Source organism: Saccoglossus kowalevskii, chromosome 9 (assembly GCF_978046115.1).
Source record: "Saccoglossus kowalevskii chromosome 9, keSacKowa6.1, whole genome shotgun sequence".
NCBI classification, from domain to species: Eukaryota; Metazoa; Hemichordata; class Enteropneusta; family Harrimaniidae; genus Saccoglossus; species Saccoglossus kowalevskii.
In genome coordinates this window covers 29,353,565-29,497,743 of record NC_140649.1, presented here as the reverse complement: position 1 = coordinate 29,497,743, position 144,179 = coordinate 29,353,565, and the positions used below count along the sequence as shown (strand labels likewise).

The following is a 144,179-nucleotide window of genomic DNA, read 5'->3' as shown; positions in this document are numbered from 1 at the left end:
GGATGCTGTATGTAGACAATGTGATACAATGTTGTTTTAACTGGATGCTGTATGTAGACAATGTGATGCAATGTACTTTTACATTGATGCTGTATGTAGACAATGTGATGCAATGTAGTTTTACCTGGATGCTGGATGAGGACAATGTGATGCACTGTAGTTTTACATTGATGCTGTATGTAGACAATGTGATGCAATGTAGTTTTACCTGGATGCTGTATGTAGACAATGTGATGCACTGTAGTTTTACCTGTATGCTGTATGTAGACAATGTGATGCAATGTAGTTTTACCTGGATGCTGTATGTAGACAATGTGATGCAATGTAGTTTTACCTGGATGCTGTATGTAGACAATGTGATACAATGTAGTTTTACCGGGATGCTGTATGTAGACAATGAGATGCACTTTAGTTTTACATTGATGCTGTATGTAGACAATGTGATGCACTGTAGTTTTACCTGGATGCTGTATGTAGACAATGTGATGCAATGTAGTTTTACCTGGATGCTGTATGTAGACAATGTGATACAATGTAGTTTTACCTGAATGCTGTATGTAGACAATGCGATACAATGTAGTTTTACCGGGATGCTGTATATAGACAATGTGATCCAATGTAGTTTTAACTGGATGCTGTATGTAGACAATGTGATGCAATGTATAGATTTGCCAGGATGCTGTATGTAGACAATGTGATGCACTGTAGTTTTACCTGGATGCTGTATGTAGACAATGTGATACAATGTTGTTTTAATTGGATGCTGTATGTAGACGATGTGATGCAATGTAGTTTTACCTGGATGCTGTATGTAGACAATGTGATACAATGTAGTTTTACCTGGATGCTGTATGTCGTCAATGTGATACAATGTAGTTTTACCGGGATGCTGTATGTAGACAATGTGATGCACTGTAGTTTTACATTGATGCTGTATGTAGACAATGTGATGCACTGTAGTTTTACATTGATGCTGTATGTAGACAATGTGATGCAATGTAGTTTTACCTGGATGCTGTATGTAGACAATGTGATACAATGTAGTTTTACCTGGATGCTGTATGTAGACAATGTGATGCACTGTAGTTTTACCTGGATGCTGTATGTAGACAATGTGATGCAATGTAGTTTTAAATTGATGCTGTATGTACACAATGTGATGCAATGTAGTTTTACCTGGATGCTGGATGAGGACAATGTGATGCACTGTAGTTTTACATTGATGCTGTATGTAGACAATGTGATGCAATGTAGTTTTACATTGATGCTGTATGTAGACAATGTGATGCACTGTAGTTTTAACTGGATGCTGTATGTAGACAATGTGATGCAATGTAGTTTTACATTGATGCTGTATGTAGACAATGTGATGCACTGTAGTTTTAACTGGATGCTGTATGTAGACAATGTGATGCAATGTAGTTTTACATTGATGCTGTATGTAGACAATGTGATGCAATGTAGTTTTACCTGGATGCTGGATGAGGACAATGTGATGCACTGTAGTTTTATTTGGATGCTGTATGTAGACAATGTGATGCAATGTAGTTTTACCTGGATGCTGTATGTAGACAATGTGATACAATGTAGTTTTACCTGGATGCTGTATGTAGACAATGCGATACAATGTAGTTTTACCGGGATGCTGTATATAGACAATGTGATCCAATATAGTTTTAACTGGATGCTGTATGTAGACAATGTGATGCAATGTATAGATTTGCCAGGATGCTGTATGTAGACAATGTGATGCACTGTAGTTTTACCTGGATGCTGTATGTAGACAATGTGATACAATGTTGTTTTAATTGGATGCTGTATGTAGACGATGTGATGCAATGTCGTTTTACCTGGATGCTGTATGTAGACAATGTGATACAATGTAGTTTTACCTGGATGCTGTATGTCGACAATGTGATACAATGTAGTTTTACCGGGATGCTGTATGTAGACAATGTGATACAATGTTGTTTTAATTGGATGCTGTATGTAGACGATGTGATGCAATGTAGTTTTACCTGGATGCTGTATGTAGACAATGTGATGCAATGTATAGATTTGCCAGGATGCTGTATGTAGACAATGTGATGCACTGTAGTTTTACCTGGATGCTGTATGTAGACAATGTGATACAATGTTGTTTTAATTGGATGCTGTATGTAGACGATGTGATGCAATGTAGTTTTACCTGGATGCTGTATGTAGACAATGTGATACAATGTAGTTTTACCTGGATGCTGTATGTCGTCAATGTGATACAATGTAGTTTTACCGGGATGCTGTATGTAGACAATGTGATGCACTGTAGTTTTACATTGATGCTGTATGTAGACAATGTGATGCACTGTAGTTTTACATTGATGCTGTATGTAGACAATGTGATGCAATGTAGTTTTACCTGGATGCTGTATGTAGACAATGTGATACAATGTAGTTTTACCTGGATGCTGTATGTAGACAATGTGATGCACTGTAGTTTTACCTGGATGCTGTATGTAGACAATGTGATGCAATGTAGTTTTAAATTGATGCTGTATGTACACAATGTGATGCAATGTAGTTTTACCTGGATGCTGGATGAGGACAATGTGATGCACTGTAGTTTTACATTGATGCTGTATGTAGACAATGTGATGCAATGTAGTTTTACATTGATGCTGTATGTAGACAATGTGATGCACTGTAGTTTTAACTGGATGCTGTATGTAGACAATGTGATGCAATGTAGTTTTACATTGATGCTGTATGTAGACAATGTGATGCACTGTAGTTTTAACTGGATGCTGTATGTAGACAATGTGATGCAATGTAGTTTTACATTGATGCTGTATGTAGACAATGTGATGCAATGTAGTTTTACCTGGATGCTGGATGAGGACAATGTGATGCACTGTAGTTTTATTTGGATGCTGTATGTAGACAATGTGATGCAATGTAGTTTTACCTGGATGCTGTATGTAGACAATGTGATGCAATGTAGTTTTACATTGATGCTGTATGTAGACAATGTGATGCACTGTAGTTTTAACTGGATGCTGTATGTAGACAATGTGATGCAATGTAGTTTTACATTGATGCTGTATGTAGACAATGTGATGCAATGTAGTTTTACCTGGATGCTGGATGAGGACAATGTGATGCACTGTAGTTTTATTTGGATGCTGTATGTAGACAATGTGATGCAATGTAGTTTTACCTGGATGCTGTATGTAGACAATGTGATACAATGTAGTTTTACCTGGATGCTGTATGTAGACAATGCGATACAATGTAGTTTTACCGGGATGCTGTATATAGACAATGTGATCCAATATAGTTTTAACTGGATGCTGTATGTAGACAATGTGATGCAATGTATAGATTTGCCAGGATGCTGTATGTAGACAATGTGATGCACTGTAGTTTTACCTGGATGCTGTATGTAGACAATGTGATACAATGTTGTTTTAATTGGATGCTGTATGTAGACGATGTGATGCAATGTAGTTTTACCTGGATGCTGTATGTAGACAATGTGATACAATGTAGTTTTACCTGGATGCTGTATGTCGACAATGTGATACAATGTAGTTTTACCGGGATGCTGTATGTAGACAATGTGATGCACTGTAGTTTTACATTGATGCTGTATGTAGACAATGTGATGCACTGTAGTTTTACATTGATGCTGTATGTAGACAATGTGATGCAATGTAGTTTTACCTGGATGCTGTATGTAGACAATGTGATACAATGTAGTTTTACCTGGATGCTGTATGTAGACAATGTGATGCACTGTAGTTTTACCTGGATGCTGTATGTAGACAATGTGATGAAATGTAGTTTTAAATTGATGCTGTATGTACACAATGTGATGCAATGTAGTTTTACCTGGATGCTGGATGAGGACAATGTGATGCACTGTAGTTTTACATTGATGCTGTATGTAGACAATGTGATGCAATGTAGTTTTACATTGATGTTGTATGTAGACAATGTGATGCACTGTAGTTTTATTTGTATGCTGTATGTAGACAATGTGATGCAATGTAGTTTTACCTGGATGCTGTATGTAGACAATGTGATGCAATGTAGTTTTACCTGGATGCTGTATGTAGACAATGTGGTACAATGTAGTTTTACTGGGATGCTGTATGTAGACAATGTGATGCACTGTAGTTTTACATTGATGCTGTATGTAGACAATGTGATGCACTGTAGTTTTACATTGATGCTGTATGTAGACAATGTGATGCAATGTAGTTTTACCTGGATGCTGGATGAGGACAATGTGATGCACTGTAGTTTTACCTGGATGCTGTATGTAGACAATGTGATGCAATGTAGTTTTACATTGATGCTGTATGTAGACAATGTGATGCACTGTAGTTTTAACTGGATGCTGTATGTAGACAATGTGATGCACTGTAGTTTTACATTGATGCTGTTTGTAGACAATGTGATGCACTGTAGTTTTAACTGGATGCTGTATGTAGACAATGTGATGCAATGTAGTTTTACATTGATGCTGTATGTAGACAATGTGATGCAATGTAGTTTTACCTGGATGCTGGATGGGGACAATGTGATGCACTGTAGTTTTACATTGATGCTGTATGTAGACAATGTGATGCAATGTAGTTTTACCTGGATGCTGTATGTAGACAATGTGATGCAATGTAGTTTTACCTGGATGCTGTATGTAGACAATGTGATGCAATGTAGTTTTACCTGGATGCTGTATGTAGACAATGTGATACAATGTTGTTTTAACTGGATGCTGTATGTAGATAATGTGATGCAATGTAGTTTTACCTGGATGCTGTATGTAGACAATGTGATGCAATGTAGTTTTACCTGGATGCTGTATGTAGACAATGTGATACAATGTTGTTTTAACTAGATGCTGTATGTAGACAATGTGATGCAATGTACTTTTACATTGATGCTGTATGTAGACAATGTGATGCAATGTAGTTTTACCTGGATGCTGGATGAGGACAATGTGATGCACTGTAGTTTCACATTGATGCTGTATGTAGACAATGTGATGCAATGTAGTTTTACCTGGATGCTGTATGTAGACAATGTGATGCAATGTAGTTTTACCTGGATGCTGTATGTAGACAATGTGATACAATGTTGTTTTAACTGGATGCTGTATGTAGACAATGTGATGCAATGTAGTTTTACCTGGATGCTGTATGTAGACAATGTGATGCAATGTAGTTTTACCTGGATGCTGTATGTAGACAATGTGATGCAATGTAGTTTTACCTGGATGCTGGATGAGGAGAATGTGATGCACTGTAGTTTTACATTGATGCTGTATGTAGACAATGTGATGCAATGTAGTTTTGCATTGATGCTGTATGTAGACAATGTGATGCACTGTAGTTTTACCTGTATGCTGTATGTAGACAATGTGATGCAATGTAGTTTTACCTGGATGCTGTATGTAGACAATGTGATGCAATGTAGTTTTACCTGGATGCGGTATGTAGACAATGTGATACAATGTAGTTTTACCGGGATGCTGTATGTAGACAATGTGATGCACTTTAGTTTTACATTGATGCTGTATGTAGACAATGTGATGCACTGTAGTTTTACCTGGATGCTGTATGTAGACAATGTGATGCAATGTAGTTTTACCTGGATGCTGTATGTAGACAATGTGATACAATGTAGTTTTACCTGAATGCTGTATGTAGACAATGCGATACAATGTAGTTTTACCGGGATGCTGTATATAGACAATGTGATCCAATGTAGTTTTAACTGGATGCTGTATGTAGACAATGTGATGCAATGTATAGATTTGCCAGGATGCTGTATGTAGACAATGTGATGCACTGTAGTTTTACCTGGATGCTGTATGTAGACAATGTGATACAATGTTGTTTTAATTGGATGCTGTATGTAGACGATGTGATGCAATGTAGTTTTACCTGGATGCTGTATGTAGACAATGTGATACAATGTAGTTTTACCTGGATGCTGTATGTCGTCAATGTGATGCACTGTAGTTTTACATTGATGCTGTATGTAGACAATGTGATGCACTGTAGTTTTACATTGATGCTGTATGTAGACAATGTGATGCAATGTAGTTTTACCTGGATGCTGTATGTAGACAATGTGATGCAATGTAGTTTTACCTGGATGCTGTATGTAGACAATGTGATGCAATGTAGTTTTACCTGGATGCTGTATGTAGACAATGTGATACAATGTTGTTTTAACTGGATGCTGTATGTAGATAATGTGATGCAATGTAGTTTTACCTGGATGCTGTATGTAGACAATGTGATGCAATGTAGTTTTACCTGGATGCTGTATGTAGACAATGTGATACAATGTTGTTTTAACTAGATGCTGTATGTAGACAATGTGATGCAATGTACTTTTACATTGATGCTGTATGTAGACAATGTGATGCAATGTAGTTTTACCTGGATGCTGGATGAGGACAATGTGATGCACTGTAGTTTCACATTGATGCTGTATGTAGACAATGTGATGCAATGTAGTTTTACCTGGATGCTGTATGTAGACAATGTGATGCAATGTAGTTTTACCTGGATGCTGTATGTAGACAATGTGATACAATGTTGTTTTAACTGGATGCTGTATGTAGACAATGTGATGCAATGTAGTTTTACCTGGATGCTGTATGTAGACAATGTGATGCAATGTAGTTTTACCTGGATGCTGTATGTAGACAATGTGATGCAATGTAGTTTTACCTGGATGCTGGATGAGGAGAATGTGATGCACTGTAGTTTTACATTGATGCTGTATGTAGACAATGTGATGCAATGTAGTTTTGCATTGATGCTGTATGTAGACAATGTGATGCACTGTAGTTTTACCTGTATGCTGTATGTAGACAATGTGATGCAATGTAGTTTTACCTGGATGCTGTATGTAGACAATGTGATGCAATGTAGTTTTACCTGGATGCGGTATGTAGACAATGTGATACAATGTAGTTTTACCGGGATGCTGTATGTAGACAATGTGATGCACTTTAGTTTTACATTGATGCTGTATGTAGACAATGTGATGCACTGTAGTTTTACCTGGATGCTGTATGTAGACAATGTGATGCAATGTAGTTTTACCTGGATGCTGTATGTAGACAATGTGATACAATGTAGTTTTACCTGAATGCTGTATGTAGACAATGCGATACAATGTAGTTTTACCGGGATGCTGTATATAGACAATGTGATCCAATGTAGTTTTAACTGGATGCTGTATGTAGACAATGTGATGCAATGTATAGATTTGCCAGGATGCTGTATGTAGACAATGTGATGCACTGTAGTTTTACCTGGATGCTGTATGTAGACAATGTGATACAATGTTGTTTTAATTGGATGCTGTATGTAGACGATGTGATGCAATGTAGTTTTACCTGGATGCTGTATGTAGACAATGTGATACAATGTAGTTTTACCTGGATGCTGTATGTCGTCAATGTGATACAATGTAGTTTTACCGGGATGCTGTATGTAGACAATGTGATGCACTGTAGTTTTACATTGATGCTGTATGTAGACAATGTGATGCAATGTAGTTTTACCTGGATGCTGTATGTAGACAATGTGATACAATGTAGTTTTACCTGGATGCTGTATGTAGACAATGTGATGCACTGTAGTTTTACCTGGATGCTGTATGTAGACAATGTGATGCAATGTAGTTTTAAATTGATGCTGTATGTACACAATGTGATGCAATGTAGTTTTACCTGGATGCTGGATGAGGACAATGTGATGCACTGTAGTTTTACATTGATGCTGTATGTAGACAATGTGATGCAATGTAGTTTTACATTGATGCTGTATGTAGACAATGTGATGCAATGTAGTTTTACCTGGATGCTGGATGAGGACAATGTGATGCACTGTAGTTTTACATTGATGCTGTATGTAGACAATGTGATGCAATGTAGTTTTACCTGGATGCTGTATGTAGACAATGTGATGCAATGTAGTTTTACCTGGATGCTGTATGTAGACAATGTGATGCAATGTAGTTTTACCTGGATGCTGTATGTAGACAATGTGATACAATGTTGTTTTAACTGGATGCTGTATGTAGACAATGTGATGCAATGTAGTTTTACCTGGATGCTGTATGTAGACAATGTGATGCAATGTAGTTTTACCTGGATGCTGTATGTAGACAATGTGATGCAATGTAGTTTTACCTGGATGCTGGATGAGGACAATGTGATGCACTGTAGTTTTACATTGATGATGTATGTAGACAATGTGATGCAATGTAGTTTTACATTGATGCTGTATGTAGACAATGTGATGCACTGTAGTTTTACCTGTATGCTGTATGTAGACAATGTGATGCAATGTAGTTTTACCTGGATGCTGTATGTAGACAATGTGATGCAATGTAGTTTTACCTGGATGCGGTATGTAGACAATGTGATACAATGTAGTTTTACCGGGATGCTGTATGTAGACAATGTGATGCACTTTAGTTTTACATTGATGCTGTATGTAGACAATGTGATGCACTGTAGTTTTACCTGGATGCTGTATGTAGACAATGTGATGCAATGTAGTTTTACCTGGATGCTGTATGTAGACAATGTGATACAATGTAGTTTTACCTGAATGCTGTATGTAGACAATGCGATACAATGTAGTTTTACCGGGATGCTGTATATAGACAATGTGATCCAATGTAGTTTTAACTGGATGCTGTATGTAGACAATGTGATGCAATGTATAGATTTGCCAGGATGCTGTATGTAGACAATGTGATGCACTGTAGTTTTACCTGGATGCTGTATGTAGACAATGTGATACAATGTTGTTTTAATTGGATGCTGTATGTAGACAATGTGATACAATGTTGTTTTAATTGGATGCTGTATGTAGACGATGTGATGCAATGTAGTTTTACCTGGATGCTGTATGTAGACAATGTGATACAATGTAGTTTTACCTGGATGCTGTATGTCGTCAATGTGATACAATGTAGTTTTACCGGGATGCTGTATGTAGACAATGTGATGCACTGTAGTTTTACATTGATGCTGTATGTAGACAATGTGATGCACTGTAGTTTTACATTGATGCTGTATGTAGACAATGTGATGCAATGTAGTTTTACCTGGATGCTGTATGTAGACAATGTGATACAATGTAGTTTTACCTGGATGCTGTATGTAGACAATGTGATGCACTGTAGTTTTACCTGGATGCTGTATGTAGACAATGTGATGCAATGTAGTTTTAAATTGATGCTGTATGTACACAATGTGATGCAATGTAGTTTTACCTGGATGCTGGATGAGGACAATGTGATGCACTGTAGTTTTACATTGATGCTGTATGTAGACAATGTGATGCAATGTAGTTTTACATTGATGCTGTATGTAGACAATGTGATGCACTGTAGTTTTAACTGGATGCTGTATGTAGACAATGTGATGCAATGTAGTTTTACATTGATGCTGTATGTAGACAATGTGATGCACTGTAGTTTTAAATGGATGCTGTATGTAGACAATGTGATGCAATGTAGTTTTACATTGATGCTGTATGTAGACAATGTGATGCAATGTAGTTTTACCTGGATGCTGGATGGGGACAATGTGATGCACTGTAGTTTTACATTGATGCTGTATGTAGACAATGTGATGCAATGTAGTTTTACCTGGATGCTGTATGTAGACAATGTGATGCAATGTAGTTTTGTAGACAATGTGATGCAATGTAGTTTTACAATGTTGTTTTAACTGGATGCTGTATGTAGACAATGTGATACAATGTTGTTTTAACTGGATGCTGTATGTAGACAATGTGATGCAATGTACTTTTACATTGATGCTGTATGTAGACAATGTGATGCAATGTAGTTTTACCTGGATGCTGGATGAGGACAATGTGATGCACTGTAGTTTTACATTGATGCTGTATGTAGACAATGTGATGCAATGTAGTTTTACCTGGATGCTGTATGTAGACAATGTGATGCACTGTAGTTTTACCTGTATGCTGTATGTAGACAATGTGATGCAATGTAGTTTTACCTGGATGCTGTATGTAGACAATGTGATGCAATGTAGTTTTACCTGGATGCTGTATGTAGACAATGTGATACAATGTAGTTTTACCGGGATGCTGTATGTAGACAATGAGATGCACTTTAGTTTTACATTGATGCTGTATGTAGACAATGTGATGCACTGTAGTTTTACCTGGATGCTGTATGTAGACAATGTGATGCAATGTAGTTTTACCTGGATGCTGTATGTAGACAATGTGATACAATGTAGTTTTACCTGAATGCTGTATGTAGACAATGCGATACAATGTAGTTTTACCGGGATGCTGTATATAGACAATGTGATCCAATGTAGTTTTAACTGGATGCTGTATGTAGACAATGTGATGCAATGTATAGATTTGCCAGGATGCTGTATGTAGACAATGTGATGCACTGTAGTTTTACCTGGATGCTGTATGTAGACAATGTGATACAATGTTGTTTTAATTGGATGCTGTATGTAGACGATGTGATGCAATGTAGTTTTACCTGGATGCTGTATGTAGACAATGTGATACAATGTAGTTTTACCTGGATGCTGTATGTCGTCAATGTGATACAATGTAGTTTTACCGGGATGCTGTATGTAGACAATGTGATGCACTGTAGTTTTACATTGATGCTGTATGTAGACAATGTGATGCACTGTAGTTTTACATTGATGCTGTATGTAGACAATGTGATGCAATGTAGTTTTACCTGGATGCTGTATGTAGACAATGTGATACAATGTAGTTTTACCTGGATGCTGTATGTAGACAATGTGATGCACTGTAGTTTTACCTGGATGCTGTATGTAGACAATGTGATGCAATGTAGTTTTAAATTGATGCTGTATGTACACAATGTGATGCAATGTAGTTTTACCTGGATGCTGGATGAGGACAATGTGATGCACTGTAGTTTTACATTGATGCTGTATGTAGACAATGTGATGCAATGTAGTTTTACATTGATGCTGTATGTAGACAATGTGATGCACTGTAGTTTTAACTGGATGCTGTATGTAGACAATGTGATGCAATGTAGTTTTACATTGATGCTGTATGTAGACAATGTGATGCACTGTAGTTTTAACTGGATGCTGTATGTAGACAATGTGATGCAATGTAGTTTTACATTGATGCTGTATGTAGACAATGTGATGCAATGTAGTTTTACCTGGATGCTGGATGAGGACAATGTGATGCACTGTAGTTTTATTTGGATGCTGTATGTAGACAATGTGATGCAATGTAGTTTTACCTGGATGCTGTATGTAGACAATGTGATACAATGTAGTTTTACCTGGATGCTGTATGTAGACAATGCGATACAATGTAGTTTTACCGGGATGCTGTATATAGACAATGTGATCCAATATAGTTTTAACTGGATGCTGTATGTAGACAATGTGATGCAATGTATAGATTTGCCAGGATGCTGTATGTAGACAATGTGATGCACTGTAGTTTTACCTGGATGCTGTATGTAGACAATGTGATACAATGTTGTTTTAATTGGATGCTGTATGTAGACGATGTGATGCAATGTCGTTTTACCTGGATGCTGTATGTAGACAATGTGATACAATGTAGTTTTACCTGGATGCTGTATGTCGACAATGTGATACAATGTAGTTTTACCGGGATGCTGTATGTAGACAATGTGATACAATGTTGTTTTAATTGGATGCTGTATGTAGACGATGTGATGCAATGTAGTTTTACCTGGATGCTGTATGTAGACAATGTGATGCAATGTATAGATTTGCCAGGATGCTGTATGTAGACAATGTGATGCACTGTAGTTTTACCTGGATGCTGTATGTAGACAATGTGATACAATGTTGTTTTAATTGGATGCTGTATGTAGACGATGTGATGCAATGTAGTTTTACCTGGATGCTGTATGTAGACAATGTGATACAATGTAGTTTTACCTGGATGCTGTATGTCGTCAATGTGATACAATGTAGTTTTACCGGGATGCTGTATGTAGACAATGTGATGCACTGTAGTTTTACATTGATGCTGTATGTAGACAATGTGATGCACTGTAGTTTTACATTGATGCTGTATGTAGACAATGTGATGCAATGTAGTTTTACCTGGATGCTGTATGTAGACAATGTGATACAATGTAGTTTTACCTGGATGCTGTATGTAGACAATGTGATGCACTGTAGTTTTACCTGGATGCTGTATGTAGACAATGTGATGCAATGTAGTTTTAAATTGATGCTGTATGTACACAATGTGATGCAATGTAGTTTTACCTGGATGCTGGATGAGGACAATGTGATGCACTGTAGTTTTACATTGATGCTGTATGTAGACAATGTGATGCAATGTAGTTTTACATTGATGCTGTATGTAGACAATGTGATGCACTGTAGTTTTAACTGGATGCTGTATGTAGACAATGTGATGCAATGTAGTTTTACATTGATGCTGTATGTAGACAATGTGATGCACTGTAGTTTTAACTGGATGCTGTATGTAGACAATGTGATGCAATGTAGTTTTACATTGATGCTGTATGTAGACAATGTGATGCAATGTAGTTTTACCTGGATGCTGGATGAGGACAATGTGATGCACTGTAGTTTTATTTGGATGCTGTATGTAGACAATGTGATGCAATGTAGTTTTACCTGGATGCTGTATGTAGACAATGTGATGCAATGTAGTTTTACATTGATGCTGTATGTAGACAATGTGATGCACTGTAGTTTTAACTGGATGCTGTATGTAGACAATGTGATGCAATGTAGTTTTACATTGATGCTGTATGTAGACAATGTGATGCAATGTAGTTTTACCTGGATGCTGGATGAGGACAATGTGATGCACTGTAGTTTTATTTGGATGCTGTATGTAGACAATGTGATGCAATGTAGTTTTACCTGGATGCTGTATGTAGACAATGTGATACAATGTAGTTTTACCTGGATGCTGTATGTAGACAATGCGATACAATGTAGTTTTACCGGGATGCTGTATATAGACAATGTGATCCAATATAGTTTTAACTGGATGCTGTATGTAGACAATGTGATGCAATGTATAGATTTGCCAGGATGCTGTATGTAGACAATGTGATGCACTGTAGTTTTACCTGGATGCTGTATGTAGACAATGTGATACAATGTTGTTTTAATTGGATGCTGTATGTAGACGATGTGATGCAATGTAGTTTTACCTGGATGCTGTATGTAGACAATGTGATACAATGTAGTTTTACCTGGATGCTGTATGTCGACAATGTGATACAATGTAGTTTTACCGGGATGCTGTATGTAGACAATGTGATGCACTGTAGTTTTACATTGATGCTGTATGTAGACAATGTGATGCACTGTAGTTTTACATTGATGCTGTATGTAGACAATGTGATGCAATGTAGTTTTACCTGGATGCTGTATGTAGACAATGTGATACAATGTAGTTTTACCTGGATGCTGTATGTAGACAATGTGATGCACTGTAGTTTTACCTGGATGCTGTATGTAGACAATGTGATGAAATGTAGTTTTAAATTGATGCTGTATGTACACAATGTGATGCAATGTAGTTTTACCTGGATGCTGGATGAGGACAATGTGATGCACTGTAGTTTTACATTGATGCTGTATGTAGACAATGTGATGCAATGTAGTTTTACATTGATGTTGTATGTAGACAATGTGATGCACTGTAGTTTTATTTGTATGCTGTATGTAGACAATGTGATGCAATGTAGTTTTACCTGGATGCTGTATGTAGACAATGTGATGCAATGTAGTTTTACCTGGATGCTGTATGTAGACAATGTGGTACAATGTAGTTTTACTGGGATGCTGTATGTAGACAATGTGATGCACTGTAGTTTTACATTGATGCTGTATGTAGACAATGTGATGCACTGTAGTTTTACATTGATGCTGTATGTAGACAATGTGATGCAATGTAGTTTTACCTGGATGCTGGATGAGGACAATGTGATGCACTGTAGTTTTACCTGGATGCTGTATGTAGACAATGTGATGCAATGTAGTTTTACATTGATGCTGTATGTAGACAATGTGATGCACTGTAGTTTTAACTGGATGCTGTATGTAGACAATGTGATGCACTGTAGTTTTACATTGATGCTGTTTGTAGACAATGTGATGCACTGTAGTTTTAACTGGATGCTGTATGTAGACAATGTGATGCAATGTAGTTTTACATTGATGCTGTATGTAGACAATGTGATGCAATGTAGTTTTACCTGGATGCTGGATGGGGACAATGTGATGCACTGTAGTTTTACATTGATGCTGTATGTAGACAATGTGATGCAATGTAGTTTTACCTGGATGCTGTATGTAGACAATGTGATGCAATGTAGTTTTACCTGGATGCTGTATGTAGACAATGTGATGCAATGTAGTTTTACCTGGATGCTGTATGTAGACAATGTGATACAATGTTGTTTTAACTGGATGCTGTATGTAGATAATGTGATGCAATGTAGTTTTACCTGGATGCTGTATGTAGACAATGTGATGCAATGTAGTTTTACCTGGATGCTGTATGTAGACAATGTGATACAATGTTGTTTTAACTAGATGCTGTATGTAGACAATGTGATGCAATGTACTTTTACATTGATGCTGTATGTAGACAATGTGATGCAATGTAGTTTTACCTGGATGCTGGATGAGGACAATGTGATGCACTGTAGTTTCACATTGATGCTGTATGTAGACAATGTGATGCAATGTAGTTTTACCTGGATGCTGTATGTAGACAATGTGATGCAATGTAGTTTTACCTGGATGCTGTATGTAGACAATGTGATACAATGTTGTTTTAACTGGATGCTGTATGTAGACAATGTGATGCAATGTAGTTTTACCTGGATGCTGTATGTAGACAATGTGATGCAATGTAGTTTTACCTGGATGCTGTATGTAGACAATGTGATGCAATGTAGTTTTACCTGGATGCTGGATGAGGAGAATGTGATGCACTGTAGTTTTACATTGATGCTGTATGTAGACAATGTGATGCAATGTAGTTTTGCATTGATGCTGTATGTAGACAATGTGATGCACTGTAGTTTTACCTGTATGCTGTATGTAGACAATGTGATGCAATGTAGTTTTACCTGGATGCTGTATGTAGACAATGTGATGCAATGTAGTTTTACCTGGATGCGGTATGTAGACAATGTGATACAATGTAGTTTTACCGGGATGCTGTATGTAGACAATGTGATGCACTTTAGTTTTACATTGATGCTGTATGTAGACAATGTGATGCACTGTAGTTTTACCTGGATGCTGTATGTAGACAATGTGATGCAATGTAGTTTTACCTGGATGCTGTATGTAGACAATGTGATACAATGTAGTTTTACCTGAATGCTGTATGTAGACAATGCGATACAATGTAGTTTTACCGGGATGCTGTATATAGACAATGTGATCCAATGTAGTTTTAACTGGATGCTGTATGTAGACAATGTGATGCAATGTATAGATTTGCCAGGATGCTGTATGTAGACAATGTGATGCACTGTAGTTTTACCTGGATGCTGTATGTAGACAATGTGATACAATGTTGTTTTAATTGGATGCTGTATGTAGACGATGTGATGCAATGTAGTTTTACCTGGATGCTGTATGTAGACAATGTGATACAATGTAGTTTTACCTGGATGCTGTATGTCGTCAATGTGATACAATGTAGTTTTACCGGGATGCTGTATGTAGACAATGTGATGCACTGTAGTTTTACATTGATGCTGTATGTAGACAATGTGATGCAATGTAGTTTTACCTGGATGCTGTATGTAGACAATGTGATACAATGTAGTTTTACCTGGATGCTGTATGTAGACAATGTGATGCACTGTAGTTTTACCTGGATGCTGTATGTAGACAATGTGATGCAATGTAGTTTTAAATTGATGCTGTATGTACACAATGTGATGCAATGTAGTTTTACCTGGATGCTGGATGAGGACAATGTGATGCACTGTAGTTTTACATTGATGCTGTATGTAGACAATGTGATGCAATGTAGTTTTACATTGATGCTGTATGTAGACAATGTGATGCAATGTAGTTTTACCTGGATGCTGGATGAGGACAATGTGATGCACTGTAGTTTTACATTGATGCTGTATGTAGACAATGTGATGCAATGTAGTTTTACCTGGATGCTGTATGTAGACAATGTGATACAATGTTGTTTTAACTGGATGCTGTATGTAGACAATGTGATGCAATGTAGTTTTACCTGGATGCTGTATGTAGACAATGTGATGCAATGTAGTTTTACCTGGATGCTGTATGTAGACAATGTGATGCAATGTAGTTTTACCTGGATGCTGGATGAGGAGAATGTGATGCACTGTAGTTTTACATTGATGCTGTATGTAGACAATGTGATGCAATGTAGTTTTGCATTGATGCTGTATGTAGACAATGTGATGCACTGTAGTTTTACCTGTATGCTGTATGTAGACAATGTGATGCAATGTAGTTTTACCTGGATGCTGTATGTAGACAATGTGATGCAATGTAGTTTTACCTGGATGCGGTATGTAGACAATGTGATACAATGTAGTTTTACCGGGATGCTGTATGTAGACAATGTGATGCACTTTAGTTTTACATTGATGCTGTATGTAGACAATGTGATGCACTGTAGTTTTACCTGGATGCTGTATGTAGACAATGTGATGCAATGTAGTTTTACCTGGATGCTGTATGTAGACAATGTGATACAATGTAGTTTTACCTGAATGCTGTATGTAGACAATGCGATACAATGTAGTTTTACCGGGATGCTGTATATAGACAATGTGATCCAATGTAGTTTTAACTGGATGCTGTATGTAGACAATGTGATGCAATGTATAGATTTGCCAGGATGCTGTATGTAGACAATGTGATGCACTGTAGTTTTACCTGGATGCTGTATGTAGACAATGTGATACAATGTTGTTTTAATTGGATGCTGTATGTAGACGATGTGATGCAATGTAGTTTTACCTGGATGCTGTATGTAGACAATGTGATACAATGTAGTTTTACCTGGATGCTGTATGTCGTCAATGTGATACAATGTAGTTTTACCGGGATGCTGTATGTAGACAATGTGATGCACTGTAGTTTTACATTGATGCTGTATGTAGACAATGTGATGCAATGTAGTTTTACCTGGATGCTGTATGTAGACAATGTGATACAATGTAGTTTTACCTGGATGCTGTATGTAGACAATGTGATGCACTGTAGTTTTACCTGGATGCTGTATGTAGACAATGTGATGCAATGTAGTTTTAAATTGATGCTGTATGTACACAATGTGATGCAATGTAGTTTTACCTGGATGCTGGATGAGGACAATGTGATGCACTGTAGTTTTACATTGATGCTGTATGTAGACAATGTGATGCAATGTAGTTTTACATTGATGCTGTATGTAGACAATGTGATGCAATGTAGTTTTACCTGGATGCTGGATGAGGACAATGTGATGCACTGTAGTTTTACATTGATGCTGTATGTAGACAATGTGATGCAATGTAGTTTTACCTGGATGCTGTATGTAGACAATGTGATGCAATGTAGTTTTACCTGGATGCTGTATGTAGACAATGTGATGCAATGTAGTTTTACCTGGATGCTGTATGTAGACAATGTGATACAATGTTGTTTTAACTGGATGCTGTATGTAGACAATGTGATGCAATGTAGTTTTACCTGGATGCTGTATGTAGACAATGTGATGCAATGTAGTTTTACCTGGATGCTGTATGTAGACAATGTGATGCAATGTAGTTTTACCTGGATGCTGGATGAGGACAATGTGATGCACTGTAGTTTTACATTGATGATGTATGTAGACAATGTGATGCAATGTAGTTTTACATTGATGCTGTATGTAGACAATGTGATGCACTGTAGTTTTACCTGTATGCTGTATGTAGACAATGTGATGCAATGTAGTTTTACCTGGATGCTGTATGTAGACAATGTGATGCAATGTAGTTTTACCTGGATGCGGTATGTAGACAATGTGATACAATGTAGTTTTACCGGGATGCTGTATGTAGACAATGTGATGCACTTTAGTTTTACATTGATGCTGTATGTAGACAATGTGATGCACTGTAGTTTTACCTGGATGCTGTATGTAGACAATGTGATGCAATGTAGTTTTACCTGGATGCTGTATGTAGACAATGTGATACAATGTAGTTTTACCTGAATGCTGTATGTAGACAATGCGATACAATGTAGTTTTACCGGGATGCTGTATATAGACAATGTGATCCAATGTAGTTTTAACTGGATGCTGTATGTAGACAATGTGATGCAATGTATAGATTTGCCAGGATGCTGTATGTAGACAATGTGATGCACTGTAGTTTTACCTGGATGCTGTATGTAGACAATGTGATACAATGTTGTTTTAATTGGATGCTGTATGTAGACAATGTGATACAATGTTGTTTTAATTGGATGCTGTATGTAGACGATGTGATGCAATGTAGTTTTACCTGGATGCTGTATGTAGACAATGTGATACAATGTAGTTTTACCTGGATGCTGTATGTCGTCAATGTGATACAATGTAGTTTTACCGGGATGCTGTATGTAGACAATGTGATGCACTGTAGTTTTACATTGATGCTGTATGTAGACAATGTGATGCACTGTAGTTTTACATTGATGCTGTATGTAGACAATGTGATGCAATGTAGTTTTACCTGGATGCTGTATGTAGACAATGTGATACAATGTAGTTTTACCTGGATGCTGTATGTAGACAATGTGATGCACTGTAGTTTTACCTGGATGCTGTATGTAGACAATGTGATGCAATGTAGTTTTAAATTGATGCTGTATGTACACAATGTGATGCAATGTAGTTTTACCTGGATGCTGGATGAGGACAATGTGATGCACTGTAGTTTTACATTGATGCTGTATGTAGACAATGTGATGCAATGTAGTTTTACATTGATGCTGTATGTAGACAATGTGATGCACTGTAGTTTTAACTGGATGCTGTATGTAGACAATGTGATGCAATGTAGTTTTACATTGATGCTGTATGTAGACAATGTGATGCACTGTAGTTTTAAATGGATGCTGTATGTAGACAATGTGATGCAATGTAGTTTTACATTGATGCTGTATGTAGACAATGTGATGCAATGTAGTTTTACCTGGATGCTGGATGGGGACAATGTGATGCACTGTAGTTTTACATTGATGCTGTATGTAGACAATGTGATGCAATGTAGTTTTACCTGGATGCTGTATGTAGACAATGTGATGCAATGTAGTTTTGTAGACAATGTGATGCAATGTAGTTTTACAATGTTGTTTTAACTGGATGCTGTATGTAGACAATGTGATACAATGTTGTTTTAACTGGATGCTGTATGTAGACAATGTGATGCAATGTACTTTTACATTGATGCTGTATGTAGACAATGTGATGCAATGTAGTTTTACCTGGATGCTGGATGAGGACAATGTGATGCACTGTAGTTTTACATTGATGCTGTATGTAGACAATGTGATGCAATGTAGTTTTACCTGGATGCTGTATGTAGACAATGTGATGCACTGTAGTTTTACCTGTATGCTGTATGTAGACAATGTGATGCAATGTAGTTTTACCTGGATGCTGTATGTAGACAATGTGATGCAATGTAGTTTTACCTGGATGCTGTATGTAGACAATGTGATACAATGTAGTTTTACCGGGATGCTGTATGTAGACAATGAGATGCACTTTAGTTTTACATTGATGCTGTATGTAGACAATGTGATGCACTGTAGTTTTACCTGGATGCTGTATGTAGACAATGTGATGCAATGTAGTTTTACCTGGATGCTGTATGTAGACAATGTGATACAATGTAGTTTTACCTGAATGCTGTATGTAGACAATGCGATACAATGTAGTTTTACCGGGATGCTGTATATAGACAATGTGATCCAATGTAGTTTTAACTGGATGCTGTATGTAGACAATGTGATGCAATGTATAGATTTGCCAGGATGCTGTATGTAGACAATGTGATGCACTGTAGTTTTACCTGGATGCTGTATGTAGACAATGTGATACAATGTTGTTTTAATTGGATGCTGTATGTAGACGATGTGATGCAATGTAGTTTTACCTGGATGCTGTATGTAGACAATGTGATACAATGTAGTTTTACCTGGATGCTGTATGTCGTCAATGTGATACAATGTAGTTTTACCGGGATGCTGTATGTAGACAATGTGATGCACTGTAGTTTTACATTGATGCTGTATGTAGACAATGTGATGCACTGTAGTTTTACATTGATGCTGTATGTAGACAATGTGATGCAATGTAGTTTTACCTGGATGCTGGATGAGGACAATGTGATGCACTGTAGTTTTACATTGATGCTGTATGTAGACAATGTGATGCAATGTAGTTTTACATTGATGCTGTATGTAGACAATGTGATGCACTGTAGTTTTAACTGGATGCTGTATGTAGACAATGTGATGCAATGTAGTTTTACATTGATGCTGTATGTAGACAATGTGATGCACTGTAGTTTTAAATGGATGCTGTATGTAGACAATGTGATGCAATGTAGTTTTACATTGATGCTGTATGTAGACAATGTGATGCAATGTAGTTTTACCTGGATGCTGGATGGGGACAATGTGATGCACTGTAGTTTTACATTGATGCTGTATGTAGACAATGTGATGCAATGTAGTTTTACCTGGATGCTGTATGTAGACAATGTGATGCAATGTAGTTTTGTAGACAATGTGATGCAATGTAGTTTTACAATGTTGTTTTAACTGGATGCTGTATGTAGACAATGTGATACAATGTTGTTTTAACTGGATGCTGTATGTAGACAATGTGATGCAATGTACTTTTACATTGATGCTGTATGTAGACAATGTGATGCAATGTAGTTTTACCTGGATGCTGGATGAGGACAATGTGATGCACTGTAGTTTTACATTGATGCTGTATGTAGACAATGTGATGCAATGTAGTTTTACCTGGATGCTGTATGTAGACAATGTGATGCACTGTAGTTTTACCTGTATGCTGTATGTAGACAATGTGATACAATGTAGTTTTACCTGGATGCTGTATGTAGACAATGTGATGCAATGTAGTTTTACCTGGATGCTGTATGTAGACAATGTGATACAATGTAGTTTTACCGGGATGCTGTATGTAGACAATGAGATGCACTTTAGTTTTACATTGATGCTGTATGTAGACAATGTGATGCACTGTAGTTTTACCTGGATGCTGTATGTAGACAATGTGATGCAATGTAGTTTTACCTGGATGCTGTATGTAGACAATGTGATACAATGTAGTTTTACCTGAATGCTGTATGTAGACAATGCGATACAATGTAGTTTTACCGGGATGCTGTATATAGACAATGTGATCCAATGTAGTTTTAACTGGATGCTGTATGTAGACAATGTGATGCAATGTATAGATTTGCCAGGATGCTGTATGTAGACAATGTGATGCACTGTAGTTTTACCTGGATGCTGTATGTAGACAATGTGATACAATGTTGTTTTAATTGGATGCTGTATGTAGACGATGTGATGCAATGTAGTTTTACCTGGATGCTGTATGTAGACAATGTGATACAATGTAGTTTTACCTGGATGCTGTATGTCGTCAATGTGATACAATGTAGTTTTACCGGGATGCTGTATGTAGACAATGTGATGCACTGTAGTTTTACATTGATGCTGTATGTAGACAATGTGATGCACTGTAGTTTTACATTGATGCTGTATGTAGACAATGTGATGCAATGTAGTTTTACCTGGATGCTGTATGTAGACAATGTGATACAATGTAGTTTTACCTGGATGCTGTATGTAGACAATGTGATGCACTGTAGTTTTACCTGGATGCTGTATGTAGACAATGTGATGCAATGTAGTTTTAAATTGATGCTGTATGTACACAATGTGATGCAATGTAGTTTTACCTGGATGCTGGATGAGGACAATGTGATGCACTGTAGTTTTACATTGATGCTGTATGTAGACAATGTGATGCAATGTAGTTTTACATTGATGCTGTATGTAGACAATGTGATGCACTGTAGTTTTAACTGGATGCTGTATGTAGACAATGTGATGCAATGTAGTTTTACATTGATGCTGTATGTAGACAATGTGATGCACTGTAGTTTTAACTGGATGCTGTATGTAGACAATGTGATGCAATGTAGTTTTACATTGATGCTGTATGTAGACAATGTGATGCAATGTAGTTTTACCTGGATGCTGGATGAGGACAATGTGATGCACTGTAGTTTTATTTGGATGCTGTATGTAGACAATGTGATGCAATGTAGTTTTACCTGGATGCTGTATGTAGACAATGTGATACAATGTAGTTTTACCTGGATGCTGTATGTAGACAATGCGATACAATGTAGTTTTACCGGGATGCTGTATATAGACAATGTGATCCAATATAGTTTTAACTGGATGCTGTATGTAGACAATGTGATGCAATGTATAGATTTGCCAGGATGCTGTATGTAGACAATGTGATGCACTGTAGTTTTACCTGGATGCTGTATGTAGACAATGTGATACAATGTTGTTTTAATTGGATGCTGTATGTAGACGATGTGATGCAATGTCGTTTTACCTGGATGCTGTATGTAGACAATGTGATACAATGTAGTTTTACCTGGATGCTGTATGTCGACAATGTGATACAATGTAGTTTTACCGGGATGCTGTATGTAGACAATGTGATGCACTGTAGTTTTACATTGATGCTGTATGTAGACAATGTGATGCACTGTAGTTTTACATTGATGCTGTATGTAGACAATGTGATGCAATGTAGTTTTACCTGGATGCTGTATGTAGACAATGTGATACAATGTAGTTTTACCTGGATGCTGTATGTAGACAATGTGATGCACTGTAGTTTTACCTGGATGCTGTATGTAGACAATGTGATGAAATGTACTTTTAAATTGATGCTGTATGTACACAATGTGATGCAATGTAGTTTTACCTGGATGCTGGATGAGGACAATGTGATGCACTGTAGTTTTACATTGATGCTGTATGTAGACAATGTGATGCAATGTAGTTTTACATTGATGCTGTATGTAGACAATGTGATGCACTGTAGTTTTATTTGTATGCTGTATGTAGACAATGTGATGCAATGTAGTTTTACCTGGATGCTGTATGTAGACAATGTGATGCAATGTAGTTTTACCTGGATGCTGTATGTAGACAATGTGATACAATGTAGTTTTACTGGGATGCTGTATGTAGACAATGTGATGCACTGTAGTTTTACATTGATGCTGTATGTAGACAATGTGATGCACTGTAGTTTTACATTGATGCTGTATGTAGACAATGTGATGCAATGTAGTTTTACCTGGATGCTGGATGAGGACAATGTGATGCACTGTAGTTTTACCTGGATGCTGTATGTAGACAATGTGATGCAATGTAGTTTTACATTGATGCTGTATGTAGACAATGTGATGCACTGTAGTTTTAACTGGATGCTGTATGTAGACAATGTGATGCACTGTAGTTTTACATTGATGCTGTATGTAGACAATGTGATGCACTGTAGTTTTAACTGGATGCTGTATGTAGACAATGTGATGCAATGTAGTTTTACATTGATGCTGTATGTAGACAATGTGATGCAATGTAGTTTTACCTGGATGCTGGATGGGGACAATGTGATGCACTGTAGTTTTACATTGATGCTGTATGTAGACAATGTGATGCAATGTAGTTTTACCTGGATGCTGTATGTAGACAATGTGATACAATGTTGTTTTAATTGGATGCTGTATGTAGACGATGTGATGCAATGTAGTTTTACCTGGATGCTGTATGTAGACAATGTGATGCAATGTATAGATTTGCCAGGATGCTGTATGTAGACAATGTGATGCACTGTAGTTTTACCTGGATGCTGTATGTAGACAATGTGATACAATGTTGTTTTAATTGGATGCTGTATGTAGACGATGTGATGCAATGTAGTTTTACCTGGATGCTGTATGTAGACAATGTGATACAATGTAGTTTTACCTGGATGCTGTATGTCGTCAATGTGATACAATGTAGTTTTACCGGGATGCTGTATGTAGACAATGTGATGCACTGTAGTTTTACATTGATGCTGTATGTAGACAATGTGATGCACTGTAGTTTTACATTGATGCTGTATGTAGACAATGTGATGCAATGTAGTTTTACCTGGATGCTGTATGTAGACAATGTGATACAATGTAGTTTTACCTGGATGCTGTATGTAGACAATGTGATGCACTGTAGTTTTACCTGGATGCTGTATGTAGACAATGTGATGCAATGTAGTTTTAAATTGATGCTGTATGTACACAATGTGATGCAATGTAGTTTTACCTGGATGCTGGATGAGGACAATGTGATGCACTGTAGTTTTACATTGATGCTGTATGTAGACAATGTGATGCAATGTAGTTTTACATTGATGCTGTATGTAGACAATGTGATGCACTGTAGTTTTAACTTGATGCTGTATGTAGAAAATGTGATGCAATGTAGTTTTACATTGATGCTGTATGTAGACAATGTGATGCACTGTAGTTTTAACTGGATGCTGTATGTAGACAATGTGATGCAATGTAGTTTTAAATTGATGCTGTATGTACACAATGTGATGCAATGTAGTTTTACCTGGATGCTGGATGAGGACAATGTGATGCACTGTAGTTTTATTTGGATGCTGTATGTAGACAATGTGATGCAATGTAGTTTTACCTGGATGCTGTATGTAGACAATGTGATACAATGTAGTTTTACCTGGATGCTGTATGTAGACAATGCGATACAATGTAGTTTTACCGGGATGCTGTATATAGACAATGTGATCCAATATAGTTTTAACTGGATGCTGTATGTAGACAATGTGATGCAATGTATAGATTTGCCAGGATGCTGTATGTAGACAATGTGATGCACTGTAGTTTTACCTGGATGCTGTATGTAGACAATGTGATACAATGTTGTTTTAATTGGATGCTGTATGTAGACGATGTGATGCAATGTAGTTTTACCTGGATGCTGTATGTAGACAATGTGATACAATGTAGTTTTACCTGGATGCTGTATGTCGACAATGTGATACAATGTAGTTTTACCGGGATGCTGTATGTAGACAATGTGATGCACTGTAGTTTTACATTGATGCTGTATGTAGACAATGTGATGCACTGTAGTTTTACATTGATGCTGTATGTAGACAATGTGATGCAATGTAGTTTTACCTGGATGCTGTATGTAGACAATGTGATACAATGTAGTTTTACCTGGAGGCTGTATGTAGACAATGTGATGCACTGTAGTTTTACCTGGATGCTGTATGTAGACAATGTGATGAAATGTAGTTTTAAATTGATGCTGTATGTACACAATGTGATGCAATGTAGTTTTACCTGGATGCTGGATGAGGACAATGTGATGCACTGTAGTTTTACATTGATGCTGTATGTAGACAATGTGATGCAATGTAGTTTTACATTGATGCTGTATGTAGACAATGTGATGCACTGTAGTTTTATTTGTATGCTGTATGTAGACAATGTGATGCAATGTAGTTTTACCTGGATGCTGTATGTAGACAATGTGATGCAATGTAGTTTTACAAGGATGCTGTATGTAGACAATGTGATACAATGTAGTTTTACTGGGATGCTGTATGTAGACAATGTGATGCACTGTAGTTTTACATTGATGCTGTATGTAGACAATGTGATGCACTGTAGTTTTACATTGATGCTGTATGTAGACAATGTGATGCAATGTAGTTTTACCTGGATGCTGGATGAGGACAATGTGATGCACTGTAGTTTTACCTGGATGCTGTATGTAGACAATGTGATGCAATGTAGTTTTACATTGATGCTGTATGTAGACAATGTGATGCACTGTAGTTTTAACTGGATGCTGTATGTAGACAATGTGATGCACTGTAGTTTTACATTGATGCTGTATGTAGACAATGTGATGCACTGTAGTTTTAACTGGATGCTGTATGTAGACAATGTGATGCAATGTAGTTTTACATTGATGCTGTATGTAGACAATGTGATGCAATGTAGTTTTACCTGGATGCTGGATGGGGACAATGTGATGCACTGTAGTTTTACATTGATGCTGTATGTAGACAATGTGATGCAATGTAGTTTTACCTGGATGCTGTATGTAGACAATGTGATGCAATGTAGTTTTACCTGGATGCTGTATGTAGACAATGTGATGCAATGTAGTTTTACCTGGATGCTGTATGTAAACAATGTGATACAATGTTGTTTTAACTGGATGCTGTATGTAGATAATGTGATGCAATGTAGTTTTACCTGGATGCTGTATGTAGACAATGTGATGCAATGTAGTTTTACCTGGATGCTGTATGTAGACAATGTGATACAATGTTGTTTTAACTGGATGCTGTATGTAGACAATGTGATGCAATGTACTTTTACATTGATGCTGTATGTAGACAATGTGATGCAATGTAGTTTTACCTGGATGCTGGATGAGGACAATGTGATGCACTGTAGTTTTACATTGATGCTGTATGTAGACAATGTGATGCAATGTAGTTTTACCTGGATGCTGTATGTAGACAATGTGATGCAATGTAGTTTTACCTGGATGCTGTATGTAGACAATGTGATACAATGTTGTTTTAACTGGATGCTGTATGTAGACAATGTGATGCAATGTAGTTTTACCTGGATGCTGTATGTAGACAATGTGATGCAATGTAGTTTTACCTGGATGCTGTATGTAGACAATGTGATGCAATGTAGTTTTACCTGGATGCTGGATGAGGACAATGTGATGCACTGTAGTTTTACATTGATGCTGTATGTAGACAATGTGATGCAATGTAGTTTTGCATTGATGCTGTATGTAGACAATGTGATGCACTGTAGTTTTACCTGTATGCTGTATGTAGACAATGTGATGCAATGTAGTTTTACCTGGATGCTGTATGTAGACAATGTGATGCAATGTAGTTTTACCTGGATGCGGTATGTAGACAATGTGATACAATGTAGTTTTACCGGGATGCTGTATGTAGACAATGTGATGCACTTTAGTTTTACATTGATGCTGTATGTAGACAATGTGATGCACTGTAGTTTTACCTGGATGCTGTATGTAGACAATGTGATGCAATGTAGTTTTACCTGGATGCTGTATGTAGACAATGTGATACAATGTAGTTTTACCTGAATGCTGTATGTAGACAATGCGATACAATGTAGTTTTACCGGGATGCTGTATATAGACAATGTGATCCAATGTAGTTTTAACTGGATGCTGTATGTAGACAATGTGATGCAATGTATAGATTTGCCAGGATGCTGTATGTAGACAATGTGATGCACTGTAGTTTTACCTGGATGCTGTATGTAGACAATGTGATACAATGTTGTTTTAATTGGATGCTGTATGTAGACGATGTGATGCAATGTAGTTTTACCTGGATGCTGTATGTAGACAATGTGATACAATGTAGTTTTACCTGGATGCTGTATGTCGTCAATGTGATACAATGTAGTTTTACCGGGATGCTGTATGTAGACAATGTGATGCACTGTAGTTTTACATTGATGCTGTATGTAGACAATGTGATGCAATGTAGTTTTACCTGGATGCTGTATGTAGACAATGTGATACAATGTAGTTTTACCTGGATGCTGTATGTAGACAATGTGATGCACTGTAGTTTTACCTGGATGCTGTATGTAGACAATGTGATGCAATGTAGTTTTAAATTGATGCTGTATGTACACAATGTGATGCAATGTAGTTTTACCTGGATGCTGGATGAGGACAATGTGATGCACTGTAGTTTTACATTGATGCTGTATGTAGACAATGTGATGCAATGTAGTTTTACATTGATGCTGTATGTAGACAATGTGATGCAATGTAGTTTTACCTGGATGCTGGATGAGGACAATGTGATGCACTGTAGTTTTACATTGATGCTGTATGTAGACAATGTGATGCAATGTAGTTTTACCTGGATGCTGTATGTAGACAATGTGATGCAATGTAGTTTTACCTGGATGCTGTATGTAGACAATGTGATGCAATGTAGTTTTACCTGGATGCTGTATGTAGACAATGTGATACAATGTTGTTTTAACTGGATGCTGTATGTAGACAATGTGATGCAATGTAGTTTTACCTGGATGCTGTATGTAGACAATGTGATGCAATGTAGTTTTACCTGGATGCTGTATGTAGACAATGTGATGCAATGTAGTTTTACCTGGATGCTGGATGAGGACAATGTGATGCACTGTAGTTTTACATTGATGATGTATGTAGACAATGTGATGCAATGTAGTTTTACATTGATGCTGTATGTAGACAATGTGATGCACTGTAGTTTTACCTGTATGCTGTATGTAGACAATGTGATGCAATGTAGTTTTACCTGGATGCTGTATGTAGACAATGTGATGCAATGTAGTTTTACCTGGATGCGGTATGTAGACAATGTGATACAATGTAGTTTTACCGGGATGCTGTATGTAGACAATGTGATGCACTTTAGTTTTACATTGATGCTGTATGTAGACAATGTGATGCAATGTAGTTTTACCTGGATGCTGTATGTAGACAATGTGATACAATGTTGTTTTAACTGGATGCTGTATGTAGACAATGTGATGCAATGTAGTTTTACCTGGATGCTGTATGTAGACAATGTGATGCAATGTAGTTTTACCTGGATGCTGTATGTAGACAATGTGATGCAATGTAGTTTTACCTGGATGCTGTATGTAGACAATGTGATGCACTGTAGTTTTACATTGATGCTGTATGTAGACAATGTGATGCAATGTAGTTTTACCTGGATGCTGTATGTAGACAATGTGATACAATGTAGTTTTACCTGGATGCTGTATGTAGACAATGTGATGCACTGTAGTTTTACCTGGATGCTGTATGTAGACAATGTGATGCAATGTAGTTTTAAATTGATGCTGTATGTACACAATGTGATGCAATGTAGTTTTACCTGGATGCTGGATGAGGACAATGTGATGCACTGTAGTTTTACATTGATGCTGTATGTAGACAATGTGATGCAATGTAGTTTTACATTGATGCTGTATGTAGACAATGTGATGCAATGTAGTTTTACCTGGATGCTGGATGAGGACAATGTGATGCACTGTAGTTTTACATTGATGCTGTATGTAGACAATGTGATGCAATGTAGTTTTACCTGGATGCTGTATGTAGACAATGTGATGCAATGTAGTTTTACCTGGATGCTGTATGTAGACAATGTGATGCAATGTAGTTTTACCTGGATGCTGTATGTAGACAATGTGATACAATGTTGTTTTAACTGGATGCTGTATGTAGACAATGTGATGCAATGTAGTTTTACCTGGATGCTGTATGTAGACAATGTGATGCAATGTAGTTTTACCTGGATGCTGTATGTAGACAATGTGATGCAATGTAGTTTTACCTGGATGCTGGATGAGGACAATGTGATGCACTGTAGTTTTACATTGATGATGTATGTAGACAATGTGATGCAATGTAGTTTTACATTGATGCTGTATGTAGACAATGTGATGCACTGTAGTTTTACCTGTATGCTGTATGTAGACAATGTGATGCAATGTAGTTTTACCTGGATGCTGTATGTAGACAATGTGATGCAATGTAGTTTTACCTGGATGCGGTATGTAGACAATGTGATACAATGTAGTTTTACCGGGATGCTGTATGTAGACAATGTGATGCACTTTAGTTTTACATTGATGCTGTATGTAGACAATGTGATGCAATGTAGTTTTACCTGGATGCTGTATGTAGACAATGTGATACAATGTTGTTTTAACTGGATGCTGTATGTAGACAATGTGATGCAATGTAGTTTTACCTGGATGCTGTATGTAGACAATGTGATGCAATGTAGTTTTACCTGGATGCTGTATGTAGACAATGTGATGCAATGTAGTTTTACCTGGATGCTGGATGAGGACAATGTGATGCACTGTAGTTTTACATTGATGATGTATGTAGACAATGTGATGCAATGTAGTTTTACATTGATGCTGTATGTAGACAATGTGATGCACTGTAGTTTTACCTGTATGCTGTATGTAGACAATGTGATGCAATGTAGTTTTACCTGGATGCTGTATGTAGACAATGTGATGCAATGTAGTTTTACCTGGATGCGGTATGTAGACAATGTGATACAATGTAGTTTTACCTGGATGCTGTATGTAGACAATGTGATGCAATGTAGTTTTACCTGGATGCTGTATGTAGACAATGTGATACAATGTAGTTTTACCTGAATGCTGTATGTAGACAATGCGATACAATGTAGTTTTACCGGGATGCTGTATATAGACACTGTGATCCAATGTAGTTTTAACTGGATGCTGTATGTAGACAATGTGATGCAATGTATAGATTTGCCAGGATGCTGTATGTAGACAATGTGATGCACTGTAGTTTTACCTGGATGCTGTATGTAGACAATGTGATACAATGTTGTTTTAATTGGATGCTGTATGTAGACAATGTGATACAATGTTGTTTTAATTGGATGCTGTATGTAGACGATGTGATGCAATGTAGTTTTACCTGGATGCTGTATGTAGACAATGTGATACAATGTAGTTTTACCTGGATGCTGTATGTCGTCAATGTGATACAATGTAGTTTTACCGGGATGCTGTATGTAGACAATGTGATGCACTGTAGTTTTACATTGATGCTGTATGTAGACAATGTGATGCACTGTAGTTTTACATTGATGCTGTATGTAGACAATGTGATGCAATGTAGTTTTACCTGGATGCTGTATGTAGACAATGTGATACAATGTAGTTTTACCTGGATGCTGTATGTAGACAATGTGATGCACTGTAGTTTTACCTGGATGCTGTATGTAGACAATGTGATGCAATGTAGTTTTAAATTGATGCTGTATGTACACAATGTGATGCAATGTAGTTTTACCTGGATGCTGGATGAGGACAATGTGATGCACTGTAGTTTTACATTGATGCTGTATGTAGACAATGTGATGCAATGTAGTTTTACATTGATGCTGTATGTAGACAATGTGATGCACTGTAGTTTTAACTGGATGCTGTATGTAGACAATGTGATGCAATGTAGTTTTACATTGATGCTGTATGTAGACAATGTGATGCACTGTAGTTTTAACTGGATGCTGTATGTAGACAATGTGATGCAATGTAGTTTTACATTGATGCTGTATGTAGACAATGTGATGCAATGTAGTTTTACCTGGATGCTGGATGGGGACAATGTGATGCACTGTAGTTTTACATTGATGCTGTATGTAGACAATGTGATGCAATGTAGTTTTACCTGGATGCTGTATGTAGACAATGTGATGCAATGTAGTTTTGTAGACAATGTGATGCAATGTAGTTTTACAATGTTGTTTTAACTGGATGCTGTATGTAGACAATGTGATACAATGTTGTTTTAACTGGATGCTGTATGTAGACAATGTGATGCAATGTACTTTTACATTGATGCTGTATGTAGACAATGTGATGCAATGTAGTTTTACCTGGATGCTGGATGAGGACAATGTGATGCACTGTAGTTTTACATTGATGCTGTATGTAGACAATGTGATGCAATGTAGTTTTACCTGGATGCTGTATGTAGACAATGTGATGCAATGTAGTTTTACCTGGATGCTGTATGTAGACAATGTGATACAATGTTGTTTTAACTGGATGCGGTATGTAGACAATGTGATGCAATGTACTTTTACATTGATGCTGTATGTAGACAATGTGATGCAATGTAGTTTTACCTGGATGCTGGATGAGGACAATGTGATGCACTGTAGTTTTACATTGATGCTGTATGTAGACAATGTGATGCAATGTAGTTTTACCTGGATGCTGTATGTAGACAATGTGATGCAATGTAGTTTTACCTGGATGCTGTATGTAGACAATGTGATACAATGTTGTTTTAACTGGATGCTGTATGTAGACAATGTGATGCACTGTAGTTTTACATTGATGCTGTATGTAGACAATGTGATGCACTGTAGTTTTACATTGATGCTGTATGTAGACAATGTGATGCAATGTAGTTTTACCTGGATGCTGTATGTAGACAATGTGATACAATGTAGTTTTACCTGGATGCTGTATGTAGACAATGTGATGCACTGTAGTTTTACCTGGATGCTGTATGTAGACAATGTGATGCAATGTAGTTTTAAATTGATGCTGTATGTACACAATGTGATGCAATGTAGTTTTACCTGGATGCTGGATGAGGACAATGTGATGCACTGTAGTTTTACATTGATGCTGTATGTAGACAATGTGATGCAATGTAGTTTTACATTGATGCTGTATGTAGACAATGTGATGCACTGTAGTTTTACCTGTATGCTGTATGTAGACAATGTGATGCAATGTAGTTTTACCTGGATGCTGTATGTAGACAATGTGATGCAATGTAGTTTTACCTGGATGCTGTATGTAGACAATGTGATACAATGTAGTTTTACTGGGATGCTGTATGTAGACAATGTGATGCACTGTAGTTTTACATTGATGCTGTATGTAGACAATGTGATGCACTGTAGTTTTACATTGATGCTGTATGTAGACAATGTGATGCAATGTAGTTTTACCTGGATGCTGGATGAGGACAGTGTGATGCACTGTAGTTTTACCTGGATGCTGTATGTAGACAATGTGATGCAATGTAGTTTTACATTGATGCTGTATCTAGACAATGTGATGCACTGTAGTTTTAACTGGATGTTGTATGTAGACAATGTGATGCACTGTAGTGTTAACTGGATGTTGTATGTAGACAATGTGATGCAATGTAGTTTTACATTGATGCTGTATGTAGACAATGTGATGCAATGTAGTTTTACCTGGATGCTGGATGGGGACAATGTGATGCACTGTAGTTTTACATTGATGCTGTATGTAGACAATGTGATGCAATGTAGTTTTACCTGGATGCTGTATGTAGACAATGTGATGCAATGTAGTTTTACCTGGATGCTGTATGTAGACAATGTGATACAATGTAGTTTTACCTGGATGCTGTATGTAGACAATGTGATGCAATGTAGTTTTACCTGGATGCTGGATGGGGACAATGTGATGCACTGTAGTTTTACATTGATGCTGTATGTAGACAATTTGATGCAATGTAGTTTTACCTGTATGCTGTATGTAGACAATGTGATGCAATGTAGTTTTACCTGGATGCTGTATGTAGACAATGTGATGCAATGTAGTTTTACCTGGATGCTGTATGTAGACAATGTGATACAATGTTGTTTCAACTGGATGCTGTATGTAGACAATGTGATGCAATGTAGTTTTACCTGGATGCTGTATGTAGACAATGTGATGCAATGTAGTTTTACCTGGATGCTGTATGTAGACAATGTGATACAATGTTGTTTTAACTGGATGCTGTATGTAGACAATGTGATGCAATGTACTTTTACATTGATGCTGTATGTAGACAATGTGATGCACTGTAGTTTTACCTGGATGCTGGATGAGGACAATGTGATGCACTGTAGTTTTACATTGATGCTGTATGTAGACAATGTGATGCAATGTAGTTTTACCTGGATGCTGTATGTAGACAATGTGATGCAATGTAGTTTTACCTGGATGCTGTATGTAGACAATGTGATACAATGTTGTTTTAACTGGATGCTGTATGTAGACAATGTGGTGCAATGTAGTTTTACCTGGATGCTGTATGTAGACAATGTGATGCAATGTAGTTTTACCTGGATGCTGTATGTAGACAATGTGATACAATGTAGTTTTACCTGGATGCTGTATGTAGACAATGTGATGCAATGTAGTTTTACCTGGATGCTGTATGTAGACAATGTGATGCAATGTAGTTTTACCTGGATGCTCTATGTAGACAATGTGATACAATGCAGTTTTACCTGGATGCTGTATGTAGACAATGTGATACAATGTAGTTTTACCGGGATGCTGTATGTAGACAATGTGATGCAATGTATTTTTACATTGATGCTGTATGTAGACAATGTGATGCAATGTAGTTTTACCTGGATGCTGGATGAGGACAATGTTATGCACTGTAGTTTTACCTGGATGCTGTATGTAGACAATGTGATGCAATGTAGTTTTACATTGATGCTGTATGTAGACAATGTGATGCACTGTAGTTTTAACTGGATGCTGTATGTAGACAATGTGATGCAATGTAGTTTTACATTGATACTGTATGTAGACAATGTGATGCAATGTAGTTTTACCTGGATGCTGGATGAGGACAATGTGATGCACTGTAGTTTTACATTGATGCTGTATGTAGACAATGTGATGCAATGTAGTTTTACCTGGATGCTGTATATAGACAATGTGATACAATGTTGTTTTAACTGGATGCTGTATGTAGACAATGTGATGCAATGTAGTTTTACCTGGATGCTGTATGCAGACAATGTGATGCAATGTAGTTTTACCTGGATGCTGTATGTAGACAATGTGATACAATGTTGTTTTAACTGGATGCTGTATGTAGACGATGTGATGCAATGTAGTTTTACCTTGATGCTGTATGTAGACAATGTGATACAATGTAGTTTTACCTGGATGCTGTATGTAGACAATGTGATACAATGTAGTTTTACCGGGATGCTGTATGTAGACAATGTGATGCAATGTAGTTTTACCTGGATGCTGTATGTAGACAATGTGATGCAATGTAGTTTTACCTGGATGCTGTATGTTGACAATGTGATACAATGTAGTTTTACCTGGATGCTGTATGTAGACAATGTGATACAATGTAGTTTTACCGGGATGCTGTATGTAGACAATGTGATGCAATGTAGTTTTACCGGGATGCTGTATGTAGACAATGTGATGCAATGTAGTTTTACCGGGATGCTGTATGTAGACAATGTGATTCAATGCAGTTTTACCTGGATGCTGTATGTAGACAATGTGATGCAATGTAGTTTTACCTGGATGCTGTATGTAGACAATGTGATGCAATGTAGTTTTACCTGGATGCTGTATGTAGACAATGTGATACAATGTAGTTTTACCTGGATGCTGTATGTAGACAATGTGATGCAATGTAGTTTTACCTGGATGCTGTATGTAGACAATGTGATACAATGTTGTTCTACCTGGATGCTGTATGTAGACAATGTGATGCAATGTAGTTTTACCTGGATGCTGTATGTAGACAATGTGATGCAATGTAGTTCTACCTGGATGCTGTATGTAGACAATGTGATGCAATGTAGTTTTACCTGGATGCTGTATGTAGACAATGTTATGCAATGTAGTTTTACCTGGATGCTGTATGTAGACAATGTGATGCAATGTAGTTTTACCTGGATGCTGTCTGTAGACAATGTGATGCAATGTAGTTTTACATGGATGCTGTATGTAGACAATGTGATGCAATGCAGTTTTACCTGGATGCTGTATGTAGACAATGTGATGCAATGTAGTTTTACCTAGATGCTGTATGTATACAATGTGATGCAATGTAGTTTTCATGGATGCTGTCTGTAGACAATGTGATGCAATGTAGTTTTACCTGGACGCTTTCTGTGGACATTGTGATGCAATGTAGTTTTACCTGGACGCTTTCTGTAGACAATGAGATGCAATGTAGTTTTACCTGGATGCCGTCTGTAGACAATGTGATGCAATGTAGTTTTGCCTGGATGCCGTCTGTAGACAATGTGATGCAATGTAGTTTTGCCTGGATGCCGTCTGTAGACAATGTGATGCAATGTAGTTTTACCTGGATGCTGTATGTAGACAATGTGATGCAATGTAGTTTTACCTGGATGCTGTTTGTAGACAGTGTGATGCAATGTAGTTTTACCTGGATGCTGTCTGTAGACAATGTGATGCAATGTAGTTTTACCTGGACGCTTTCTGTAGACAATGAGATGCAATGTAGTTTTACCTGGATGCCGTCTGTAGATAATGTGATGCAATGTAGTTGTACCTGGATGCCGTCTGTAGACAATGTGATGCAATGTAGTTTTACCTGGATGCCGTCTGTAGACAGTGTGATGCAATGTAGTTTTACCTGGATGCTGTTTGTAGACAATGTGATGCAATGTAGTTTTACCTGGATGCTGTCTGTAGACAATGTGATGCAATGTAGTTTTACATGGATGCTGTATGTAGACAATGTGATGCAATGCAGTTTTACCTGGATGCTGTATGTAGACAATGTGATGCAATGTAGTTTTACCTAGATGCTGTATGTAGACAATGTGATGCAATGTAGTTTTCATGGATGCTGTCTGTAGACAATGTGATGCAATGTAGTTTTCATGGATGCTGTCTGTAGACAATGTGATGCAATGTAGTTTTACCTGGACGCTTTCTGTAGACAATGAAATGCAATGTAGTTTTACCTGGATGCCGTTTGTAGATAATGTGATGCAATGTAGTTTTACCTGGATGTTGTCTGTAGACAATGTGATGCAATGTAGTTTTACATGGATGCTGTATGTAGACAATGTGATGCAATGTAGTTTTACCTGGATGCTGTATGTAGACAATGTGATGCAATGTAGTTTTACCTGGATGCTGTATGTTGACAATGTGATACAATGTAGTTTTACCTGGATGCTGTATGTAGACAATGTGATACAATGTAGTTTTACCGGGATGCTGTATGTAGACAATGTGATGCAATGTAGTTTTACCGGGATGCTGTATGTAGACAATGTGATGCAATGTAGTTTTACCGGGATGCTGTATGTAGACAATGTGATTCAATGCAGTTTTACCTGGATGCTGTATGTAGACAATGTGATGCAATGTAGTTTTACCTGGATGCTGTATGTAGACAATGTGATGCAATGTAGTTTTACCTGGATGCTGTATGTAGACAATGTGATACAATGTAGTTTTACCTGGATGCTGTATGTAGACAATGTGATGCAATGTAGTTTTACCTGGATGCTGTATGTAGACAATGTGATGCAATGTAGTTTTACCTGGATGCTGTATGTAGACAATGTGATGCAATGTAGTTTTACCTGGATGCTGTATGTAGACAATGTGATACAATGTTGTTCTACCTGGATGCTGTATGTAGACAATGTGATGCAATGTAGTTTTACCTGGATGCTGTATGTAGACAATGTGATGCAATGTAGTTCTACCTGGATGCTGTATGTAGACAATGTGATGCAATGTAGTTTTACCTGGATGCTGTATGTAGACAATGTTATGCAATGTAGTTTTACCTGGATGCTGTATGTAGACAATGTGATGCAATGTAGTTTTACCTGGATGCTGTCTGTAGACAATATGATGCAATGTAGTTTTACATGGATGCTGTATGTAGACAATGTGATGCAATGCAGTTTTACCTGGATGCTGTATGTAGACAATGTGATGCAATGTAGTTTTACCGGGATGCTGTATGTAGACAATGTGATGCAATGTAGTTTTACCTAGATGCTGTATGTAGACAATGTGATGCAATGTAGTTTTCATGGATGCTGTCTGTAGACAATGTGATGCAATGTAGTTTTACCTGGACGCTTTCTGTGGACATTGTGATGCAATGTAGTTTTACCTGGATGCCGTCTGTAGACAATGTGATGCAATGTAGTTTTGCCTGGATGCCGTCTGTAGACAATGTGATGCAATGTAGTTTTACCTGGATGCTGTATGTAGACAATGTGATGCAATGTAGTTTTACCTGGATGCTGTTTGTAGACAGTGTGATGCAATGTAGTTTTACCTGGATGCTGTCTGTAGACAATGTGATGCAATGTAGTTTTACCTGGACGCTTTCTGTAGACAATGAGATGCAATGTAGTTTTACCTGGATGCCGTCTGTAGATAATGTGATGCAATGTAGTTGTACCTGGATGCCGTCTGTAGACAATGTGATGCAATGTAGTTTTACCTGGATGCCGTCTGTAGACAGTGTGATGCAATGTAGTTTTACCTGGATGCTGTTTGTAGACAATGTGATGCAATGTAGTTTTACCTGGATGCTGTCTGTAGACAATGTGATGCAATGTAGTTTTACATTGATGCTGTATGTAGACAATGTGATGCAATGTAGTTTTACCTAGATGCTGTATGTAGACAATGTGATGCAATGTAGTTTTCATGGATGCTGTCTGTAGACAATGTGATGCAATGTAGTTTTCATGGATGCTGTCTGTAGACAATGTGATGCAATGCAGTTTTACCTGGATGCTGTATGTAGACAATGTGATGCAATGCAGTTTTACCTGGATGCTGTATGTAGACAATGTGATGCAATGTAGTTTTACCGGGATGCTGTATGTAGACAATGTGATGCAATGTAGTTTTACCGGGATGCTGTATGTAGACAATGTGATGCAATGTAGTTTTACCTGGATGCTGTATGTAGACAATGTGATGCACTGTAGTTTTACCTGTATGCTGTATGTAGACAATGTGATGCAATGTAGTTTTACCTGGATGCTGTATGTAGACAATGTGATGCAATGTAGTTTTACCTGGATGCTGTATGTAGACAATGTGATACAATGTAGTTTTACCGGGATGCTGTATGTAGACAATGTGATGCACTTTAGTTTTACATTGATGCTGTATGTAGACAATGTGATGCACTGTAGTTTTACCTGGATGCTGTATGTAGACAATGTGATGCAATGTAGTTTTACCTGGATGCTGTATGTAGACAATGTGATACAATGTAGTTTTACCTGAATGCTGTATGTAGACAATGCGATACAATGTAGTTTTACCGGGATGCTGTATATAGACAATGTGATCCAATGTAGTTTTAATTGGATGCTGTATGTAGACGATGTGATGCAATGTAGTTTTACCTGGATGCTGTATGTAGACAATGTGATGCAATGTATAGATTTGCCAGGATGCTGTATGTAGACAATGTGATGCACTGTAGTTTTACCTGGATGCTGTATGTAGACAATGTGATACAATGTTGTTTTAATTGGATGCTGTATGTAGACGATGTGATGCAATGTAGTTTTACCTGGATGCTGTATGTAGACAATGTGATACAATGTAGTTTTACCTGGATGCTGTATGTCGTCAATGTGATACAATGTAGTTTTACCGGGATGCTGTATGTAGACAATGTGATGCACTGTAGTTTTACATTGATGCTGTATGTAGACAATGTGATGCACTGTAGTTTTACATTGATGCTGTATGTAGACAATGTGATGCAATGTAGTTTTACCTGGATGCTGTATGTAGACAATGTGATACAATGTAGTTTTACCTGGATGCTGTATGTAGACAATGTGATGCACTGTAGTTTTACCTGGATGCTGTATGTAGACAATGTGATGCAATGTAGTTTTAAATTGATGCTGTATGTACACAATGTGATGCAATGTAGTTTTACCTGGATGCTGGATGAGGACAATGTGATGCACTGTAGTTTTACATTGATGCTGTATGTAGACAATGTGATGCAATGTAGTTTTACATTGATGCTGTATGTAGACAATGTGATGCACTGTAGTTTTAACTGGATGCTGTATGTAGACAATGTGATGCAATGTAGTTTTACATTGATGCTGTATGTAGACAATGTGATGCACTGTAGTTTTAACTGGATGCTGTATGTAGACAATGTGATGCAATGTAGTTTTACATTGATGCTGTATGTAGACAATGTGATGCAATGTAGTTTTACCTGGATGCTGGATGAGGACAATGTGATGCACTGTAGTTTTATTTGGATGCTGTATGTAGACAATGTGATGCAATGTAGTTTTACCTGGATGCTGTATGTAGACAATGTGATACAATGTAGTTTTACCTGGATGCTGTATGTAGACAATGCGATACAATGTAGTTTTACCGGGATGCTGTATATAGACAATGTGATCCAATATAGTTTTAACTGGATGCTGTATGTAGACAATGTGATGCAATGTATAGATTTGCCAGGATGCTGTATGTAGACAATGTGATGCACTGTAGTTTTACCTGGATGCTGTATGTAGACAATGTGATACAATGTTGTTTTAATTGGATGCTGTATGTAGACGATGTGATGCAATGTAGTTTTACCTGGATGCTGTATGTAGACAATGTGATACAATGTAGTTTTACCTGGATGCTGTATGTCGACAATGTGATACAATGTAGTTTTACCGGGATGCTGTATGTAGACAATGTGATGCACTGTAGTTTTACATTGATGCTGTATGTAGACAATGTGATGCACTGTAGTTTTACATTGATGCTGTATGTAGACAATGTGATGCAATGTAGTTTTACCTGGATGCTGTATGTAGACAATGTGATACAATGTAGTTTTACCTGGATGCTGTATGTAGACAATGTGATGCACTGTAGTTTTACCTGGATGCTGTATGTAGACAATGTGATGAAATGTACTTTTAAATTGATGCTGTATGTACACAATGTGATGCAATGTAGTTTTACCTGGATGCTGGATGAGGACAATGTGATGCACTGTAGTTTTACCTGGATGCTGTATGTAGACAATGTGATGCAATGTAGTTTTACATTGATGCTGTATGTAGACAATGTGATGCACTGTAGTTTTATTTGTATGCTGTATGTAGACAATGTGATGCAATGTAGTTTTACCTGGATGCTGTATGTAGACAATGTGATGCAATGTAGTTTTACCTGGATGCTGTATGTAGACAATGTGATACAATGTAGTTTTACTGGGATGCTGTATGTAGACAATGTGATGCACTGTAGTTTTACATTGATGCTGTATGTAGACAATGTGATGCACTGTAGTTTTACATTGATGCTGTATGTAGACAATGTGATGCAATGTAGTTTTACCTGGATGCTGGATGAGGACAATGTGATGCACTGTAGTTTTACCTGGATGCTGTATGTAGACAATGTGATGCAATGTAGTTTTACATTGATGCTGTATGTAGACAATGTGATGCACTGTAGTTTTAACTGGATGCTGTATGTAGACAATGTGATGCACTGTAGTTTTACATTGATGCTGTATGTAGACAATGTGATGCACTGTAGTTTTAACTGGATGCTGTATGTAGACAATGTGATGCAATGTAGTTTTACATTGATGCTGTATGTAGACAATGTGATGCAATGTAGTTTTACCTGGATGCTGGATGGGGACAATGTGATGCACTGTAGTTTTACATTGATGCTGTATGTAGACAATGTGATGCAATGTAGTTTTACCTGGATGCTGTATGTAGACAATGTGATACAATGTTGTTTTAATTGGATGCTGTATGTAGACGATGTGATGCAATGTAGTTTTACCTGGATGCTGTATGTAGACAATGTGATGCAATGTATAGATTTGCCAGGATGCTGTATGTAGACAATGTGATGCACTGTAGTTTTACCTGGATGCTGTATGTAGACAATGTGATACAATGTTGTTTTAATTGGATGCTGTATGTAGACGATGTGATGCAATGTAGTTTTACCTGGATGCTGTATGTAGACAATGTGATACAATGTAGTTTTACCTGGATGCTGTATGTCGTCAATGTGATACAATGTAGTTTTACCGGGATGCTGTATGTAGACAATGTGATGCACTGTAGTTTTACATTGATGCTGTATGTAGACAATGTGATGCACTGTAGTTTTACATTGATGCTGTATGTAGACAATGTGATGCAATGTAGTTTTACCTGGATGCTGTATGTAGACAATGTGATACAATGTAGTTTTACCTGGATGCTGTATGTAGACAATGTGATGCACTGTAGTTTTACCTGGATGCTGTATGTAGACAATGTGATGCAATGTAGTTTTAAATTGATGCTGTATGTACACAATGTGATGCAATGTAGTTTTACCTGGATGCTGGATGAGGACAATGTGATGCACTGTAGTTTTACATTGATGCTGTATGTAGACAATGTGATGCAATGTAGTTTTACATTGATGCTGTATGTAGACAATGTGATGCACTGTAGTTTTAACTTGATGCTGTATGTAGACAATGTGATGCAATGTAGTTTTACATTGATGCTGTATGTAGACAATGTGATGCACTGTAGTTTTAACTGGATGCTGTATGTAGACAATGTGATGCAATGTAGTTTTACATTGATGCTGTATGTAGACAATGTGATGCAATGTAGTTTTACCTGGATGCTGGATGAGGACAATGTGATGCAATGTAGTTTTACCTGGATGCTGTATGTAGACAATGTGATGCAATGTATAGATTTGCCAGGATGCTGTATGTAGACAATGTGATGCACTGTAGTTTTACCTGGATGCTGTATGTAGACAATGTGATACAATGTTGTTTTAATTGGATGCTGTATGTAGACGATGTGATGCAATGTAGTTTTACCTGGATGCTGTATGTAGACAATGTGATACAATGTAGTTTTACCTGGATGCTGTATGTCGTCAATGTGATACAATGTAGTTTTACCGGGATGCTGTATGTAGACAATGTGATGCACTGTAGTTTTACATTGATGCTGTATGTAGACAATGTGATGCACTGTAGTTTTACATTGATGCTGTATGTAGACAATGTGATGCAATGTAGTTTTACCTGGATGCTGTATGTAGACAATGTGATACAATGTAGTTTTACCTGGATGCTGTATGTAGACAATGTGATGCACTGTAGTTTTACCTGGATGCTGTATGTAGACAATGTGATGCAATGTAGTTTTAAATTGATGCTGTATGTACACAATGTGATGCAATGTAGTTTTACCTGGATGCTGGATGAGGACAATGTGATGCACTGTAGTTTTACATTGATGCTGTATGTAGACAATGTGATGCAATGTAGTTTTACATTGATGCTGTATGTAGACAATGTGATGCACTGTAGTTTTAACTTGATGCTGTATGTAGACAATGTGATGCAATGTAGTTTTACATTGATGCTGTATGTAGACAATGTGATGCACTGTAGTTTTAACTGGATGCTGTATGTAGACAATGTGATGCAATGTAGTTTTACATTGATGCTGTATGTAGACAATGTGATGCAATGTAGTTTTACCTGGATGCTGGATGAGGACAATGTGATGCACTGTAGTTTTATTTGGATGCTGTATGTAGACAATGTGATGCAATGTAGTTTTACCTGGATGCTGTATGTAGACAATGTGATACAATGTAGTTTTACTGGGATGCTGTATGTAGACAATGTGATGCACTGTAGTTTTACATTGATGCTGTATGTAGACAATGTGATGCACTGTAGTTTTACATTGATGCTGTATGTAGACAATGTGATGCAATGTAGTTTTACCTGGATGCTGGATGAGGACAATGTGATGCACTGTAGTTTTACCTGGATGCTGTATGTAGACAATGTGATGCAATGTAGTTTTACATTGATGCTGTATGTAGACAATGTGATGCACTGTAGTTTTAACTGGATGCTGTATGTAGACAATGTGATGCAATGTATAGATTTGCCAGGATGCTGTATGTAGACAATGTGATGCACTGTAGTTTTACCTGGATGCTGTATGTAGACAATGTGATACAATGTTGTTTTAATTGGATGCTGTATGTAGACGATGTGATGCAATGTAGTTTTACCTGGATGCTGTATGTAGACAATGTGATACAATGTAGTTTTACCTGGATGCTGTATGTCGTCAATGTGATACAATGTAGTTTTACCGGGATGCTGTATGTAGACAATGTGATGCACTGTAGTTTTACATTGATGCTGTATGTAGACAATGTGATGCACTGTAGTTTTACATTGATGCTGTATGTAGACAATGTGATGCAATGTAGTTTTACCTGGATGCTGTATGTAGACAATGTGATACAATGTAGTTTTACCTGGATGCTGTATGTAGACAATGTGATGCACTGTAGTTTTACCTGGATGCTGTATGTAGACAATGTGATGCAATGTAGTTTTAAATTGATGCTGTATGTACACAATGTGATGCAATGTAGTTTTACCTGGATGCTGGATGAGGACAATGTGATGCACTGTAGTTTTACATTGATGCTGTATGTAGACAATGTGATGCAATGTAGTTTTACATTGATGCTGTATGTAGACAATGTGATGCACTGTAGTTTTAACTTGATGCTGTATGTAGACAATGTGATGCAATGTAGTTTTACATTGATGCTGTATGTAGACAATGTGATGCACTGTAGTTTTAACTGGATGCTGTATGTAGACAATGTGATGCAATGTAGTTTTACATTGATGCTGTATGTAGACAATGTGATGCAATGTAGTTTTACCTGGATGCTGGATGAGGACAATGTGATGCACTGTAGTTTTATTTGGATGCTGTATGTAGACAATGTGATGCAATGTAGTTTTACCTGGATGCTGTATGTAGACAATGTGATGCAATGTATAGATTTGCCAGGATGCTGTATGTAGACAATGTGATGCACTGTAGTTTTACCTGGATGCTGTATGTAGACAATGTGATACAATGTTGTTTTAATTGGATGCTGTATGTAGACGATGTGATGCAATGTAGTTTTACCTGGATGCTGTATGTAGACAATGTGATACAATGTAGTTTTACCTGGATGCTGTATGTCGTCAATGTGATACAATGTAGTTTTACCGGGATGCTGTATGTAGACAATGTGATGCACTGTAGTTTTACATTGATGCTGTATGTAGACAATGTGATGCACTGTAGTTTTACATTGATGCTGTATGTAGACAATGTGATGCAATGTAGTTTTACCTGGATGCTGTATGTAGACAATGTGATACAATGTAGTTTTACCTGGATGCTGTATGTAGACAATGTGATGCACTGTAGTTTTACCTGGATGCTGTATGTAGACAATGTGATGCAATGTAGTTTTAAATTGATGCTGTATGTACACAATGTGATGCAATGTAGTTTTACCTGGATGCTGGATGAGGACAATGTGATGCACTGTAGTTTTACATTGATGCTGTATGTAGACAATGTGATGCAATGTAGTTTTACATTGATGCTGTATGTAGACAATGTGATGCACTGTAGTTTTAACTTGATGCTGTATGTAGACAATGTGATGCAATGTAGTTTTACATTGATGCTGTATGTAGACAATGTGATGCACTGTAGTTTTAACTGGATGCTGTATGTAGACAATGTGATGCAATGTAGTTTTACATTGATGCTGTATGTAGACAATGTGATGCAATGTAGTTTTACCTGGATGCTGGATGAGGACAATGTGATGCACTGTAGTTTTATTTGGATGCTGTATGTAGACAATGTGATGCAATGTAGTTTTACCTGGATGCTGTATGTAGACAATGTGATACAATGTAGTTTTACTGGGATGCTGTATGTAGACAATGTGATGCACTGTAGTTTTACATTGATGCTGTATGTAGACAATGTGATGCACTGTAGTTTTACATTGATGCTGTATGTAGACAATGTGATGCAATGTAGTTTTACCTGGATGCTGGATGAGGACAATGTGATGCACTGTAGTTTTACCTGGATGCTGTATGTAGACAATGTGATGCAATGTAGTTTTACATTGATGCTGTATGTAGACAATGTGATGCACTGTAGTTTTAACTGGATGCTGTATGTAGACAATGTGATGCACTGTAGTTTTACATTGATGCTGTATGTAGACAATGTGATGCACTGTAGTTTTAACTGGATGCTGTATGTAGACAATGTGATGCAATGTAGTTTTACATTGATGCTGTATGTAGACAATGTGATGCAATGTAGTTTTACCTGGATGCTGGATGGGGACAATGTGATGCACTGTAGTTTTACATTGATGCTGTATGTAGACAATGTGATGCAATGTAGTTTTACCTGGATGCTGTATGTAGACAATGTGATACAATGTTGTTTTAATTGGATGCTGTATGTAGACGATGTGATGCAATGTAGTTTTACCTGGATGCTGTATGTAGACAATGTGATGCAATGTATAGATTTGCCAGGATGCTGTATGTAGACAATGTGATGCACTGTAGTTTTACCTGGATGCTGTATGTAGACAATGTGATACAATGTTGTTTTAATTGGATGCTGTATGTAGACGATGTGATGCAATGTAGTTTTACCTGGATGCTGTATGTAGACAATGTGATACAATGTAGTTTTACCTGGATGCTGTATGTCGTCAATGTGATACAATGTAGTTTTACCGGGATGCTGTATGTAGACAATGTGATGCACTGTAGTTTTACATTGATGCTGTATGTAGACAATGTGATGCACTGTAGTTTTACATTGATGCTGTATGTAGACAATGTGATGCAATGTAGTTTTACCTGGATGCTGTATGTAGACAATGTGATACAATGTAGTTTTACCTGGATGCTGTATGTAGACAATGTGATGCACTGTAGTTTTACCTGGATGCTGTATGTAGACAATGTGATGCAATGTAGTTTTAAATTGATGCTGTATGTACACAATGTGATGCAATGTAGTTTTACCTGGATGCTGGATGAGGACAATGTGATGCACTGTAGTTTTACATTGATGCTGTATGTAGACAATGTGATGCAATGTAGTTTTACATTGATGCTGTATGTAGACAATGTGATGCACTGTAGTTTTAACTTGATGCTGTATGTAGACAATGTGATGCAATGTAGTTTTACATTGATGCTGTATGTAGACAATGTGATGCACTGTAGTTTTAACTGGATGCTGTATGTAGACAATGTGATGCAATGTAGTTTTACATTGATGCTGTATGTAGACAATGTGATGCAATGTAGTTTTACCTGGATGCTGGATGAGGACAATGTGATGCACTGTAGTTTTATTTGGATGCTGTATGTAGACAATGTGATGCAATGTAGTTTTACCTGGATGCTGTATGTAGACAATGTGATACAATGTAGTTTTACCTGGATGCTGTATGTAGACAATGCGATACAATGTAGTTTTACCGGGATGCTGTATATAGACAATGTGATCCAATATAGTTTTAACTGGATGCTGTATGTAGACAATGTGATGCAATGTATAGATTTGCCAGGATGCTGTATGTAGACAATGTGATGCACTGTAGTTTTACCTGGATGCTGTATGTAGACAATGTGATACAATGTTGTTTTAATTGGATGCTGTATGTAGACGATGTGATGCAATGTAGTTTTACCTGGATGCTGTATGTAGACAATGTGATACAATGTAGTTTTACCTGGATGCTGTATGTCGACAATGTGATACAATGTAGTTTTACCGGGATGCTGTATGTAGACAATGTGATGCACTGTAGTTTTACATTGATGCTGTATGTAGACAATGTGATGCACTGTAGTTTTACATTGATGCTGTATGTAGACAATGTGATGCAATGTAGTTTTACCTGGATGCTGTATGTAGACAATGTGATACAATGTAGTTTTACCTGGATGCTGTATGTAGACAATGTGATGCACTGTAGTTTTACCTGGATGCTGTATGTAGACAATGTGATGAAATGTAGTTTTAAATTGATGCTGTATGTACACAATGTGATGCAATGTAGTTTTACCTGGATGCTGGATGAGGACAATGTGATGCACTGTAGTTTTACATTGATGCTGTATGTAGACAATGTGATGCAATGTAGTTTTACATTGATGCTGTATGTAGACAATGTGATGCACTGTAGTTTTATTTGTATGCTGTATGTAGACAATGTGATGCAATGTAGTTTTACCTGGATGCTGTATGTAGACAATGTGATGCAATGTAGTTTTACCTGGATGCTGTATGTAGACAATGTGATACAATGTAGTTTTACTGGGATGCTGTATGTAGACAATGTGATGCACTGTAGTTTTACATTGATGCTGTATGTAGACAATGTGATGCACTGTAGTTTTACATTGATGCTGTATGTAGACAATGTGATGCAATGTAGTTTTACCTGGATGCTGGATGAGGACAATGTGATGCACTGTAGTTTTACCTGGATGCTGTATGTAGACAATGTGATGCAATGTAGTTTTACATTGATGCTGTATGTAGACAATGTGATGCACTGTAGTTTTAACTGGATGCTGTATGTAGACAATGTGATGCACTGTAGTTTTACATTGATGCTGTATGTAGACAATGTGATGCACTGTAGTTTTAACTGGATGCTGTATGTAGACAATGTGATGCAATGTAGTTTTACATTGATGCTGTATGTAGACAATGTGATGCAATGTAGTTTTACCTGGATGCTGGATGGGGACAATGTGATGCACTGTAGTTTTACATTGATGCTGTATGTAGACAATGTGATGCAATGTAGTTTTACCTGGATGCTGTATGTAGACAATGTGATGCAATGTAGTTTTACCTGGATGCTGTATGTAGACAATGTGATGCAATGTAGTTTTACCTGGATGCTGTATGTAAACAATGTGATACAATGTTGTTTTAACTGGATGCTGTATGTAGATAATGTGATGCAATGTAGTTTTACCTGGATGCTGTATGTAGACAATGTGATGCAATGTAGTTTTACCTGGATGCTGTATGTAGACAATGTGATACAATGTTGTTTTAACTGGATGCTGTATGTAGACAATGTGATGCAATGTACTTTTACATTGATGCTGTATGTAGACAATGTGATGCAATGTAGTTTTACCTGGATGCTGGATGAGGACAATGTGATGCACTGTAGTTTTACATTGATGCTGTATGTAGACAATGTGATGCAATGTAGTTTTACCTGGATGCTGTATGTAGACAATGTGATGCAATGTAGTTTTACCTGGATGCTGTATGTAGACAATGTGATACAATGTTGTTTTAACTGGATGCTGTATGTAGACAATGTGATGCAATGTAGTTTTACCTGGATGCTGTATGTAGACAATGTGATGCAATGTAGTTTTACCTGGATGCTGTATGTAGACAATGTGATGCAATGTAGTTTTACCTGGATGCTGGATGAGGACAATGTGATGCACTGTAGTTTTACATTGATGCTGTATGTAGACAATGTGATGCAATGTAGTTTTGCATTGATGCTGTATGTAGACAATGTGATGCACTGTAGTTTTACCTGTATGCTGTATGTAGACAATGTGATGCAATGTAGTTTTACCTGGATGCTGTATGTAGACAATGTGATGCAATGTAGTTTTACCTGGATGCGGTATGTAGACAATGTGATACAATGTAGTTTTACCGGGATGCTGTATGTAGACAATGTGATGCACTTTAGTTTTACATTGATGCTGTATGTAGACAATGTGATGCACTGTAGTTTTACCTGGATGCTGTATGTAGACAATGTGATGCAATGTAGTTTTACCTGGATGCTGTATGTAGACAATGTGATACAATGTAGTTTTACCTGAATGCTGTATGTAGACAATGCGATACAATGTAGTTTTACCGGGATGCTGTATATAGACAATGTGATCCAATGTAGTTTTAACTGGATGCTGTATGTAGACAATGTGATGCAATGTATAGATTTGCCAGGATGCTGTATGTAGACAATGTGATGCACTGTAGTTTTACCTGGATGCTGTATGTAGACAATGTGATACAATGTTGTTTTAATTGGATGCTGTATGTAGACGATGTGATGCAATGTAGTTTTACCTGGATGCTGTATGTAGACAATGTGATACAATGTAGTTTTACCTGGATGCTGTATGTCGTCAATGTGATACAATGTAGTTTTACCGGGATGCTGTATGTAGACAATGTGATGCACTGTAGTTTTACATTGATGCTGTATGTAGACAATGTGATGCAATGTAGTTTTACCTGGATGCTGTATGTAGACAATGTGATACAATGTAGTTTTACCTGGATGCTGTATGTAGACAATGTGATGCACTGTAGTTTTACCTGGATGCTGTATGTAGACAATGTGATGCAATGTAGTTTTAAATTGATGCTGTATGTACACAATGTGATGCAATGTAGTTTTACCTGGATGCTGGATGAGGACAATGTGATGCACTGTAGTTTTACATTGATGCTGTATGTAGACAATGTGATGCAATGTAGTTTTACATTGATGCTGTATGTAGACAATGTGATGCAATGTAGTTTTACCTGGATGCTGGATGAGGACAATGTGATGCACTGTAGTTTTACATTGATGCTGTATGTAGACAATGTGATGCAATGTAGTTTTACCTGGATGCTGTATGTAGACAATGTGATGCAATGTAGTTTTACCTGGATGCTGTATGTAGACAATGTGATGCAATGTAGTTTTACCTGGATGCTGTATGTAGACAATGTGATACAATGTTGTTTTAACTGGATGCTGTATGTAGACAATGTGATGCAATGTAGTTTTACCTGGATGCTGTATGTAGACAATGTGATGCAATGTAGTTTTACCTGGATGCTGTATGTAGACAATGTGATGCAATGTAGTTTTACCTGGATGCTGGATGAGGACAATGTGATGCACTGTAGTTTTACATTGATGATGTATGTAGACAATGTGATGCAATGTAGTTTTACATTGATGCTGTATGTAGACAATGTGATGCACTGTAGTTTTACCTGTATGCTGTATGTAGACAATGTGATGCAATGTAGTTTTACCTGGATGCTGTATGTAGACAATGTGATGCAATGTAGTTTTACCTGGATGCGGTATGTAGACAATGTGATACAATGTAGTTTTACCGGGATGCTGTATGTAGACAATGTGATGCACTTTAGTTTTACATTGATGCTGTATGTAGACAATGTGATGCACTGTAGTTTTACCTGGATGCTGTATGTAGACAATGTGATGCAATGTAGTTTTACCTGGATGCTGTATGTAGACAATGTGATACAATGTAGTTTTACCTGAATGCTGTATGTAGACAATGCGATACAATGTAGTTTTACCGGGATGCTGTATATAGACAATGTGATCCAATGTAGTTTTAACTGGATGCTGTATGTAGACAATGTGATGCAATGTATAGATTTGCCAGGATGCTGTATGTAGACAATGTGATGCACTGTAGTTTTACCTGGATGCTGTATGTAGACAATGTGATACAATGTTGTTTTAATTGGATGCTGTATGTAGACAATGTGATACAATGTTGTTTTAATTGGATGCTGTATGTAGACGATGTGATGCAATGTAGTTTTACCTGGATGCTGTATGTAGACAATGTGATACAATGTAGTTTTACCTGGATGCTGTATGTCGTCAATGTGATACAATGTAGTTTTACCGGGATGCTGTATGTAGACAATGTGATGCACTGTAGTTTTACATTGATGCTGTATGTAGACAATGTGATGCACTGTAGTTTTACATTGATGCTGTATGTAGACAATGTGATGCAATGTAGTTTTACCTGGATGCTGTATGTAGACAATGTGATACAATGTAGTTTTACCTGGATGCTGTATGTAGACAATGTGATGCACTGTAGTTTTACCTGGATGCTGTATGTAGACAATGTGATGCAATGTAGTTTTAAATTGATGCTGTATGTACACAATGTGATGCAATGTAGTTTTACCTGGATGCTGGATGAGGACAATGTGATGCACTGTAGTTTTACATTGATGCTGTATGTAGACAATGTGATGCAATGTAGTTTTACATTGATGCTGTATGTAGACAATGTGATGCACTGTAGTTTTAACTGGATGCTGTATGTAGACAATGTGATGCAATGTAGTTTTACATTGATGCTGTATGTAGACAATGTGATGCACTGTAGTTTTAACTGGATGCTGTATGTAGACAATGTGATGCAATGTAGTTTTACATTGATGCTGTATGTAGACAATGTGATGCAATGTAGTTTTACCTGGATGCTGGATGGGGACAATGTGATGCACTGTAGTTTTACATTGATGCTGTATGTAGACAATGTGATGCAATGTAGTTTTACCTGGATGCTGTATGTAGACAATGTGATGCAATGTAGTTTTGTAGACAATGTGATGCAATGTAGTTTTACAATGTTGTTTTAACTGGATGCTGTATGTAGACAATGTGATACAATGTTGTTTTAACTGGATGCTGTATGTAGACAATGTGATGCAATGTACTTTTACATTGATGCTGTATGTAGACAATGTGATGCAATGTAGTTTTACCTGGATGCTGGATGAGGACAATGTGATGCACTGTAGTTTTACATTGATGCTGTATGTAGACAATGTGATGCAATGTAGTTTTACCTGGATGCTGTATGTAGACAATGTGATGCAATGTAGTTTTACCTGGATGCTGTATGTAGACAATGTGATACAATGTTGTTTTAACTGGATGCTGTATGTAGACAATGTGATGCAATGTACTTTTACATTGATGCTGTATGTAGACAATGTGATGCAATGTAGTTTTACCTGGATGCTGGATGAGGACAATGTGATGCACTGTAGTTTTACATTGATGCTGTATGTAGACAATGTGATGCAATGTAGTTTTACCTGGATGCTGTATGTAGACAATGTGATGCAATGTAGTTTTACCTGGATGCTGTATGTAGACAATGTGATACAATGTTGTTTTAACTGGATGCTGTATGTAGACAATGTGATGCACTGTAGTTTTACATTGATGCTGTATGTAGACAATGTGATGCACTGTAGTTTTACATTGATGCTGTATGTAGACAATGTGATGCAATGTAGTTTTACCTGGATGCTGTATGTAGACAATGTGATACAATGTAGTTTTACCTGGATGCTGTATGTAGACAATGTGATGCACTGTAGTTTTACCTGGATGCTGTATGTAGACAATGTGATGCAATGTAGTTTTAAATTGATGCTGTATGTACACAATGTGATGCAATGTAGTTTTACCTGGATGCTGGATGAGGACAATGTGATGCACTGTAGTTTTACATTGATGCTGTATGTAGACAATGTGATGCAATGTAGTTTTACATTGATGCTGTATGTAGACAATGTGATGCACTGTAGTTTTACCTGTATGCTGTATGTAGACAATGTGATGCAATGTAGTTTTACCTGGATGCTGTATGTAGACAATGTGATGCAATGTAGTTTTACCTGGATGCTGTATGTAGACAATGTGATACAATGTAGTTTTACTGGGATGCTGTATGTAGACAATGTGATGCACTGTAGTTTTACATTGATGCTGTATGTAGACAATGTGATGCACTGTAGTTTTACATTGATGCTGTATGTAGACAATGTGATGCAATGTAGTTTTACCTGGATGCTGGATGAGGACAGTGTGATGCACTGTAGTTTTACCTGGATGCTGTATGTAGACAATGTGATGCAATGTAGTTTTACATTGATGCTGTATGTAGACAATGTGATGCACTGTAGTTTTAACTGGATGTTGTATGTAGACAATGTGATGCACTGTAGTTTTAACTGGATGTTGTATGTAGACAATGTGATGCAATGTAGTTTTACATTGATGCTGTATGTAGACAATGTGATGCAATGTAGTTTTACCTGGATGCTGGATGGGGACAATGTGATGCACTGTAGTTTTACATTGATGCTGTATGTAGACAATGTGATGCAATGTAGTTTTACCTGGATGCTGTATGTAGACAATGTGATGCAATGTAGTTTTACCTGGATGCTGTATGTAGACAATGTGATACAATGTAGTTTTACCTGGATGCTGTATGTAGACAATGTGATGCAATGTAGTTTTACCTGGATGCTGGATGGGGACAATGTGATGCACTGTAGTTTTACATTGATGCTGTATGTAGACAATTTGATGCAATGTAGTTTTACCTGTATGCTGTATGTAGACAATGTGATGCAATGTAGTTTTACCTGGATGCTGTATGTAGACAATGTGATGCAATGTAGTTTTACCTGGATGCTGTATGTAGACAATGTGATACAATGTTGTTTCAACTGGATGCTGTATGTAGACAATGTGATGCAATGTAGTTTTACCTGGATGCTGTATGTAGACAATGTGATGCAATGTAGTTTTACCTGGATGCTGTATGTAGACAATGTGATACAATGTTGTTTTAACTGGATGCTGTATGTAGACAATGTGATGCAATGTACTTTTACATTGATGCTGTATGTAGACAATGTGATGCACTGTAGTTTTACCTGGATGCTGGATGAGGACAATGTGGTGCACTGTAGTTTTACATTGATGCTGTATGTAGACAATGTGATGCAATGTAGTTTTACCTGGATGCTGTATGTAGACAATGTGATGCAATGTAGTTTTACCTGGATGCTGTATGTAGACAATGTGATACAATGTTGTTTTAACTGGATGCTGTATGTAGACAATGTGGTGCAATGTAGTTTTACCTGGATGCTGTATGTAGACAATGTGATGCAATGTAGTTTTACCTGGATGCTGTATGTAGACAATGTGATACAATGTAGTTTTACCTGGATGCTGTATGTAGACAATGTGATGCAATGTAGTTTTACCTGGATGCTGTATGTAGACAATGTGATGCAATGTAGTTTTACCTGGATGCTCTATGTAGACAATGTGATACAATGCAGTTTTACCTGGATGCTGTATGTAGACAATGTGATACAATGTAGTTTTACCGGGATGCTGTATGTAGACAATGTGATGCAATGTATTTTTACATTGATGCTGTATGTAGACAATGTGATGCAATGTAGTTTTACCTGGATGCTGGATGAGGACAATGTTATGCACTGTAGTTTTACCTGGATGCTGTATGTAGACAATGTGATGCAATGTAGTTTTACATTGATGCTGTATGTAGACAATGTGATGCACTGTAGTTTTAACTGGATGCTGTATGTAGACAATGTGATGCAATGTAGTTTTACATTGATACTGTATGTAGACAATGTGATGCAATGTAGTTTTACCTGGATGCTGGATGAGGACAATGTGATGCACTGTAGTTTTACATTGATGCTGTATGTAGACAATGTGATGCAATGTAGTTTTACCTGGATGCTGTATATAGACAATGTGATACAATGTTGTTTTAACTGGATGCTGTATGTAGACAATGTGATGCAATGTAGTTTTACCTGGATGCTGTATGCAGACAATGTGATGCAATGTAGTTTTACCTGGATGCTGTATGTAGACAATGTGATACAATGTTGTTTTAACTGGATGCTGTATGTAGACGATGTGATGCAATGTAGTTTTAACTGGATGCTGTATGTAGACAATGTGATGCAATGTATAGATTTGCCAGGATGCTGTATGTAGACAATGTGATGCAATGTAGTTTTACCTGGATGCTGTATGTTGACAATGTGACACAATGTAGTTTTACCTGGATGCTGTATGTAGACAATGTGATACAATGTAGTTTTACCGGGATGCTGTATGTAGACAATGTGATGCAATGTAGTTTTACCGGGATGCTGTATGTAGACAATGTGATGCAATGTAGTTTTACCGGGATGCTGTATGTAGACAATGTGATTCAATGCAGTTTTACCTGGATGCTGTATGTAGACAATGTGATGCAATGTAGTTTTACCTGGATGCTGTATGTAGACAATGTGATGCAATGTAGTTTTACCTGGATGCTGTATGTAGACAATGTGATACAATGTAGTTTTACCTGGATGCTGTATGTAGACAATGTGATGCAATGTAGTTTTACCTGGATGCTGTATGTAGACAATGTGATACAATGTTGTTCTACCTGGATGCTGTATGTAGACAATGTGATGCAATGTAGTTTTACCTGGATGCTGTATGTAGACAATGTGATGCAATGTAGTTCTACCTGGATGCTGTATGTAGACAATGTGATGCAATGTAGTTTTACCTGGATGCTGTATGTAGACAATGTTATGCAATGTAGTTTAACCTGGATGCTGTATGTAGACAATGTGATGCAATGTAGTTTTACCTGGATGCTGTCTGTAGACAATGTGATGCAATGTAGTTTTACATGGATGCTGTATGTAGACAATGTGATGCAATGCAGTTTTACCTGGATGCTGTATGTAGACAATATGATGCAATGTAGTTTTACCTAGATGCTGTATGTATACAATGTGATGCAATGTAGTTTTCATGGATGCTGTCTGTAGACAATGTGATGCAATGTAGTTTTACCTGGACGCTTTCTGTGGACATTGTGATGCAATGTAGTTTTACCTGGACGCTTTCTGTAGACAATGAGATGCAATGTAGTTTTACCTGGATGCCGTCTGTAGACAATGTGATGCAATGTAGTTTTGCCTGGATGCCGTCTGTAGACAATGTGATGCAATGTAGTTTTGCCTGGATGCCGTCTGTAGACAATGTGATGCAATGTAGTTTTACCTGGATGCTGTATGTAGACAATGTGATGCAATGTAGTTTTACCTGGATGCTGTTTGTAGACAGTGTGATGCAATGTAGTTTTACCTGGATGCTGTCTGTAGACAATGTGATGCAATGTAGTTTTACCTGGACGCTTTCTGTAGACAATGAGATGCAATGTAGTTTTACCTGGATGCCGTCTGTAGATAATGTGATGCAATGTAGTTGTACCTGGATGCCGTATGTAGACAATGTGATGCAATGTAGTTTTACCTGGATGCCGTCTGTAGACAGTGTGATGCAATGTAGTTTTACCTGGATGCTGTTTGTAGACAATGTGATGCAATGTAGTTTTACCTGGATGCTGTCTGTAGACAATGTGATGCAATGTAGTTTTACATGGATGCTGTATGTAGACAATGTGATGCAATGCAGTTTTACCTGGATGCTGTATGTAGACAATGTGATGCAATGTAGTTTTACCTAGATGCTGTATGTAGACAATGTGATGCAATGTAGTTTTCATGGATGCTGTCTGTAGACAATGTGATGCAATGTAGTTTTCATGGATGCTGTCTGTAGACAATGTGATGCAATGTAGTTTTACCTGGACGCTTTCTGTAGACAATGAAATGCAATGTAGTTTTACCTGGATGCCGTTTGTAGATAATGTGATGCAATGTAGTTTTACCTGGATGTTGTCTGTAGACAATGTGATGCAATGTAGTTTTACATGGATGCTGTATGTAGACAATGTGATGCAATGTAGTTTTACCTGGATGCTGTATGTAGACAATGTGATGCAATGTAGTTTTACCTGGATGCTGTATGTTGACAATGTGATACAATGTAGTTTTACCTGGATGCTGTATGTAGACAATGTGATACAATGTAGTTTTACCGGGATGCTGTATGTAGACAATGTGATGCAATGTAGTTTTACCGGGATGCTGTATGTAGACAATGTGATGCAATGTAGTTTTACCGGGATGCTGTATGTAGACAATGTGATTCAATGCAGTTTTACCTGGATGCTGTATGTAGACAATGTGATGCAATGTAGTTTTACCTGGATGCTGTATGTAGACAATGTGATGCAATGTAGTTTTACCTGGATGCTGTATGTAGACAATGTGATACAATGTAGTTTTACCTGGATGCTGTATGTAGACAATGTGATGCAATGTAGTTTTACCTGGATGCTGTATGTAGACAATGTGATGCAATGTAGTTTTACCTGGATGCTGTATGTAGACAATGTGATGCAATGTAGTTTTACCTGGATGCTGTATGTAGACAATGTGATACAATGTTGTTCTACCTGGATGCTGTATGTAGACAATGTGATGCAATGTAGTTTTACCTGGATGCTGTATGTAGACAATGTGATGCAATGTAGTTCTACCTGGATGCTGTATGTAGACAATGTGATGCAATGTAGTTTTACCTGGATGCTGTATGTAGACAATGTTATGCAATGTAGTTTTACCTGGATGCTGTATGTAGACAATGTGATGCAATGTAGTTTTACCTGGATGCTGTCTGTAGACAATATGATGCAATGTAGTTTTACATGGATGCTGTATGTAGACAATGTGATGCAATGCAGTTTTACCTGGATGCTGTATGTAGACAATGTGATGCAATGTAGTTTTACCAGGATGCTGTATGTAGACAATGTGATGCAATGTAGTTTTACCTAGATGCTGTATGTAGACAATGTGATGCAATGTAGTTTTCATGGATGCTGTCTGTAGACAATGTGATGCAATGTAGTTTTACCTGGACGCTTTCTGTGGACATTGTGATGCAATGTAGTTTTACCTGGATGCCGTCTGTAGACAATGTGATGCAATGTAGTTTTGCCTGGATGCCGTCTGTAGACAATGTGATGCAATGTAGTTTTACCTGGATGCTGTATGTAGACAATGTGATGCAATGTAGTTTTACCTGGATGCTGTTTGTAGACAGTGTGATGCAATGTAGTTTTACCTGGATGCTGTCTGTAGACAATGTGATGCAATGTAGTTTTACCTGGACGCTTTCTGTAGACAATGAGATGCAATGTAGTTTTACCTGGATGCCGTCTGTAGATAATGTGATGCAATGTAGTTGTACCTGGATGCCGTCTGTAGACAATGTGATGCAATGTAGTTTTACCTGGATGCCGTCTGTAGACAGTGTGATGCAATGTAGTTTTACCTGGATGCTGTTTGTAGACAATGTGATGCAATGTAGTTTTACCTGGATGCTGTCTGTAGACAATGTGATGCAATGTAGTTTTACATGGATGCTGTATGTAGACAATGTGATGCAATGCAGTTTTACCTGGATGCTGTATGTAGACAATGTGATGCAATGTAGTTTTACCTAGATGCTGTATGTAGACAATGTGATGCAATGTAGTTTTCATGGATGCTGTCTGTAGACAATGTGATGCAATGTAGTTTTCATGGATGCTGTCTGTAGACAATGTGATGCAATGCAGTTTTACCTGGATGCTGTATGTAGACAATGTGATGCAATGCAGTTTTACCTGGATGCTGTATGTAGACAATGTGATGCAATGTAGTTTTACCGGGATGCTGTATGTAGACAATGTGATGCAATGTAGTTTTACCGGGATGCTGTATGTAGACAATGTGATGCAATGTAGTTTTACCGGGATGCTGTATGTAGACAATGTGATTCAATGCAGTTTTACCTGGATGCTGTATGTAGACAATGTGATGCAATGTAGTTTTACCTGGATGCTGTATGTAGACAATGTGATGCAATGTAGTTTTACCTGGATGCTGTATGTAGACAATGTGATACAATGTAGTTTTACCTGGATGCTGTATGTAGACAATGTGATGCAATGTAGTTTTACCTGGATGCTGTATGTAGACAATGTGATGCAATGTAGTTTTACCTGGATGCTGTATGTAGACAATGTGATGCAATGTAGTTTTACCTGGATGCTGTATGTAGACAATGTGATACAATGTTGTTCTACCTGGATGCTGTATGTAGACAATGTGATGCAATGTAGTTTTACCTGGATGCTGTATGTAGACAATGTGATGCAATGTAGTTCTACCTGGATGCTGTATGTAGACAATGTGATGCAATGTAGTTTTACCTGGATGCTGTATGTAGACAATGTTATGCAATGTAGTTTTACCTGGATGCTGTATGTAGACAATGTGATGCAATGTAGTTTTACCTGGATGCTGTCTGTAGACAATGTGATGCAATGTAGTTTTACATGGATGCTGTATGTAGACAATGTGATGCAATGCAGTTTTACCTGGATGCTGTATGTAGACAATGTGATGCAATGTAGTTTTACCTAGATGCTGTATGTAGACAATGTGATGCAATGTAGTTTTCATGGATGCTGTCTGTAGACAATGTGATGCAATGTAGTTTTACCTGGACGCTTTCTGTGGACATTGTGATGCAATGTAGTTTTACCTGGACGCTTTCTGTAGACAATGAGATGCAATGTAGTTTTACCTGGATGCCGTCTGTAGACAATGTGATGCAATGTAGTTTTGCCTGGATGCCGTCTGTAGACAATGTGATGCAATGTAGTTTTACCTGGATGCTGTATGTAGACAATGTGATGCAATGTAGTTTTACCTGGATGCTGTTTGTAGACAGTGTGATGCAATGTAGTTTTACCTGGATGCTGTCTGTAGACAATGTGATGCAATGTAGTTTTACCTGGACGCTTTCTGTAGACAATGAGATGCAATGTAGTTTTACCTGGATGCCGTCTGTAGATAATGTGATGCAATGTAGTTGTACCTGGATGCCGTCTGTAGACAATGTGATGCAATGTAGTTTTACCTGGATGCCGTCTGTAGACAGTGTGATGCAATGTAGTTTTACCTGGATGCTGTTTGTAGACAATGTGATGCAATGTAGTTTTACCTGGATGCTGTCTGTAGACAATGTGATGCAATGTAGTTTTACATGGATGCTGTATGTAGACAATGTGATGCAATGCAGTTTTACCTGGATGCTGTATGTAGACAATGTGATGCAATGTAGTTTTACCTAGATGCTGTATGTAGACAATGTGATGCAATGTAGTTTTCATGGATGCTGTCTGTAGACAATGTGATGCAATGTAGTTTTCATGGATGCTGTCTGTAGACAATGTGATGCAATGCAGTTTTACCTGGATGCTGTATGTAGACAATGTGATGCAATGCAGTTTTACCTGGATGCTGTATGTAGACAATGTGATGCAATGTAGTTTTACCGGGATGCTGTATGTAGACAATGTGATGCAATGTAGTTTTACCGGGATGCTGTATGTAGACAATGTGATGCAATGTAGTTTTACCGGGATGCTGTATGTAGACAATGTGATTCAATGCAGTTTTACCTGGATGCTGTATGTAGACAATGTGATGCAATGTAGTTTTACCTGGATGCTGTATGTAGACAATGTGATGCAATGTAGTTTTACCTGGATGCTGTATGTAGACAATGTGATACAATGTAGTTTTACCTGGATGCTGTATGTAGACAATGTGATGCAATGTAGTTTTACCTGGATGCTGTATGTAGACAATGTGATGCAATGTAGTTTTACCTGGATGCTGTATGTAGACAATGTGATGCAATGTAGTTTTACCTGGATGCTGTATGTAGACAATGTGATACAATGTTGTTCTACCTGGATGCTGTATGTAGACAATGTGATGCAATGTAGTTTTACCTGGATGCTGTATGTAGACAATGTGATGCAATGTAGTTCTACCTGGATGCTGTATGTAGACAATGTGATGCAATGTAGTTTTACCTGGATGCTGTATGTAGACAATGTTATGCAATGTAGTTTTACCTGGATGCTGTATGTAGACAATGTGATGCAATGCAGTTTTACCTGGATGCTGTATGTAGACAATGTGATGCAATGTAGTTTTACCTAGATGCTGTATGTAGACAATGTGATGCAATGTAGTTTTCATGGATGCTGTCTGTAGACAATGTGATGCAATGTAGTTTTACCTGGACGCTTTCTGTGGACATTGTGATGCAATGTAGTTTTACCTGGACGCTTTCTGTAGACAATGAGATGCAATGTAGTTTTACCTGGATGCCGTCTGTAGACAATGTGATGCAATGTAGTTTTGCCTGGATGCCGTCTGTAGACAATGTGATGCAATGTAGTTTTACCTGGATGCTGTATGTAGACAATGTGATGCAATGTAGTTTTACCTGGATGCTGTTTGTAGACAGTGTGATGCAATGTAGTTTTACCTGGATGCTGTCTGTAGACAATGTGATGCAATGTAGTTTTACCTGGACGCTTTCTGTAGACAATGAGATGCAATGTAGTTTTACCTGGATGCCGTCTGTAGATAATGTGATGCAATGTAGTTGTACCTGGATGCCGTCTGTAGACAATGTGATGCAATGTAGTTTTACCTGGATGCCGTCTGTAGACAGTGTGATGCAATGTAGTTTTACCTGGATGCTGTTTGTAGACAATGTGATGCAATGTAGTTTTACCTGGATGCTGTCTGTAGACAATGTGATGCAATGTAGTTTTACATGGATGCTGTATGTAGACAATGTGATGCAATGCAGTTTTACCTGGATGCTGTATGTAGACAATGTGATGCAATGTAGTTTTACCTAGATGCTGTATGTAGACAATGTGATGCAATGTAGTTTTCATGGATGCTGTCTGTAGACAATGTGATGCAATGTAGTTTTCATGGATGCTGTCTGTAGACAATGTGATGCAATGCAGTTTTACCTGGATGCTGTATGTAGACAATGTGATGCAATGCAGTTTTACCTGGATGCTGTATGTAGACAATGTGATGCAATGTAGTTTTACCGGGATGCTGTATGTAGACAATGTGATGCAATGTAGTTTTACCGGGATGCTGTATGTAGACAATGTGATGCAATGTAGTTTTACCGGGATGCTGTATGTAGACAATGTGATTCAATGCAGTTTTACCTGGATGCTGTATGTAGACAATGTGATGCAATGTAGTTTTACCTGGATGCTGTATGTAGACAATGTGATGCAATGTAGTTTTACCTGGATGCTGTATGTAGACAATGTGATACAATGTAGTTTTACCTGGATGCTGTATGTAGACAATGTGATGCAATGTAGTTTTACCTGGATGCTGTATGTAGACAATGTGATGCAATGTAGTTTTACCTGGATGCTGTATGTAGACAATGTGATGCAATGTAGTTTTACCTGGATGCTGTATGTAGACAATGTGATACAATGTTGTTCTACCTGGATGCTGTATGTAGACAATGTGATGCAATGTAGTTTTACCTGGATGCTGTATGTAGACAATGTGATGCAATGTAGTTCTACCTGGATGCTGTATGTAGACAATGTGATGCAATGTAGTTTTACCTGGATGCTGTATGTAGACAATGTTATGCAATGTAGTTTTACCTGGATGCTGTATGTAGACAATGTGATGCAATGTAGTTTTACCTGGATGCTGTCTGTAGACAATGTGATGCAATGTAGTTTTACATGGATGCTGTATGTAGACAATGTGATGCAATGCAGTTTTACCTGGATGCTGTATGTAGACAATGTGATGCAATGTAGTTTTACCTAGATGCTGTATGTAGACAATGTGATGCAATGTAGTTTTCATGGATGCTGTCTGTAGACAATGTGATGCAATGTAGTTTTACCTGGACGCTTTCTGTGGACATTGTGATGCAATGTAGTTTTACCTGGACGCTTTCTGTAGACAATGAGATGCAATGTAGTTTTACCTGGATGCCGTCTGTAGACAATGTGATGCAATGTAGTTTTGCCTGGATGCCGTCTGTAGACAATGTGATGCAATGTAGTTTTACCTGGATGCTGTATGTAGACAATGTGATGCAATGTAGTTTTACCTGGATGCTGTTTGTAGACAGTGTGATGCAATGTAGTTTTACCTGGATGCTGTCTGTAGACAATGTGATGCAATGTAGTTTTACCTGGACGCTTTCTGTAGACAATGAGATGCAATGTAGTTTTACCTGGATGCCGTCTGTAGATAATGTGATGCAATGTAGTTGTACCTGGATGCCGTCTGTAGACAATGTGATGCAATGTAGTTTTACCTGGATGCCGTCTGTAGACAGTGTGATGCAATGTAGTTTTACCTGGATGCTGTTTGTAGACAATGTGATGCAATGTAGTTTTACCTGGATGCTGTCTGTAGACAATGTGATGCAATGTAGTTTTACATGGATGCTGTATGTAGACAATGTGATGCAATGCAGTTTTACCTGGATGCTGTATGTAGACAATGTGATGCAATGTAGTTTTACCTAGATGCTGTATGTAGACAATGTGATGCAATGTAGTTTTCATGGATGCTGTCTGTAGACAATGTGATGCAATGTAGTTTTCATGGATGCTGTCTGTAGACAATGTGATGCAATGCAGTTTTACCTGGATGCTGTATGTAGACAATGTGATGCAATGCAGTTTTACCTGGATGCTGTATGTAGACAATGTGATGCAATGTAGTTTTACCTAGATGTTGTATGTAGACAATGTGATGCAATGTAGTTTTCATGGATGCTGTCTGTAGACAATGTGATGCAATGTAGTTTTCATGGATGCTGTCTGTAGACAATGTGATGCAATGTAGTTTTACCTGGACGCTTTCTGTAGACAATGAGATGCAATGTAGTTTTACCTGGATGCCGTCTGTAGATAATGTGATGCAATGTAGTTGTTCCTGGATGCCGTCTGTAGACAATGTGATGCAATGTAGTTTTACCTGGATGCCGTCTGTAGACAGTGTGATGCAATGTAGTTTTACCTGGATGCTGTTTGTAGACAATGTGATGCAATGTAGTTTTACCTGGATGCTGTCTGTAGACAATGTGATGCAATGTAGTTTTACATGGATGCTGTATGTAGACAATGTGATGCAATGCAGTTTTACCTGGATGCTGTATGTAGACAATGTGATGCAATGTAGTTTTACCTAGATGCTGTATGTAGACAATGTGATGCAATGTAGTTTTCATGGATGCTGTCTGTAGACAATGTGATGCAATGTAGTTTTCATGGATGCTGTCTGTAGACAATGTGATGCAATGTAGTTTTACCTGGACGCTTTCTGTAGACAATGAAATGCAATGTAGTTTTACCTGGATGCCGTCTGTAGATAATGTGATGCAATGTAGTTTTACCTGGATGCCGTCTGTAGACAATGTGATGCAATGTAGTTTTACCTGGATGCCGTCTGTAGACAGTGTGATGCAATGTAGTTTTACCTGGACGCTGTATGTAGACAATGTGATGCAATGTAGTTTTACCTGGACGCTGTATGTAGACAACGTTTTTGTGTAACCATTTCAGTCACAAAAGCACAATACTTGACATACTCTGAACTAATCTACATTATGGTGAGAGTATGTACCTTCTTGTTACTTCATTGGATCAACCCTTGCAATAGTAACCAATGATTTATATCTCATTCATTGTTGTATACATTATATGTTATAATGTGTAATTTCTAATAAACACTGCAGGTTATTGTATCAGATACATGATGAGCTCTTACTGGAAGTAACAGATGACAACATCCACTCTGTGACAGGTATACATGGTTAATATTTGCATCTACAGTTTACGTATAACAATTGCAGTGATCAATAGTTACCTGTAGTCAGAATGTGATGAATTGTTGAAAACTCAATCATATGTGAATCTGCAGTAATGATTGGCCAAGTGAATTTGAGTCAATGCAAAGCTACTAGTACTTTAATAAAGGATTGTACCTGATTGGCTGCTTAACACCTAACAGTCAGACCAATCAGAGAGCAGCTTGTTTATTGACAGGTTGTGCTTTGTATATACATGTACCATGCTTCCACTCAACTTGGGAATTCTGATCCAGATTACTTATAAATGACTTAATATATAATGTAGGAGACCTTCCAACTATTAAAAAATGAGCATCAGTGCTGATCTAAATACTGTGGAATAGTTTATTTTCGCTGGAATTAATTTTCACTGAAAAGGCATTTTGAGCGTTTTGTATGGAATTTATTTTCACTGATTTTTGATGAGTTTAATGTGAAATATATGAAAAAAAGTATATTCGCTGGATTGTATTTTCACGGAATCCTCCCATCAGCGAAAATAGCAAAAATAAATTCCAAGCGAAAATAAAGTATTCTACAGTACATGTTCATCAATGTTAGTAATCTATTCAATGCGAAGGTCAGTGATTATAGACTTTACCATTCTTTAGATATTGTGAAGTCTGTTATGGAATCATGTGAAGAATTATGTGGTGACAAAGTTCATTTAAAGGTATTTTATTTCTTTTTAGAATTTGTTTGGGTCAATTTACTAATACACTGTAGCCTCGTTATAACGAACTCTTTGGGGGACATACAATTAGTTTGTTATAGTGAAATGTTCACTATACTGAAGCACATAATAGTTTGTAGTGAACGGGAGACACGCTATGTGTTCATTATATCAGGAAATTCATTATAACGGTGTTCATTATATTGAGGTTACATTGTATTACTCAATGTACATATAAAATACTCTAATTAAAGTAATTTCAAGTTCAGCTGTTAACCTTTTTACCATCAGACTTTCTTGCCCAAATTTTTCTGCACTTTTTTTATCATATTCTTTAATATTTCTGAAAGTGAACCCTAATTTTGGAGCAAACAGACAAAATTTTAGTCAACTTTCAGTTTTTACTCAAAATTTTTTTTTTTCGTCCGAATCCTCTGAAGGAAAGTGCAAACTATAAACAGGACTATTTTGTGAATTTGTGATGAAAAGAAGGAACTGGTGGTGAGAAGATTAATGTAAACAGTTTCTATCAAGTTTCAGTCAAATCATTTTTTAATGCTTTTTAGCTCGCTGAATAGTCTCAAATTGGATAAATATGACTATGAATATTACAACAGTGATTTTATGAAGCAATTATTATGATAAATTGCCAGTGTGTTTAGAGATTTCTAAGTACATAAACTGGAAACAGAACAACCAACAAACAAGGATTATGTTGCAGCTAAGTTATCTGACTTCAACATCATCTATAACACCAATAAATACATTATGCATTGGTGTTAGTTCATGTGTGTAGCTGTACTATGATTGAAAATATGATTGAAGAAAAAATATAATATATGAATATTTCTCTATTAATGAATCCATGGTGCATTGTGTACCATGTGAGTGTGCAATGCCCCATGGGAGTATGCAATGCATCATGGGATTATATAATGTCCCATAAGAGTATACAATGCACCGTGAAAGTCTGTTATGCACCATCATAATGTCACCAAGGTGTACCACCAAATACGTTTATTTTCTCAATCTTTACTTTAGTTGTATTTTACAGGATGCCAACTTGATTCTCCCTCAATATATTATAAGTGAAATAATACATGTTGTCTTTATTACAGGTGCCATTGAAAGTATCTATGAGTATTGGAAAAACATGGGCACATATGACAGAACCTGAAAACACATCTGATTAAGTGAAGTGTACAGCACGACTGTACAATATATTGACTCACTTCAATCCATGTGTTTACAGGGTGTAGTTTGTTCTTCAACCCTATTGATTGACAGTAGGAAATTGGAAACGTCTGTAGAATAAACTGTTCGTTTACAAGAAGTGGAAAATTGCTTATTGCACCATTGCTTATGGAGGGAGAAAAGCTTTCCTGTGTTCTCCAAAAACTACATGCTATTCAAAAGTAGTGAAATTATGCTGCAATGTATTGTTCCTGTCAACATTTCTGTGATGAGTAGTATGCCCTGAATCATAACAAATTACATTACAAAACTGCAAAAAATGGATCTTTAGTGGATTTGATAGCAGAAATTAGTGAATTTAAAAACAACTAATTCATGACAATAGTGTGTCTTGAATGAAAACCCTCTTCTGTTCATTTGTGTTGCGTTAATAATATTTTAAACTTGTACTGAAGTTCTAAACCATTTCTGAGAATATACCTAAATGTAGGTGCATAGTTTATCTTATTATGGTGTCAATGTTCAAGTACTTTGTACTAATATTCTAGACTATGATTAAATATCTCATATTTGCTCTTTTAGAAGTACATCTGCATTTATTGAATATTGGATCATTATCTAACTTATTTTGATAATAGATACACCTCTTTCATTTATGTAATAGTATGCATGACTAATAGAGAAAATACAGTAACGTGATTGTGACAATACAATATTATGCATTGTCAATGACTTAATGAATTAATTCTGATTATTTTGTGATATATTTGTATTTTTATCTTCAAACTTAACATTATTATTAACTATTATTAAGACATTGTTAACAGTGTTATGTAATGTGTACTAAAAAAAACTTGTTTGTGCAAAAATACAAATAAAACACTGTTATTTTGTACTTTCATTGTGTTAAATGCTTTAAAGCTGTTATAGCATTTCATGTATGGAGTAGCATGTGACATGTAACAAATGCAACAATTACGATATTTCCAAGTTATCTGGGTCAGAAATTGTAAGCAAACAGCCAAAACATTGACAAGCAATTGTGTAGATTTGGCTGGTGAGTGTTCACCATCTTAGGACGTCAAAAATGTTCATCAAATCACACACGAAATGTTTTTCTAGCCTCATTAATCAAAATGTGAAGCAAGTCGGGAGATTTGTGTGATAAGCACCCACTTCTTAGCTGTCTTGTCCTTTGGTTTCCTTATTATAAAGCAGGATTCAAAACAGTATTGCATATCTGGATTTTATGTATTCCAGATAAAAATGAAGTAAGTCAGGTTCATGAACACCATAACTGCTGATTCCAACTCGTGGCTCATTTTACTAAATATGTTAAAGTCTTTAAATAAGTCTTTTAACAGATAATACACCTTTAATAAAGCGACAATACTAGACTTGATAAATGCATGATATTTTATGTGGAAGTTACAATAAATGTATTTATAATGAATTTAAATTGTCAAGTGAAGTAGCTAAAAGTTGGTAGTGCTTAACATTTATTTTATTTCAGTTTTTCCTGAAATGCAGTGAATACTGTGGAATACTTTATTTTCGCTGGAATTAATTTTTGCTGAAAAGGCTTTTTGGGAGTTTTGCTTGGAATTTATTTTCACTGATTTTCGATGAGTTTAATGTGAAATATAGGAAAAAAAGTATATTCGCTGGATTTTATTTTCACAGAATCGTCCCTTCAGCGAAAATAGCGAAAATAAATTCCAAGCGAAAATAAAGTATTCTACAGTATGTACCTTTTCTTGTATTTATGTAATGATTAAATATTTAATAAATTAATTTTGTAAAACTAAAGATGGAGCAAATGTGGTCTATGTAAAAAAATTTCATCTTTATGGAAACAAATTTGGGTATTTATTTTGGTGAAAATATCAAGAAACGTTATGCTTGAGTCAATGGAAACCCCGACAACCCCTCTGTTCTACCTCAGGGTTATATTAGGGAACTATAGGACTTATCTCAGTATAGTGTTGTTCAAAGATGCCTGAAGGGGTCCAGCACTTGCTCATGAAATAGCCCAACTGGAGATAAAAATGAGAGAACAATAGTATATGGTTTGTGTTATTGCAGGGGGTAAGGTATTTTATATACCAGCAACTCTCGGGATTGTATTTGTCCCCCTCACCTCAACGTGCGGAGTGTCAGGGTTTATATTGACTAGCGTGTTTTGTGTATCATCTTCTAGTATATTGATCTACTGCTAGATTGGGTGATCTGTGTCATAGAAAGACTAAATTTATCGTTGCATTGGGAATTTCTAATATATTAAATTTACATATGACTAAAATAATTCGTCAACATGTGTATTTGGTAGTTAATGCATACTCATTATAATGCCTAAAAATGTAATATCTCAACTGTTTCATTTTTTTTTTCAATATTGATAATTTTATTAAGGGTGTTCAATGGCAGTCGTCCTAAAACATTACAATTGCTGGTTTAAACTCGGTATGAAACTGTTCAAAAGAATGAACCTTTTTGGAACTATTTCTATAGGAATGCATCCAAAGCATCGTCCTATCAAAAATAAATATTAAAATTTACTAATAATTTGTGACAACCATAAATATACCAATCTTTTAACTACATATGATTTATTCACTATAGGTGACTGAACAACATTTTTGAGATGTAACTGTAAATTGCCTTTCTCATTGAAGTTTGATCCACATTTACTTCCAATGTAAAAGTGATCTTATTTTTTTCGAAAACTTTTTGATGTGATGAACAAACACTAATTATTCAATGGGTCTTAATTTTGCTGTCATAATTAAATCTTTGTAAATATGTAAAATTACAATATATCTAATTTTCTTTCAATTGCAAGTTGTAAAATTTTTACCCAGTGAATGGGATCAACGTTCACGCAACAACATGAACGAAAGCAATTCGAACATGGCTGGGTGAGGGCGCTATAAATCATCATGAATAAAGTTCACGAGAATAAAAAAATTTGGATTTACAGAAAGCCGCCATCTTGTATCTTTCCACTTGCAGAAAATAGGTCTATCGTTTAATGTATAACATAGTGGCGACAACTAGAGTTTGTTTTGTGTTTTCCCGACGGTAAAAAATATTTTGAACGATCTGTATCCAAATTCGGAATTTATTGGTACGTAATTATTTATACTGACGGAGTATGCTTTTGCGCACTGATCTGCTATGATGGTCAGGGTCAAAACAGTGAAGTGACCTCGTAATTTTTGGCGCGGTTATTGTTGTTCCAACATGTGGGGATAAGGAAATTTTGTCGGTGTTTGTTAATATCTGTCACAAATATATACGCAGTTCAGTTCCATTGTGGTGTAAGGATCATATTGTACGCAAAAGGAATCGCTGTTGGGCTGTAATGGTCGATCTCCGATGAAATCTCGGGCGATTTCAAAGCTCGTCTAAGGTAGGTGTAATGACGGAATATGATCAAAAATTACTCATTCAGTCTCATTGGACGCCATAATTTAGTTGAATGATAGTAATTCTCTTTTATTATAATATCAGAAAAAATTTTAGTGCCGTCTTTTAATGCTCTGTAGAATGTAAATTCTGAAAATTGTCCAAGTGTTATAGAACCTGAGAATAAATACAGGGAACAATGTATACATGTATGGAGGAAGTGTTTATGCTTGATATTTAAACTTCTTGAGATTTCCCGCCAAATCAGGGCCAAAAATTGGTATGGGCACAGAGGTTATAGTTTATTTGCACCCGTAGACAAATTGTGGGTTTATAGTAGCGTTGATATTACCGAAAACAATTAAATAGAAAATGTTAATTTAGTACCAAATTATATTATTGTACTTTGCTACGAACCCTATAGTGTTGTGACATTGTGTCAAAATGCTAACATAAACGGCAGCGTACTGTGTTTTTGATATGTTATTGTCTTCTTGCCCTTTGTTGATCTCGTTTTTCGAGGGTTGGTTCAGGTTGTAACAAGAATAATCTTTTCGTACAAAACGAACGCATCAAGCAAATATCCCAAAATGCTTGTTTAACTTCTACTACAGTACCAATGTTTGTGTCATCTGAACAACACATGTGCTTCAAATTAGTAGATGGAATTGGCATTGTCTAGTCATTATCACTATTCTTCAGGATTGCTCACTCCTAAACATTTTGAATTTATTGTTAAAATTTGAAGTGGTTTGATTTACTGCTGTCTGCAGGTCCTGAAACATTGCATGTTTTGTGTCGGCCATGGTGACCTGATTTACCCTTATAATATCAGAGAATATATTTTAGTGCCCTGCACATGTGTAAAATGGTACTCTATACTGCTTGATCAATCTTACTGGTAGGTACACCATAGTTCCGTGTAATACCGGTATGTTCATTCCTATTCACAACTCTATTGAGCTTAAATATTCAGAGTGTAGTGTCAAGTACTCTATTGTAAGGGAAGACTCATGTTTGTAAATAGTTAATTTTTGCTATAGCAGTTTTTTTTTATTTTTGGAATATCCGATTTAACATCCCACAGAATTATAAATACCACAAGTATATTTTGTTTATCACTCTTGTTGTCTGAAAAATGGTTTTGTTTATCACTCTTATTGTCTAAAAAATGGTTTATACTAATATAATACTGTTGTCTTTATCAAAATATTTATTGCTGGTAATTTGGTGTGACATTGCTGCCACCATGGTTTGATGAAGATCACAGAGCCATATGCCACATCAAATTTTTGCTATAAAAATGCAGTTTCTGTATTTCTCTTGTACTGTCATTAATGACTTGATCTTAAAGCGGGGGAGTGCTCACCTGCGCATACGTCAGATTGCCATAGCGTGTCATTGTTTACAAACAAGCGTCTATCCATGAGCCTTTGCGTTTTTAGCATGTGTTATCGTCGCTTGGGACTACCCTCCCGCTTTAAAATTGAGTTCTTTTTTGTTTCTAAAACAGTGTTGTTACCATTAGGGTATTTCATCTAGGGTTAGGGCTTTTGATAAAGTGTCTGTTAACTTGTAATAACACTGTTCTTAATAGGTTTCTAGTGTATACTCTAATCTACAGTGTTTTGTGCTGTGCAGCTTTGTTTACAACAGGTTTAGACAAGTAAAAATACAAAAACATAAGTTATTTATTATTTTCAGATTTAGGCTATTTATTAGTTACATGACAAAAACTATATGTGCATTATTACACTGTAGCTACTAGATTACACAACAGACCACTAAAAGAACAAACTTGCAACGGTTATTGTTTTTGGTGTGAAATTGAGATTTAGTCTGCAGGATGTTGGCCACAGAAGACCTTGCTGGTAGTTTATTGACACAAGCTTACCAAAGGATTTCTAAATATACTTTCATTTATTTGTATTGTGTGTTTCCATAGTGTCATTTTTATGCTGAACATGTAGATGAATATGTTCAGTTCTAATCAGAAATGAAATCGGTGAGCATCCAACTTTCGATGTGCGATATTTACGTTAGTGGGCTGAAATTACACCATGCTACCGTTTCATATCTTTCATATCACCACAAGTTTCCAATTGATCATCATCCAGAGTTTTTCTAAACCAGGGAACAGGGAAGCAGCGCCCTGATGCTCTCGGCTGGCGCCCTCTTAACGAATTGCCAATTGAACTTTCAAGTCATAAATATAATTCTTGAGCCGCGCACTTTCGTGCTGCCGTACGACATGAAATCTTTCTCAAATATATTTTCTCTGTGAAAACTTCCCAGCAACACCACCTGACAGTGTGTCTGGACACCAAATACATTAAAATTACTCTAAAAATAATTCAGTGGCGATAGATACAGCGTTAAAACAGCGCAGAAACCTTCAGATATGGCGTTTCCAGGTTGATTCGCCCTCTTGTTAATTTTTTCTTGAAAAACTCCCTGATCATCTGTTTTCAAACATTTTGTACTCACATATACTCTACTCTAGTACTATGAAAGATTCAAGACTCATTTTATTTTAGTTTACACAGGTATTTTGTAGTACCATAAAAATTTGGCCGCCTAAACAGATTTTTAGCTCCGCTGTCGACTTTGTCGAGCGGAGCTTATCATATGAGTGATCGTCCATAGTCCGTGTCAATGTTTTACCTTTGACTTCTTCTTGAAAACTACTAGCCTGAATGCTTTGATACTTGGTGTATATGTACCTTGGGTAGCAGGGTTCTCCACGGTTTGAAAATTAAACGGGACGCGCCAATGTAAAGTGGGCGTGGCACATTTGTAACGTGCATCATTGGCAAGGATGTTGAAAAATGGAAAAATCTATTAATCTACATATTATTACATATGCATAATATATATTTATTATTACAAAATGAATAGGAATTTTGAAGAGCTATTATTAAGTAAACATCAGCATGTACAATCAGCTGATTTTAGCTGCACGATTCCTCAAGCGGTGACATCAGTTGTTTACAAGTAATGATCGCGTCCAAAAGAAGACGTAACAAGTTTGTTAATTTATTTTCCCAAATAGATACATACTGTACATGCTTTACTTAATTTTTAGCAAAAATTTATATTTATGATTTATATTTATTTGGACGAAGCAAAATAAAATGTCGCACAAACATTGGTAATTGGTTCATTAAAAAACTGGCATGAATGTCACCAAAAACCAAGGTGATCAAACGAAATAAATTGTACACAATAGAATATTTTCGATCTGCAGTTAACAGTTACTATCAAAAATAATAGAATTACATGTAGGTATAAAAAATCAAAATACATACTTAAAAGAATAATTTCCATTCGAATCGAAAGTTTGTTGATGTCTGCTTTGTTGAAAACAGCTATCACCCGGAAACAGTTCATTTTACTGTGTGCACCCTGATACTATGTAACGATGCTTTTGATTGGCCAAAGCAGTGTTCTCCCCAGACTTCATGTCAAGCATCACGGCCAATTTGCATAACAATTCATTTAATTTGCATAATTTTTATTTGCATAATGATCAGTTTTTCCCAACAAATATTGTCAATCTACAATTAATTAAAGACAAGATATTTTTATATCTGATAAATTTTATATCATTTTACTGCATTGTATTTTATGTTTTTGTATCAAGTCAAATAAAGTTTGAAATGGAACATCATAAAAAGGAAAAAAAATTGAAAAACTTGTGTTATAGCCAGTCAGTGAGTATAGTGTTATCCATGGATGTAACTGGTTCATCATTGTGTACAAGTTTTAGAGCCCATGGTATTTCCAGAGGTCAGAGTTTGTTTTTTCTCAACCCGTCTCGTCTGCTGTTGAATTATTCATACTTTTCTTTCCAGTGCGACTTAATTTCACTTTTTTTTTTTTTAATTTTGGGGTAATTAATGTCACCAGCGATTGAGTGATAACAAATCAGAGTGTAGCAAATCGGGGTTGATCTTCCTGACGTACGCCCATGACTTGTTTTGTCACATTGTTGCCGTTGCGTGCAATGGGCAAATTATTGCTACTCTAGTTAATTTTTTTTTTTTATTTGGAGGCTCTGCACCTTTGAAAGACTTCGCAACATATTGCAGACTTCCGTTTTTATCACTGTTTTTGTATGGCTAACAAAAGCGGGATTACCTTTCGATCAATACATGTTATTGTTTGAAATACGTGCAAGACGAGACTGACACTTGTAAACAAAAACATAAGCCTCACAGGCGAGTGACCAAGCGTCACGGACAAAGGGCAAGCATCACGACCGAGTGTCCAAGCGTCACGGTACCGTGTCGCTTCAGAGGCCTGGGGAGAACACTGGGCCAAAGCCACACATTGACGCGAAAAACAACCAATCAGAATATTTGTTCCAAAAGAACACAAGTAAATCTGTTTCCTCCACTTATGATGCGAGTTGAAAGCAAGGCTGTTTTACCGGGGTTTTTAAATCGTGATTTAAAGAAAATTCAACTTTAAGGTAGAGATGCAGTTTATTTGGCTTGCTTTTTAATTGAGTAATTAGACAATGAAGATGGTATTATATATCCAACATGTTATATATTTTCTGAAAGCTTATTATACAAACTTTGTAAAACTTGTCTTTATTTTAAATATCCAGAATGCGTTTTTGATTTTGGGTCAAAAATATGCTTTTTTGGACAAAAGTGGTTTAAAAAAAATTAGCTTAAAAACTTCAAGTCCATTTGTGGGTAAAATTACATCACTGGATACCTTGGTATACTACTAATTCAAATGCGTCCACTCATCTCTCTAACGACTTTCAAAGTCGCACAGCATGACCTCAAAGTTCACTCTTTTCTATTTTTGCATAATTTATATATCCATGTTAATTGCGGACTTGTTATTTTTGTTCCACTCGCCGTAATAAACTGTCCGGACGCATTTTGAAGGGGGAACACCTTGTCAATAATGTGTGAAAATTTCGAGGCAAATGGCCAAAGCGTCTATCAGCTATTTTAATTTAAAACCCAAGAATTCACCAAAAATAGAAGACGAGAAAAAGGCTAATTTGCATATTTGCGCGTTAAACCGGGATTTACTGCTTTGTCATACTTTGTCATACTTTCTAGACTATTGAAATTGAAAGTTGACGTATAGACATAGACATTTTATGTAAAATCGTTGGACCAGAACAACTGCTCTTGAATATATAAATCAGAAACACGTCATTCATACCAGTGTTTTGATGGGGTCGGTAAAAACACGTGGCAATGCCCAGTAAATATGACGTCATCTCATGAATTATTAAACAGGGGGCGGTCCTAGGAAGGTGACCTTTTATCACGATCAAAACATGGCTTCTCTTCGATGTATTTTCAATAAAAAATCTACGAGTATTTCAGAGCGTATGGTTTACCGTGAAGAGTACATAGTGGGATATTAAATTATTTATCCTTGATGATTTTTATGTAGTATTGAGAACCAACTCCAGGAAGCGAACGCACAATAATGAATAATCGCGTAATCCTAGAATCGAAACGCGAGGCACAGAAGTTTTATTCATCGTTTCCAATCCCATTTTTCCCACTGCAACATATTTGTTAAAAGAAATATTTGAATTATGTTCGTTTTTTAAGGAGGCATTTTTTTATTTTTCCGATTTTGGCAACGCTTTATTCAGGGATTTTCTAAGACAGTCGCAGACAATCAGCGCACGGATGTACGTACAAAACATGCTGTTGTACTACCGGCGACGGTCGCCTGCAAGAAGAGAGCTCCAGCTCCTAACGTAAAAGTTTTAAAATTTCGACCGGTTTTAAATAATTAGTGTTGGAAATCTGACATGTTTTAAGAGTGCAAAATTAAGGTGCATTTTCGAGCGGTCGAATTTTTCTGAATAGAAATCGGCAAATGAAAAAAACAGGAGTGCTAAACAGTGTGCTTCGGTAGTTTAAAAAAATGGAATGTCCGTCAAATTTACGTAAACTTCCCCATTTTTCACGGAAAAAGCAAAGGTCGTGGCCGTGTTGCAGGCTAAAAAACTCAAAAATCAAAACAAAATCATCAATCAGTAAGTATTATGACAAGGAAAGCAAAACATCAGACGCGGAGAAGCGGTCAGCGCGTCGAAAGAGTTGTTACCGTAATGTATCAAGTTACCTCTCCCTGTGATTTATTTTTCATTGAAATTATTTGGTTGTTTTCAATTAATTTTAGCGTACCTTTGCAATTTATTTTAGCATTGTCAGTTGTTTGCTTCATTGAATTAAACGGAGTTCGTCCGGTTGCAAACAAAGCTGTCTCGCACCACCGAGCAAAACTTGCGAATGATCGAAGTACAGGTACCCATTGGACAAAAGATACGCAAAAGTTTGTATCTCCCCGACCCAGTGCAATATATCCGGTTAGAATCAAAGCTCACGTGTCCCTTATTTGAGGGACCAGATTTTGCCGTAAATTCGGGATGGGATTTAGAAAAAAAATAAAATGGGACTTTTAAGGTGTATTTTGGCGTCATTTCAATCATTCCTAATGCCTAAAATAGAGTCTAAGTTTTACCGTAGTCATTGACGCCTATTCAAGAGTATGATGTTTATTGTGACTAGCGTGAATGGGTAAGCTTCGTTTCGACTATGAGCAGTTATCACTGTAAACAATGTTAAATTATTCTTCACATGCTCAGTTTATTTTTTGAGAACAATTATTTAAAAATAAAATCTCTCAGTCAATCAGAAACTCGGATTCATGCCTTCAGGGAAAGTCATGTTTGGACGCTCACATCGATTTGTTTTTCGTTCGGTGGGCTGATGCCTTCGGTGTAGCTTTTGCATCTTCCGACATAGAAATCATCTGAATCTTCTTTCTACCTCTTTCTTTTCACACCACGCATAATGTAATGATAAAAATTAAGAAAAAACGCTGAGGAAATATAATGTTTGGTTTGCTAGCGAGCGAGAACTGATTTGAGAATAATTGCACATGCGCGTGAATTGAATGAACTATGACCCGTACAATCTCGATTTGCATATTGTCAATCAAAGGTCTTGTTATTTGGTTACTCATGCAAATTAGGCAATTGGACATAAACATTGCCACGTGTGAGTGTTTTTTATTTTTAACCAGAAAATAAACAGCAATTTTAACGGTGTTCCAATAAGAATTCATTGGTCAAATTTTCACAGAATGTTCTTTAGATAAAAATCTATATAAAAAACGAAAAAAACTATTTTTGATTGAAATTCACAAATAAAGTGCATCTCTACCTTAAATAGTGACATTTAAATATAAACATTTACATGTTCAAGCAAGCATTCGTGTGGACTTCTTGGTGATCAGCAATGTCTGTGATGGTACGTCGGCTGCGCTGGTTGTTTACCGATCATGCAAGTGCATAGCTGCCCAGTTGCTGCCTTTGTTCCACTCGGCGGTGACGATGTTGCCGCTACCTAGTCACGGCGTGAACTTGGTTTTAACCATAGACCTTATATTTAACGAATGGTTTTACCGATAACGATTTTATATATTTGACGTCACCCTGGCAGTAAAAATATGGGTACGGTACTGCACTTTTCTAAGCCACATGTTCATTTTTAATCGTGTTGAAAAAACTTGTAACTTTTTGTTTGGTGATGTTATCACCTCACTGTGACCTGCTACGATAACAAACCGGAATTTTTACAGTTGCACCTTAAAACAATGAACCAGTTACTCTGAGCACGATGAATCATCTTCGAAAGACAATGAGTGTTGGCCTGTTTTGTAAACAATTCTTTGTCTGATACCATGCAGGGCGCACAGGAAATATAACAGGGCGCCAATTTCAGATAACAGGGCGCGGCGCCCTGTTAAAACCCCTCTTGGAGAACTCTGGGTAGACCTCTCTTAGATTTGTTCATTTCATGTTGATATCTTCAATTCTCTAATTTTGGTGAATATTTTTGTCATTTTTGGTAAAAAGTGATATTTTTGACTTCTTGTTAAAAACCGCAAATCCAATTGTTTTGACATTACATATATAGGTACTACATGTAGACCTCTCTCAGATTTGTTCATTTTGTAATGATATCTTCAATTCTCTAATTTTGGTGAATATTTTTGTCATTTTTGGTAAAAAGTGATATTTTCGACTTCTTGTTAAAAACCGCAAGTCCAATTGCTCTGATATTACATATATAGGTACCACATCTGGACCTCTTTCAGATTTGTTAATTTTGTGGTGATATTTTCAATTATCTAATTTTGATGATTATTTTTGTCATTGTTGGTGAAAAGTGATATTTTTGACTTCTTGAAAACAGCAAGTCCCATTGCTTTGATACTATACATATTGTACATTTTCCAATGATATCTTCTGTTCTTTAATTGAAATGTGCTCTGCTAACTGCGGAGCTATCTCCGCCAACCGGCTGCTTGTTATAATTTTATAGTGGCTACTAAAATTTTGACCACTCACAGAATTGTTCTGTTTGTGGTTCTCCAAAGTTTTGTCTGTCTCAGATTTTTCTTTGTGTTCCTATTGGTCATCTCCAATTTACACTTTAATTATTGAGAACACCGTGGGACTGACAGAACATGCTGTACAGTGGAATCAAACTTATCTTTTCACAGATTATCTAGTACTGTAGACATACACTCAAATATATAGGGATGAGAATTTTCCGCGGATTTCTAAGGGGGTAAGAAAACGAATCTTGTTCATTCATCGGAAGTAAACACGCTGTCGGGTCATTGTTATCGGCTGCAAGAGACCTGTTTCACGGTATGATCGAAGGGAGACAACTCGCGGTTTCTGCAATGCGGAATGTTCGTTACTCTTCATCAGTGCAATTATAAAATCTGAAGTGGTTTTGAAGCGTTCGAAGTAATCTGTAAAAATTAACATGATTGGCTAGGTTTGCTCTGACGGGCCAATCAGTGAAGAGCTTTCATTTTTCTTTTCACCAACGTCGCCATTTTATTGTTAGCTGCGTTAGATCGTTGTTTACAAGTTTCATGCAGCGGTAATGGTGAAATTGATTACAAAAGACAACGAGTCAGCTGTGCGAGAGATTGATAAAGACATTAGGAACAAATTTCGTTGGGCATTGCTTGACAAGGAAGTGACTTTGACTGTGCGAATCGGGAAGAAAGATGAAGTGGTAACTAAAACAATTGAGTGACTTCATCGGCAAGTGCAATGTCCCGGGAAAGGAGCAGTGTCTGTATTGTAACTATTTGATCAACTACGGTTCTCAGACCCCGGCTACTTTACTTTCAGCTGAAAATTAAAATTCTCATTCTCATCCCTGAATATAACTCACTTTTCTAAGGTTCTTAACATCAATGCATATTAACACTCATGCTTTAATACAAAAAAATATTTGTCAACTTGTTTTATCATGAAAGAATGTTTTTAGAACACTTGATTGATTCCATACCAAAGCTCAGATCCACCATGTTTCCTCAAGCAAAAGTTGACCTGCCATTGAATCTTCAAAATTTTGTTTACTGCTAAGAATCCATTCTGAAGTAGATTTTATCATCAGAGTTGCAGTAAGATCCATTGGCGTTTAGCTGTATGATGTTTTGTAATGTAATGAGGCATTTAGTTATTTGTTTAAAAGCCAGAATGAGTAAGTTGAAAACTGACTATTACAGATGAAATGAATTGTACATATTCGACCAGTGAAAATTCTAACTTAATTCTATATTCTAAAAAACTTGTTTTCTAAAAATAATTATTAAGTGTGCTTAAATTATAGTAATAAGGTCAGAAACAAAAATCTGTTTCTCGTTTCATTGAGGCAATTTTTTTTTTAATACTGAGCTAAAATGGGGAAAATTTGAGACAAGTGGGAGTACGAGCGCATTTTAGAATGCTTTGGAAGAAAAAAAACAAAACAAAAATGTCTGAGGTGCATAGTTCAAATGATGCGCGCAGAAACGAGAAACAGATATTTTTTTTCTCAGCCTAAGGTAATTACGTTTGTTGAGGAATGGCTAGATATCAGAAAAATATACATGTATATATATCCATGCAGAGCCATCTGAGGTCATTGACTTGATGTAGTGAATGTTTCTGTGCGCCATGCATGTTTTCTGTGATATTTCTGAAGTACAAGGAAAAACTATTCAGTGTTCTCCCCAGGCTCAGAGGCAAGCATGGCGGTCTAATTTGCATGCTAATTTGCATACTAATTTGCATATTTTTCAGGATTCACTCTCACAAAAACAAACATACAAGACAGTATTAAAATGTATGAGAGACTTTATTTAAATTACATAATACTTTACATAATATACCATAATTTGACAAGATCGTCATTTAATGTGAACTGTTCCATAAAACTTAGTCTAAACTAATCCTTCTGACTTTGTTGTGCTCCAAACATTGGCTGCCTTACTGTAGTTAAACTCGATCGTCATAGACTTGCACGGGACTTTGTTCCATAAAGAAGATCCACTCTTTGCAATCATGTTGTGCTTTGAGCATTAACTGCACAACATTCCTAGTGGGAAAAAATGATATATAATAAAAAAACAACAATAAGGATTGAGGTTCAAATAAATGTAAACATAACGATTGAATTGTGCCACGATCGGGAACCCAGTGCCATATGGATAGCATTTCGTCTGAAAAACATGTTGTTTACATGTTGGTTTGTCAGGTCAACGACAAGGAGACTCGGGAATTTCGAGGAAAAAAAACATGAGGTCACTATTCAATTAAAATTAAAACGTAACAATAGAATTATGTATACAAATCAGGATTCCATCAATCATAGCGTGTGATGATAGCAGCTGTCGTTCGCAAGACGTTGACAGGCCGCCATCTTGGAAATACCTACACAGGTCAACATGTGACCGGAAGATTACAAAATTCGATTTTTTTTTTGCTTGGACAAATTATAACATACGCGTACCCATTAATCTATGAAGATATCCATAAATAATCTAAAAAAAGTTGACAGTAACGAGTGATGTTTTTTTTTTTCATGTTGTGTCTATACCAGCCTCGTGTCAAAGATGTTGATTGAAATCGGTGTAGGCCTACCATGTTTGGTATTCTTACGATCGACAAAACATACACACACTGGCATTTTATTTCTAAAATTATGAAATCTTACCTGAACAATTGACCTTAACCAGGGAAATGTCTTTTTCCACGACTCATGAAAACCAGCCTCACGCCGTTTCCGTGTTTCTACACGCTTCCGTTTCTGTGCTGTGCTAGCGGTGATTGTATGTTTTAGCCGGGCGGCATCACCTTTTATTCCTTTACATGTTTTGTCATATAGCATCTCGGTGTTTGCAACTTGAGTGACAATTTGTTCCCCATTGACAGCGTCTGTACTTCACACGTGTTTAACAATGGGACTGTTTAATTTGTCCCGGCAAGTTCAAACCGCCGTGGCGTAGACGGTGATAATTTATGCAGTGCTACGTGTGAGCGGGTCAAATGGACGTAAACAATGCATCCTATTAGCATGGCGGTGAAGTTGTAAGCATGGCGGTCCAAGCCCAAGCGTGGCGGCTGGGTCGCCAAGATGGCGGTGCCGCCATGCTTTGTTCTATGTGGGGAGAACACTGCTATTTATTTATTAAATAAATGTTACAAAAATCCTTTGGCATTTGCAAAAAATTCTGTTTGAGCCCCCTCCAGATGAATTCTTCAGCAGTACTGAATTAAATTTATTTTAGTGCTTGAGTTTGCCTTAGTGCCCATCGAATTAGTTTTTAGCAAAATCATATTCAAATTCAAGCCCTTTAATTTATTCTATTTACATGCAACTTGATGTATGTATGTCAATGTCGCTATTCATTGCCAAGTTGTATGCCAAGTTGTTCACCTTGGCCATTGTACTAAATTTTAGTCATCCACATTTCTATTTGAAGCATTGACTTGTCCAGGCAGTGAGCTAGACTAATTAAAAAATAAGATGAATATCAGTAAATTTTGTAAGTGAATTTTGCTGAATTGCTGAATAAAACTGTTATACAAATGACATATTTCATGTTACTAAACAGGTCACAGCATTTGGCAATTTTACATCTTAAACTTTGGAAACCTGGACAAAACAGCATCCTTGTCCAAATATGTTTTTTTTTTTGTTATAAACAACATATTTGAGCCAAACTAAACCATTTCACAGCTTTGTTTATGTGTGTGCAACGTGTATTAATATTTAGGTCATGTGCATACAATGCCGTAGAATCAGATGTTGCCTGTAATCTACTTTACTCAGTCAATAAACAGTAAAAACCATTGTAATTTTCATCGATATAAGGAAACATTTTATATTTCGCAAAAAATTACTGCCCTTTTGATCAATCTTATTTTACATTATATTGTCTGTTTTCCTGTTGGCTTCCTTGAATCACATCAATCAGCATTCATTCTTATCTTCTTCTTTTTTCTTCTGTATGTTTAAGGCTCTAAACAAATATTGCGCATTTACGTTAGTTTTTTTTAAAAGTTTTGAAAATAAGAAAGTAAAATAAATTTTCATGACAAATCATCAATAGACTAATTGACCAATTTGAAACATTTTTTCTTGGCCTAGAGTGTACATGTAGTGATTGTTGAATCGGTGTTTTAGCATTATGTTTCTGACACAGATAAGTTTGAAATAAGGATGACAATTTTTAGAGGGAAAAAAAATGTGTTAATATAATTTTCTTTTGAAAAAGCACAGAATGACAGAAAATAACTATGATGGCTGAATTTTCAGTTTATTGCATTTTCATTTGGCATTCTGTGCAAAACATTGTATAATGTGTAAGATTTGTTCTATGAGGTAGAATAAAATTAAAACAAAACAATTTGAGTAAACTGTCTTCACTACAAGGAAACAAAATACTTCATTTCTGTCTGTAGTTGTCTCATACTTTCTAAACAATTCCACCCCACGTATTTAATTCCTGGTGAGAACACTATTGGTCGTACACATGAAGTATTGCAGTGTTGACACCCAATTAATTAGAGCTATTGTAGTATTGACTCTAATAACCTTGGCAAGGATACCTACTAATTGGGTAGCATTAACAATAAGCATTAGAATTTTTATTGCATCAATCATTCATCTGTGGTGTTCATAATTCTACTTCTTTATGCATGTTCTACCTTAATGAACTGCAAAAATACAAAGTAGTCTGAGAAACCTGGTATATTTGCAGTCAGAATAGTTGGTAATTACCCATCGCTTGGTTGCAGACGCAGTCAGTTTAGGTTGTGATACAGAAGACATCAATAATGTTATCAAATCTGGCTTTGAAACTGGAAGCCCTATCAATGCTGAAGTTGTAGCCGTGTTATTGTTTTCTTTGATCAACATATCAAGTTCTGATCCAGCTTATATAAAAATTTACTGTATCTAAACAGCGGGATATTGGATTTAAGTAGTTCATAATTTATATTTTATAACAATATTTATTTATTGGTCTGCCATTCCTATTTAACAAAAATCCATGATTATACTGTATTATGAATCAAATAATAAATTATGTATGTCATGCATTGTTATTTGAATATATGTCAATTGTGGAATTTATACATCTATTGCAACCCTTCTTTCTAGGGATTATGAACGTTTAAAAATGAAAAAAAATCCTTGGTAATTTTCAGAGGATGTCAATTTACTCTACAACATTACTGTATTTTCTCTATTAGAAGCGCATCTACAATAGAAGTGCACATAAACCCAAATTAAATACTCTGAATCATTATTTTTAGCATAGAACCACATCAGTATTTTCCTAAGCATATGCGCTACTAATATAACAAATACGGTATTTTTTGTGCATTATCATGTCAGTTATATGAGCATTTATTGTTTTATTTATATATGTGTCAATCTGTGCGTGAAAAAACCTTGACAGCAACATGTATATGTGCATTGTGACACAGTGACCTCATTGGATTGCCTTGCAAAAATGGACAGATGGATAGAATATTCCCTTCATGAATGACTAATAATTTAGTGGTTGATTCACTACACTGGCAAGCTATCTTTATAGGTCTGAAGATAAATACCAGAGTTAGCAATAAAACCAGGCATTGTATTTGACTAACTACTGTAAAACGTGTCTTTTTAGCTAATTTAGCGAATCTGTAGTTTCGCTAATTCAAAATGTGGCTAATTTAGAATAAAGTATATTTTCACAATGAAATTGTTGGCATTTTAGCGAAATAAAGATTTTGTTACTTCATTTATAGAGTCAAATTCGCTAAAATGGCATGTAGCTATTTCATTGTGTTTTACAGTATACTAGTATAATATATATCCCAATGGCACAAGTACAAGTGCAATATTCTATGCCATTGACATGTCATAAGTCAATTTATGCCTTTATGTCTAAAATCTTCCATTTTTTAACTGCTTTCTAGATTTGTCATCATTATTAACTTTGAAAATCTGCAAAAGAAGTAAAATGAATGGTGAAATACCAAGTGTACCAATTACCACACTTGCTGGGGTAGCAAGTCTGACGGACTGTAAGTATGCTAGAAAGAAAAATTTTGTGATATCATAATTAGTAGTCGGGGGGGGGGGGAGTAAGAAATCCGACCACTGATGGCCCGTGGTCTATCACCTTTCATGCAAATTTATGCATAGATTCCATGACCCTGGCTATATGGGGCAATGTCCACTTCTGTGCATGGTAGACTTGCTCAGTGATTCACCCCTATTGTCAGGACAATTAAAGGACACAAAAAAAAAACACCGGAAAATTAAAAGAATTACATTGCAACCCAGGTTCTAATGCAAAATTAAGTAAATTGAGTGACACCAGAAGCTTGGAAACTAGTCCACAAAAGTTTAAAGACGATTACTGTTTTATTAATCTTGAGTTCTAGAATGAAATCGCAAAGCGATTTCGAAAGCCACACAATAGAATCATGCAAACTATTAATTCAAAAAGTTTACATTGACAGAAGGCTGCATTTTACACGACCTCAAATAACTGAATACATGTTTAAACTATCATAGTTCTCTCATAAAATACTCTCAGTTTCTAATTCAATGTACAAAATAAACCTGTGAAACATTCCAAGATGCATTTTTGTGGTAAAAAATGTCGTCACCATGTTGGACATTAGGAGATATAGACTTACGATCACCCTACTGAAACGATGAAAACTTAGTATTTAACTCACAGGAATTATAACAATGTTAACTATAAATACTGATTTAAAGGGCAGCAGAGGTCTGGCTTTTGTCACTCTGTACATGAAATTTGAGTTCTATGAATGAATTCTGGCGATAAAAACAACTTGTATGTGCTGCAAATTGCCCTCAATATCCAGTATAAAGCGGGCTGTGAAGTAGACGACAAATGCCAGTTTTGCCTGGCGTCATTTCGCCTCTAGGGGGCCAGTCAATGATGTCATCAGTGAAAACTGATAATTGATCCCATTCATTTTAGTACGTCAATCCCATAGAAGTGCTACTATGAAAGACCTTGTTAACTGACAATTTAAAAGTTGAAACATGGTGAGGTGTTGTGCGTATGAATGCCATAACGATTCATGTTGAGTTTCTCGAAATCCCAAATTTAAAATCATGTTGTTGGTTGCGAGAAAGTGAAGCGTTCTAGCTATAGTTAACAATGAGTGAATAGATATTGTACAAGTTAAAACGAAATTAGAAATAAGCTAACATCGCTTCAACAACAGTACTCATTTCGCCCATCTTCCCACTTTTTAATTAATTTAATTTAATTTTAGATCGCACAGTATTTTCTGATTGGAAACCGACCAAATTTTTATTGTTTTTTTCCTCTTGCTCGCTTAGTAAAAACACCGATCACCCTCACTTGGTTTTAAATTCACAAACTTTGCAGAGAAACAGTGAGTTCCCATTTTATTCAACATGTTGACATGCGTTTAATCAGTGATTTTACTCATTGACGAAAATTGCGAAACCTGTGAATAATTAATGCTTTAAATCACATTAGATAAATTTATCTCGAAGCTTAAAAATTGTTAGAACATTTAAAAAATGTTACATTTTTTAATTTTCCATTATATTCAATAGTAAGTTTTTTTCCTGTAATGCAATGCACATTGTGCATTATTTCGCATGCTGTGTAGTGTATAAATTGAATTGCTGTAGTAATAATAATAATAAAAAGTGTAGTATTCTATTGAAATTGTACTTCTGGCCCTAAATGCTGCTGGTGCCTACAATCACTTTAAAACTGACTGACTTATTATATGAATTAACAGAACCATTATTTAGCTATAGTGCCAACATTCCAGTAAAAATAAAATACATCATGAATAGCAAATTACATGCTAAATTATCTAAAAAGACCTTTTTACTGTGTGGATACAAGTTTTTGACTAAGACTTCACATATTGTTTTTGCAATGAAATTATGTGCCAGACTGGTAACCTAGTTTGCATATTATCAGCATATCGAATTGTTATGTGTTACGCTTTGTTAACTTAGTTTGAGTTGACCCTTACACATACCCTTCTGAAAAAAATTCAGAGTTTTTCAAGGTCACGTAGTTGATTTGAAAATGTTCGGGGTTATAATTCAGAAGAATTTTCCAACAAATGCAATCAAGAATTGTGTATAGAACTTGTTCTTAAAGAGAGAAATGATAATTAATTTTTTCAGTGAATCACTCAAGCATAATAATGCCCCTAATGATAAATTGAAATTAGTCCAATGATAAAAGAATTGGTCTGACAACATTTTGAATGAATGAGGTCAGAATACAAATTTCTAAATACATTTTTGACACCCGTGTGCGAAGCACAAAAGGGAGTCTTTGCAGTTGCCCTGTCTGTATGTACATGTATGTATGTATGTCACTTTTTTTGTTCCATCGTTATCTCAAGAACCACTAATCAAATTTTCGTGAAACTTGGTACATAGATGCTCTGGGATGATGCGCAGAGTTAATTAGGTTTTGGTAAAAATCTATGAATATTAATTACCTAATTTGAATGATAATTAACTGATTTCAAGCTGTTCCATGACTGTTCCACTGATATTTGAAGAACCACTCATTGGATTTTGATGAAACTTGGCACATGGATGCTCTTAACCAATACGCAGATTTGATTAGTTTTGGGTAAAAATCTATGAATATTAATTACGTAATTTGCATGATAATTAACTGATTTTAAGCTGTTCTATGACTGTTTCACTGATTTTTGAAGAACCACTCATTGGATTTCAATGAAACTTGGCACATGGATGCTCTGAACTCGTGTGCAGATTTGATTAGTTTTGGGTAAAAATCTATGAATATTAATTACCTAATTTGAATGATAATTAACTGATTTCAAGCTGTTCCATGACTGTTCCACTGATATTTGAAGAACCACTCATTGGATTTTGATGAAACTTGGCACATGAATGCTCTGAACTAATGCGCAGATTTGATTATTTTTGGGTAAAAATCTGTTAATATTATTAATTACCTAATTTACATAATGATTAATCAATTTTCGGCTTTTCCACTGATATCTCAAGTACTAATCATAACATGTCAATAAAATTTGGTACATATATGTCATATGACACTGCACAGACCTGATAGTTTTTTAGGGTAATATCAGTACATATTAATTACCTAATTTGCATAATTAATTAATTTTCAGCTTTTGATATTTCAAGTAGTAATGATCATGTTTCAATGAAACTTGGTACATAGTTACTTGAGGACTGTGCAGAGACCTAATTAGTTTTTTGGTAAATATTTGTGCATATTAATCACCTTATTAGCATAATTAATTTTCAGCTTTTCACCTGATATCTCAAGTACTAATCATCACATTTCAATGAGACTTGTGACATAGATATTCTAGGACTGTGACAGACTAATTTTGGGATAAACAATTGTGCCTATTAATTACCTAATTTGCATAATTAGTTATTTTTTTGCTGTTCTATGGCTGTTGCACTGATGTCTAAAAGCCACTCATTGGATTTCAATGAACCTAGGACTACACCATATTAGTTTTTGGTAAATATTTATGCTTCTTAATCACCTAATTAATATAATTAATTATTACTGATATCTTGAGTATTGATCATCACATTTGAATAAAACTTGGTACATAAGTGCTCTACGACAATAGACAGCCTGATTAATTTTGGGTTAAAATCTGTTCATATTAAATCTCTAATTAGCATAATAATTAATATTATTTTGGTTCTAATCACATTTCAATGAAATTTGGTACATTTTGCATGCCTTATTAGTTTTACACTTAAATCTGTTCATATTAGTTACCTAATTTGCATAATTAGTTTTCTGCGTTTCCATCAACATCTCAAGTTCAAGTAATTTTGAATTAATTTTTAATGTGTCTCCAATACTCTCAGCACACGGGAGTTCTTTCTAAGCTTTCTTTGATTCTGCTTGAAATTAAACTACATGTCATTCACAGAAAATCCAGTGAAAATATATGATGAATGTATTACCTTGTGCACATCTGTTTTTTGTGTTATGTTATGTTTCAACCCCCTTGAGTATTGGCACTGGTGTACTTCATTACGTATTAGTTATGCTGGTGTAAAAACAGATGAGAAAATGTTTGCCAGCGTAAAGAGGCTTGAATGTGGCGGGACACGAGTGACCATTTGCAATGAGTGTTTAAAGTGCATTGGTGTCCTAAAATAAATTCAATTAAGCTGGCTGGCAATTTGTGTCAAATTTAAGGCAGTTTAAGTTCTTATATTGACCTGTATACATTGTTAAAACATGCCAGTTGGTTCCAATATAAAGCTTACAAAAGATTAGCTCTATGTTCCAACAAATTTATATGTATATATTTTACGTGGCCCAGAATTATTATTGCTCGATTGGAAAAGTACTGAAAATAACAGGAACACATGGTCAACCAAAACATTGTGAATTATCCAGTGGTCGCCATATTTACACCTTTCTGATGGGAATGCAAGATCATGAATTTGTGCTGATGTAACTTCTTATGTGTACTAAAATAAAGTATTTTTCTGAATTTAGTGCTTCCTGAATTACCACTGCCGTCACCATTGCCTGCTACCCTGGGCAACAAAAGTTTGCTGTATAATCCTAGAGTCTCTGAAGAGGCGAGAAGAATTCTGTCTACTCCAGATGAGAATTTAGTTCCTCAGCTCTTGCATGCTCTTGGGCAAACCAGCACAGATCACATGTGAGTAAATATTCATCAACCACATTTACCCAACTTAGCACAGTGGCCTAAAATTAAAAAAATGTTGATATTTACAGCCGTTCTGATAATTATTCGGACAGTCAGTTAGCAATATATGTTGGAACTTTGCAAAACACTTGGGTCTTTTCCAATCTAGACTTGATGGCGCCGTTGTATTGGCACGTCCACAATTGGAATCATTCCATTATCTTGCAAGATGTGGGTAAAACGCTGTTTTCAAAACGACGCGCGTTGTTTACCATATATTAACAGGTTATATGTTCTATATGCATTCAAAGTGTTATTTTAAATTGTTATAACCATCTGAGTCCACCTGACATAGCGTAATTTACAAAACAACTCCAGAGTGTTGAGTAACCCCAGGTATTAATGAACTCGTCGTTGGCGGGAAGGCTCAAAGTAAAGTTTCTTAGCGGGACGCGCTGCAGTTTCACGACAGTTTTGGGCCAAACTAAAAGTTGTTTTTACATTACTGGTGCTGTGAGTACGTCAGGGATACACAGACGGAAAACTCGATTATAATGGTTTGATGGATTTTGTCAAATCAAAAGTGCCTTCCTTGATCGAATCACTTTTTCAACTGCAGTTTGAAAATGACGGGGTATAACGACCGTTATTATGTCTAGTCCATTTTTGTGACAGGTACAACTGACTAAAATGAGCGAGGGGTTGACATTTTTCGACAGATTTAAGCAACATCCAACTTGTGATTTTCAAAATTACTGAAAATAATTACAATATAATTATAAAAAATAATGAATGGGTGCTGTGAACGCACGCTAGATAATACTTACAATTCACCAAGCCTATGAAATAGTAATCCCAAACCACGCGCCCGTCACTCAAGTGGCACCGACAAGTCTAGATTGGGCAAAGACCAAAGTGTTTTGCAAAGTTGCAAGTCATTTTGCTAACTGACTGTCCGAATAATTCTCAGAACGGCTGTAAAGGATGCATTACAGGCCCGAAGGACCTATGTCAAATTAAAACTGTATGTCCTTCTAGCTAACTGTAGGCCCTGATATTTAACAAAGACTAAACGGATAATACAAGCTTGCAATTGCAAAACCTTTATTTACTAATTTATCAGATATATTATCTGTAGCCTCAAAGAGGTCATCATCATTTCTTTCATCGTCACTAAACTCATCAAAATCTTCAGAAAAAACATGATCACTGGCCGAATCTGACATGTATTTTGCATCGTGTTCACAATCTTACTAACCGACAGCTGACTGTAGGATCCTCGACAAGGCCGGCAATACATCGCCTTGTTGTTATATCAAAAAGTAACCAGTCTTTGAACTCCGCCTTCCAGCTAACTTGGAATGTGCGTGTTTTACGCCTAGAGCGTTCGAATTCTTGCTGTTTGTCACGCCTTCCTTGTGTAGTTTTCACACGTTTAGCAGCAGGCTCCTGGCAGTTTAAATATCGCCACGTACTTCGATGTAGACGTAACTCTGCAACTATTGATACCAGCGTGTTCGATGCAAATCAAAGATGGCGGAACATAAAATGTAAGCGCGAATTCTATTTGTTTGAATCGCAGGCTTGATCGGCCTACAACCAATCAGATCGTTTGTTACAGTTTCCACGTTCGGCGCATTTCGCGATCATTCGGCGAGCTTGAATTATGACTCGTATGCCTAGGTCGATGAGTGATGCCATTTGTTGATCAAACGTGCAAGAAAACGCAATTTTGAAACAATTCTGGAGTTACCGGTACTATCGATATTTATTATATATTTGGTCTTACAATCATACTAAATAATGGAACGGTTTTTTTTAAATATAAATTTATGGTTGGTCACAAGGACTGATGGTCTTTCACAGCTCTAGGCCCTTTACACCCACTGTCGGCGTGAGGCCGACAGACCGACGTTAATTTCGAACACTGAAAGGATGGGTGTTTAGTTGAACACATTGCTCAAAAATTTTTCTTTCACCACGACCCAAATTTCAAATTAGTTCAAAACCACAGTCAAGAGGTTAGACAGTAATGAGTACATATGACCAGTTTTAGTTGAAATTTCCGCACATGAAAAAAAGTGTGCTAGCTAGCTCTAGGGTGCCATCATTCAAGAATTGGACCCTCTGTCTCTTTTCAAAGATGGCATGGCATGATCGCTGCATGTTATATGTATGTATCAAGTATACTCTATTTGGAATATTTAAAAAAATATTTAAATCACAACTATCATCTTGCATGTATTGTTTTTAGAGAATTGAAAGATAAATCAATTGGTGATGATATTGAAGGAGATGTACCTGCTCTACTTCAGGCAATATTGGCGCAAAATCCAAATGCCTTCAAGCAAAAGAGTCAAATGGAGAGAATTGGTGGTGAGTACTACTTAATACTGTGTAAACCATTGCAATTTGATAATTTGAGGGCATTTGTAAAAAACTTGTGAATTTGTAGTCTTTGTACTTTCCTAATGAAGACGTATAATTTCACCTGTGTGTCTACCCGAACTTGCATCTTTGACATGCCTGGATTAATCACATATAAACTTCACACATATATCATACATCGTTGAATACATAGCTGAATTCATCAAAATCAATTTCTGTCATTCCTTAATCAGATCTCGCTCAGTCTTGTATGGACAAGGACTTGATACATACATTGGGCCTTGTGGGACCTTGATGCACTTCATTTTATTTTTGCCGATCACATTCAAAATGGCCAACTGATGACCATTTTGTTTTAATAAATGCTGTTTTGTAGCCATGTCTCTGATATATCCTAACCAATCATGTTCAAACTTTACATAAGCCCTTCCCTGTGTATAAGCCCTCTATTTTTACCTTGCCCGTACCATCAAAGATGGAAGGGAAAGGTGTATATTAAGGGAAAAATTTTGTCCGGTGTCGTCGTCGTTGTCGTCGTCGTTAATAATTGTTATTGTGTGCATGATAACTTTACTAATTCTATTCCAAACTTCATCAAACTTGGTCACCTTGTTCATCAGTATAAAGTCTTCCCTGAGTTTGAAGAACAGATGTCTTGTATGAAAATATCATGCAAAAATTGAGAAAAACTGATAAAATATTTTGACTGTTTCTACTTGACTGATCACTGGTGATACACATCAAAGGTCACTGATCTCAGTGGAAATATGCATTGTTGTATGTGTTCAATGAAGCAAATGATTTATCTTGTAATAATATCCTTGGTAATGTATCTCAGAATCCCTTACTGGGTTTCAAAACCAACTCATGGAGAGATTGCACAGTCTGATACACATTTGCAAACCTACCAATAAATCTTTACAGAAAACAAGATGTCAGAAAATCAATATAAGCACTCCTATGAACTGGGTGCCAAACTTTGATCAAGATCTGAAGCTAATAGAAAATCTGTTTAGTTCAAAGTTATCAAATCAAAAACAATACATAAAAAATACATAAAAAGCAAAACATTTTCATCCACATTTTAAAAAGAAAATTGTTCTAAAATATGTATTCTGTATTTGACAAACAGTTCATTCGACAAATTAAAACTCACAGGAATATGTTTCAGCTATTAGAACAGAATGATAGTTTTTATAATACTAGTTTAAAAACTCACTTCAAACAAAGATTGCAGTGTTTGAAGATGTAGATTCTCAGGAGGCAACAGTACTGTTGACTTCTCCCTCCACTGGACACCAACTAACTATTTAAGTTGATTTGCATACAAAGCAGAGGTTGCAACATGATAGCTATTCATAAAGGGTGTTTTTTTTTTTTACTTTTCATATAATACAGTAGTCACACAATGAGGCAGTTCATATTTGTCTCAGTGAATCATTAATTTTTGACAGACACCTGTACAAAATACTTGGACAAAAGCCAGCTAAGATTTTCTGTTATCTTGCATGTTTTATGAATCTATTCACGTCTAAATGCAGCGCTTTTTTTCTGCGATGAGGTATTTGTTTTTATACTAAAATATCTGAATTACTTTGAATAAAGCTGGAAATTATGTCCCTTAAAATAATTAAACAAATAAGGCACCAATGTTTTTGTAAGATATTTACATCTTTTAAGGAAATTTGGTAGACTGATTTCCCACTGTTGTTTCAATCCCAAAACTTGTTTGTATTCAAAAATAATTATGACAATGCATATTTATATTGAAACGAACTATGATAAAGGGAATTATATTATATAACAAAGGGCAAGGTCACCAGAGTTCAACTATGTTTAGACATTTAACGAATTGAGGGCATTCCCAGTTATAGACCATGGTATTTTACCGGATGTCGAAGATGGGTTAACATTTATTAAAATGTGTGTGTAAAGGTGTTTCAATACTGAAATAATCCATAGCTTTCTAAACACCAAAAATGTGACCATAATGCGTGAAACCTGGTCATTAGACATCGTTTTACTTTTCTGAATAATCAAGTTTCATTTAAACTATCGTGAATCGCAAGTTTTTAGAAAGAAAAATTTGTTTTTGTGTCAAAATCCGTGCAAACAAATCATATTTTAACATTGGGGTAATTCACTTCCGCATTGTGTTATAAAAAAATTTCATCATCACTATTCAGTATTTTAGAATAACTGGAGAAATACTGCATATCATGTCAGTGTTGGATGTGGGGATATTTGAGTTGTCCTATGAAGTAGGCTGTACAATTTTGAAATAAATATCTGCTCGTCAAATGGTAGTTATTTCATAGAAATGTTAACTACTTTCAATCATAGGAGTGTCTCCGAGACAGCCCATGCAACCATCTCCATATTATCAGCAGTCTCCTGATGCAATGGTACAGCACTCTCCATATCAGAGAGGGCATACACCGATGCAAGGCAGTCCTTCTGCAGGTTTTCCTCAAGGAAGTCCATCAAGATTTCCACAAGGTAGCCCAGTACCAAAGTTTACCCAAAGCAGTCCACAGAGATTTCCACAGAGTCCAAATAAATTCCAACAGTACCCATTTCCACAGCAGCAAAACCTAAGTCAAGGTAATTATTTGAACTCTTTGGTGATTCATATATGGGATAATGTCTTGAAGGAGGGTATATCCATTTAAGCACTGGATTAAAATCATTCTTAATTTGTTGATCAAATTTTACTGTTAACATATGTAAAACCAGTGACTTATTTTTTGAGACTTGTTCATCTGTCCGACATCAATTCTCAAACATGATGGGATAAATTTGGTTCAAAGACGAATTATAATGCTCTGTTGACCTTTAACCAACTGGTGGCCATTTTGTAAACCTTTGACCAACGAGTGGCTGTTTTGTTGACCTTTGGCTGGTGGCTGTTTTGACCGCGAGTAGCGGCTATTTTGTTGACCTTTGACCAACTCGTAGCCGTTTTGTTGACTTTTGACCAACTGTTTATCTAGTTTTTAAGATATTTTCAGGCACAAAAGCAAAGTCACGTATGGTTCATTTCCATTAAAAAAAAATCACCTTTCTTCTATCATAGATCAAGAGAAAGATGTATGAAAATTGTCCTCATTAGAGTTGATCTAAGAAATAGTGGCCATTTTGAATCGCGCAACAAACTGATGTGCATCAATAAACCATCTGTAGTGTTTATACCAAGTTTCAATAAAATCTAACTTTGATCCAGTCGACGCATGTTTGAGGAATGACAAAGGACACATGGACGTATACACGCACACACAGAACCCAAAACATAAGATCTCTCCCTTTTTTAGAGGTTTACGGGAACACAAAAGAGTAATGATTGTATTCTCGTATACCTCGGCTTTCTAAAAACATATTTTGCCATATTTACATACTTAGAAATTGGTGAAGAATGCCCTAAACTAATGCTTGTTTTCCCTTGTCACTACCTTTAAAGCTGACCATTTAATCAAATGATTAGGCAGGTAGAGAGCTGCCAGTGAATTCATTGAAAACAAATTTAATTTTGAAAATTTGCCACATGGACAAAGAAAAGTGTTCAGTTTATGAAGTTTACCAGTGCAGTTCTTTGGAGAAAGAACTAGTATTGTTATTAGTTCGGACAGTTTTTCAGATTACATAGGGTTAACAGGTTGCACTATAATTGTCTTGTTTTCATGACTGATATCCACTTTAATCCCATATTCACACTATAAGATGGAGGGCAAATTTCAAACTTTCTATTTTCAAACATGACCTACTAAAAAGAAATAGATTGCAAACACTTGCATTTTTATTTTGTAACTAATTGTTATTCAAGGTTCTCCAGCTCCTGCACCACAAACATCAATCAATGGTTTCCCCGGTTCTCAATATTCACCGGCAACAGCTCCTAGTCCTGCGGTACCTGCTGTGTCTCCTGGTGTTATGTCACCTCCACACCCAAGGACAAGACCTCCACACAGTCCTGGGGCGGCAGGTCAGTGAATATACAAATGTAGTTTTATATAATCCTATTCAGAATAAAACTCTGATAAAGCTGTTTACAGGAATTCTAGTGGGTACTATTTTACGCTCCCATTGTGCTGAGAACAAAACAGGAATTGATGATTTTTGTTGTTTTTTTCTCAAGAACCAATCACTGAATACAAATAAAACTCAATCTGACATTGTTTAATAGCGGGACTGTTATCTTGTGGTACTAATATGTACATATTGAGCCCTTTTTCGTTAACTGTCTGCAGATAAAACTAGAAACAGCAGCTAAAAAGTTCATAGTTCGAATATTATAATTTTGCTTGGTGATTAAATAAAAATGAAGGGAGTTGAATATTATAGAAATATAGCTGTAAATTTATTTATTATCACCGAAAACTGCAAATTGTATTAACCATATGAAAATTAGTGGCAAAAGTATTTTATCTTGATTTTATTTTTCACTGAAAATATCCCTTCAGCAAAAATAAAATATTCTACAATAGCATCAGTGTCAATTTTTTTAACTTGCAACCTTGTTATATTTGTCTTCAGTTTCGGCTTCGTCGCCAGGAAGTAGTGGAAAACCCTTCCAGAGACAAAAACAACACCTACAGCAGTTGCCGCCGCCACACCAACATAAACAACCACCGCCACCACATCCTCCACCATTGCATCAGAAAAAGGAACAGGAGACATCACTATCTTGCCAGGTTTCTCGACAACACCAATCCAAACTAGAACGTGAAAAAAACAGTGAAATTGATCATAAACAAAATAATGTTGCCATACTAGAACAATCTGCGACTGTGGATCAGTCGTGTGAAAATGATGTGAATCTCATTTCACCATTAAAAAGGACAGAAAGAAATAAAAGTAATGAACAATCACTGAATCTGGATTTTAGGGAGAAAACTCCCACTGGTCAAAGAAGAAAATCCAGCTCTAGTGTTAAAAGTGGACCAGTTGTCCTTCTCCAGCCACTTACAGAAGCAGTGAGTAATGTTTTTGTTTTATTGCAATGATTGATTCTCAATTGAGGCCTATGGCTGGATTTTAAGTTATGCTTGATTTAAAATTTGATTTGTAAATGTTAATTTGTTTCAATATTTCATCTGTGAAACCATCTTCTAAAAGTCGTATCTAATTGTGGGTCAATTTAAGCATGCCCACTTTCTCGTATCAAATATGAGTAACTGCTTTTCTATTGATGTTTCATCGAATTACAATTACACTACTTTTGCTCGCGCATTCATTGAGGTACAAATCTATAAACAACTTTGTGAGAGCAATTGTGTTTCTCTTGGGAATGAACAAAAGAACCCATATCCTCTTTTGATCTTCGCTTGCTTGTGTTCTGATTTATATATCATGGTGATATCTTACTATGTGAAATTCCTATTGTTTTCCTTCACATCTTGAAATATAAAATACTTTTTGTTAGCTTACAATACTTGATCATAAGGATACTAAATGATATTTCATATTGTCAGCTGTGTCTATGTACGTCTATGGACACTGAGGAGTGTTAGAAGAGTGGACTTTCATGGTGTTCAATTGTCTAAATGGTGTCGTTAAGAGTTTCTTCACTACAATATTTCTTGATTTTTTCCAGACTTGTTTTCTGTGTATCAAAAATAGGCAGCCTGCCATGGCAAATATAAACACCTGCTCTTTCAACAACATTTTTACTCATGCAATCAGTTTTTTTCACAAAACTCAATGAATACTAACATAAAAGGAAGATCAATTATGTTTACATATGGTTTCCAGATGTCTAAATTGTTCTTGAAAACCCCTTTGTAGAATATATTGTAAACGTTGACCTTCCATTTGCAGGAGAAAGCACTAGCAAGGAAGAGTGCCACAGCTTTCCAGTGTAAGACGCCGACATCACTGCCGAAACCTATGGTCAGATTAGAGAGGCTTGATCTTTCAGCCTTTTCGGGTGGCAAAGATTCCCCTGCAAGGGAAAGGCTTACGCTGAAGTTATCAAAAAGAAAGTCTGGTAATGATGATGAAGTTTATGACATTGTTAATAATGAGAATAGTGATAGTATCAGAATAAGGCGACCTGAAGAAATGAGAAGAGGCAGAGGTTAGCTTCTACCTTTGTAATAAGCTTCAGCTTTCTCATTATCTTGCTTCTAAGGCCGTTTAAATTTTGATGTTTTATTTTAATTTCATTTTGAACATTAAGATGATAGTTCACTAAACTGTGGGTATCATCACTGTCATACAAATGATATAAAAGATGTATGGGGCTTGAGTATTGGACTTCAATGCACAATTATTTGGAGAATAATGCACAATTAAGTTTGCTTGTCAAAATTTTGCTGTCTCTTGTGACCAAGTGACTGAACTAACTTTTTAGATCATAATTAATATTTTTCCATTCAATAGTCTCATTAGTTAATTGAACCGGTTTACTAGTCTTATAAAATTTACTTGTTAAGTCACTAGTCATTGAGCGACAGGGCTGCATTTTTCTATAATATAAACTTGCACTTTTAGATTTTTCTATTTAACTAGTTGAAATGCAAATCTGTGTCTTATTGTTTCTTTAAATGAAAATGTTTTCTTCTCTGTATTCATATGACTCTATTTTGCCGCTATTAGGACGACCCAGGAAACAACCAGATGAGATCCTGCCTGAGTTGAACCTTGATGAACCAATGACTCCAAGTCCACAATTGGTTAGAGGAAAGAAGAGGCCAAGATACAGTGAAATGTCAAGTAGCAGTAGTGAGAGTAGTAGTTCTGCAGCTGAAGTGGAAAGTATTGAAAGTGATGATAGTGACGGTTCTTCTGTTGAAGGTACGTGTATCTGAGGTCTTGTTACTGATTGCCTTGATTATCAACCTGAATGCCTTGATGCTCTTTAAAATGGTCAGATATTCACAAGTTCTGTTAGTGGGTGCCCTGAGTTCTTGCATGCAGTAACACTTGTACTATGTACTATACTGTAAATTCAATTTCATGTGAGAATACACTTAGTCTCCATGGCCTGTATTAAGGCATTCGGGGGAGGGGGGGTGGAGGTCATCCAGGGATTGGTCTTCATGTCCTGTTAAGTATGAAAACATTTAAGTGTCAGTAAAATGCATTGTATTTGCTAGCTACAGTCAACTTTGTTTTAAGTTTTGTGAAATTTGTTTTTAACACTACAATGCAAATCTATCATCAGATCATCGAAGGCGTAGGAAGAAAAGTGGGAAATCACGTCGTATAATGGATGATGAAGAAATGATGGAAAGTTCCACGTTCAAGAGATTCACTAATGCAATGGAAAGTGTATTTGAACAGTCTGAGGAAATGGATTTAACTGTTGATATGGGTAGGTTTAAACATTTTCAATATACACTTTCAGGATCTAACTAGTTTTTCTAGTCATCTTATCTTTGTTACCTCAAAAAATGTTGTACAAATGTAGGAAATTGTCTTTATTCTGTTCTGTAGATGATGAAGCCAATTGCTCACCTGACTTACTCATATCAAAAGGTTTACTCTATGAACTCAGCAGTCAAGCAGCCAAATTAAAATCTATGGAGGTTATGAATAAGGTAAGATTTCTTCTACAATAAATGTTACGTTATCTTCATCAGTGGTTAGTTAGTTAGGGTTACACTTAAAATCTTGTTTCACTAGTTTAATTTTTTATCTTATTGTAAAGTTATGCAAGTATTTTTTACTTTTTGCATTGATGACATTGTAATGAGCAATTCAATAAAATAGTGCTAACTTTAAGCAGGAGGGTTGTTACCTGCGCATGCGTGGGAATTGAGTCCCAAGCGACGATAACAACACACGCTAAAACTGCAAAGACTCGTGGTTAGACGCTTGTTTGTAAACAATTACACGCTATGGCCATCTGCCGCATGCGCAGGGGACGACTGCCCCGCTTTAATCACTGTTGCAAAGTTTCTAACATACTGCCACCTTAAAACATTTATGAGTAGCCAAAAGGAATTACTGATGTTTCTTCCTAGAAGTTGAGGCTCAATTCTGCTGTTTGCTTAATGTTTCAGATTGCCCCAGATAAACTTGTGAGGCTTTTAAATATATTGGAGAGAAATATTAGAGATGGGAGTAAACTACAACCAACCATGAACCAGGTTAGTCACATTTTGATAAATATGGTACAAATGTTTCCTCAAAACCTTAGAAAATGTGGTAATGTGAATGTAATAATTGTAATAATTCCCTTCCCAATTCACACTTTTGGGAGACTAAAGCTATGTCAACACCAATGTTCTGTTACACCAGGTAAATATGGCTGCCACAGTGCTTTGCACTGAGGTGTTCAATTGCATAATTAAAAAAAAAACTCTTGACCAATCAGAACGATGTATGCATAATTGTGATTAAAATAACTTCTTAAAAGTTCCTTTAAGAAACTTAAAACATAAAATAAGATCAGCCTATTCAAAGTTCAATGCTTATATGAGTGAGTATATTCACAGGTTGATGAGGGTAAACATGAACAGAAATTGTGGCGCGAGTTGACAATGGATCGTGTTATGCGATCACTAGATGCAGGTCTAACATCAATGTATATCATGACTGCTGATAACATGCCAAAAGAAGTATATTTAGAAGATGTAATTGAAAGGTTGGCATCATTGGTGAAGTTCCAGCTTCTTAATACAATCTACCCAGAATATGATCCAGTGTATAGGATGTCATCCACTGATAGAGGTAATCACACAAATCATAATATTACAACGGGCGGGCCACTTGTACTAATTATTACATTTCACGGAAGCTATAAACATAGATGATATGTGAAATTGCCTCAGACCTCATTAGTCTTGCGTTAAGTTTGGTTCTTATTAATCACCTAATTTGTATATTAGTCAGGTTTTCTATCGATATCTAAACTTTTATTCATCTTATTTCACTGAATCATGGTACACAAATGCTCTAAGAAAATGTGGCAACCTAATTAGTTTTGGGTTCAAATATATTGGTAATTATTACCAAATTTCCTTAATCATTACATTGGAATAAATTATTGGTACATAGATGCATCAGGGATAATGCACAGACATTAGTTACAGGTTAAAATATCAATCACCTATTTTGCATAATACTAAACCAAATTTTCCCATCTATTTTTCAAAAAACAATTATTGCATTTCAATAAGACTTAATAATTATTGTAGCTTCCATAATAACTGCATTGATGTTTTTCTAAAGCACAAATCCGCTAAAAATTGCTGAATTCAGTGAATATAATACATGTATGCACAAATAAATGTATTGAAAATTATTCTGCTGCTTCTGGTCTTTGTAATAACAGGGACTTAACCATTGGTGTATAGGCGTATTTGGCTCTGAAATATACAATGGATTATTCTTGATTCTTTTCGTACAAAATAACCATTTCTGTACTATCATGTGGTCTTACTCTATTCAGATGGTTGTATGAGCAATATGAAAATGAAACGTGCCAGAGCACATGGTACAAAGGAGAAATCAGTTATAGCCATGTATAATAAACTGTGTGAACTTGTCTCCAATTTTGGTGATCTCCTAGAAGTTCAGACACTCACCGATACCACAGTATTACAAGTAAGTAGAGTGTCTATTTTTCACATTTCTTTAAATCACTTTTATTAATTATACTAATTTTATTTGTCTTTATTGGTGTCTGAGATATGAAAATAAATATTGTTGTAAACTAACATGGTACCTTAATATTAACATGACTTGCAGCAAGATATCTGTATTGAATGCAGAAATAATAATGTCATTCTTTCAGATCTCATCTATTGGCTTGGCTCCATTCTTTGTTGAGAATGTGAGTGAACTACAACTTAGTGCTATGAAACTTATCACAGGGGTAAGTGTAACGAAAAACGGTTTGATTTATTGTTTCCTTAGTTCCCACTGGACAGGAACTTAGGTTTTATATTCTGTTCATGCATTATTTCTCAGACGTGATTTTTTTTCAAAGTTAGTACGACAAATCATACTGATCTACATTTGCACAGTGACAGACTGGTTGCCATTTTTGGACCAAACATTTATATTTGAACATGTCATGATGAACATGATAGAGGCACATCATTTGGTTTTGCAAATTGATTTAAAATTGCCCATTGGTGCCATTTTGTTTAAATTTGATATTACATAATGGTTGCATGCTTACTGAAGTTGTCATGAAATTCAATGTACTGCCAGTCATTTCAGTCAACTAAATTTAAATATGTGATCTACCATTTCTTGGACTTGGCTTGACAGATATCTTGACAGTGTTGACTGTCTGTTTCATTAAGTTAATTGTTCAGATACTTTTTTTAAGGTATTCTCTAACTACGAAAAACACAGGCAGCTTATTTTAGAAGATATATTTGCATCACTAGCAAGACTTCCATCAAGCAAGAAGAATCTCAGGAACTTCAGGTAAAATTCAGTTAAAATCAGTATAATCTTAGTAAAACATTTGATAATATCACAAAGTATACAGTAATGTTGGTAGATGCAATTGCATACTCTGTCTGAATATATACCTTATTTCACAGATATCTCAATGAATACCACATAATTATGGTGCTGTAATTTTAGATAATAAAATGAAACTTGCTTGACTTAAAACATAGCAAACGCATTCAAGTACTTTTCTTTAATTTACACCAAGACATGCAATACATATTGATCACATCAAACAAATGAAAGTGAGGCAACTTGACATTCTAATCAAACCACCATCTCTTGCCGGACACAATGTATGTGTAAATGAAGTCTGATTAATAATGTGAAATTTCTTCAAAATTAGGCTAAATGCTGATCAGAATATTCAGATGGTGACTGCTTTAGTGTTACAGTTGATACAATGTATAGTAACACTGCCATGTGATGAAGAAAATGAACCTCGTGATGATGATGATGAAGATTCAGAAGATGAAAGAAAAGTGAGTCAATATTCTTAGATTTAATTATTGAATGAGGTTATCACACGAACATTCACATGACGAAGACGCACCCTGTATTTATATCGGGATTTTTTGTGTTCACTGGAAAGTCTCAACCCTACTGAATATGGTAAAATTATTGTAATTATAGCTTTTACAGAATTTCCAAAATGCCAATAATTATTCTATTTATTTCCAGGATGATGTTGATAAAGATGTTAGTATTTTAAGTCACTATGAGAGTGCTCTCAGAGTGTCGCAAAATTTCCTCTCAGTCTTCCTCAAAAAGTAAGTAAATGGAAAGGGATCTGTTTTTGAAAGTTCATATTAGTGTGATATTAGCCTCTAAGTTTATTACTGCGTTATTCTAGACCTTTTACAAAGAATAGTTTTAATTGCAGTATTATTATCTTAATAGGTGTACAAATAAAGATGAAGAAGACTACCGTCCATTGTTTGAAAATTTTGTTCAAGATTTGCTCTCCACTGTCAATAAACCAGAGTGGCCTGCTGCTGAGGTGTTCCTCAGTTTACTTGGTAGACTACTTGTAAGTACTGTTATTCACATGTATTCAAAAAAATGGAAAGAGCTCCTTATGACCCCTCACCTTTCAACCCTAATATCCTAACATTCCTTCCCCAGTATATTTGTATATGCACCTCCAGATAACTATAGGATGTCCTGAACAGGTGCATTTACAATTAAAATGAGGGAGGGGCACTGGAGGGGCAGATTTATGATTAGAGTTATTGAAACAAACAAAAATAATGCTTTATTGAAGGGAAACAGGCCTATTTTGTCCTAGACTATTAGTTTATTTACAAGAACTCTTGTGCTGCATGGTTCATTCAGACTTTCTTTTTTTTTTTTTTATTAAACAATATTTTTATTTAGTTTCAATGATATAAACATACAGCTAAAAACTTTCTGACATGAATATAACCTTCCTTCTCATATATATACATACTTGTTATTTGACCTGTTGATTGCCCGGAATTGACAATTCACAATTTTGTTCCTATATTTAGGTACATCATTTCAGTAACAGGTCTAACGATATGACCCTGAGAGTGTCCTCCTTGGATTATTTAGGCCTAGTTGCTAGTCGGTTGAGAAGAGATGCAGTCACAAGTCAACTTGATCAGCATACGATTGATTCTATTGTTAAAGGGGTAAGTAGATATAGTTAATATTTCGTGATGCTTAGCTGCATAATTACGAGTGTGGCTCTAAAAATGGAACTATGCTGATATGTCAACAGATCCTAGCATTGTGTTGCTTAGTTTTTTTCGCAAGCCACATCTGTCTACATCTGAACTTGATGCCATTAGATTTCATAACAATTGTTTACACATGTGTGGTTACTTATAAAATCTGGAAAATAAATTATTATATATAAAAGTTGACTTTGTCCTTCAAACAATTAATAAAAATTAAAATTAAGGGACTATTATTATTTACAGGGAAAAGAATCAGATAGTGATTCATCTTCAGATGAGAGTTCTGAATCGTCAGATAGTTCAGCAGATCATGTACAGTGTCTTCAGCGTGCAATGTTAAATTACCTAGCATATCATGGACAGAACGAGCCAGCTTTATTGGTAAGTTTATGCCAACTATTGTTTTGTTTGACGTCAGATAAAAAACTTATTTGCTTTAGTTTGAGGGTGGGGGTTGACCTCAAAAAGTTTCCATCCTACAAAAACGATTTTATTTTTTAATGAAGTCAAAAAAATCTTGGAGTATTTGTAGTTCTTTTCTTTTTCTATTCAATCATGGACAAAAATGAAAACGAAAAAAACAAACATTCAAGACGAGAAAATGGTTTGGTCCGAGTGTAAATATGTGCGTCAAATGGGGTCAAAAGTTTTACATTACATGGTCAAATCGGTGTTACTATTAGAAAATGACAGGAGTGTGTTTCTGGTCAAAAGATGCAATATTTGAATTATCTAGTACACAATTGATGATTTACATGCACTACTTTTGAATTAAGCAATAACCCCCGCCGAAGGCGGGTATACCACGAGATATTGCACAATTCACGACATACATACACGAGCCGCAGGCGAGTGCATATATGGAGTGAATTGTGCAATATCAAGTGGTATACCCAATTTCAGCGGGGGTTATTGCTATTATATTATACCAGTATATTGACAATTCGATAAAACTAGTAAAAAAAGTTTACTTTCATCTACTAAAAGATTATGATTATGGCCCTTGAACATGAATATTTCTAAGAATAGTATGTAGTTGTACGCTGAATGCATACAAAAATTACATGCGCAACACAGTTCAAATTGAATACAAACTAATTTTTATTCCACATGAAAAAGAAACATATCCACGTTGAATAGAGCAGCGTAAACACACAAATTAGCATTACAAAGGATGACCTTTCTGATCTTTTACTGACGCACAACGCGATTTGAAATACAGGGTGTGTACAGTTTGGATCATTTAAACAACGGATTTTCCACGTTTTCATTCCGGTTTTTGTAAAATTTGGACTGTAATTTGCCCATTGAAAGTACAGTTGTGAAATAAACCGGTTTTGTGACTCCTCATACTACTTGTAACTGTGGATATTTGACGTTCAGCGGTACTTGATTCGATCGAAATTTGAGACGCGGCGGGACGCGGTGTATCATGTACGGCGACCGGCACAGCGACCTCAGTTCCAACATCTGACCTGGATACCTTTGGTATAACCAAAGTTTTGTGACAGTATGACTGACAAGTTTTGTCGTTGTTCTGGGGTAAGTTTGATGGTGTAAGATCGGATTTTCGCATCGTTTTTGTGACACGTACATGATATGCCTTGTCTCAACTCCGGTCGAAAGACTTTGCATGCCGTCGCTCTAATACAGTAGTTGGTCTACACTCGGCACAAATCTGTAGCTTTCGAAATTACCTTCATCATCTCCTGCAATTTATTTACCCATAGTGGAGAATTACAATACCATATATCGTCGTCGAATCCTGCGTTGTCCCGTGTTTTTTGAAACAGATGGCAATTACCCGGGTGCACTGCAATTTTGTCAGCTGCCGCTACCGGACACCGGTTGTTATTGGTGGCATACATTTTTGCCTGTGACTCATAGTTTTTTGCATTTTTATGTCATTAAATCCCTCACTTATATCTTATACTTAAAGATCATGTTTTTATTGTTGGAAGTTCGCAATCCATCTCAAAGTAACAACACTGAGAACATAGCGTTCTGGCGTTCGTTTAGGCACCTCACGGTGTTAAGGGACGGTGGTTTAGGTTTGTGTGGCGAACGACAATCACCCAACGACCGACGCTCACAACTTGGATCCCACCATTAACAAAAACCAATATTCAGTATTTTTTTCAATGTTCTTCCAAAATTCAACCATTATATTTCCCTAAAAATCAAATAATACCGGTTTTATGTATTTCCGTATTAAACCTGTAGTCAATTCATGTTCCAGGGCCACTTCGTTTAGCCGTGCATTATCAGCCAATATACCATGGATTGCATATGCAAATTTTGTGTTTGGACCAATCAAATCAATGGATTAACACCATCAATATACTGGTATAATATAATACTGGATATGGCTCTGCAGCCAAGAAGTAATACCAAGCATTTCAAAAAGTATATTTTGTACCTGTACATGAGTATCAGTCAGTCATTATCAAATACATTTCACGTTGTACATCAAGCAAGTGACGTTGTCTTTTGTGATCTGTATCTGAAAAAAAAATGTTTAAATACTAAGTCATTCTCCAGAAAATAGTAATAGAAACTATCAATATACTCGTAGTGGACAGACTATTGGAATGAATCACATATGCTTATCACATGTGTACAGAACTTGGACATTTGCCATGAAATAAAAAAAGAGTTAAGTCTTTTAAATTTTCTTGGCAGCTGTTATTGCTAAACTCAGTCCTTTTCTTACATGCAATCATTTTTCAGTTTGCCAGACAGTTTTATATAGCTCAGTGGTTTCGAGATACATCAACAGAAGTGGAAAAAACGATAAAAGCTCAAGAAACAATGGAAGACACCACAGAGGTTCTTCAATCAATGGAAAAACGGAAACTGTTCTTAATAGATATGATTAAAATCAATAGTAGACCTTTTGCATCAATTAGGTAATTTATCTTTACACGTTTATTTTAGTTTGATTTCTTAGGTAATTTGTGCTTTGCAAAATTTTTTGGGCCAGTCAAATTGACTGATTGTGAAATTTATGATTGAAATAATAAAGTTTCTTTCCTTTCTTTGTAGGCAATCAAATAACAAACTGACATATGAAAATGCCAGTTTGGTTGCGAGGTATTTAACTGCGAATAGACCCTTTTCTCAGAGTTTTGATATTTATCTTAGCCAGGTGAGTAAATAAATATACTACGGGTAATTGACCTTGATTTTTAATTTCAACATTAGTATAAGAACAATTAGAAAATTTAAATGTAAAAGTATTTTTACAATTTTTTTTTTAAATGTACATTATTTTACCTCTTTACCTTGATTTGTTAATTTTGTAATGACATCTTTAATTCTCTAATTTTAGTGAATATTTTTGGTAAAAAGTGATATTTCTAACTTCTTGTTTAAAATCGCAAGTTCGTTTGTTTTGATATTATACATATAGGTACTACAGGAAGATCTCTCTCAAATTTGTGCTTTTCGTGGTAATATCTTCAATTCTCTATTTGAAATGTGAATTGCTAACAGCGGAGCTATCTCAGTCGAAAGGCTGCTTATTATTTGGTTATTTCAAGAAATCTGAAAAATACAACATCATGAAAATCACGGCCTAGTATAAAACCTGTATCGATCACTTTTGTGAAATCCGATCTTTGTGACGTCCCTAAATTACCAAATTGTAAGCATTTTCAGCATAGTAATGAAAATGTGATGGTCACGGTTTCCACACTTTGCAAACCATTGTTAAAATCTGTTTGTATTTGAACATCTGTATTATTATAGAATTTGTGTTCTATTACAGATTCTTAGAGTACTTAGTGAACAAGCTGTAGCTGTTCGAACAAAAGCTGTGAGATGCCTAACGCAAGTAGTTGAAGCTGATCCCAGTATGCTTGCCAGGGTGAGTACTTTTGATTGTTCATCTAAAAGTAAACGATTGTAGTTTTCTCACAAAACAGACACTTGTAATTCAAAGTGCAACTTCATAGTTCAGTTATTAATGAACTTGGAAATATGATTTTTGATTTCTATGAGGATAAAGCCCATAATACTAGTGTCTATGTGTTGTATTCTTAGCCTGACATGGAGCGAGGAGTTCATGGTAGATTTATGGATCATTCAACAAGTGTTAGGGAAGCTGCTGTTGAGTTGGTTGGCAAGTTTGTTTTGATGAGACCTGAGCTGATACCCCAGTATTACAACATGTTGTTAGAAAGGATTCTGGTAAGTATACATGGATGTATGTCTGTCTGTCTGCACAGATAGATCGTCACTAATGTGATTAAATTCACTTGGCACATGGTTTTACTTCATACATTATTGTTAAAATTGAAGGCATCTTCCATGCTTCTTAGATTCTGTGATGCCTTGTCATCTTGTTTCAAACATGGAATGTGGGGTTTTTTTCCTGTTAAAACGTGCACTATATGCAATGAAAGAAAATAACCCAAAGTGACAACAGTAAAAGAATTCTGCATCATGAACAATTCCCAGGCACAATTGTATATTTTCATCAGGAAAAAAAATGGATAAATAAGGTTAATCTGTCATCGTCAGTTTTCTGATTATATGATTATTACTATCTGCTTGTAGGATACTGGTATCAGTGTTCGTAAGCGTGTCATTAAAATACTCAGGGACATTTGTATAGAACATCCAGACTTCCCCAAGGTGCCTGAAATGTGTGTCAGGATGATAAGGAGGGTCAATGATGAAGAAGGTATTAAGGTAAGGACTTGACAAAATTTATGATACTTTTCAGAATTAATTTTGACTGAATAGTCAAATTTATTGGAATCTAATTTTTTGTTCGAAACGAGAACTTATGGATTAACCATTGTATGTCTGCTTGTTCAAAGTTTTGTTCATCTTTGCACACCTGTATCTTGGACATGCCTGAGCCAATCACATTTAAACATATAATTTATATCATACATTTTGGGAGACGTACAGGTATGCATGTCCATTCGTTGTGCGGTCTGATTCAAGATTGGCAAATGGTGGCCATTTTTATGATTAAAATTTATAATTCACATCATATTATACTCACTAACATGTATTTATTTCAGTGCTGTTTACTATTGAAACACAGGGACTCTGTCATGTCATGACATGTTTTGTTTTATTTAACTGGGTGAAACCATAGATATTAGAAAACTTTTGTTTGTTTTCTAAGGTCTATGTTCGAGCTATACACAAAAAATGCATAAAATTCCATTCCTTCTATGCTTGTTCTAATAGCATTTTAGCAATTTTATCATCACTGTTTGGGTAGAAATAATGTGAAAAAATTTTGAATCATGTTGGTGTATCAAAGAAATAAGAAACCAAGTTTATTACAGAGTATTGCATACTAACCCCTTTGGTTAATGAAATTTTAATTTCATAAACAAATGGGATAATTGCCAATTATCATATAATACTGGTTAAATAAAATCGAAATAACAGTGGATAGCTCCCGTAGGGGGCGTCCTTCCCCTGTCATCTGATTTGCATACTTCCATTTTTAACCACGAGATTGATTCACGGTTGAAATTTGGGCTTGCCAAAATATCATTGTTTTTGCGGTGGAAATACATTGTTACCACCCATCAACACAGCCACCGAACTATTAGTGTGTCAGGAAGCTCTTGTGGACATCAAGAACTTCGTACTTAGTCACCTTGAGTAAAAAATTGTAGTTTTAGTAACGAAACTCAAAAGCCCGCCTTCAGTTTCAAGATGGCGGAAAATATGGATACCGGAGAGTTGAACACCGTTCATCCCAGCACTTCGGATTCAAACACTTTCGGACGAAAGTGTGAAGAGTGCCATATATCGATGCTCACTTACGATGATCACCGTATTTGCATTCCATGTGGCAGAAAATGTAATGGGCACATCAACTGCGGTGTTTGCCTCGCCTGGCCGATAGAAACTTGGAACTGGGATTCCCGCCTACGCAAGTCAACGGGAAAATCAGGAAAGAAGAAATCCAAAAAAAAAAAAAAAAACGTCATTTGGAGGAGTCTTCGGTTTCATCGGTACCTACCAACGCTGAGGACGAACTATTGGCAGACGAACCCAGCCAAAAACGTCCAAAGGAGACTGACAATGAGCAAAGTGTTATAGCTCATTTACAGAACAAGGTGGATCTACTGACCAGAAAAATTAAAGTTTTGGAAAACCCAGTAGACGAAGAGGTACCACCAAAAGCATGGAGTGTCAGCGCTCTCCAGGCGGAAAAGAAAAAATCCTACACAACAGTGGTGCGAGAAAATGTTGAAGACGCACTGGCTGAGGCAGGCGTGATTTTTTCTACTGAAGATGCTACAAGCAACGCGGGGGAGGCCGGCTCGTCGAAAACCACAACAGCGAGTGGTACCGACAAGGAGGACCCCGAATTCAAAATCCGCTCCGATGCTATCACGAAAGGTGCGGTTATGGTCAAGAAAATCTTACCTCTACCGATTCCACCGATGGCGGACGCCCCACGTTTCTCGATCGGTTTGTCTACACTGCCGAAAAAGGACACTTTTACGACTTCAGCAATGCTACCATGGTCTCCCCGACTGACACAGGGCGCTGCTATAACACAACGCGTGATCGGAGGAGGCAAATGGGATCGTGAAGTTACCGAGAAAACCGCTACAGCCACCAAGGACGACTTCTTGGGGACTAACCAGGACGATTGGAGCAGACGCTACCAAAAAGTCATACCGCCCGCTGATGAGTGGAAAACACCGGTCGGTACCGACGCCAGCCTGCACGAACGAGCTCTCGGCGTACAACCACCAGAACTGGAGCCATGCGTCCGGGAAATGGTCGCCGAAGGAAGTATAACGAAACATCCACTCGGCAAACCACAAGTTTACATCCCGTATTGCCTGTCCCAGTCAACGCTATGTAGATTGGAAAACAACGTTTGGGACACTTCTCTTGCATTAAGCCATAGAGAATTTTTCACTACTACTACACAAATTCAGTTAGCGAAATTCAAAACAGGCAACATCACCAAGGATGAACTGTTTAGCACATTAGAGCCGCTGTTGGTCGCGACTAACGTCGTCGACGCTGACATAATACAGAGTCACCTCCAGTTACGAGCGACTATTCAACACTCTCGCCGTGCAGCAGTTTGGTCCGCTATGCTAAAGACAGCCGCCAACGCTGAAATCAAGAACGAATTGGCGACGATCGATTTCAGAGGGACCAAATTATTCGACGGAAAACTCAGCGCTGTGAATTCTAAGTTGAATGAGAAAGCAGCGGCAAAAGTTAACCGTGTGATGATCGAAGGCGCCTTTAAAGCCAAGCAAGCCGCTAATAACAAACAGAGCATCGCGACCAAGGCGAAGCCAGTTAACCAAGCTACTACGGGTCAGCCCAAGGGAAACGCAAAGGCAAACCCGAATCAGGCAAAAGGAAAAAGTGAAAACCAGCAGCGACAGAATAAACAATTCTCGAAACAGACTGGTAACACTAAAAAGTCTTCCTGACTATACGTCAGCAAATATGGTAATGTGTCAAAACAAGGTGCGATTAAACATGTCAAATATTACTCAAGTCTCCGAGTATTTTTGTCAAACAAATCAAACCACAGATCCCCTTACACATATACCACTTGCATTAAACGATTCGGTTCAGTGCCCAGGTCGGCGGGAACCAAGTCGTGCAAAACATCGTGCATTAAGCGATTTTGTTCAGTGCCCAGGATGGCGGGAACTCAATCGTGCACAACAAAAACACGGTCGGCCGCACCTCAGGTCGGTGGGCGATCGTATAAACAAACAACCGGCCGAATGCGTGGACCTAGGGAGAATGACGCATCGACCGGTGAAAAAACAGAAACCCGTAAGGCAGAGTCCCTACTCCCCTCCAGGTTGGAAAAAAAGGGGGGAAGGACGTTAAACGGGGATATAACGCCGCATTCACTCCAGGGGGAAATGGAGAAATCGGCGATGTCAATGTATACCGCCACAAGCGACCGAGGGTTGGTGAGTCCCTCGACGCCGGTGGCACTGCGTCTGCAGAAATGTATTCCCCGGTGGAAAGAAACTATAAACGATCCGTATGTGATATCGATAATAACACACGGGTATCGAATACCGTTGATAAAAGAACCGAAATGCAAAAAAAGAACATGTATTTCGGGGAAACCGGGCTCTACTCAGTCAACAATACTGAAAGAAAGCGTGGAAATACTACTCGAAAAAAAGGTAATTCAGCGGGTACAAAACCCGAAAAATTCTTTCATCTCGAGGTTATTTCCCGTCAAGAAATCCAACGGTGGGTACAGGCTGGTGCTGGATTTAAAGGAGTTGAACAAATTTGTGAAGAAAGAAACGTTCAAAATGTTAACTCCGGCACTAGTGAGAGCGTCAATTCAAAAAGGGGACTGGATGACGTCCCTCGACTTGACCGACGCTTACCTGCACATACCAATACACACAGAAAGCAGGCGCTTGTTACGATTCGTGGTGAACGGTGTAACGTATCAGTACACCGTCCTACCTTTCGGCCTGACGTCAGCCCCACTTCTGTTTACAAAAGTTCTACGCACAGTGGTGGCGTTACTGCACAAGAACGCAGCAGACGTCAACCCCTACTTAGACGACTGGCTGATAAAAAGTCAAAATCGGAACCTGATTTGTCAATCAACCGAGCGGACTGTCAGTCTACTGTTAAAGCTAGGTTTTCTGATAAATATGGAAAAATCAGAATTAATACCGACGCAGAAAATAGTCTTTCTGGGCATGGAACTGGATGCGGAGAAAGGCATGATCCGACCAGCCCAGCACAGAATCGACAATGTACAAAAAATGATACAATCATTTCTAAAACAAAAACAAGCCACACTACGCCAGGTAATGCGACTAGTGGGGATGTTAACTTCGATGAGGGGCTTAGTACCAAGAGCGGCGCTACAGTCCAGACCGATCCAACGCCTAGTGTTAGACGCACAGTTAAAAATGCGACTATCAAAGGACGGGATAAAATACGAAAAACCGGTACTGTTCACACCGGCCTTTCTGGAATCACTTCCGTGGTGGGGCAACCTCAAGAACCTCACGGCGGGGATTCCCATGGACAAGGCGAAACCGACAGTAACGTTGGTGACGGACGCATCCATGACGGGCTGGGGAGGGCACTGCATGGACGGGATTGCACACGGTCAGTGGAACGAAAAACAAAGGAAATTTCACATAAACCGACTGGAAATGCTAGCGGTGCAGTTCTCCCTGCAATCCTTCAAAAAAGCGGTAAAAAACCGGGCCGTGTTAATAAGATCCGACAATCAGACTGTAGTAGCTTACCTCAACAAGGAAGGGGGAACGAAATCACAGTCGTTAAACGACCATGCTGTAGCAGTGCTAAAGTGGTGTGCACAAAACAAAGTCGAGCTGATGTGCAAACATATACCGGGAGTCCAAAACGGTGTAGCGGACTCGCTATCCCGGGGGAAACCCTACGACGACACAGAATGGGAGCTGTCACAGACGGCAGTAAACCTAGTGTTCGACATGGGGAACCCCAGGTAGATCTGTTTGCAACACCGGAAAACAAAAAACGTCCCGTTTTTGTGACGCGTTATCCGGACAAACAGTCACTGACGTGGGACGCACTTCAGATGGAGTGGGGCGGAATGTTCAGTTACGCATTCCCACCATTTCCATTGATCCACCGAACGTTACAAAAACTGGAACAATCGGAGAACTCGCACATGATTCTAGTGGCACCGAACTGGCCGTCTCAGACTTGGTTTCCGTTACTGCTGTCTCTGCTAACGGACCATCCGAGAAGCCTACCACAAGAAATCACGTTGACACAACCCGGCGGTTATACACCAACCAACCCGGAGCTGTACCAACTTCACGTGTGGAAACTATCCAGCAATTTAGAATTGCGCAAGGGTTTTCAAGCCAAGTGTCGCAAACAACGACGGCCGGGCTTAGGGATTCCTCAAATGGATTGTATCAATACCACTGGGAAAAATTTCGTAATTGGTGTCTTGCAGGGGATATACATCCACTCTATCCCTCTTTGCCCCAAGTAGCGGAGTTTTTTTCTTATTTGATCAACGAAAAAAAAGTTGAAACCGGGGACAGTAGAAAACTATAAATCGGCGATCAACTCTGTATTCAAACTAAGCCTAGACAAAAACATTTCGGATGACCCGACAATCTCCGATCTGTTCAAGGGTTTTATTACACAGGCGGGCCCCATTGAGAGGTACAAAGCACCTGCATGGAGCTTGTCAGTAGTCCTTGAAGCGCTACGACAATTCCCATACGAACCGAAGGAATTGGCGTCACTACAGGACTGGACGAAAAAGACTGTTTTTCTACTAGCACTCGCTTCAGGGAGGCGAGTTAGCGAAATACACGCTCTGTCATTTGAAGACAATTTTACGGTGTTTTATCCCGATAAAGCGATTTTAATGACATCAGTAAAATTCAGAGGAAAAAATCAGAAACTGCACGAGACGGCGACTCCGATCGTTATCCCGGCACTGAGCAATATTTCCAATGAAAAACAAGACAGAATTCTTTGTCCGGTACGTGCGCTAGCTTATTATAAGAAACGTACTTCCGGGGTCAGAAGGGGTCAAAGGTCGATGTTCGTTTGTTACCAAAAAGGTAAACAAAGCTCAGCGGCGTCGAAATTCACGTTAGCGAGATGGGTAAAAGAGACAGTTTACCACGCTTATAGTGATAAGTATTTGAGCACAGAGGCAGGCAAAGTCACTGCCAAGATGCATGACTTAAGAGGCATAGGTAATACACTGGCATTTGCTAGCAGAGCTTCTTTAGCCCAGGTGCTAGCAGCCGGGTCCTGGAAAACTAGCAACACTTTTCTCTCTTATTACCTGAAAGACCTAGCGGCCGAGTCACAGGGCCTACACTCGTTAGGCTACCTAGTGACAGGCCAAGTTGTAACGAAACAATAGGGCATGTAACTTTCCGCAACTGCAAGAATTATTCAGTTACCGGGAGTTATACAGTTGGGGGGATGGAATTTTTTCAATTCCATAATCAGGTGGGGTAGTATTTATCTGCCAAGAGATATTCTCTGGTAATCTGTCCCATTTGTTTATGAAATTAAAATTTCATTAACCAAAGGGGTTAGTATGCAATACTCTGTAATAAACTTTTAAAACTAGCGCCGAAGGCGCATATTAGTTTTTATGTTTATATAAGAGATTGCATACTTACCTTCCCACCCAAAACCACCCCAGATAAATAGCTACGAATCAATATCGTGGTCAAAAAGATCTGGAAGTATGCAAATCAGATGACAGGGGAAGGACGCCCCCTACGGGAGCTATCCACTGTTATTTCGATTTTATTTAACCAGTATTATATGATAATTGGCAATTATCCCATTTGTTTATGAAATTAAAATTTCATTAACCAAAGGTAAGTATGCAATCTCTTATATAAACATAAAAACTAATATGCGCCTTCGGCGCTAGTTTTAAAAGATAAAAACATTTGACTCCTTAATTTTGACCTCTACAATATTTGTGTGAACGATGTATTTTTCATGTGTTTGATACACAACGTTATTATCCACAGAGCCTTTATAAATTGCCTTGGACAGCCAAAATTTGTTGTAATTAATGGCAACAGGCAAAAGAGTGCAAAGAGATCTGCATGTACTTTGATAGTTGTTGTATTGTAACATTATTTTAACCTGTACTGGGGTGTGCAGCTAATCACGGTAATAAAGCTTATCAAGATAGTCTTTACAGTGTTTGAAAAGTTTTGATTTTTTTTCCAACAAACCTTTTAATCTTTTCAGAAACTGGTAAATGAAACATTCCAGAAGATGTGGTTTACTCCATTGCTAGCTTCTGACTCAACAGGGCTTCTAAGACGAGTGCATCATATCACAGATGTTGTCACAGCATGTAAAGAAAGTGGTTATGAATGGTTTGAACAGCTACTTTGTAATGTATGTAACTATAGTTTTCACAGCTGTCTTCTGAATATCACACTTTTACAGTCAATCTGAGAACTGCTGCAGCCAGTTATCAAAGTCATTTGCAATCTAAATTTAATTCTGTTGAAGAAAATTATGAAACAGTGAAATTGAATTGTATTTACTGGATAATGGAACAGCTTAAAAATTGTCATTAGACAATGCATGCTTTTGGATAATATATGTTTTTGTCTTGACAACAAATTTTGCTTGGTGCATCATATTTCTCAGAATGGCATTAACTGGTACATTATATTGCAATAGGTGTACCTTCACAACTTTTTACAGGCCAGGCACTTGAATTGTTAATTACTCATCATATGACACATCAGCTACATGCCTGTTGGTAACTGCCAAAACAGAGTTTGTACTGAAAAAAAAAATATGTGTTGGTACTTTTTGCATTTATAATGCTTAACTATCTTATCTTTTTTCAAATGACTCACTTCTTCCATCAGTTACAGTCTTTACTTTAATACTATATCAGTTTCCATGCATATGTGTGCTTGTTCTAGAAATATGACAACCATAATTGTGTTAAAAAGGACAACTTCATGAAACTTGTTATGCCATATTTTCTCAATTATCAGCTCATATCCAATATAGGTTAATTTTGTTTGGGTAGGATTTAAATCACTGGTAAATTTTTAGAAGTTCTATATTGGTATTTTTTCGTGTTGATCACCACTGTTTCTTGAAAGAAAACACACTGGTGTGCATTTTCAGTATTAATGTATTAAGTATCAACCCCTTTTGGGTTTTATGGCTCTTAGTTTCTCAAGATTAAGTTGATCAGTCTGTTCACCAACTGCAGAATGCATATGCGAATTTATTTTCAAGTTATCTGTATATGATTTTGTGATTTAGAATATAAATGATTATTTACAGAAACATAGGTATCCTATGGTTTTACAATTATGTACACATACAAATATTAGATCTCACTAAAAGAGAAATTGTGTGAAACAGTATTGATCAACATCCAATTATGGTTCTCCTTTAAGAATAATAACTAAATCTTAATTTCAATCTTTACCTCAAACTCTGGTGGTTCAGCTGTTTCTTCTACATTGTGAGGTTGTTTTCGTCCTTGCTTGTAGCTTCTCTAACAATGGTGAAGCCATATTTTGTGTAGCAAGCCAATCAATATTTAACTAAATATTGAAACTGTTGTAGATCTGTGTGTTTGCATTCCATAATTTAAATAACTAATACAACTGATTGAAATATCACTTTTCTCTAATCAAAACTTGCATGCCAAATTCATCTACTACTGATTGAAATATCACTTTTCTGTAATCAAAACTTGCATGCCAAATTCATCTATTACTCTTTAATAATGCATATTACACACTTTCTTTCTTGAAATGATATATAAACTATTAAGATAAGTTTGATATCATCAGAGAAACCAACATTTCATAATCAACTGATATGACTATTATTTAAATCAAATAATTGTTTGTAACAACCAATGACAAATTTATTGCAGTCACTAATGTTACAGAATGGGAAAGCAGGTCCTGAAAGAGACCCAGCTAGGAAGGCAAGTCCTGAGACCAACTGGTTTTTTATTTATCATTTGCCCTAAGTGTGGCTTTTGGCTTATATTTCAAGCTAATAAGTTTGAGTGAGGATGCAAAAAATTGTGTGTATGGCTCCTTTTAATGGAGTACTCTGGGCATTCAGTAACATTTTAAGGTGACAGCCAGATTTAAATAGAGAAAAACTTGATTTTCCTTCTTGTACTGTGTTTAATGAGTAACTATAATTGTGACCAGCCAGACCGTTATAAAACTTAATACACTTTAACACAAAACACAATTTCTAAAGAAATGCAAAATTGTAACTAATGCACTAATGTGTACTATTGGTATATTGTTTTTGGTAATGAATAGAGTAAACTATTTCTGTCATGGTCTTTGTATTGGGAGTAAGACAATTTATAAATATTGACACTATATGGTTTAATGATGGTGTGGTTTCTACAAAAAAGTGTATTATTGTGTGTTTTCTGGTTAATATCTTTGAATGGTTCAGTGATAAGTTTTTAAGAACAGTTCTGTGTTTTATCAAACATCTGAGTATTTCAACATTCTGGTATTTTCCTAGCCTGTGATTAATATCATATGATTTTGCATAGTGTTTTTCATTATGCAGTCTTTACAGACAATTAATTTTGTACTTTTGGTGAAAAGTTATTTTGAACATGGAAGTTACCTCTGCTACTAGTTTTATACGTAACACAAAGCTTATATACATATATGCAGTAATTTTGGGTGAAGTTTAGAATTAATTGCGCAACTGTTGGATTAGGACAATTGTATTATACCTTGTACTAACAACTTTTCCCAATATTGTATTCATGCAGTGTTACTCTCACTACTATATTTTTTGGACACCAAAACAGCAACATTACCAATTGCTGTCTAGTTTGCTATGCAAGTCTCAAGATAGTTACATGATTAGAGCTGGTTAAATCAAACTATTTTTCTGAGTCTGGGGTCAGTTAAATGCATGCTGTAACACAAACTTTATTTACTAGTGCTATACGTGTCGTACACTATTTAATTTTTCGAAATTTTTTTTTTTTTGCGCTAATTTTATGTTTGGATAAAATAAATTGAAAGACAGTTGCATCTTCTATTGATATCCAACATGTTCCTTAGTAATAAGTTAGACATATCTTTTTGGTGTTGATTCGACCAAATTTGTTCGAATCATGTAACACACCTTGCATAGCAAACCACTGAGCAACTTCACTGGCAATATGCTGTTGCTTTTGTGTTGGAAACAATATGCCGGTAATACTAAATGTCAGATTCTGTTATTGGTTTCTCAGAACATACTGCATAATACTCAGTGATTTATTTTTAGTTCACATACTTGTATGTCCCTTGCATCATGAAATGTTTGGGTCTGTGAAAAGTGAAACAAGTACAAGCCAATCAGGATTAGAATCGCATCTGTTCTTTCGGTACATGCCAAAATCCATCATTGTCCCAATCTACAATCTTATGTTTGAAAATATGAGAAAGGGATAGAGAAAGGAGAAAATGTTCAAATTTTGAAAAGAAAACCAGTGAAATCTTTGCTACAGAATTGCAAAAACTGTAATAATGAAAAAAAATGTTTTCATCTTCTTACAGCTGATGAGAGTGGAGTCAAGTGTACAAAGTAGAACGGTGTATCGAGCATGTGTACAGATAGTAGATTGTCTGGTGGAAAATGTGCTACGACTAGAAGAGAAAGCAGCTGGTAAGTCAAATATGAAGTGTTTGGTAGCTTTTGTATTTTTGTGTCTAACAGAATAAATTTCATGATCAAATTCAAGATGTAATGCTACTTTACTGATGTACCATCATACTAGCCACACTAATTTCAATTGATACACTTAAACAGGTCATTGCTTTCTTTTGTTAGAAATCACCAAGACAGGCAACTTTTGAAGTTGGGTTGGTAAAAATTAAAACTGACATGCCCAGTGAAACAAACTATGATAAAGGGAATTATATTATATAACAAAGGGCAAGGTCACCAGAGTTCAACTATGTTTATTCTTTTGGTATTTCCACTCTCTCAATGCCTGTTCAATATGGAGCTCATAGCGACATACACAATGCGTAATGTTTGTTTACATTAATTTTGAACATGTTCGACGACCAACACGTTTTAAGGTTCATCAGTACTGTGTTTAATTAAAATTTTTGAAATGCAATTTTACTAAATACAATTGGATACAGTTGAAATCAATTCTCCTGTGATCATGAAATAAAGAATGCAACACTTAAAATTTAAATTACTTGTTTTGTGTATCGACAGACTGTTATTTTGAGTGGGAACTGAAGTGGATTATAATAATTAGTGTATGGCTGGTAACTTTCTAGTAGGGCTGCTGAAATGTCTTGTACACCATTTTGAGTAATTTCAAACGTGTGAATAAGTAAAAATTACATGTTATAAATATAAATAAATCCCATGTCTTGTTTTCGTTTTAAGAAAACTTGCGTATAGTGTACACTGAATTGTTAAAATACACCACCTCTGCAATTTCCGCAAGTGCATGCAGTACCAATGGATGAAATACCGTAATTGTTTCTTTATTACAGAAATGTCTGCAGAGGGCAAGAATACAAGCAGCCACAGATTGGTGTCCTGTATGCAGACATTATTTTTGTTTGCCAAAATAAAGCCAATTCTTTTAGTGGACCATGCAACAACTCTTCAACCCTACCTCACCACCAAGTGCAGCGTAAGTATTTAACTAGTTGCTAAAATGTGACGTCTGTTGTTTCATTTAACAGGAGAGTCATTCGTTATAGTCTAACACTGCTGAATCAGAGTGTCAGCTCAAGTTAATTAGATTGTATTTGCATTTTTTGTGATCTCGCATTTAGTACTTCAATAAATCCAGATTTTTTTGTTTGTTTCTGCCTTTTCACTTATTTTAGACGACTGGTGATTACTTAGTTTTGTTCAATGTGGCCAAAACTCTTGAACTAGTTGTTCCATTGATGGACCATCCAAGCGAGATATTCCTTGCTACACTTGAGGAGGATCTCATGAAACTTATCATTAAACATGGGCAAATGGTGAGTAGATAACATACAATTTATTATTACCTGGCATGTAGTGCTGGCAGGGGATATAATGCTTCCAGCATCTATATGGAGTCTTAACTTAAATTAAGGTGTATACAAAATAAATTTGACTTTAGAGGCGAGACTTTGTGTGTATAGTAAAACTTACAGCAACTACTGCTGTAAGCAATTGTCGCTTAAAAATATCAAAAACAATTGTTACCCAGTCTTATGCCCCCTCAGTCTCTTAAAAATGTTTGAGAAGACACAGGTGTAGAGTGACCTGTGTGACTAAGATCAATTTTGATCCAGATATGTTGTAAATAATTAAAAGTTTTGTTAAACCATACATATGTGTAAGGCTGTAATATATAGACATTAATCTTTAATTGCAATTTTGGATTCAAAATGGACCATGATATTTTTGTTTAACAGGTGCTGCAGAGTTGTGTTAGTTGTTTAGCATCTGTTGTAAATAATGTGACGCATAATTACAAACTTGTTAAAGACTGCTTCCAGAAGTTCTTTGGTAAGTAGCATAATATTATAGACCATCGAATTTGAAATCTGTCTTTCGGAAAATTAGGATCCATTCATATCCGAGTCTATTGAACCTGAAAGCATTGAGTTTTTCATTCATAGTCGGCATTCCCATTGATTTTTTTTTTTTGGTGGGGGAGGGGGGTTATTATTAATGTACTGCAGTTTGTATACTTACATTTGAAGTGATTTTCAAAATTGAGTGAAATGTCCTCTGCAGGAGGCAAATGGGAACAAAGATCCAAAGACACATTCTTCTATCCAAGCAAATACTGTACCAGTATTGCATTCGCATTCGCTCATTTGTTATTTATCTGTAACTGTTAGTATAGTTCTACAAAGTATAACAATTATCTTATTTTTAGGTGTTCTTTCAAAGATCAAGAATGAACTCACTCAAAATCCTGCAAGTACAGCCCTGATTACTAACAAGCCACCATTACTCAGGTCATTATTTACAGTAGGTTTGTTCTGTAGACATTTTAACTTTGAAAAAGACATCAAGGCTTCCAGTAAGGTAAGACTTCCTTTTCTTTTTATTCTTTTGGTATTTCCACTCTCTCAATGCCTGTTCAATATGGAGCTCATAGCGACATACACAATGCGTAATGTTTGTTTACATTAATTTTGAACATGTTCGACGACCAACACGTTTTAAGGTTCATCAGTACTGTGTTATTTTAGTCACCATTTTCTATTTCATCTAGATTTTTGAAAGAATAAAAAAGAAATTACCGGTATCAGTATATTCACAGCACTTTCAAAAAAGCATTAATCAACCTTCAGTGAGACAAATAGTTTGAGGGTTCACATTTACCAAGTTTTTGAAAGCAAAGCTAACTGCTTCATTTTGCCGAGGTCATGCATGTTTTTGTTTTGGGAGATGAGGATGATGTCATGTGGTATTGTTTCTCATTGTCTTTGCAAGGATGAAAGGCTCCACTATCCCGTACCCAACCCCCCTATTAAGGAAGACCATAATAGTTAAGAATATACAACTCTTGACCTCTTAGCCAGCGCTGAGGAGCTGTGCATGAATACAACTAATAAATCTAAATGTAATCTTGATTTGTATTTTAATCTGTTTCACGTTTGTCTGTTTCTAATTAGGTATCTGTTAAAGACCGTGTATTTGAAGTACTCTTATTTTTTGTATCAAAGTCTGATGAAGAAATCAAAGTGAAAGCGTTTCAGGGTATTGGTTTCTTCCTAGTTACATTTGCAGACATTATGCTTGGCTCCAAAATGAAACAGTTATACAATGATGTTCTTGACGATCCCGATAGCCCTGTCAAACTCAAAGCACAGGTTGGTAAATTTCTTTTGTGATAATTTCCCCAAATCTTGAATGTTTAGCCTCTATAAATATATACTGGCATTACAAGTTACAATGTGTTGAAATATAGTAGCAGTGATACTTGCTGCAAGGTTGTCAAATTTCTATTCTCATATTTTATTCCTCAGGAATGTCCATTCCTAACATTCCGCATATATAATGTAAACTAGTACTGTAGAATACTTTATTTTCGCTTGGAATTTATTTTTGCTGAAGGGATGATTCCGGGAAAATAAAATCCAGCGAATATACTTTTTTTCCTATATTTCCCATTAAACTCATCAAAAATGGGTGAAAATAAATTCCATACAAAACGCCCAAAAAGCCTTTTCAGCGAAAATTAATTCCAGCGAAAATAAAGTATTCCACAGTATTTCCCAAGCAATGACTAAATGCAGATTGTTGCTGTGGCTTCCTTTCTCAAAACTTATTGTCTCTTATGAGATTAAATTTCATGCAGTACTTGTACTAATGAATACCCCTGCTGAATAACAAACCTAGTATGGACTTTGGTGTAATTTTGCAATCTTTTATAACTGTTCTATGGCTTACATTTCCATGTGTGATACTCTCAGGCAAAATATGTGTTGTGTAACATTTAATAACTACCGATATGCACAAATTTATACCCATTGTTCTTATTCCATTCTCATTGTGTGAAGGTACTTCGGAATCTGACATTATATCTAACTGATGAAGAAGAAAAGATGAGGCAAGCAGATGTTGAATGTAAGTATTAAGCTCCTTGCCAAATAGAATGCAATACAATAAATTGCACCCTCGCTGGAGATGAATATTGCCAAAATGGCTCCCTGCATTTGAAAGACATAGTGTCAAAGAGAAAGATGAGTTGGCAGAGATTTCTGTTTCAAGAATGAATATAATAGACTTTGTGCTATTATATTCCACTTGTATTCATTACAACCCCCCCGCCCCCACTGATTTTGAACTATTATTTTAAATTGCAACATTGTACCACAAATGACAGTAATAGGATTTTAACATTCATTTTATTCTATACATGGTGCTGTATAAAATATAATGTTTGAAACATTCCATTTGTATGTCACAAGGTTTTGAAATATTATCAAAATTTATGTATATTTTGTTACTGCTATATAAAGATTCAGTCGATTTCCAATATGAAAACTGTATACACTACAACGAAAATAGCATGCGTCAGAAGGAATTTTGAAGGTTTGTTTGGCAGGAAGATGTTCAAATTGTTCAAGTAACTTATCTTGCTCAACCAATACCATTTCTTGTTACAACAGGGAAGAAAATTCGACAAAATGAAGATTTGAAAGAACTGGGTGATATTCATTCAGGGTAAGATAATATATTCTGTTGTGTCTGAGCATCATGCAAGAGTGCTTTTAAATTGTCGTTTGTATTATTTTAATTGCTATATAGTCATATCAGAACTTTATTCAAAATGTGTTTATTTTGAATTTCAGGATGAGCAGTTCAGTTATGCAGGTGTATCTGAAACAAGTTATGGAGTCTTTCTTTCATACAGACTCAACAGTTAGAATGTGTGCCTTACAAGTTATTCACCTTGTACTTAGACAAGGTTTGGTGCATCCTGTACAGGTATGTCACACATAGATACCATCATGCCTTCTCAATTTGCTATGAAGTCTGGCCAACCTAACTATTCTACCTTTTTACACATGTTTTAGACATCTTTATAGCACAAATATCATTATGTGAATCAGGCTTCTCACATTTCATTAGTTTACTTAAATTGATATTTCTTGTTAAATGTTTTTTTTAATGATTTAAAACACATTTGCCAAACATGCTTCTACGCTGGTGTCGCAATTTGTTTTGTACAAGCACAATTGTCAGGTAATCCCCCAACGATACAGCTGTCTTGCAAGCAATGTTGCTTTCAGGAAGCCAGTAGATCAGATTTGTCATTGTACAAAACAGTACATTTCAGTCGGTGTTGAACTATTCGGGAAAATCCTTCAATCCGCCTATCAATCTCTTGGCAATATTGCTAGGAATGTTTGCAGCAGTGTTTGTTTGTTGACTTGCCTTCAATTGTGAAGTGAGAACAAATTGAAATGAGTTTGATCAAATAATAATTCACTATATTCAAATGTACAATAATTCATTCTCAATTAATGCAAAATTTAATTGCAATGCCTTAACACCATTTATTGAATATTTAAAGAAATACATATTTCACATGATATAATTTTATTTGTTTTAGTGTATTCCGTATCTGGTTGCGATGTGTACAGATTACCGGGAACCAACTATCTGCATAAAAGCTGAACAACAACTGTCGGATATAGATAGCAAATATCCTGGTTTCATCCATGTAAGTAAATGAGGTTGAATTCAAGTGAAAAATGACTTGGAGGTACATTAATGACTTTCTCATTGCAGTTTTGTTGTGATGAGTTGCGACTGTAGCACCCTTTGTGACGTAACTTCTAAACTTAGTATTTTCTTGCTCATCTGAAAATTGCATCTCTATGAAACCCCCAAATAATTGTTTATAGTAGATTGCTTTTATAATTGTATTCAATGCTACCAAATTTTGTTTTTGACCTATTAGAAAAAGATTTTACATAAACAAAAATTACACTGATCTTAATGTTCAATTCCCTAACGTAGTGTGTGATTAATACATATGTTCCCGATTGTTTTTTGAATTCTAAAATAATGAGAGAGTTGTTATACAACAATGATACCATGTCTGCATATCTTTCTATTAGATGAAAGCATTGGCCGGTATTAGGATGTCATATCGGTTGCAGCAGCTCATTAATGGGGATACATTGGAACCTCTTAGAGGTACAAACTTTGATGAGCACACAAGCAGTTTATGTTCACATCTCTACACCTTGATCCGATCCAATAGACTTCACAGAAGAGCTTTACTGTTGAATCTTCTTAATCTTTTTGATGAGCAGTCGGTAAGCAATGTTTATATATACCAACTAAAAATTACTATCAATTGATTACCAGACCTTGTCAATTACAAGATTTTCAGCGTCACATAGAATTAAATGAGAATGATATCTTCATCACAGATCATCATCATACATGCTTATAATTTATCATCTAAATCTTTGTCATTCCTTATACAGACAAATTTCAGTTAGACATGTGCAAAAAGAAATGTGGAATATAGGGACTGTCATTCACCTTTCCACAATCAAACATATTTTACTTATTGGAGTATTGAAAGTACTTTGAACTACAGCAAAATGTAGTTTTGTGATGAGGTACATGGAGCTCTGTAGACAAGTCAATTAATGATGACAGAACAACTTATTATAGTCTATTGATGTTGCGATATACTCTAAAGAGCTGATCTAATTATTTACTCTCTTCTATTTTCAGAAAAACCAACTAGGTCTGTTAGTATATGTGGCTGATAATCTTGCATATTTCCCATATAATGTTCATGATGAACCCTTATTTATTATGCATTATATAGAAATCATTGTATCGGTATCTGGTGCAAATTTATTACAATCGTTTAAAGAGGTGAGTAGAACCCGGAGTCTCTATTTCTCAATTCTTAGAAATTCCCTAATGATGTTTTGACAGCTATAGCATTCAAGATTACCAACAAAATGCTTGAAAGTCTGCCAGGCAACCGATTTCTAAAAAAGGTGTTTGTAGGTACTTGCATCTTTGCAGAAAAGTGTAAATAAAATGAATACATGTCACATTGCTCATTTTGTGTATGAAAATCTAAATACTACCGGGTTCTGCCGTAAATTCGCCCATCTGAAAAATCGCCCTGGCCGGTTTCACGGCTGGTGGGCCCTTATTTAGCGTTCAAATTTTCAAAAAAATACCGGATTCGACTCATACTCCGCCCTGGGCGATCTTATGGAGGATTCAATTTTTTTTTATAAAAATGTGGACCAAAAGAGCGCCGGGGCGATGTTGTGGCAGATATTACGAAGCCCGTCTTGTCCGGGAAAATAACCCTGCATTTATAAAAATGGTCTCAGAAAATGTTTAGAAAAAATAATGTTTCGCGTTGACCAAATATAATCATGCAAAGTATAAATTCAAAGCGTTTTAATACATTGGTGAGAGATCACATTACGTGAACAAGAAAGAAAAGCAAGCCAAAGTCGAAACGGGGTGCATCATGGACATGACACAACATACGCTTGCGACAACCGAGTAATCAGCGAAATCATTTTGGCTGCAATTGAACTTCAAGTACTTCTTTACAAACTGTTGCTGTGCGGCGATACTGCTGACATCAAGTGTGTGTTGACCGAAGTGTGACCCCAAGTCGCGCACTGAACTGGCACGTTACCGTAGCAACCTTTTTCTTTCGTGCTCCGCGCGTCGGTTTAGTAAAAAAATTTATTATATCTGACGATACTGTAATCACATAACTTGTCTGCAACTCTGGCTTTGAATATATCAACATCGTTTACTTGGTGCGCTGCTTTTCTAATGACACAAATTTGTTTACAGTATTGTACCGGCTCTGAATATTTCAACTTTGTAATGCTTTCATAATAATTGCGCAAACTCAAGTAATTTATATTATCGACTATATAATACGTTGCACTCGTAATAATTACGCAAACATAAACATGGGCGCATTTAAATCCTAGTAGTCAGGTGTCTTGTGATTCATCGATGTTCCCAATGGTGAATTATTTTATTCAAAATGAAGTGAATATGTAATATAATAAACTCTGGGCAGCGCACTTCGATCGCATTATTCACGTACATTTCGACTGATCTCTACTAACCATGTGTTTGAATTACGTGCGGCATTGGGCAATGACCTCCAGAATTCACTAATATTCAAATTTGGGTCACCCAGCTTCACCCAAATTAATATAGTTACCTATCATTTGTTCAAAAAATCTTTCAACTCTCACAAATACCACAAATGCGAAGAGTTTACTGAAAGGGAACGTCTTTTTTGGACAAAAAAACATGTCAAATACAGGATTATGTATGCAAGGTTAGATTTCTAGAACGTACATGACCGCTCAATTTTTTTTATTTTTAATAATCATGTCGCAGGTGAAATGCAGGAGACATTTTAGTTCGCCAATTTCCTGTTTACCGATCTTTAACTTTTTGTCAAGAGTGCGATACAGACAAAGATTAAACATTAACGATACCTACCGTTGTCAAATCAACCAAGAGGCTCGAATCAGGAAGGCTTGGGTATTTCAAACTTCGTAAATAGCATTCATTTCAAGCGCAGACTTTATTTGAATGTAATAAACATAAGGGAACTGACCATTACCACCCAGCCGGTTTCCTGTGAGTTTGACTCGGTTTACCGTACCGGTCATTGCTTTACCGTACCGGCCGGTGCTTCACTGTACCGGCTGGACAATTACCGTACTGATAAGACCAATACCGACTATTTATCACCTTCGATTAATGAATGCATGATAAACAAAGCCCCGGTAACTGATCGACACCCTGCCGGTAACCGTGAGTCATGCATAAATTAATTGGGCATTTTGCAAACAATAAGAATTTTTTTTTTACCCATTGAAAAGAACATGACTTGTACAACAGAGTGTTACGTCCCAGTCGACTAGAGGACTCGATGGTTTAATGATTTGTTTGTATTTGTCAGTAGCTCACACAGTAGAAAGAAAGTCGGACAACCATCGAAATACAAATAAATAAATTAAATAAAAAAGTCTTTCTGAATTTCTTCGCATGTGTTTTTTTCAATATATGTGTGTTATTCACATATTCATGATCGCCTGTAACGCTATACAACGACAGTCCTACATAGTAGTTTACCCTCGACGTTGAATAAAACGTCCGAACCTGTCGCATGAATTCGATGATACTTGCATAATGTGTTAGCGTGACTCGCTTGGCCGAGCTCACATGTATTTAAATTCGGGCTTTGGCATTCAAAAATCTGTTTTGATACTTTGACTATAATACGCGCAACGCGTGCACGTAGTCCAGATAAAATTTGAGTGCGTAAAACGGAATTTGACCTTGCTCTAGGTCAACATTTTTCCATTGCTTTTCGACCTCATTTTGTGATTTTGTTTATGGAATTGACCCAACATATTTACACACCCCCTCCAACAATCCCCAATGTAACTTTATTATAACAAAACAAAACAGAGTGTGCAAGTGTGCCAGTATATCTCTTTTTGGAACATGTGATTGGCCCTGAAAAGGGTCGTTTGGTTTGGAGCAGAATACGATTTAGACTGGAAAGGTCGGGACTTTTTTTTTGTTTTAAAAAAAATATATATAATTACAGCCAATACAAAGTCAGCTTGGACATTCAGTTGTGAGACATGACAAAATAAACAGTGCCAGCCATGGAGTTTGCGAATGAAAGAACAAAATAAACGCAATCAAACGCACCGACCATGCGCGTTGAAAATAAACTAATAGAACGTGTTGCGATGAGAAATCTCTCCTGCATCTATCATTCACGCAAACGCACACACATGCTATTTTCGTATGTTGAATACGTTGGCAACGTCGTCAAATATATAGCCCAATCACTGAATAAAAAAACATCCAAGCACACGTGCACTGGCGTCAGATGAAGTGAAAAAAATGAAAACAAAATTACGTCTGCACTGTGCATTTGTAACAATAACCAAAACCATTAGGTTACATGCCAAAACTACCGACTCAGGATTCATCATACACAAATATAGCCACTTTCATGGAACTGTTATTTTTGTAATCCACTTTGTTGGCTCAGTTGATTTGAGTGCACTAACCCCAATTTTAAAATAAAAATATTGTATAAAATAAAGACACAGTCATATATCCATCATTTGATTCTTCCAAAGTTGCGTTGACAACGACGGGACACCTTGGTGAAGCTCTCATTTTCACCATGGACGTACTGGGAGCTCCATGGTCTCACAAAAATCACATGTAGCATTATCACGCACAACTTGAATGTAAATATTATGCAATAATAATGGTAAAGTTTAATCTCTGACAAATAAAAAGACGCAACAAATTGAACTGGTGGTGTATATGACCTCGAAAGCTACTGCATAGCAAACATGAACAAAATGATTTATAAACAGACTATAACTACAAACGAAACAAATTCTACTCAAATTAATTCTACAGTTTTGCTTTCTCTGGCGATCCTGTGCATAAAACTGAAATTTAAACAGGTCGGCATTTTACCGGTAAACCGGAAAATCAATGCATAAATTAACTTGTCAGAAGTGTAAATTGCCTCCTGCCAGTACCATAACGGCCTTGCGGGTACGGCTTATGACCTTCGGGTACGGTAAAGCAGCGACCGGTACGGTAAAGAAACGCAATTATTTTTAGCGTCATATTTGAAATAGCGCGCTCGATGCAAGATGTCGGACGGGAAAATTGGGGTCTGTAAAAATGTTTGTTGGTTCAGTCAGGCAATGTGTGGACCAAAACATCGCCCACTATTTGAAACATCGCCCATGGGCGGGGTTTAGGATGGGCAGGGTATCAGCCGAATCCGGTATCATCAAATATTTTTTGGGGGCTTATATTTTCATTGAAAAATTCACCTACACCGATTTTCAACGCCGGCAGTTGGACCACCCAAACTAAAAGAAACTATTACAGTAGCTAATCTAAAATTTTATACATTTTTTTCTTGCTGGATTAAAAAGTAGATAGCGCATCTTTATCCAAAAAAACCACATTAACGAACCTCGTGCGCCAAATACAATTATTTTGTTTCATTTTATTAGTAAAAGACGTTTCAAATAAAAACGAACTGCAACTGCATTGCTTAGTAATACCGTACCCGACTGCGTTAGCGCCCATGCCCGGGCAAGCGCCCACCCCCCACTTTTGTGCAATTTTTATATTTGGGGTCACATTCGGCAAAGCGCCCACCCTTCAAAATGCAACTAATTTAAAACTTGGTCTTGCGTAACGAATCTTGGTAATCGTTTTTATAAATGCGTAGAACACGGTAACCGTGCGTAAACTACGCTTGGACAATGACCTGTTAATACATGTAGAATGCGGTAAATATTTCATGCCATATACAGTTTACCTCTCATTATATATACCTGTCGTTTATTCGCTGAAGTCAATTCCAACAGATCGTACTTCGACATCGATAATTCATTTCCGCATTGCGTTACCGGAAAGTCTTCAGGAATTTCCGAAGAATTGCGTCAGTACAACACAGCATTGTGATTGGTTAATAACCAACTTGACCCATTAGGTCAAAGGACGCCGCTGCAGGTGAAATCTGCAAATGCATCATGGCGGAAAGTGATTTTCATCGAGAGTTTGTCAGTGGAGATAATATGACAATTTTGACTTAGACTGTGTTCCAACAGACTCAAATGTTTTTAATTTCGTAAATTCTGGTGGTACGTAATAAAATGTGCATATTTTTTGTGATCATTTCTGTTTCTTCATTGTGAAAATCAATGACGACTCAACTAATTTTGTAATTTGATTTCCCTCAAAGACGTAATCTGTCACCTGATGAATCAAATTTTTCAATTGCACTCTTTTTCGAGGGGGGTGCTCGGGTAAGCGCCCACCCCTAAAAAATCATGATTTTCTGAGTTGAGGCCCCTGGGCGCTAACGCGGTCGAGTACGGTAGTAGAAAGTGATCACGGTATCGCAATCCGGTCATGCTGCATTTTACAATTGTTGATTATTACCTAGTAATGATTATACTAACGTGCAAAAAATATAATTTTGTTGAATTTTATTGAATGCAAATAAATTTCAACTTGTTCCATCGTAAGCGAATGATTCCGATCGCATTTTCAGCGCTCGATGCTGTAGAAATGAATATCCGTCATGTTTTAACATGAAATGGTGTTCTTTGACCCGAAAGGTCAAATCGATAATTTACCAATGAAAACGATGGATGATGCCAATGTGTTCAAAATACCATAGCTCATTTAAATATGTTAATGTTATTGAACGCAACACGGAAGGAATTTGTCGATGTTTTTGTACGATCTTTTGGCTTGGATTTTGATGGAAAAGCGGCATGATTTTTTTTTAAATAAAAAAATTTTTTGTTTTCCAAAGATAAACTGAGCATTTGAATATAATTCAACATTGTTTACAGTGATAACAGCTCATTGTCAAAACAAAGCTAACCCATTCGCGCTAGTCGCAATAAACATCAATACTTTTGAATTGGCGTCAATGACTGCGGCGAAACTTTTAGGCATCAGAAAAGATTAAAATAACACCTTTAAAAAAACTGCCGAAAAATCGCCCTGGGCGGTTTCTTGGTCCCAATTTATTTATTTTTAAACCCAAACTGCCGTTTAACAGCCCTGGGCGAATTTACGGCAGAATCCGGTAATCTTGTAAAATTGTAGTAGTCCAGTTTGGATACTAATATTGGAAAATGGTACCCCAAGGACGAGATTTACTAGTTTGTGTCTGTGTGATACTTCAAATTTTGAGTTCTGGCACCAATAGCAATAGATTTTAACATTTGTGGTTAACATTTTCTAAATTGCCCAAGGAACACAATGACATGTATCTTCACACTAACCATTCAACTTTACATAATTTAAACTTTTTTATTTTGCAGTGTTTGTTCAGGTCAAAATCAGTTCAACAAAATGCTCAGCAAAATGGTTCTAGACCACCTTCTAGAACAAGCAATGGTGCTAAATCCCCAGAGCCAGAGCCAGAGCCACAACCAGAGCAGGAACCGGAACCAGAACCTGAAACTGAAAGGGAGCAGGAACCAATGCCTCTACCAGAAAACGAGAATGACATCAAGAATGAAAATGAAAATGTGGGTGAAAATGAAGTTGTACCACAACCAGACGCAGAACCTGTGCTTGTGCCAGTACTCTTAGATGATGAGGATGAAGTTGACATTGATCTTCTCATGCGTAAGTATTAATGGTGGTGCATCTAGACAAGTTTATCAAGGCATTTGTCAAGTGTGTGTAAATTTTTCTTCTGTAGGTTTACAAACACAAATTTGGTGCAGTCAAAAACTGTTCCCAGGCATTCAACCTAATAGAGATGAACAAAATGTTTCAATAGTGTCACATGATCTAAAATGAAATGTTCACTGCTAAATTAAAAAAATTGTAACAGTTCCTGACTGAAATTCATGAATATTTGTCTCCCAGGGAAACTGGTGGACAATGTGGTTGACAGTATTCTTTCATTTCATACGAGTATATCTGGATGGTCAGTATATCAGTGAATTCTTATCTTTTTATATTACATTGTTTTTTAGAAAGGATACCAGAAAATCCTAAAGCTCTTCTGGACTGTTGTGCTGCTTCTCAAGCGTGCATGGTTCTACTTGTTCTTAAACAACATCTGAAGGACACTTTTGGATTTAGAGACAGGTAATATAAAAATATTTATCTTTAATATTATAATATTCACACAAAATGTGTGTGATATGGTACACTGCATTTCTGTGTCAGAAGTACATGTAATACAACACACTTCATATGTTATGGCATATTTTCTTTGTTCTTCACATCAAAATTCAAAATGGCTATTTTCCTTCAATGAATGTTTCATGATCCAATTCAAGATGGCTGAATGGTAGACATTTAAATCTAATTATCCACTGTGGTTGAATTCGTGTTTTGTTCTTAGCTTCATGCATATTAGGCTATGTACGTAGCCAGTAACTATATGTAACATTGGTCTTTGCATGGTATCTTATACTTTTCTGCATTATTTACAGCACTATTCACAGGTATTCCCCTACTGAGGCAGCCAAGGTGTATGACAAAGCACTCAACAGGAAGCATGGGTTGACCTTTAACCCTGAACGAGCTTTACAGTTTTTGAGGCAAGGCGTTCCACAAGTGCCACTTTCGGATGAAGCAAAGAAAGATATTGTTTCTGAATACCTGGATGTAAGTTTGTTTTGAGAACATGGCTATTCAAATTATTTTACATAATGTTTAATGGACAGATAATAAATTTATTGTTGCAATCTGTGCAAATTAATCAGGGATGAAAAGTGCATCACACTTAAAATCAACTAGATTGTAATTGAAGGTTATTATAGAAATAATGGTGTCAAATTGTAAAATTTTACTAACAGCTGCTTTCAATATAAAATTAATTCAAGGATTCAACAATCATATAATCTTATATCAAACACTTATTTATCTAATCTTTCATTTGTATAATAGTTCAAAGCATTGATGGAGATGTTGGATCCTGCTGAAGATGAAGAAGAAACTGGCAGAGCTAGTCCCAAAATTGCAGAAGCAACTAATGCCAGAACACCACAACCTACAACTGGATCTGCATGTGGTACTGCCAGTCCAGGAGGAGCAGACCAACCAAATGCAACAGATAATAAAGATGAAAATAATACGGGTAAACAAGAGACAACGACTGTGGATCTAGCTGCTCCTATACAAAGTCTAGTTACGAATATTGGATTAGACAGGACACCGTATCCATACAACCTGCAGGTAATTTCTCATACTGATAGCTGATAATAGCAACAAATTAGCGTGTGAAATATCTATTGAACCCGGTAGGAACTAATGTATCTTGCATGTCTGTACCTTGCATGTGTTTAACCAGAGCTAAAATGATTAATAACTTTCCACGACAGGTTACAAAGCATCCAAAGAGATCAAAACCGAAGCCAAAGCCAAAGCCAAAGAAACCAAGACACAGAAAGAGGAAAAGAATATCCTTTTGATAGTGCATGTGTACAATAAATTTATCAATGAAAGGCAAGGTTTTTGAGAAGGGGAAATGTCTGTCCTTTTTGTGGTGGTGGTGATGTTTAGACACCTGGATTTTTACCTTGTCCATATCGTATATTAAGGGAAAATGTCCATGTTGTGGTTGTTTTCTTGGGATTACAATAACTAAACAGTTTGTATCCACTTCCCTTCAAACATGGATTTTTATATTAACCAGTTTGGGATCTCAGCTAAGTTAGATTATGGTACATGTCCTATGTATATTTTTCAAGATATTCATTAAATTTCACTTGTCTTTCTGTGATTACTCAAACAATTTTTATCTGATCATCTTAAATTTGAGAATCTTAGCGATCACTATGAAAAAGTTTAATTTTGGTGTTATGATGACTTTATTTTTGGTCAGAATTGTTTCCACCTAAATGTTAGCCAATATTTTCCAATATTTATGAGAATCGTAGCGATCACTATGAAAAAGTTCAATTTTGGTGTTATGATGACTTTATTTTTGGTCAGAATTGTTTCCACCTAAATGTTAGCCAATGTTTTCCAATATTTATGAGAATCGTAGCGATCACTATGAAAAAGTTCAATTTTGGTGTTATGATGACTTTATTTTTGGTCAGAATTGTTTCCACCTAAATGTTAGCCAATGTTTTCCAATATTTATGAGAATCTTAGCGATCACTATGAAAAAGTTCAATTTTGGTGTTTATGATGACTTTATTTTTGGTCAGAATTGTCACCTAAATGTTAGCCAATATTTTCCAATATTTATGAGAATCTTAGCGATCACTATGAAAAAGTGTAATTTTGGTGTTATGATGACTTTATTTTTGGTCAGAATTGTTTCCACCTCTAAATGTTAGCCAATATTTATGAGAATCTTAGCGATCACTATGAAAAAGTTCAATTTTGGTGTTATGATGACTTTATTTTTGGTCAGAATTGTTTCCACCTAAATGTTAGCCAATATTTTCCAATATTTATGAGAGTCTTAGCGATCACTATGAAAAAGTTTAATTTTGGTGTTATGATGACTTTATTTTTGGTCAGAATTGTTTCCACCTAAATGTTAGCCAATATTTTCCAATATTTATGAGAATCTTGGCGATCACTATGAAAAAGTTCAATTTTGGTGTTATGATGACTTTATTTTTGGTCAGAATTGTTTCCACCTAAATGTTAGCCAATGTTTTCCAATATTTAAGAGAATCTTAGCGATCACTATGAAAAAGTTCAATTTTGGTGTTATGATGACTTTATTTTTGGTCAGAATTGTTTCCACCTAAATGTTAGCCAATATTTATGGGAATCTTAGCGATCACTATGAAAAAGTTTAATTTTGGTGTTATGATGACTTTATTTTTTTTTTGTCAGAATTGTTTCCACCTAAATGTTAGCCAATATTTATGGGAATCTTAGCGATCACTATGAAAAAGTTTAATTTTGGTGTTATGATGACTTTATTTTTGGTCAGAATTGTTTCCACCTAAATGTTAGCCAATATTTTCCGCACAAAATCTTTAGATATTATTGCATTGTTTCATGACTTTTATAATCAATTTTGCCGTGCAAAGAAAAGATATTGCATTTTAGTTGGTTTATCCATCCATACATTTGTTATTTAATCTGGGTTCTCAATGGACAAGGTTTCTTGATGCTCTTTCAGACATTAATGGATGTACATTGTGAATTTCTCTATTGTTTTTTCAATTGTATTGATTTTCCCTTAACCCTTGTTACTTTTCTTTGGATGTCAGTGATGGAGACAGCGGTTCCAGTGATCCAGACTTCATTGTGTAACCGAGAATGAGAAATCTAGGAACGGGAATATTTATCACAGTACTTTAAAAGTGAATCTAATTCCAAAACTTTAATGTGATTGAAGGATTAAATTTATCTATTGTGCTTGCATTTTTGGAGGAACTGAACCTTTTCAAGACTTACTTAATCCTAATCATCGGCTAGAAGAGCCCATGGAACGATAATGATTCAGACATCTAACTATCATCTGTGGATTCAAACAATAAATACATTCCGGTCCTAATCAACTTTAATGTCGGATGAAGATATTACCTTTGCGCTGTGGTCAACAATTAGGAATGTTGCTCTTTTATGTACAGCAGAATTGAGGGGATGGCTTCAAAAACTTTGCTTAATGAAATGCATGATGTTCACAAACCTCCCCAAATGTCTTATTTCAGCTGTTTTACTTGTGTACCAGATTCTACCATGAACTCAGTAATACTATTTGTAAATACCATTTTTGTCACATACTTTATTTTGGAGATCATAGTTACTGTGTTCATCACTTATTCTTTGATTTACACATGAACAATGGGGGAGGCTGTACAGAGATAGCATTTGTGAAGCTAGAAAATTTTACATTGTATGTTTGACATATAACTGAACTAGATTTAAACTAGTGTATCATATTGCAACAAATTATACAGCTTTCTTATACTATTTAATAAAAAATACCATTAATTTATGTCTCTTGTACTATATAGGACTAAGTTCTTTTTTTGAAAAATGATATGCAATCATAAAAGAATTTAGAATTTGCATCTAAATTATAAAGAAAAAACTGAGACATTTGAATTCTTTAAAATTGCTATTTTTATTATCAAGGGTTATGTAGCTGTAGATACAAAGTCGCTAATTCTGTAGTTAGAGAAATTTTCCTGTAACTTTTTAAAAAGAACATGTTTATACAGTTTATACTGCATCTTATTTTCAATTTTTCCAAGTGTTGAGAAAACTCTGCCACTTTTATGTAAAACATCTGCCAATATTTTAAGAATTGGTCCTTATTAAAGTTGTCGTGTTCATGAATTTTCCTTTGTGTTTATCTTCATCAGTGAGGTTATCAGGTTTGGGCTGGCCAAGCCAAACCAAACCAAACCAAACCAAACCAAACAGTCTGATTTTTGCCCAAAACATTGATGCACATTTTTGATCTATGGCATAGATAGTCGTGTATTTGAATGTTGCGTCCTGTTCTTCTTTGCACTGTCTCTATTCTCAGTTGTTCAGTGAACATTTACCAAATCAGTTCACCTTTCTAGAACTTCAATGATAAATTGAGAAAAATTGCCACTTTTCTATGTACCGGTAAATGTGCTCAAAAATGTCTGTCCTTGGTGTATCTATCAAGATTCTCAATTGGGACAAGGTTGTAATAGTTATGCTATGTTTTATTCATGGTTCAACTCTTGGTTGCTAGGAATGCCAGGCATCATTGGTAGAACATGGCAAGTTGATTTGGTGCTATTAAATTCTAGTTCTCCTCTTGTTACACTTTCAGTAATACACTAGCCAAGCAGTACTTTCAAATAAATTGTTCGGTTGTATATTTTTTTAATGGCTGCTGCTATGTGCACACGTTTGTTAGTCCCCGAAAACGGGGACTTATGTTTTGACCTTCGTGCGTTCGGACCTGCATCTTAGAAATGCCTGGGCCAATCACAATCAAACTTCACACATACATCATACATGATAGTATACATATGCACGTCAATTTGTTTCACCATCTGATTCAAGATGGCCGAATGGCGGCCATTTTTGTGCTAAAAATCATCAAAATCAAGCATTTCTCGGCTGTTTACAGATGGATTTTGTTCAAACTTGGTATATACATTAAACATTATGGGACCTTAATGCAAATAATTTTGTTTTTCAGATAAGATTCAAAATGGCCGACTGGCGGCCATTTCGTTTTAATGAATGTGGTTCTCGTGCCATATCTCTGACTTGCTTTCACTGATTATGTTCAAATTTTCAATATACATCATGTCATAGACAGATATATTGGTTTGACGATCCTATTCAAAATGGCCAAATGGTGGCCATTTTTGTGCTAAAAAATCATCAAATATCAAGCATTTATGGATGGATTTCGTTCAAACTTGGTACATATGTTAGACATTACAGGTTCCTGATGCACATCATTTATTTTTCAGATCGAATTCAAAATGGCTGTCTGGTGGCCATTTTGTTTTAATGATTGGGCTTCTAGAGCCATATCATGCTTTGACTGATTATATTCAAACTTTATATATTCGTTATACATCATGTTATATATATACATGTATTCAAAATGGCTGATTTTGAATGCTGTTCCAGAGCAATATCTCTCTATATGGACAAGTACTTGTTTGACGAGCAGATACAAATGTCAATCATTTTAATGTTAAAAAATCATATTCCTGACATGGTTATATTCCAGCTATATTACTATAAACAAAACTATATGTTAAATTTGATAACTAACTGGGACTGTGCCATGCATGGCTTGTTGTTTTCTGTATGAAATCATTATTGATTACATCTGGCTTGTCACTATTCCAGCCATACAGGAGTTACCATCAGAAGCGGCATGGGATGGGCGAGATCTGCTCAATTTTGAAATCTATACTCACTGAAATGCTATTTCCTGCATTTTGAGAGGCAAATTTTGGTGGGGCAAAGCCCCTCCAATATTTTTTTCGAGGGGGGGCGACCAAAACCAAATTGCTTGTCTTGAGGAAAGTCACTCATAAATTTCATGTTGGCAGTGGTGAAGAATCATGTTTTCTATCAGAGGTCATCACTGCCATGTGACAGGTGGTTGCACCCAGTCATGCATGTGAGTTCACCCAACACAAACTGGACTTAGGATGATTACTCCAACTCAGGATGGTTTACTGCACAGTTCATCTGTCAGAGTATGCTCTCTGACAACTTCCTTACTGAACTAGATTGGAAGGGTTCTTACCTACATATTATTAGACAGGTATCATCTACTGTAGAATACTTTATTTTTGCTCGGAATTAATTTTGGCTGAAGGAATGATAATATACCTTTTTTACATTCAATTTGTCAAACGTCAGTGAAAATAAATTCCACACAAAGTACCAAAAATGTCTTTTCAGCGAATATTTATTCCAGCTAAAATAAAGTATTTTACAGTATTTGCCAACCCACAGCCCACCAGAATAATGGCATCTGTGACACAGCTAGGGCATTCTATATGTGTATGTGTTCTATTTAGTGATGGTAGTACCCAATCTCCCAGGCAGAGTTCTATTCCACGAATATATCTCTGCCACCACGCGATCTTATGCTCATCGTTGATTGGTCGATGCGTCACAGTGGTACTTCTTTCAAAGACGCTCACCAAAACATTGTCAGCAAGTGTTCGATTTTCGAACCCGACGAATGTGTACGCGTTGTTTGCAGATTTTGGCTGTTTTCAAAGTTAGAAGCTTCTTTTTTTTTTTCTGTAACACAAACGGTGCGGCAGTAGGAAGATTTAGTCGTCAATACTACGAAGTTCTTTCGTTAGCTTGTAATTCTTCGACTGGCAGACGACAGGTGAAGAAGTTTTATGAACCGAGTAACACCTTGGTAACGGTTATTATGCAATAGAATTATTTTCTTTTGTAATTTATAGCTATTTCACCGTTTTAAGTGCGTTTACAAAAAAATCATTATCAGTTATCAATGAAATATTTTAAAACTAGTTTATCAGTAGGAATAAATCAACACAAGATGCCTCTCATAACAAAAATACGCAAATAATTGGCGTAGTAAAAGTCTTGTGGTGTTTCACCACAAAATGGCGGTGTGTGGTGGCAGAGATACTTTCGGTGATCTAACCGCAAGGAACTCTGGGAAGGAGAATGGGTAGTACCAGTACCAGTACCAGTACCAGTACCGGTACCGGTACCGGTACTCAAAAACTGTGCTGAGTCATTTGAGAACCATTGCATCATCCAGGACCATCTGAGTCAACTTCCACACAACAACCCTGACTTTTAGGGAGTAAGCCCAAAATTATTTTACCTATATGTCCCTGATTTGTTCAGTTTCACCAGACACCAACATCATTGCAACACCAACACATCTTCTCTACCATCATGCGTAGCTTAATTGGCAAATATCTCTATTCAATATGGGCGACTACAATAGTTTTTTTTTGGTCCTTTTTAAAAATCTTGTTTGTATCAATCAGTATTTCATATACAAAGTACTAATTGAGACCTGATACAAGAAGCGTGTATGAGAAGGTGATGTCAGATTATTACCAAATAAACTCCTGAATACCAGCACAAGCCATGGTTGTTCTTTTGCAGTCAGTGGAAAACAAAACCTAAGGCAAATGTGCTCATACCATTGTATAAACAACATTTGATTGATAAATTTTCATCATGAAAAGTACACATCTGAGACTGATTCTTAATCCCAGGGTCAATGGTTCATATCCCCACACATGGGATGCCAACAGCTTACCAGTATATTCACAAAAGTTTGGATTCTAAATACAAAACAGATCAAAGTTAAACTGGAAATAGCTCCCGTGTGATCAGAGCATGTATTATAAAGGTATAGGCTTTGCCTAATAAGTGAATGTAATTGCATGTAGGTCAATCCATCAATAAAATTGATCAAGATGTCTGAGAACCTATGACATACTGTATATGGAAACACATAATTTTGATATGGGCATTTTGAAAAACATGCACGGACACTATACTTGTAAACAAAGGGCACTAATGAGGCACTCTATGAATGAGGTATTTCTAGAGGTCGGGGTTTGTCTAGTCTGCAGTTGAATAATTTTTGCTTTGATTTTCTTATGGGTTTTTTTCCCAATGCGACTTAATTTCACTTGTTTTTTTTAATTCGGGCGAAACGAAAGCGACGCAGGCCCGAGAACACTACATGTAACCAGCACATTTACAAATCAAGATTGGCAGAAAGTTGTACGGCATCTGTCTTCGATTTTGTCTATTGATGAATATGACGCACAAAGTGAAATTGAACTTGCGCTCATGAAAATCGGAAAGGGTACTGCTTTTTCGTCGAACTCAAAAAATGGCCGCGTCACTCTTGTAACTGCGCATGCGTACTCCCCATACTCGCATACATTTGATGTTTTTAGTCGCTGTATCTACCCAAATAACATCCATCATGATATAATAAATCATTATATACTAAAATTCGCAAATTTGCAGACCTTCCGATGAAATATTACCAGTTTTTTTTGTTTGTTTTTTTGCAACAGAATACGTTATTGCAATAGATAAGATAAGATAACAGCTTTATTACAACCGTGTAGAAAATTTTACATTTCTAATTTGGTGTTTAAAATGTAATAAAGTTAATAATGAATAACTAAAAAAGTAAGTAGGCGAAAGTTGAGTAAATAAAAAGTTAAATAAGTGTGACTGAGTGTATTCTTTTGTTTGTTCATTTACTGTTACTCAAGTACACATAGAGGGCTATAATAGTATCTTTATCTTTTGATTATAAGATATGTTTAAATTGTTTTTCTTTATCCAAATTCAGGAAATTTGCATTTACACTGTTGATAGTGTGAAACATTGTGTCTCTTTGTTTTGTGTACAATTTACAATGTATTAAATGATGTTCCTCATTTTCAACTTCGTTACAATGGGAGCATGACCTGTCTTCCATTGGTGTTTTTGGTTTTGTATAACGACCTTTTTCGATGGCAAGTTTATGGCAACTTAATCTAAATTGAGCTATTGTTTTGACATGTTGTGGGTTGTTCATCACTTTTATGTATTCTTCTTGTTCCAAGGAGTTTTTGACTGTCCTGTATGTGCGTAATTTGGCACTTTTCCTTTTGTTGTCTATATTCCATTTGTTAATGTAATATTGTCTAATTGAATTATTTAGTTTTTGTTTTGTGAAATCTGTGACATTGTTTTTGTTGTAAAGTTTCAAGTTTCGTTCTAAGGTAGTCAATCATGCTCCTGTGTAAGTATTATTTTCCATGTCTTTTATAGCATAAAAGCTAAATTGTCATTGTCTATCGATTTGAGGTGTTTGTAATAGTTAATTGCTGAGCAGTATATTCTGCTTATCAGTGGCTCTCTTCTCAGTTCCATTCTGCATCCAATTTTGCTCGCTCTGTTGCCAATGTTAAGAATTTGACGCTAAAAGCGTAGATGATATTTTTCTGTTGCTGTTTTGTCCCAATTAGTCTGATTTTGGAAAATGCCCCATATCTCACCTGCATATGTTAATATGGGTAGTTGTGTTACATTTAGGAGTTTTTCATTTATCCTTATACTGTTCATGTTTGTTGGATATATGTGTGACTGGATCCTTGCAGCTTTGTAGGTCTTGTCTGCAGTAGAGGTTATTGATCCATTGGCCTTAAATGTTACTCCAAGATATGTGTATAATCCTGTAGTTTTTATTTCTTCATTGCCACATGTAAATCGCCTTGTATCTGGTTTGCATCCCGAATTCCTGAATATAATCACTTGCGTTTTGTTTGTGTTTACTTGTAGCCCCCAGTCTGAAGTGTATTTATGGAGAAAGTCTATTGCAGTTTGTAATCCTTCATATGATTTTGATAGTAGTGCAATGTCATCAGCATACAATAGGCTATTGATAGTTTTATTATCCAGTTCTGGTACAATTGTTTCAATTTCTGTGAGTCCTGTATTAAAGTCATTTATGAAGATGTTGAACAGGGTTGGACTCAAAGGGCTAATTAGGCTACCTCGTCAAATATTTGTTAAGAAACTTTAAAGACTCTAAGTTATAAATTAATTAATGCAATAATTGACTAATTAATATGCATGAAATTGCACCAAAATCTAATCAGCACATCTACTCATCATATATTAGCTGTGTGTCCAATTTTATTTGAATTGAAATTGTAGATCTTGAGTTATCAGTGGAACAAATTTTAGTCACAGAGTCACAGACACCGGTACCACATAAGCTCCGTTTCATGGGAGCTAAAAAACGGGGGAATACAGTTTACTGAGCAAAATTTCTGTGGTATGTGGCAATGCACTTTTCTGTGGTTGTGGGTTTGAATCATACGTACTGCTAGTTTGTAATTTGAACAATGGTTGGTTGATGGCGAACGTATTACAGTTGTAGCCATTTCAAGTGAGATTTGACACATTAATAAATGTAATTTAATGTTTAATATTGAATATTAATGCTGGAAAGTTAATTTATAACATGTTACATAGCATTTAAATATTGTAATTCATCGTTTAACATACTGAAAACAGGTGGTTTTAAGTAGTGTGAAAACCTATTGCCAATACATATACACAACTTCATGTTCATTGCATGGGCTCATAAGATGTTACATAAGCTAAAATGTGATCCCCCTCAAACAAAATATAGTTTCACTTTAATTTTTTTGAAATGAAAGCATCCTAAATCATAATACACATTAAAGATAAGCACTGGGGTTTTACTTTTGCTGTTTAGCTAAATGTGTGGTACGTTGATCATCAGTGTACTTGTACCACTTTTGGTCATGTGACCTGGAATAGTTTAAACTTGACCCCTCTTCCTTGGCCGATTTGTTCGATAATTGAGGAATAATTCTGTTTCCTCATCAACTCCGTGTGTTGCACCTTGACTGAAGCTGCTCATTCTCAGCAAAGATGCAAGGGACAAAAGAGGGCACAATTGCTAAAAGAACGCCAACCATATGTTTTTGTGGTACAATTTTGAATATTCTTGTCTTTTCAATACCAAAAAGATCAGTGTTAGATGACCTGAGGCCACTATGACCCGTTTCATAACGGTCAACCAAGTCACATAAATAAATTGGAGCAGAATTATTTAAAATTGTATAAACAGTCAACAGTAATTTAAAATGTATTCTTTCATGAATGCGTAGCCAATGCAAATCATAATGTACATGCAATGTGGTCAATTTTTTTTTTACAATTGACGAGTCTGTCTGCTGCATTTTGAACAGATTTGAGTTGTCTAGCTGAAATTGAGGATGTCCATAAAATATATTATTACAGTAGTCTAATGTTGACGTCACAAATGCACGGACTAACTTCATTGTAGCCGTTTTATTCGATTTTTACGAACGTAAGCTGACTTACAAATCTTATTAATACGGTGTCCCAATTCACCATGAGTTTCAAAATGGTCTCCAAGATTACGGACTGAGCTTGAAAGATTTATGTCAGACCCACCGATCCACAACAACATCTCAATGTTCTTCTTAAAGCGCGATGAAAAATGAATAACTTCCGTCTTGCCAGGGTTGAGAATCAATATGCTCGATTTCAGCCAGGGACTAATATCAGATGGCTTATTAAAAGTTGCATATAGCTGAAAATCATTGACATATAGTATAAAATCAATATAATAAAGAGAGGTGCATTGATGTATTTTGTCAAAACTGGGCAGGAGAAAACAACTTGCTTGTACCAGCAAGGTTGCGTAAATTGGCAACAGACAGGGCGAGGGGAGCACTAATTGTAC

The 144,179-nt window shown here is 36.4% G+C and overlaps 1 protein-coding gene and 1 long non-coding RNA gene across 3 annotated transcripts; one reads left to right on the top strand and one right to left on the bottom strand.

The window, feature by feature from the left end:
• The first annotated feature begins 69,899 nt into the window (after window positions 1-69,899).
• Window positions 69,900-136,741, top strand: LOC100366412 (nipped-B-like protein A). Of its 2 annotated transcripts, none has more exons than XM_085503390.1 (46): window positions 69,900-70,274; window positions 84,594-84,701; window positions 89,198-89,366; window positions 91,609-91,730; window positions 94,086-94,346; window positions 95,563-95,721; window positions 96,273-96,712; window positions 97,557-97,725; window positions 98,337-98,534; window positions 98,905-99,054; window positions 99,177-99,280; window positions 99,746-99,832; window positions 100,181-100,415; window positions 101,137-101,291; window positions 101,482-101,562; window positions 102,025-102,125; window positions 102,499-102,634; window positions 102,834-102,922; window positions 103,053-103,182; window positions 103,664-103,807; window positions 104,099-104,236; window positions 106,586-106,764; window positions 106,901-107,003; window positions 107,625-107,723; window positions 107,900-108,046; window positions 108,416-108,550; window positions 115,607-115,759; window positions 117,279-117,332; window positions 118,936-119,044; window positions 119,896-120,038; window positions 120,238-120,378; window positions 120,802-120,895; window positions 121,272-121,423; window positions 122,017-122,214; window positions 122,905-122,971; window positions 123,517-123,571; window positions 123,700-123,835; window positions 124,464-124,574; window positions 124,975-125,175; window positions 125,606-125,752; window positions 131,785-132,094; window positions 132,451-132,565; window positions 132,916-133,090; window positions 133,373-133,660; window positions 133,807-133,884; window positions 135,650-136,741. In XM_085503390.1, exons 2-46 carry the CDS (start codon window positions 84,638-84,640, stop codon window positions 135,707-135,709), a joined length of 6,582 nt encoding a protein of 2,193 aa, XP_085359516.1. In that variant the 5' UTR covers window positions 69,900-70,274; window positions 84,594-84,637; the 3' UTR covers window positions 135,710-136,741. The 2 variants fall into 2 exon arrangements, with proteins under 2 accessions (XP_085359516.1, XP_077867393.1); XM_078011267.2 differs by having other exon boundaries at window positions 97,557-97,815.
• LOC146739133 (uncharacterized) lies at window positions 80,457-81,713 on the bottom strand. The gene is made up of 2 exons (XR_014930617.1): window positions 81,334-81,713; window positions 80,457-80,715 (listed from the first exon to the last, which is right to left on the bottom strand). It is a non-coding gene; the product is annotated as an uncharacterized LOC146739133 (long non-coding RNA).
• Window positions 136,742-144,179: the final 7,438 nt, after the last annotated feature.

Bases quoted from the DNA above. Each gene is read 5' to 3' on its own strand.
- LOC100366412 (XM_078011267.2), top strand. From the start codon at position 84,638: ATGAATGGTGAAATACCAAGTGTACCAATTACCACACTTGCTGGGGTA. The intron at 91,731-94,085 runs GTGAGTACTACT...TTTCAATCATAG, and splicing joins TCAAATGGAGAGAATTGGTG to GAGTGTCTCCGAGACAGCCC. The intron at 115,760-117,278 runs GTATGTAACTAT...AATTTATTGCAG, and splicing joins TTGAACAGCTACTTTGTAAT to TCACTAATGTTACAGAATGG.